General features: G+C 33.6%; 3 protein-coding genes and 2 long non-coding RNA genes across 6 annotated transcripts; 3 read left to right on the top strand and 2 right to left on the bottom strand.

The window, feature by feature from the left end:
• Positions 1-509: 509 nt before the first annotated feature.
• LOC140443538 (DALR anticodon-binding domain-containing protein 3) lies at positions 510-25,520 on the bottom strand. 2 transcript variants are annotated; one of them, XM_072534852.1, is made up of 5 exons: positions 24,761-25,520; positions 19,650-19,834; positions 8,854-8,987; positions 4,083-4,250; positions 510-708 (listed from the first exon to the last, which is right to left on the bottom strand). In XM_072534852.1, the coding sequence occupies exons 1-5, from the start codon at positions 25,420-25,422 to the stop codon at positions 589-591; spliced, it is 1,269 nt and encodes a 422-aa protein (XP_072390953.1). In that variant the 5' UTR covers positions 25,423-25,520; the 3' UTR covers positions 510-588. The 2 variants fall into 2 exon arrangements, with proteins under 2 accessions (XP_072390953.1, XP_072390954.1); XM_072534853.1 differs by lacking the exon at positions 4,083-4,250.
• Positions 25,521-25,957: 437 nt separating this feature from the next.
• Positions 25,958-35,508, top strand: LOC140443537 (uncharacterized). The gene is made up of 2 exons (XM_072534850.1): positions 25,958-26,475; positions 31,658-35,508. Exons 1-2 carry the CDS (start codon positions 26,244-26,246, stop codon positions 32,779-32,781), a joined length of 1,356 nt encoding a protein of 451 aa, XP_072390951.1. The 5' UTR covers positions 25,958-26,243; the 3' UTR covers positions 32,782-35,508.
• A 3,547-nt stretch (positions 35,509-39,055) lies between these two features.
• On the top strand, positions 39,056-47,456 carry LOC140442717 (uncharacterized). The gene is made up of 3 exons (XR_011951123.1): positions 39,056-39,844; positions 40,510-40,673; positions 47,228-47,456. It is a non-coding gene; the product is annotated as an uncharacterized lncRNA (long non-coding RNA).
• A 13,208-nt stretch (positions 47,457-60,664) lies between these two features.
• LOC140443536 (dnaJ homolog subfamily C member 25 homolog) lies at positions 60,665-72,533 on the top strand. The gene is made up of 2 exons (XM_072534849.1): positions 60,665-61,155; positions 68,974-72,533. Exons 1-2 carry the CDS (start codon positions 60,818-60,820, stop codon positions 69,638-69,640), a joined length of 1,005 nt encoding a protein of 334 aa, XP_072390950.1. The 5' UTR covers positions 60,665-60,817; the 3' UTR covers positions 69,641-72,533.
• Positions 72,534-115,845: 43,312 nt separating this feature from the next.
• Positions 115,846-117,927, bottom strand: LOC140442716 (uncharacterized). The gene is made up of 3 exons (XR_011951122.1): positions 117,731-117,927; positions 117,384-117,627; positions 115,846-117,324 (listed from the first exon to the last, which is right to left on the bottom strand). It is a non-coding gene; the product is annotated as an uncharacterized lncRNA (long non-coding RNA).
• Positions 117,928-121,896: the final 3,969 nt, after the last annotated feature.

The following is a 121,896-nucleotide window of genomic DNA, read 5'->3' as shown; positions in this document are numbered from 1 at the left end:
TTTACTCTTACTTTTATTCACACTATTTTTTCTGGGGAATTCAATATTGTGTCTTTCAGTATTTGTCATACATTCTCCACATGTTGTCAGACTCTTATTTCTATTTCTTCATTAAATGCTTCAGCATATTTATTGGCTACCATTTAATTTTTCAATCGGTATGATTTTGAATTTTATCGTTTTATACTGTTTTATTATGCCACTTTTATTGTCTTTTATTTTTGATATTTTGATTTCCTCTTTTATTATTGCTACCACCAAACAATGGTCGCTGTTTATTATGAAGTTGCAAAATGATATAAAAGATTCATAACATTAGAAATAGCTTCTTGACTAGTGAACATACAAAACTAATAAGTCTACAGCATCGCGAACTTCATTAAATAAAAAATGGTAACGTAATGGTCCTCCCAAAACCTGCTTCTTGCATTTTCTTAAGCTGTATCCTTTATTAAGATATAGTGCTATTACAATTAACAGCCGATAGTCCAGAAATTAAAATCAATAAAAAATTTTAATAAAATAAATATATTTCATCAAATATAAAACTTAAAAATAAATATCAAATGAACACTGAACCGTTCAGCTTTACATCTCCTTGATAGGTTCGATATTCAATAGATGCAAAGAATTGTGGAAAACACATTGCAGTGCTTTTAATAGATATATCCTTGAATGAATAATAGAAAACATGTGCTCCCTTGGATTCTGAAAACAAAATATTTCAATTAATAAATGCTGTAACAAAAATATACATTAAATCTTTTATTTAAAAAATAGGAGTAAAGTTAGTATCAAATTCAAACGTGGCATAAATATAAAATTCATATTAACAGACAACTATTTTTTAGTTTTTACTAACTTTTTAGTTGTTTCCAGGATCTTTTTTATTATTTAAGCTGATCTTCCATTTAGCAGTGTATGCAATAATTTATTGGCCCTTAAGTAATTTAAATATATTCTAATTAAATATGTTGATACTGTTACTGCTGATCTCGTTAGTCAGTTATTAATTGTCTCCTTTTCTCATTTTCTTTCTTTACACTTCGTATCTTTATGTTCAGTTGTGAACTTGTCTCATATGGCGGCATTTATAACTCGTACTATCTTAATTTATTTGCTGTCTTACTTGTTCATCTATTGTTTCTCAGCTGAAAATTGTTTCTATGACCTGCACTACGATTTTGTTTTATACGTCTATATTTTCCCGAAAGCTGTATCTTACACCAGTCGTACCATACCGCAGTCAATTGGCAATTATTGTACATTATTTCTACGAAGATTGGTCCCTATGATCCATTTCTGACCTAGTTCGAAGTTAGGTAGAACTTTATACTTACTAAAAAGCTACGTGCCTATATTGGTTAACCCTGGATTTGCAAATCCCAGCTTGCGTCAGTGACATCACAGTATTCAAGCGCATCAGCCGAAGTGTGTCTCAGTATTAAATTGGACGTGAAAGAAAAAGAGTGCATTAATATTTATTAAAAAAGCAGTACTCCTCAGAAAATTTCAGAAAAGTTTACAATATGATCATTCTAATGATAGGAACTTTTCGAGTCGGATCGAAGGAACTTTTTGAGTCGGATTATGAATGAAACATGCTTTTCATTTCATGTAGTTCAAAACATCTATAAAAAAAACTAACGGCAATGTGCGTTCTCCGAATGATTTCAGTTTAGTTTGTCAACGGCTTTGGGATACTTTTCGCAAGGATAAGAAGAACTTTATTGATCGGGACGTGACAGTAGATGAAACATGAGTATACCATTATGTATTTCTCCGTATTTTCCTACAACATCGTCATTTTTCTGTGAGTCCCCTTGAACGGTGAAATCACCTGTTTAATATCCTGATGGCCTTTTACCTTATTGAGCTCCAGTGAAAGATAGGAATAGAACCTGGTTCTTAATTTGATGAGTCGTGTCATCATTTGGCGCATATATTACTATTATGATAATCTCATTAACAAGTTACTAGTGATGGTCACGATTTTCTCAGATATGAACCTGTACTCCTTAATGTAATTTTAAAATTTCGTTATAGCAAGAGGGAGACTCCTGCCCTCAAATGTTCATGTTTATCTACCAAAAATGGATATATTTTACTACTTTATATATACTAACTTATATATTTAGTGGTATTGAGGATAACTCCGGACATTTACATAGGACATGCTCTACAGTTTCGTCTTATCGTTCAAACTTCCTGCATATAGGTGTGTCTACTAGCCCCAGTGCGTGGAGGTGTTTGCTTACCAACAACTCTACATTCTTGACCTTATTCCTATCTTCTCACGGTTTGCGTGTGGGCGTGATATTTGACAATTTCCGCGATTGTTGTAGTTGACCAACCAAAAAGATTCCCAGGTCCTACGAGTCTTAGGCCTGCCGCCTTCCTACCTAGTTGGTTAGCAATGCGGTTGCCTTTATTCCTATTGTGTCCTTTAATCTACCTCAGGATAATATTATTGACATCCGAAGCTTTAGTTAGCGACTCGTGACACTTCATTACTAACCATGTAACACGTGGTCTATTCAAGGTTAGTAGCGCCTGTCTGCTATCCATGCAAATTATTATGGTTTTTCCGGATATACCTTTTTGGGTTATCTCTTTTGCGGCTATGGATATACCAATCAGTTCTGTTTGAACTACGCTGGCATTTTTGGCCATACCCCACTTTATTCTTAGGTTCAGTAATCTGGAATAGATCCGCATCCTGAGAAATTCCATTTTAGAGCCATAGGAGTATATGTAATACACATTTGCCACGTTTGACTCCCTATGCTGTCTTGTTTCGATTTGGTAGGGTTTGTCAAAAACAAACTTATAGTCGCAGCCTGCCTATAGCAGGTGTAGCGCATTCAGGTCTCCTGCCAGAAACGAGTTCTCAATTGTCCCATTACTACATCAAGGTTTGCACCCGCCATTGTCACCAGCGCCACCTGTTTGATATATATGTTTAGAGAGGTGATGCCAATGAGCAACTCCGTTGCAACAGTTGGTGTTGTTTTCATGATACCTGATACATTTAGACAAGCCATCCGCTGAATATGGTTTAGTTTGTTGATCGCTGTTGTCTGTAACACTTTTTGTATCCAAACAATAGCTCCGTAAGTTAGCATTGGAGTAATGACACTGCTCATAGGCAAGATATAGCTTTTAGTTCTACCATCTAAGTGGGAGTTCCATGTTAACTTTCTGTCAAGGGTAATACCAAGGTATTTTACCTCTTCAGAAAAGTTTAGACTGTAGTTTAGAATCCTTGGGAGTATTAAGCCCGTGATCACTCTTCTTATGTCTTTTTACCATTTATAGATAGTGTTTCTTGAACCATGTTTCCATCAGTCTGGGAGCAACTTGTAATCTCACATCGTGTGTTCCCAGACTTATCATTTTGCAGGACAGCAATATCGTCTGTATAGGCTAATTTGGAGGACCCGTTGTTGCTTCAGGGTGTCTAGAACTATGTCCCAGAGGAGTGGTGATAGCACCCCTCCCTGTGGAGACCCCTTGTAACCAAATGTAGAATGTAGTTAAAAACATATTCTATTAAATATTCAATATTATATAAGACCTAGTCGGTCCCGAAAATATTCGCAAAAAAGAAAGCATAATTACAATTTTTGTCTATATATTTCTACTGCTTCTTTCGTTAGATATAAAACATTACCAAAATTATCTTCTAGAAAACTTAACAAAAATCTATGCAACGTTGCATTTGGAAATGTGTCATTATTGGATTTTTTTTCTGGTTTCCTTGATATTGTTTTCAGTGACATGCGAATAATTTCTGAACACACTTTGATTCTTTGTTAATTTCAAAATCTATTCTGTAACTATATCTATTCCTCATATCTGTGCAATTTTTATATTCCAGTTTTCTCATATACTGCAATTTCCGAGTTCAATCAATATGAATCATGTTTACAATCAACCAACAATATTTGATAGATAGTGTTCTCATGTGATTTTGGATATAGTCTACTATCTACATATATACATATTTCTAGACGGACTATGGTATGTCATGTTAAACCAATCAAATTTATTAATAGTAACAAAAAACATATTACACTTACTGTCAGTATGCGTACTCTTCTATAATACACACTAAATACAGAGCAAAGATTAGATAGGAACGATATCAAATATTGTGGATTAAATATTCCTTTCTCGATATCTTTAACGCAGCTCTTTATAACCATTGGAAATTGCAAAATGTATACATAAAACAATTCCCACTCTTCCTAAAACAATTAAAATTGTAAAATATATTAAGGAAAAAGATAATAAAAAAAAATTCACGTCCACTATTGTTGGAAAACTCTACTTTAACCTAAATAATCGTTTGATGAAATCGGTTTAGCCCTGCTTTATATATTGGCTCGCTCTCCTCCTTCTCACTCTATCTCAAAATAGTAGTCAAGTGACCAGGGGAAGATGACACGGCCGTCGAGATAGAATAGAAAAGCTGCAGGTAAAGATGGGATATAAAATTGAACAGTTAAAATATTTGGAGCAGCCATGACGGAACAACTAACCGAATATAAAACACAATAAAATACCGGAACAATAGAGAACTAGCGAACTAATTCTGATATTAAAAATATCCAGAAAACTACAGAGAAAGCAACTTGTTTATAAAACATCCTGAACCTTACAACTGAAATTTTGCAAGAACAAGAGGATAAATTTGGCAGGAGAACGACAATATTTTCGTACTGGAAGATCGTGAACATATGCAGTGTTCGTGATAAAGTAAACTACCGAGACATCGTTATAGTAGAATAGATCATCGTTTCTACGTCTGATCGACTTGAAGAAAACGTCCGACTTCTGTAATTATTTATCTTTTGTATAATAAACTTTGATCAAATGAAAGGCAGATATCGAGAACAGTTTATTAATTAAATCTTGCCCAAGTACTTTCGCTTCCTAGAGCATCTTCAGGGGCATTTCGTCAAATTTGGCCTACCCAACAATCTTTGAGAATGTCATAAACATAAAATTGTACATTTATGTTCAGTAAATAGAGAATATCTTCATTGGGAAGTACCCAATGAACAACTACCCTTGGAAGTTGCCAATGGAAATACATCTGTATCGATTTCTGTATTCCCCTTTTGTAAGACTTTTTCGTTCTTTACTTTTCATTGCAAATTTTCATTTGATATGAGAAGTATTCTTGGGATTAAGGAATTGTTTCCAATAATTTTATCATTCTCAAATTTTTTTATCTTACCAGTAATCCTAAAATAATTATCATAATTGTCTAATATTTTTTTTTCTTTGTTCTATTATAATATTTGGCTGGACTTGCAGGCTTTTGTTTGCTGTTGGTTTTACTTGCGTTGTTTTCACTGCATTGCACTGATTTGACTGATCGGTTCTGAATCAATATAAAATGAATGTGATTCTGTGTACGCCGTCAGGTGATATCGAGGTGTACAACTTACGTAGATAGAAAAGAATACACTATTTCTGCAGATCTGTAAATATTACTCAGGGAATGCCTCAATTTCTGACCAATGTGCCAATGACAGTGCATATGTCAATGACGAAGAGACACATCCATTGATCGTGCTCTCCGCAAACTTATGTTCAAAATGAATATAGTACAGTGTAGCGATACAGATTTCTCCAAGCGTACATATTTATATAGAAGAGGGGAAATATTTACATGAGAATGAGTTTTGTTAGCCCCATGGATGAGCTTCATTCTTTACTTTTCATTAAAAATTTTCATTTCACATAAAGTAATTACTAGTTTAATGCGAATAAGCTACAATTCAAGTTTAAAATAAGTTTATTGACATTTCAATTTCCACTTCGGAAATCGTTCTCAAAAAACAAACATTAATATAATAAACACATTTTGTTTTTTTGTGAAAAATTCTAATTTTATTAAAAATTTTATATTGATTCTGGTTACCCATATTAAAAGAGAAAGTTAATAAAAAGAAAATATCGCTATTAGTAAGTCAGTAACACATCGAGGATAATCATTTGTGTTTTTTAAAATAACATACATATAAAATCAGAATTTGGTGTGCTCGCAACACAAGCAAATTCATATCGCCCTATAAGCCTACTCCCAATAGTGTCGAAAGTATTAGAAAGGCAAGTTTTACATAAAATCGAGCAAGTTGTTCCCATAAACGAAATTATACCACAACGCTAATTCGGATTTAGACGTGAACACTAAACCATCCAACAATGCCAGAGAATAGTAAATATAATTAAAACAACTCTCGAAGAGAAAAAGTTTTGCGCTGAAGTGTTCCTCGATATACAACAGGCATTTGATAGAGTATGTCATAAAGGTCTCCTCTACAAACTGAAATTACACCTAACAGATCAATTACACTTTATACTAAAATCGTATCTCACTGACTGTTACTTTTAAGTCAAAATTGAAGACAGCTACTCAAATTATATCATACAATCTGGCGTACCTCAGGGTAGCGTTCTAGGCCCATTTCTGTGTCTAATATTTACAACAGACGTTCTAACCAGCAATAATACCTTCTTAACTACTTTTGCCGATGACACGGGAATCTTAACAGTGGATATATACCCCAATGTAGCATCACAAAAAGTATAAAATCATTTAGACCAATTACAAAACTGGCTTAAGCGATGAAAGATCAATGTTACTGCCAGCAAATCAGTACAAATTGCTTTTACAGCAAGAAAATCTACATGTCCACAAGTTTCTATTAATAATACCTTGATTCACATAAAACCAGTTGTCAAATACTTGGGATAGCATCTGGATAAAAAACTCACATGGAAAAAGGACATTAAAACTAAACGGAAACTAGTTCTTAAACTAAAAAATATGAACTGGCTATTTAACAAAAGGTCTCAGTTATCTCTTAAAAATAAATTTTTTCTGTACAAAGCTATACTCATACCAGTTTGGGCATACGGAATAGAACTATGGGGCTGCAGTAAACCTTCAAATACGAAGATATTTCAAACATTCCAATCCAAAAGACTCTGTATGATAAGAAGCTCCATGGTATTTATTTAACGAAACACTTCAGAATGATCTGGACATCCCACTAATCAAGGACATTATAAAGAATCATTGAATAAAATATAAAAATCGCACCACTGATCACAACAACGAACTGATAGATAATTTATTCACCCAACCACTTGCCGAAAGAAGACTGAAGAGAGTATGGCCAGAAGACCTACCGCAATAATACTTAGAGAACCGTCACTGGACGGTACCTATAACTCACATTAATTTACTAACAGACTATTTACTTATAACTCTGTTAGTAGAGTAGATTGTAAACATGCAATGTAATAAAAAAAAGCTTTGTTTGGTTTGATATTGATTAGCGTTTGGCAGATAACGTTAGGTGAGAACTAATTTCGTCTGTGTTTTTAGATAAACACATAAAATATATCAAAATTTATATCAAACCAACAATTATTTTGGTTTTAATTCGCCCCGTTAAGGATAAAAAAAAGGAAAGTTAGTGTAACCTTCTGGCTAAGGTCTTGTGTTAACGTTTTCAGGTCGCGCAAGCGCCTCTAACATGACTTAACGACTACTTTCGTAACCGGGACCGACTGATTTACGTGCCCTCCGAAGCACAGTGGCAGCTCAGTTAACTTAGAAATTGAAAATTTTGTCAGTGCCGGGATCCGAACCCGGGCCCTCCAGCTTTTTAAGCCAGTACCATAGCCACTGAGCTACGGCTGTCACATCCTGTTAAGGATGAGTGGTGGTGAGTGGTGAGTTGTCTACGAAAAACATCAAAGCTAAAAGAACGCAACAACAGTGTTCAAATTTTCCAACGTGTCAAAAATGTATTCTCTTAGTATGCGATAAGTTGATTATAAAATTATAAAATAAAGGAAAACAGTGAAATATGATGTTTTTTTGATGAAATATGAAACAGATTTTTAAATGTTCTTTTAGCTTTAATGTAGTTCGTAAATAACTCACCACGCGCCGCCATCATCCGTAACAGGGCGAATAGTCTTCGAAACCAAACAAATTTCACGTGAAGTATCTTGACTTACAAGGGAAAAGCAACGTAGAAATCATTTCGCAGGACAAATTTGATATCAGTAGTCAGCTTTTTCCTATCTAGACCTGTTGTTTTAGACCATGAACACATGCATCTGGCCATATGTGCAAACACCTGCAACCATTAATAATATTTTTTTTTCTTATTAATTTTTGCCACGAATGTCGGATTCGTAGAATCTGTTTTTAAACGATGACACACAATCGAAAGAATTTTTTGCCGATACGTAATTATTGCTAAAACATCATTCGATTTTTAAACGCCAAAGACGTTGAGAAGTGACTTATGTTTATCACAAGAAGGAAGAGTTAAAAAGTAGAGAAAACGTGACGCAAGGTTCACTGAAGAAAACTAAGATAAATAGATCAGCTGGAAAGGAGATTGTGTTTTCTTGTGATGCAAAAGGTATTATTTACATTTATTACTTGAAGCAATAACTGAAGTTATTGCTCAGCTATTCAGCTCTATTGGACCGTTTTGATGGCGATTTGTAGAAAAAACACACTGGTTTGTCTCGCAAAAAATTCTTTCTTGTCTTTCAACTACTCAACAACCGGCCAATGCACAGGTGAAATTGCACTAATTATGATACGAATTGATCGGCCACCGTGGTGAGATGAACTCAGTCGTCAGATTTAGCTCCATGTTACTATTTTGAAGAGCTTTAGTAACAATACTTTTACTAAAGCTCCCCGAAAGGAGCTAGATTAATGTCAAAAAAAACCCGCAAATAAAATAATTAAACAAATAATACTTATATTTTCTTAGTTATTAATTTTTACTGAATTCCACTTACTGGTTGATCAATGAGATGAAAATTTACTTCGTCGATATCTGGCAGTCTTGGATATTCTTCTGACATAACTCTTTTTTCAAATTCTTTAAATAAAGCAGATAATCTAGCACAATTGTAAAATATAAACGAAGCACCTAAAACAATAGAAAACAGCATGTCGATCTGTTATTTAAATTCACTCATTACTTAATAAAGTTGGTGTTAAGATCACATTATATGTATCCAGAAGTTTATCTCAACAAAGATTCAAAATCTGATCTATTGCATCTGACCAAACAAAATTATTATAGCAAATATGATCGCCACCATTCGACAATGGAAGACCGTATAAGAAGAAGCATAATCAGAGATAATACACGTCGGTTAGCATTGTCATGTATGTCTCTTCGGATGATTGATCTTACTGCGCGTCGAATGTGTTGGTGCGTTCTGGCGGATAGTGCAGAGTTGGGTTTTAGATGGGAGATAAAAAGTATAAGAGTCCCTCTGTTTATATTCTCCGTGATGCCTACAGATTTCTACGCCTTCACGAATTTTTTTTTATCTTGAGCATATACAGTACATGTTTGATAGTCTTTGATTCGGGCTTCTGTTACACAGATGAAATATACACCACAAGAAGAATATACTATTGATGGCCCAAGATGAAGGTAGTCTGCAAAGACTGGTCCACAGAGTTAACATAACAGCAAAATAATTTAATATGACAATCTCATCTCAGAAAACTAAAACAATGATATTCAGCAAATAACCAGATGTAAAATAGATATTAATGGCATCAGTATTGAACAGACAAAGGATATAAAATGGAATTACATTGTCTAGCCATTGAGACCTGGACAAAGAAGTGAGTGATCAAGTAGAAAAAGCAAATAGACTGGCAGGATGCCTTTATAACACTATATGGCGAAACAGACACATTAACACTGAGATGAAGTCAAGAATTTATAAAGCCAGTGTAAGACCAATAATTACATATGCCTCAGAAACAAGACCCGGCACAGCCACAACACAAAGGCTACTGGAAATGACAGACATAAAAGTACTGAGAAAAATTACAGAAAATACGCTGAGAGATCGAAAAAGACGTGAAGATATTCAAAATAGCAAGAGATAAGTCATCAATCGGCAGAAGAAGTGTCGGACAACCGCGCAAATGATGGAGTAACAACTTTCCATAGAGGTATTAATCCGCCAATGAACAAGCAGAATTGCTTATAAAGAGGAAGGAGAAGAAGAAGAATATATAGAAGGAATTCGATAGTAAAATCAGAGTTTAATTAATTAATTTAGTTAAAATCAGAGTAAACACGCACTCGATTGGTAATCTTTTGAATTAGGGACTTATGGCACCCGTGAACCCGTGCGAGATAAGGGTCTCTTGAAGATGTGAAAGTTGGTCTTTGAGGTTGTCTGGTTTAGAAATAGAAATACCTAGTCCGATGGATGAGAGAGTTAATGGCAGACTTATCTAGCACTGGAGGGTGGAATTGGTTTTCCATATACCTAATAGCGCAATTGACCATTCGGTCCTAGAGTGACCAACTCACAGAGAAAAGAAAAAAAGATCCATTCAAGAGACCCATTCTTTTCTACCTCCACTGTAAATCTTATAACTAGATGTTGTGTATTCAGATGATCGAGAAATGAAGGAAAGACGTTTGACCATGAGACGACACGATTAAAGTGCATCATTGTATCGGTGTTATACTTTCAGTTTAAGGTGATATGATTCCAGAGCTGAGTAATCGGAGGTTTCCATTAACATATGAGCAATATTATCCACTACCAAAAACTTGTCATTGGCAGATGATACCGCAAAACAAAGAGAGAATTTTGGTAAACAGAGAGAAATAAAAATAATATGTGTGTAATTGCAGATAAATTACGACCAGCATAAGCCTTAAATTGGTTTGATCAGTATTTGTGAGTTTTTATGTTGAGGAGTTGATTGTATTGACAATGGAAGGGATACGTTTTCTTTGTGGATTTTGGGAAGCCATACGATTTAAGCATAAGACTTAAATTTGTTTGATAATCATTTTGCGCGTTTTTAGTTATCTTGTTGATAATATTGACGATGGAGTAAGTTTTCAGAAAGGAATCAGAGATTCTTTAAAGCTCCGAATATTTCATGGGAAATATTGAAAACAGATATTTTGCGGTATTTAGATAGTTGGTAATATCAAAACAGATACTAGTTTTTGGGAATTGTTCTAAAATTCGCGGGTAGTAACAGCAAAGTTAAAACTATTAGACAGAACACTATTTTCTGAATATGCTAATTCATGGAAAGATAGATTGATGACTATTAACCATAGAGGAATAAATTGAGTGAACGGAGATTGGATAGAGAAGAAGGAATTGTTCTTTTTTTGTTCCTTATTGAAAAGTAAAGTTTTTTTGTTTTAAATAAGATATATGATTTAAAACTACCGTAATATCAACACAAGAGTATTGTAAAGTTCTAGGTGAAGTTTTGGGATTGAAAATTGAAAGCTTTGAGTCCCAAGCTGTTAATTTCTTGTATGTTTTCTAAAAAATTCTTACTTCAGGACAAATGTTGCATATGCGTTCCAAGCTCAGCTCTCCTAACAAACAAAGAAGGCTAATTACTAAGATCTGCAAAAGTAGCCTGAACGCATGTATGTGCTCCGAAATATATATAAATGTCAACCAACTGATGACACACTTAGATAATTCCTTGTGCCATAATAATTTTATATTACATATATATATATATATATATATATATATATATATATATATATATATATATATATATATATATATATATAAATGATGTTTCTAAGTCCAAGAACGATATTTTTAAAAAGAACTTTATTTACAAGGGACTACTTACTACAGTAAAATGCAAAATAAGAGTGACGCTATACAATGCAAAAGTAAATTTATAAGCTCGGTGACGCCGAGGTGTGGCATGCTGACGCTGTCCTTTTATTATAGTTGAATTAGCAGTTCTGGTTTCTTAACTCCTCCGGGGCTAGATGAGAACTATGGGGTGGCATAGTTCGAAGAAATGGAAAATTATCTGGTACCTTTTTTTCTCGTACTGTGGATTCTTTTGGTGATTCTGGATTTGTCCTTTTTGTGTATATTCGCCAAATGGTGTAGGCAAGGAAAATGATTGCTAAGACATATAAAATTATGGTATAAAAACTGACATGTTGAAAATGAACAGGAACTGTGTCTAGATTGTCTATTTTGTTTTCTTGATCTGCTAAAGCACTTTGCACATTATTTAATTCATCTAATTTTATCGAGTCTATTTTTATTGGTTTAAAGTTTAGATCACTGACCGGCATTTTTAGTAATACTTCTAAATTTGGCAGTTCCATTTTAACAAAATTTGGAGTTTTTAGTTCAAATGTTTTTAAAACGTAATTGTCTATATATATTTCGCACGCACCATTGAGTTCGATTAGGTAACTACCGTTTAATGGAATATTGTCCGAATTCTTATCGCATTTTTGAATACTGATCACTTTGTTTAGCGTTATTACGATCCACTTATTGTTTTCTAGTTTTTGAATTTTTATATTATTAATTTCTGTTGGCACTGATTGACATTGATTTACAAACTTTGAGTACTGTATGAGTTGAACTTCGCAAGGGGCTATTGGTGTTACTTCAATTGACTGGTCATCGTGGCATAAATATTCTTCTTCTACCAATTTTTGACATTGAACGTTGCCAAGTGCATATTGGTATCGATTGGAAAGTAGGAATTTGGATTTTGGAATAATTGTTCTAAAATGAGTTTGGTATCTGGTCGGAAAGGAATAAAGATGATAATAATCATAGTCATTGATCTCAACAATAGGCAATTCGAGTACAAAAATTATTTTATTTGCTTTACTATAACTTTTTATCTTAATTATTTTTTCGAATAACAAAATATTTTGCAAAGATAATTCAAAAGGGAGTTTGTTATTTTTAAGAAGTTTACTAACGTTTAAAATTTCGAGAAATAGTTCATTTGGGTCGGCTATTGAATTATGAAATGTATTTAGTTTTGAAAAGCTGATAGCAACTTCGATTTTTTCTAATAGGTCGTAAATAATTTGGAAACTAGTGTAAAATTGCGATACAAGTCTTCCTAGTGCAAAATAATGAAATGTCTCAACTTTTTCTATCTTTATATCTTTAATTAAGTTTTGAACTTCTGTTATTCGTGAGCTTAAAATTAACTGGTTATGGGCTAAGATTTTGGTATTATTTTCAAAATTCTTTATTGAAGATCTTAATAAGGTGATTTGATTTTTAACTATAGTTTTAATATTATTTTGATTATTTGTTAGAGTTGATATAGCGTCGTCGTAACGTTTTGCATCGTTTGTTGTCCAGAGGATGAACCTGCAACGGGAGGTTTCTTTAGTTCTTTGATATGTATAATTTCTGTCTGGTTAATGTCTTTTTTATATTTAAGTCTTTGTCGTACAAGTTCTACTCGGTTTCTGTCAAGAATTTTAGTTATTTTGTAGGGACCTAAGTATGGTTGATGTTTTTTGTTACGTTTTTGGGTATTAACTTTATAAACTACTTGTCCAATTTTGAATTCTGAATTTGTTTCTCCTTGATCGTTTCTTTTATTAATTACTTTAGTTTTATTTTCTGTTAGAGTTTCATGTACTTTTTGGTAAACGTGTTTTAATTTGTCTTTATGATTATTTATATATTCGGAATAGAAATTTTGAGAAAGAAATAGTTCGTTGGGGTTTCTAGAGTCTGTATGTCCGAAAGTCAATTCAAATGGGGTAAATTTTGTGGAACTATGAATAGAATTATTGTAAGCTATAAGAGCATAGTCCATTAAGTCATCTTCGTTAGGATATGTCTGTTTTAGAATTCTTAAATGTTCGATTAAAGTAGAGTGTATTCGTTCAGCTATTGAATTTGATTCATGGTGGCCAGGAGTAGTAAAATGAACTTTGATTTTGTGTATTGCTAATAAATCTTTTATTACTTCGTTATTAAATTCTCTACCTTTGTCTGCTATTATTAATTGGGGAATGCCGAAAGAAGTGAAGTATTTTATTAAGGATTTCGCAATATGAATCGCGTTTTTACCTGGAATAGAATAAGCTTGGGCAAATTTAGTAAATGCGTCCGACATAGTCAAATATTTGTTACCGTCATATGTAAAAATATCTATATGAACAACTTGAAAAGGTTTGCTGGCGGTTTCCGTAAGCATTAGCGGGACATAGGGGGTGTGTCTACCGTATTTATTTTTCTGGCAAATAGAACATTCGTTAATGTAATTAGTAATAGATGTCTTCATATTTTTCCAATAATAATTTTGACGTAATTTTTCGAAAGTTTCATTAATTCCTCTATGGTTAGTTTTTCCTTCGTGGTAATTTTTTAATAAAATGATTTGTTCTTCTTCGTTTGCTACTGTATTAATTAATCTGGTGCATTTAATTAGTTTCGGACCATTTTCAGAAAAATGTTTTAGGTAATACTTATTAAAATCATTATATAGGTTGTCTTTACTGAAATATAAATAAAATGTATTGTTAAGATCTGTGTATGCCATAAGAAATTCAAAAATATATTTTTCATTATCAGTTTCAGGAATTTTGACTTTAATTATTTTATGGTTTTGATAAGTTTCATGAGTTATATCGGTTTTTGGGTAAACGTTTGGGTACACTAAAATTTGGTGAACTTTGTTATTTATTATTTCGTCTAAAATGGGTATTCCTTGATTTGTTGTTTCATTTGCGGTTGAATGTTGTGTAGATTCATCTGAGGTTTCATCTGGTGTATCTATTTTGTCTGGAGGTATTCTTATATCAGAAATAATGTTAATTTTTCTTGAGTCGTTATTGTTACTTGTTGAAGGTTGTGGATCTAATGGATTCTCTGCAAAATTTTGGAGATATTTTAAAATATCTTCGTCTACGTCTCCAGGATTATTTACTATTGATTCATCTTCTAATGCGTTAATTGTAATGCGAGATAAACAGTCTGCGTTTGTATTGTGTTTTCCTTTTTTATACATAATTTTGTAATCGTATTCTTCTAGTTTTAGACGCCATCGTATTAATTTTGAGTTTGGCTCCTTTAGACTGAAAAGCCAAGATAATGGTTTGTGATCCGTGTAAATATAAAATTTTCTTCCGTAAAGGTATGGTCTAAAATGTTTACAGGCCCATACAATTGCTAGTAGCTCCTTTTCTATAGTTGAATAATTTGTCTCTGATTTATTTAGAGTTCTCGAGGCGTATGCAATGGGTCGATCATTTGGAACATTTCCTTGTGATAATACAGCTCCAATTGCAAAATTGCTAGCATCTGTCGTTAAAATAAATGGTTGGGAAAAATTCGGATATTGTAGAATGGGGTCATTTGTTAAGATTTGTTTACAAGTTTCAAAACAATCAATAAAATCTTTATCATGGTTTACTTTAGAACCTTTTTTCAAACATTTGGTCATCGGTTTAGTAATTTTTGCAAAATCTTTTATAAATCGTCTATAGTAACCTAGTAATCCTAAAAAGCTTTTTATTTCAGTTTGTGTTTTTGGAATGGGAAATCTTTTTATGGCGGAGATTTTATCAGGGTTTGGTTTAACGCCTTGAGGGGTAATTACATGTCCTAAATACATAACTGTTTTTTGGAAAAAATTCTGACTTGTCTAATTGTACTTTTAAGTTACTCTTTCTGAGTCTTTCGAAAACTATTTTTAACTTTTCAAGGTGCTCTTGTAAAGATGTACTATAAATTAAAATATCATCTAAATATACTATACATGTTTCGTCTGTTAATCCTCTTAAAACATTATCAATAAATGTCTGAAAAGTCGAGGGTGCATTTTTCAAACCAAAAGGCATTCTTTTAAATTGAAAGTGACCTTGTGGTGTACTAAAAGCTGTTTTTTCAACATCTTGTGGGTCTACTTCTATTTGGTGGAAGCCACTTGCAAGATCTAGTGTCGAAAAGTAATTTGCTTTCCCTAATTTATCTAAAATTTCTGTTATGTTTGGTAACGGGTATTTATCATCTACGGTTCTCTCGTTTAACTTTCTATAATCTGTTACTAGACGCCATTTTCTTTTTCCTGTAGCATCTTCGTATCTCGTATCCCGTCGTATCTCGTGGTTGAAAAATCTCCGACAATGGTTTGGGATGACCTCAGCGGAGCTGTTTCGCAGAGCAGTCAACAAAACCATGATAGCCTTGATGATCGCCAACATCCGGACCGGATAAGGCACTGAAGAAGAAGAAGTAGCATCTTGTTTTTTCGGGACCAACCAAATGGGACTCGAAAACGGGGAATTGCTATCTTCTATTATACCTTCTGCTAACATCTTATTTATTTGGGATTTAACTTCTTCTCGGTGAACTTCCGGGAAACGATATGATTTTGTATATATTGCAGAATTATCAGTGAGTTTAATTTTATGTTTAATACTATTAGTAAAACTTAAGGGTATTCCTTCGCAATAAAATATGTCTCTATATTGGAAACAAAGCTTTTTTAGTAATTCTCTTTCTTCTTTGTTACAATGATTTATCCTTATATTTTTTAAATTCCTCTTTAACATGTTATCATCATTAATAGACGTTTCTTCATCAGTTTCCATCTTTCTTATAAAATTAATATTTACTATATCTAATGGTTCTATATCAAAGGGTTCAGTAATACTTAACGTTATCTTATATTCACTTATATTCGTAATAGTAGTTATAGCAAAATTATTTTTCACGTTAACTACTGCTTTAGGTATTTCGGTTCCTTTACCGAAATTCTTATATTCTAATATACCTAATCCTACATTTAATTTTACCGGTATTTTGACTATTTGCTTAGTTCTAGGGGGAATTATTATTGTATGATTAAAAGTTGATTTGGGATATAATATATTCTTTTTACTGAGTTCAAAAATTATGGGTATCGTTACATAAGGCGTTTTCATTTGTCGCATGTTGACATTAATTGAAGCTTTTAATTTTTGTAATAAATCTATACCAATTAATCCATCAAAATTTTCGCTAAATTTAAAAACATAAAACTTATTATATTGATTTACTTTAAAAATGTTAAAAGCTGGAATATTAATTATTTCATTGTGCATAGAAATTCCGTGAGCCAGTTGTATATTAAAATTTTCGTAAGAAATAAAATTTTTATAAAATTTATGAGCTAACTGTGGAGATATCAAACTTTTGGAAGACCCTGTATCTAATAAAAATCTGGCATTGAGTTCAGGAATAATAATATGTGGTAAATCTGCTATAGTTGTATTTAAATATATTATGTCGGATTGTAATTTTCTTGGCGCATGCAAAAATTTGTGTTTTCAACAGTTTGAGTGGGATTGTGATATGATCTTTCGTTTGTCTCATTTGGATTGCGATAAGGACTGAATTGAGTTTCATAATTGTTATCGTAAGGCGGTAATGAACTTTGAGTTTCGTGTACGTAATCAGTGGGAATATTATTTTCAAAGGGGTTTTTGAATTGTATTTGATCGTTATTAATTTGTTGATTAAATAATTGGGTGGAGGTAAAATGTGGTCTAGATCTTAAAGAAGTATTTCGTGAATTTGTATCCATCGGTTCTGGCTGGTATTGATTTTGATTTTTGGGTTGATTATTAACATTTCTTTGTTGAAAATTAGGGTTATTAGTATGGAAGTTCCATGGTCGGAAATTAGAATTATTATTGTCGAAATTTCTTGGGTTGAAATTTGAATTATAATTATTGAAATTTCGGAAATGATTTTGGTGTGGTTGAAAAGTATTGTTGGGATAAAAATTATTATTTTGGTATTGCGGTCTGATGGTTTGATATTGGTAAGGTGGAAATCTCATATTAGGGCGATTTTGTTGAAAATTATTTCTAGGAATAAAAGTTCGATTAGGATTACTGTTTCTCGTAGGATTATGTCTCGATGATGGTCTAAAAGAATTTTGTGAGTTTAAATTATTTCCACGTTGTAATGAATATAAAAAATTCTCTTCTTCGATAACGAAGCTCATAGCTTTCTCTAAACTGTCTGGGTTTCTCAATCGTATATTTGTTTGTAACGATAAGGGTAAGCCTCTAATGTAAGTTTTTAAACATAAGTCATCGTAACTATTTATTCTAATTAATTTCTCTTGTGCATTAATATTAAGCGTATTTAATTTTTGTGTTACTAAACTACGTGTTTCTTGACATCGCATGCCAAAATTATAAGGGGTTTCATTTTTGAAAGGCCTCAACGTTATCAGGTCTTGGATAAGGCAATCGAGATCTCTCTGGTCTCCAAAACTAAGATTAAGGGCATCTTTTACGAGTTGCCATGTATTTAATTCTGTCCTAGAACCCCCTAACATTTGAGCTCTTCCATTTAATTTACCTAATATAGCTCGAAGTAAAAATGTGTTTAAGGTGCCGTCTGTTTGGCTAGCAAAATTAGTTATTAAATTGTCACAATTTTCTATAAATATGGTTAAGGTATGTGGATTACCATCATATGCTGGGATAGAATCTAAGTAAAGTTTTAACAATTGGTAGTTTGTTTGAGCCATTTCGTTATTATTATCGCTATTTGGTTCTAAAATTAAATTTAATTCTGCTACAAGGCTACTTAAATCTAATTTACTATCAGTTTCACTCATTAAATATTTATTCTTTTTATTCAGATAATATATCAAATTGTAATAAAATATAAAATATGTTTCAATATAAAACTTTCAACTTCAATATAATAAAATATTTTCAAAAATATGATAATATAATATAGTAATAATAATCTTTCTCTTGTGAAAAATATCTCATAACATAAAATCTTTAAAAATTGTTTACTTTCGTTAGCTCTCTGACTATAAGTATTTTCAAATATGGAAATAATAAAATGGAAAATAAAATGGAAAAAATAGGAAACACTTACATAAAAATGTAGATTTTCAGCATTTCTGCCTATAGGATTCGACGATTTTGTTCTTCTCCCAGGTCTTGTTGAAACTACTGCTTAAATCTGCTGCCTCTAGGGTTCGACGATTTTGTTCTTTCCCCAGGTCTTGGTGATACCTTGTCTAAAGCTGATCTTGGACACTTTCACAAAAGATTCGGTTTTCCGGTAAATCGTTAAACAGAAAAACTACGCGAAACTGTTCGATTTTTGTAACGGTTAGCGACGTAATTCCCGAAAATCTGTACTGACTGCGCCAATGATGTTTCTAAGTCCAAGAACGATATTTTTAAAAAGAACTTTATTTACAAGGGACTACTTACTACAGTAAAATGCAAAATAAGAGTGACGCTATACAATGCAAAAGTAAATTTATAAGCTCGGTGACGCCGAGGTGTGGCATGCTGACGCTGTCCTTTTATTATAGTTGAATTAGCAGTTCTGGTTTCTTAACTTTCATTTCTTAACATTCTTGTGTCAATTGTATATTGCTGACCACCTTTTATATTTTATATTTTTATGTAACTGACTGTTGACTAAGTCCTATATATTCTTAGTACTCCTTTTATGAATTTTTTTGGTTGTATACATATTGGCTTACATATATCATCTATTTCAGCCTTTAGTTTCTTGAGGGCCTAACGATGCTGTACAACAGCGAAACCGGTCGCCCAATCTTTCTTTCAATAAATATCTATTACTTAACATGGATTGTGAGTATAAGACCATAGTCCCTAACATTTATGAATATGTGCTCACACCAGCAAACGTTTCATATTTATTTTAAGCTTTAGTATAATAAAATTTAGACATATTAAACACTACGAGATAAAAGAATTAAGAATTGTTTATTATAAAATTACCTTTATTTGCAGATTGTAAATCATTTGGAGTTATTTTTATAGATTTCTGTGGTTTGTTTGTCAACATTTCTATGGTTACTGAACCTTTTCCAATATTATTAAAATATGTTTCCCATGCTTTATTTGGTTTTATCTGAACACCATATTTGTGTTGGGCCATCATTCTCATATCAGATGCTCTTTTTCTAAAATAAGATTAAAGTATACATGTTTACAAAAAAGTATAAACAAGCCTAAAATAATATTTTAAATAATAATCTAAAAATTGTAAGGTAGGTCACCCAAATAAGGCCACGTTAACATTTGAATTTTTTTTAAAGGTGACAGTTGAAAGAAAATAACAAAATAGCTGTAAATGTCAATTAACTTACTTACAACCTATACTACTTTCGTTTTTACTGATATATTGTAATAAATATTAATTGTTTTTAATTTTACTTTTTTGCAAATTGGCCTTAGGGCCAGGTGTTCCGAATAGGGCCAACAAAAATAAACCATTTTGTGTTCATTTGTGTTAAAAATAATAATTACAACTGACTGCAAATGAAAGTCAAATATAATATACCTATATCAATATATATATATATATATATATATATATATATATATATATATATATATATATATATATATATATATATATATCAACTTAAGCCAAATTTACCATGCACTAATACTACAAAATTGATTCTTCCGTATTCTACTTTTAATTATTGGTTTCTTCTTCAGTTTCTTTTATTATATCATAACCTTTATGTTGGCATCTACAAATTTTTTCCTTTAATCTCACCAGCTGATTGTCAGTTCTGACATTCAAGCTTTCAAATACTTCATTTTGCATGATATGGTCATAACAGTCAAGAACCCTAGCCGTACCATTGTTAATATAACATTTCAAAATTGACAAGTACATTTTTTGATAGATTTTATAATCAATCAATATTGTCAAAAGTTAAATTAAAAAAATTAATACAAAATTACGTATATTGGGAATCTTCCCGCGTTCTGTGTTTCTGTGTTTTTTTTGCTGATGTATTTATTAGATTAATTTTTGATGTTTCTTCACATTAATACTATTTTAACGCTACAGATCTTTTAAAGGTAAGATCATTTACTTAATTGTTTCTCATATTAGATGTATCGCTAATAACACTCTTTTAGATGAACTGATGCTCATTAAACAGTGGGCGAAACGTCTTCATTAAATAGATAAATAGATAAAGTAGCACAACTCTTGTCTTTTTTATCTCCAAATTGACAGAAAACATCCCATTCACTTACGAGTGCACTTTTTTATATTATATTATATTATATATATATATATATATATATATATATATATATATATATATATATATATATATATATATACACTTATACACTCATGGATAAAAATATCGAATATTTTGGAATTTTCCAATTTTTTTTTGTACACTATTATTTCGAAATAATTTTAGATTACTGATAATACTCTTATAGTAGGCTGATGTACTCAACTGGTTTGAAATATTTTGATGTTTATTTTGACGTTTATTCAGTGGTTAGTGTCATTCGTACATTTTATCATAAAAATCCTTCTTCACGTTAAGGAAAAATCATACTAATTCGGTTATTTTTAGTTTAATTTAATAAGTTTAATTAAATATTGTTTTGATTTAACTAAGTTTAAAACAAGTATCCCACCAATTCGGTACTGCGATGAAGTCCAAGTAGCGCATATTGTAATTTTGTACGAGGAAGGATATGTACAAAAAGGTATCGCACGACGTCTCAGCAGAACTGAATCTATAGTTTCAAATACTCTAAAAAGGTACCGCGAAACAGGAAATTTTGTACGAAGGCCTGGTCAAGGACGCCCACGAGTTCACAAACAGTTAGACGAATATCAAAAGAAGCAAACTTAAAGCCCAGACGCCCCACCAAAGTTCCATGTCTTCTCCAAAATCATAAAGCTCGTCGTTTGAAATTTGCAAGAACACATATTTAGTGGAATATCGACAACTGGAAAAACGTTGTTTTCACTGATGAGACCAGAATCCTATTATGGAAGCCAGATGGTCAAAACTACGTCTACAGAAGAGTTGGAGAACGATTCGCCAGCTGCAGTCTCGCCCAGACCATTAGTTTTGGAGTTGATGGCATAATTCTTTGGGAAGGTATTAGTTGGGAGGTACATACCGCACTTGTGGAAGTGATTGGATGGATGACTGGTGATTCTTACGTTTAAAACATCCTGCAAGATGATGTTTTGTTATATGTTGGTTACATTGGATATGAAAGATTCACGTTAATGCACGATAATGCTTGACCACATGCCGCTGCCATTGTGAGTAATTATCTTGGTGAAGTCCAAATTCGAAAATTGGATTGGCCACCGTCTAGCCCGGATTTAAATCCAATAGAGCACATGTGGGATCACCTAAAACGCAGCACACGACAAAGAAATCCCGTTCCAAATACGATAGAGCAGCTTCGGCTTGCTGCACAGGATGAATGAAATGCAATTTTCCAAGGATATGTCCAAAATTTACTTGCAAGCATGCTGAGAAAGATGCAAGCAGTAATAAGAGCTAGAGGGGGAATGCTCGTTACTGATCATGCACTTCTTTTAGTTTAAACCACTTGTTTAAGCAATTTAAATTACCATTTAAGTGTAGAGTAAAATAACCTTATTTGCCTAATATTAAACAATTATTTTTTTCGCAATTTTCTCCGCATAAAAACTTAAAACTGTTCATTAAACATTGTTAAAATAAACTCCAGTTTACAAAAAAACGACTTGATTGACCAGAATTTATTTTGAAAACACAAAAATTTGAAAATTCCAAAATATTCGACATTTTTGTCCATGAGTGTATATATATATATATATATATATATATATATATATATATATATATATATATATATATATATATATATATATATATGCCAAGACATACCAAAAAATAACAAAGACTAATATTAAAATTATTAGATTATTTTTCAATTAAAAAAAAAATCGGTTGCCTGTAAATCGGTTTTACGGGCGAAGATTTTACGTGACAACGTCTTTTTCTCGGTAGAATATTTATTGATATGAATATTATTAAATTGCACAATAGTAACAAGGAATTGAATGAAAATAAGAATTCCACAAATTTTAACTATAGAAATATATTTTGTTTACTAAAACATTGTACATGTAAACTTAAACTTAACTAATTTCTATTTGAGTGATTTTGTTGAGGATAGGACGATGATAGGAGAAATATGAAATGAAAGGAAGTGTTTCTGCTGTAATGTGTAATCCAACGCCAAGAACGCTCGAGAAAGACAGAGACACAAGCACGCACCGATTCAACGCGCCTAATTCCCTAGTGCTGCGCGCGCAGCGGACCGATCATGTTTGAGTGGGAGAGAGACGCAAGGCATTCGCCGGTCCGGCGGGCCTCTCTCTCGTTCGGTGACTCTTCGTAACAGACGTGAGCGGGCGTTACACTTTTTCATGAGTGACTCTGAGCCACAACCTAATTTAAGACGTTGTCACATCAAAAGAGGCTGCAACAACTTTATTACCAGTTTCTGTTGTGTGTGAAATAAGTTTAAACTTATTCTAATAATATTAATAGTATTTTATATATTAAGTATTTTAGAGTGTTGCATAGGCATTAAGAGTATAGTTACCAATGGTAAGACAATTAGCAAATGAAGGTATTCAAACAGATACTAGCTATTCTGTGGTGGCAATGAGTAATTCAGTATGTGCTAATCTTGGGCCTACATTAACCAATAAATATGAACACCTCATCAGTACTGATGTATATAAAATGTTTAGTGAGGTTTGTATTAAAATATTAATTTGAATGTGAAGAAAAGTACTTAGTTAAATTTACAGTTTATATTTTTTGTAACAATACAAATTTGACTGATTAAGGCAACTGTAAGATTTAACTAAAATGTCATGCAATGATTTGCGAAATTCTTAAAATCCTATATGATGTCAAATTTAGAGATGCACTGAAAGAATGGTTGGTTTGAACTATACAAGAATAATATTTAAGTGTTTTATAGCTACACCAAGGTGTGTTTTTACAGACATCCTAAATGTGTATGGATTGAACAAAAAATGGTTTATGAATCCCTTAAGAGACTGGGTTAAAAACATTTGTTTATGATTCTATTTGATACCCATAGGTAAGGAATAACCTTTTATAAGCATCTACATCTACCAAGAAGATCCAGTTGTACCAGGCCTACGTTAGATCGGTGATACTATATGCAGTCCCAGTTTGGAGTTCAATAGCGGAGACCAACTGGAGGAGACTTGAAGCCACAGAGACATCATGCTACCGAATCATAGACGGATCAACATGGGAAGAAAGAATATCCAATGCAACTATCAAAGAAAGGCTCCAGTACACACCACTGAGGGAGGTGGCTGAGAAAAGGACAAGATACTTCTTCCACCAGGCCACAAGAAGACTCTGAAAGACCAGGGACATCCTCGAGAAAAACAGGAACCAGAGGATATACAGAAGCACCCATAAGCTGATCGACCACCTGATCAGGGTCTAGCCGGATGGTTGCCGAAGAACAGCCAACCAGGGAAGTAGGTACGATGCCACAAAAAGTACCTACAGAAGAAGACGCCAGGATGCAACCAGCAGAAGTCCAGGAATCCGAGAGAAAATATGACCAATATCAGGCGGTGCAAGAGCGGGACGTCGTGAAGAAGAAAATGAAATATAAACAATTTGAAATGTAGACTAATAATGGCAATAAACGTTTTTATTTTTTATTTTTATTTATTTATCTACATGGTGTTGATATTCAAATCTCAAGCCATGGCATTTTTATTGTACTGACTTTTTTAATTAGGATAACGACTCTAAAATATAATACACAACACTTTTTAATTTTCACATAATACATCTTGAAAAGTTTAAAATTATTATTTTCTAAAGAAGCTGCAAAACATGTTAAGTTGGCTAATATATTCGATAAAAATTACAAACCATGAATTATATTATCAAACTATTTCAATTAATCATAAAAACACTTTCCATGCACAGATAAAGCTGATATACCTACTTTATCCATCAATAAACTATTTTGAAAGTTATACTTACTCATATAACTCTTTAGCAGTAAGGTTACTCTTTATGCCTCTTTCATTTAAAACTGGGCCACATAAAAGGTTAATGTTTTCATTATCAACTAGGTTAGCAACAAATTGTAAATTATATGTGCTTCTTGGTGATTCTATGGTATTATATTTGATAAAGCTTTCAGCTATTTGTTTTAGAATCATCATTCTTAAAGTAGTCAAATTTACTATGTCCCTATCCTCAATATTTACAGAAACCAGAACATTAAAGTTATTTGACATAATGGGACATGAACCATATTGAGAGTCTTGCATTAAAACGGTTTTTATCACTGATTTATAAAGTACTGGAGTTCTTTTTAAATGTATGTGAGCATCAGCATTTTTAAAAACAATTTTTTTTATTTGAATTGGCCAACTGGAGCTTTCTTGTAACAACTGCTCTATAACAAATTCTCTAGTCGTTTCTGAACTTCCAAATTTAAATATATTCAAAGGTTTAATTGATTCTTCATTATTTACATCAATGAATTGATACCAATTATTAGCATTTGTAGGAAAACTTAAATCACCCAATTCATTCAGTTTTTTTGTATGAGTTCTAATAATATTCTGACTATGTTCATATTGTTGCTTGACTAGAAAATCAAGTAAATTTTGGATAAAATCTGTTAAAACTTTCATATTTAAAGAAAATACAAAATATTTTTATCCTTCCAAACCACAATTCATGTTTCTCAATTTGACCAAAACAAATGGTACATAACCTAGCAATTTCTCACTTCTTCTTCTTTTTGGGCTGTATCATAACAATTTACTCAGTCTACTTGATGGTTAGGTTAGGAGTAGGACTGTAACGGTAAATTTTTTATAATGTATTGTTGTGTTTTCTTTTACTATATTTTTTAGGTTTAGTTTTGATTTCAATTAATGTTTTTGAAGTTTATTTAGGTTTATTTTTTAATAAAAATTGTGTTTTTAAAAATTTTGTATGTATTTTCTGGTAAAAATTATTTACAAATAAATGTACTATCATAAAAAGGCATTTAAATAGACCATTGGCATTAGATTATGTAAAAAAACAACAAATTTGAAATCTTTATGGTATCGTTTTCTACCGTATTTTTCGACCGTAAGTTCGACCTACCGCAAAATGGTTCATGTCACCTGGCAACACTGGACGAACTGCACTGCAATCATCTTCATTCTTTATCTATGATCTATGCAATCATCGACCAAAAAGACTGCTCGTGCTTGATGCTCGATAACTGCAACCTGCAACAATACCAAATGCACTGGCAGATGCACAAGGATGCGAGCCAACAATTAAAGAAAGAAGAAGAAGTAAAAATCCCTCTCTTTACTTGTCTAATAAGAAGAATCCCAACCTAATCAATAAATCAATTTTCAATTATTTTTGTTAAACAAAATACCACAGTTACAGTTTAACCATAAAAGTTTCTTTTTTATTCTATGCTAATACTATATTATTTATATATAAACAAATGGAAGTAAAACAAGAAATTAGTAATGAGACGTGTCAAGCAAAAAAATATAATGCTGTTGATAATGGTTCTTTGGGTATTTGTAAAATTGAAATTAAGGAGGAACAGCTAAAAGAAAGTACACATTCTACATTTGATTACGTTGCCTTAAATAAAGTTTTCATAAAGACTGAAATAGAACAAGAGGAACATAATCTTAATTCATTTAAAGAAAGACAAACAAATCTAAGTGGTAAGTATAAGTAATGAAACCACAAGAGTACTAGTATACCTAGGTATTGGAGTTCTATGAACTCTTGGAATGTTGTACTTTTTTAATATATATTGAAAGCATGTTTTCTTTGCTTTAAAGCAGATTTGATTTCAGTATTCCACCAAGAAAGAGTAGTTTTTGTGATATTTTTGGTTTTTCCTATAGAAGCTCTGGCTGCATCTAAAATTATGTGGTTGAAAGATGATAGTGTTGTTGTTGTAGCTTCTATATTATATGATATAACAAGATTTCGTATACATAAGCTTACTAGGTTTGAGTCTTTTCCCCAATCAGCTGACTTTAATATTTATGTTTCATGTCATTGCACAGGTTTCTTTCTCTTTGTCGTGAGTAATTATTATTGGAAAATTATCACAATAAAACAAATTTGTCTATTTTTATCAGTTTTTGGGGATTCCCATGCAATTTTGTGGCAGTTTGTTTTACTGTAAATTAATTGTGAGGGTGGAATTTGTTTGGTTACATTTTGAAGTTCTAGAAGAGTAGTCTAGTCAGGATGTGGTATATATATGTTGCATATATTGATTGCAAAATTATATAGTGCCGAAACTGCTACTTCTTCCAGATTGTATTAATGGAATTTCTTTGGATTGGATGATTGTGTATACAATAATTCCTACTCCACCACTGGATATATACTGTACTGCTCGGTTTTTTGTATAGGGCATATCATTTTTTAGTTTACTTGATTGTTGGAAAGGTAGTTCAGATAATAAATAAACTAAAAAACAATAAAGCACCAGGAACAGACGGAATTTCAGCAGAATTATTAAAGTATGGAGGATCCAAACTCTGGGAAAGAATCCATTACCTAATAACATTAATATGGACGAAGGAGCAAATGCCAGAGGAATGGACAGTTGGCCTCATACAGCCAGTATATAAAAAAGGAGATAAGAGGGAATGCCAGAATTATAGGCCAATTACATTGCTAAATGTAATATACAAAATTCTTTCTGGTATAATCTACAATAGATTATTAGAATACTCCGAAAATATAATTGGTGATTATCAAAATGGATTCAGACCAAATAGAGCCACTACAGATAACATATTCATACTAAGAACGATACAAGAAAAAGCTTATGAATACGACATAGACCTATATAATATGTATATAGACTTTAAACAAGCTTTTGATAGTGTGAATAGAGACAGAATGCTGGAAGACCTTTGTAATCTAGGTATACCTAAGAAATACATCAGCCTCATAAAAATGACATTGCAGGGTTCAAAAGCCGCAGTCAGAGTAGATGGAGAACTGACTCCCCTATTTAACATCAACATGGGAGTAAGACAGGGAGATGCCCTATCAACCATGCTATTCAACCTAGTTCTTGAGGCAGTCATCAGAAAAACCAATATAACCGGCCATATAAACACCAAATCAGTACAAATTACTGCACACGCAGACGATGTAGCCATCATTAGTAGGAATAAGCCACGACTAATGGAAGTGTTCAAACAAATTGATCCTGAAGCAAGAAAAAGAGGTCTCAAAATAAACGAAGCAAAAACGAAGTATATGACAGTCAAAAGAATAATTGACAATGAAAATAATATCACAATAGACAACTATACTATCGAACGAGTGGATGCCTTTACATATCTCGGCACAGAAATCAATCAGAAGAACTCCGTAAGTAGCGAAATTAATGCACGTATTTCCAGCGGGAATCGTACATACTATGCTAATAAAAGATGGATGACAACGAAATTATTGGACAAAAGAACCAAAATGACTATCTACAGAACACTGATTAGACCCGTAGTAACCTATGGATGTGAAACTTGGGTAATGACGAAAAAAGATGAAGCCCAACTCAGGACATTCGAGAGAAAAATACTGAGGAAAGTATATGGCCCGGTACAAGAGGAAGATGGCACATGGAGAATCAGGAGAAACGACGAGGTTAATGAATTAAATGAAGGTTATGACATTGTAAGATTTGTGAAAAGTCAAAGACTGTCATGGCTGGGACATGTGCAGAGACAAAACGATGCAAAAACAACAAAGAAAATGTTACAATGGAAGCCCATAGGAAGGCGAAAAAAAGGAAGGCCCAGAACGAGATGGTTGGATGACGTGGAAGACAACCTGAAAACAATGAACATAAGACAATGGAGAAGAAGGGCACAAGAGAGATCTGAATGGAAGGACATAGCCAGACAGGCAAAGACCCATCCAGGGTTATGATGCCAAAAGAAGAAGAAGAAGAATGATTGTTGGAAAGATGAGTTTCTTATAGACACAATATTGATGGTTACAGTTCATTGAGTAGCATTTTAATGTTTTCAATGTGGCTATAAAAACCATTCGAGTTCCTTTGAAGAATGAATTGAATTATACTACTGAGATAAATCCTAGTCACTTTCTTCAGTGAGGGAAAATTCATGTTGGATTTAATTTCTTTATAATTCTTGTAAAATTATTTTTCATGTGTTGATCATTTAATTTTGAGTTAACCATTTTTAATAAGGTGTATAAGCTGTCAAAATCTTTTGTATAATTTTTGGCTGTGGCTTCAGGAAGTTTTTATCCCATTGCATAGATAACAAAGTCTCATAATTCAGTGAAATTTACCATATATGAAGGAGATGCTGTGGATTTTAATGTGGCTTTGACATCTAAAGCCTTCTTCTTTTTTTGGTGTGGATTCATTTAGGTTTTTAGTTTCTGAGGTTTCAGGAGAGGTTGAAATTTGCCTTTTTGCGTGATTGGTTGTTTTATTATTATTGCTGTCTGCTGTAGTTGTTTAAGTTATATTGTAAGTGAATCATTTGTCTTTGGGATATCTACAGAAGTAAGGTTGGAACAGTTAATTGCATCATCTAAAATGTTTGTTGCTGAATTATTTTGATTTGAAAAATCGATTTACCAAGAATCTGTATGCCGTAGAAAAAATGTTTTAAATAAAAAATTTAGCTCAGAAAATTTTGAACACAAATGTTTATTAGCACTTTTTGTGTAGAATGAACCATTTTTTCAGAAACAGCTCTTGAAGCGGCCAGCGATTTTGAATGTCAGTAAAGCGCGAGAAATCAATTTTAAGTAAAATTTGTATCAACTTGACTGCAAAAATTCGATTTTTGATCAGAGTATCCTATCGACAAAAATTTAAATGCTTTTTAAAGGTAAAGAGTGCAGCTTTTGTATGAAATTTTTGTATATTGCTGAAAATAAAATGAGTTTCTATAAATCTGATCAATAAATACATATTTGGCATTTTTATCAATTTCATTGAACGGCCATACTGGAATTTCCATTGTTAGAGTCTAGTCTTTAAAACCTACAACATAAAATTTTGATTTTGAATTCTAACAACAAATAGAAGGCATTTGAAATATGCCTAAAAAACGCAGATTTTACTTTTAAAACTTTCACATTACAAATGATCACATGTCACGGGAATGCCTCTACAAAGACGGTTTTGGGTGGAATTTATAGCTGAAGTTGTCTAGTTTCGAAAAACGTACTTGTGTAATGGAAAATAAGCAGTTTTAAATGTTTTAGATCGTTTGTAACGTGAAAGTTTAAATTCGGCGTTTGTTAGGAGTATTTCAAATGCCTCACATTTGTTGCTAAAACTTTAAACCGAAATTTCATGCTATTGGTTTCGAAGATTAGGCTTTAACAAAGCACCCTTATAAAAACTAACTTTACTTTGAAACAAAATACAAACATTGCATACGAAAGCTTCACTCTTTACCTTTAAAACGCATTTTGATTTTTGTACATAGGACCTCTTTGAAAAGGTATTGAATTTTTACAGTCGAGTTGACACATATGGTATTTCAAATTGATTTCGGGCGTGTAACTGACGTTCAATATCTCCGGTCGCTTCAAGCGTTGTTTCTGAAAGAACAGTTCATTCTACACAAAAAATTCTAGTAAACAATTTTGTTCAAAATTATCTCAGCTACAATTTTTGTTTAAAATATTTTTTTCTATGGCATACAGATAAATCTATTGAATAGACGGGTATTCCATCCGTCTATTCAATACATCTTGAATCTCTCTTGTTAATAGGTAGCCATTCTGACTTCTGAGTTGACTTGTTGATCTCTATAACTTCTGCAGTTTATTACATCTGTTACATGCCTTGAATATATTAAGATGTGATCAATCTGACTAGTTGTTCTTTCATCAGGAGAGGTCCCGGTTACCTTGTGTTTGTTTTTGTGTTCAAAATTGGTGCTAGCCACTGTTATATTTAGTGCTGCTGCTAAGTTTATCACTCATAATCCATTATCGCTACTGATGTTGTGTATGCTATGCTTTCCTATCGTGGGTATGAAAACTCGCTCTCGTTCTATTCTTGCATTCATGTCACCTAATACAATCTTAATATCATTTTTGGGATATCTTCTGTAAACTTGCTCTAGGTCTTCGAAGAACTGTTATTTTATTTCCTCTGGTTTGTCATCAGTTGGGGCATGTGCATTGATCAAACTGTAATTAATGAATTTCTCTTTTAAGAGCAAATAGCACATTCTTTGACTGTAGGCTTTAAAGTCAATAATAAGGCCTTTTGTTCTTTGGTTTACAATAAATCCCACTCCATCCATGTGTTGGCTTTCATTGCAACTGTAATATATGGAATGGGTTCTCTTCAAGAGTGCCGGTTCCCGTTCACCGCATTTCCTGCAGTGCTAAAACATCTGCTTTGTATGTGTTCACTATGTCTAGTAAAGAACTGAGTGCTCCAGTTCGGTACAGGGTTCAGGTGTTACATGTTCCTAATCTCAATTCCATTTTTCGTTTGCAGTGTTGTCTTCGTGAGTTCCGTCCAGCTAATAGTTGCTGAGGTTCTGTGATGTACTCACAGTTTATTTTTAGTGATGAAACTTTGTTGTTTGAATACACTATTTTACCTAACAATATTTTGCTTTTCTTGATTATAAACTGATAAAAAGTTAGTTTTTCTAAAAGGTTTGTTATTTTAGTTTAATATTATCCTTGTACTATTATTGTAATTGTATTTCTGCTCGATTGTAAAAAAATGTATCTTCTCTTTTATTCTTTTTGTAGAATTTGAGCTTTCCCATAAAATACTAAATAATATTTAGATTGTGTCAAATTTAGTATATTTCAGCCATATTTTTGGCAAAAAAAAATATATGTTAACTTTAATTTTAGGCTTTCCCCAAGAGGAGAACACATTGGAAAGTATGAAAACAATACCCGTACAGACATGTAATAAAGTCTATACACAACATATAAGTCTACCTGTTGAAGAATATACATTAAAATGTCAAATTTGTGCTAATCAGTTTCCCCATAGAAGCTCATTATATAAACACATGAAAATTCACACTGGAGAAAAACCATACAAGTGTGAAATTTGTTTTAGGCAATTTAGCCAAAAATGTACTTTGAAAAGACATGTGATACAGCACACTGGAGAAACGCCATACAAGTGCGAAATTTGTTTTAAACAGTTTGGACAAACAAGTTCTTTGAAAACACATATGAAAGTGCACACTGGAGAACAACCTTACCAATGTGAAATTTGTTTTAAGTACTTTACTACAGCAAGTAATTTGAAATATCATATCAGAGCACATACTGGCGAAAAACATTACAAGTGTGAAGTTTGTTTTAAACACTTTGGTTTGGCACATCATTTGAGAGAACATATAATAACGCATACTGAAGAAAAACCGTTCAAGTGTGAAACTTGTTTTAAACAGTTTACTGTAGAACGTTATCTGAAACATCATATAAAAACCCACACTGGAGAAAATCTTTACAAGTGTGAAATTTGTGTTAAACAGTTTACTCGTGCATGGGATTTGAAAAGTCATTTAAGAGTGCATACTGGAGAAAAACCATTCATGTGTGAGATTTGTTTTAAGCAGTTCGCAAGAAAAAATACTTTAAAAACACATTTTAGACTGCACACTGGAGAAATGCCTTACATGTGTGAAATTTGTTTTAAGCAGTTCTCTCGACAAAGTAATATGAAACTACATATGAGATTGCATGCTGGAGAAAAACCTTATGAGTGTGAAATTTGTTTTAAACAGTTTACTCGTACACATGATTTGAAAAGCCATTTAAGAGTGCACACTGGAGAAAAACCATTTAAGTGTGAAATTTGTTTTAGGCTGTTTTCTCAGCACAGTACTTTGAAACACCATATCAGATGTCATACTGGAGAAACACCTTACCAGTGTGAAATTTGTTTTAAGCAATTTAAACAAAAGGGGAGTTTAAAAAAACATTCCAGCGTGCACACTGGGAAAAATCTTAAATTGTGAAATTTTTATTACTTCTTTTGAAGCGAAAATTCTATACTGGCGTTGTATTACTTTTCGTATATAGTAAAATTCCGAGGAAACGTCACGAAATAGCGGAAAATAATTTCAAATAAATACAATTATTATTTTTAAACATCTTATTTAGTTTATATAATTATTAAATTTACTATCAAATGATATTTATTTATATTTTATTAATTCAATATTTTGTCTGAATTTGACAGGTCTACAGAAGTAAATAGAGGGTCGGTTCTAGTGTTTTGTTTGCCCTTAAATCTCATACAAGAATATATAAATTTACTGCAAATAAAAAAAATAGTAAAAATGACAAAAAAACAAAATTACACAATAAACAACTGTGTAAAAATTTTACTTATTTAAAAAAATATTACAGTAGTTATTTAGTTCCAAGTGATGCAATATATGGAATAGTATAACAAGCGTATTTGAAAAGTATGTTTTGCTCTTTTTGTTGCATATGTGTGACTTACTAGATTTTTTGAAATTTTATTTGCCAAAAATTCAATAACAGTTTCAATTTTTTTTTTTAGAAAATCACATTAGGGAAATTTTATAATAATCATTAAGTTGGAATAATTGTAGATGCCACGAATCGAAACTACATTTTGCAATAAATAAACTATGATCTTGGTATGTAGAATTTAGTTCAAATGGACAAGTATCCAGATCATAATATATATAAAATTTTGTTTGCTAACAGTAGTCAGTTCCAGATTTGTTTTCGGTTGTTGATTTGAGGTTGAGGATACTTCTTCAAAACCAGATGCAGAAGTCTCCAGACTCAATTGTAATTGGGAATTGTTTTCAGTTAACTGGGTCTCGGTCAATAATTTTTTTGCATTTTTTTACTCTTCTTTTCGTGGCTCTTTTCTTTTATGAGTTTAATACGCTGATAATTTTTTTTGAAGGTATTATAATAGCCCTTTTAGCCTGAAATTATCTTAATATAATATTATGATTTCTTACCAAAAATGTAACTATTCTATATTATTACGTGAATACCTACTTACCGAAATTAATTATTGTAAGTTGAAATAAAAACTAAATATTTTCACAACGAATACATAACAAAACTTTTTGACGTGACAACGTCTTAAATTAGGTTGTGGCTCGGAGTCATTTAAGAAAAAGTGTAACGCCCGCTCACGTCTGTTACAGTGAGTCGCCGAACGAGAGAGAGGCCCGCCGGACCGGCGAATGCCTTGCGTCTCTCTCCCACTCAAACATGATCGGTCCGCTGCGCGCGGCACTAGAGAATTAGGCGCGTTGAATCGCTTAAGTTAAAAATCGTTGAAAGTATCGTCAGCTGTGTCTGTAGTGAAAATGTGGAGTGCTTAGATTCGTCATTTACAACAACTACAACAATAAAGGTAAATAATTGTACACTAATATTTCATTATCGTAAACTATGATTGATTGATTAATTGTTAGATTGACACAAAAGTTGAGAAACTGAGTTTATAGGTTATGTCATACTATTGACAAATGTTGATAGTGTTAAGTAAATTATTAGTTTAAATCACTCTGCAATCAATCGTAATTCAGTCGATTGAGAAGAAACAGCGCGTATTTCTAGTCAAACATTTAAAATAACAAATTATAACTTCTAACCTGTCAAAACAGGGCGACCAAACAAACGAACTAAACCGGCCAATCACCACGCTCGGAGTTAGAATTTAACTGTGTTTAGCAAGAATTTCAAATCCCAATTTTAGTAAATGTTTTAATTTTCAACTTTACCATTTACATTTACAAATATTAATTAATTTCAAATTTATTTAGCAAAAATTTGAACCTTCGATCTGAATAAGTGTTTTGATTTTCAAATTGATTCTTTAAAATTAAAAATATTAAAATATATATAATCAGAAGTGAACGTCACATAACATTATCTGTACTTATTATTATTTAATATGTAGGCAAATACATGTGACCATACTTGGTAGACACAATTGGAAATAGTAATTTTTTATAACTGAAAAAAATAAATATATAAAATACTGGTAGCAAACAATAACTTCAATGATCGATATCTCCGCAACTAATTGATATATCGAAAAAATTTTCAAATAAATTTTGTAGAAAATAATAAGATCAATAATATAATATAAAATAAATCATCCAGGAGCTAGTATGCAAGACATTGGAATGTTACTATGGCAAGGACTCGGTCCGTACGTTCACAACAGCCAGTACGTGCCACCGTTCGTGCAAGTTGATTCTAGTATACCGATTCTTCTGTGTGGTGATTTTAACAAAAACGTAAAGTCAGACAACTCGTTTCTAAATTTCATGAAATGTACGTATAATCTTGATTGCGTATCAAACGTTTCTAAGTCAACTACGTTAAAAGGAACAACCATCGACTTGACTTTCGCAAGACACATTACAGCAGAAACACTTCCTTTCATTTCATATTTCTCCTATCCTCAACAAAATTACTCAAATAGAAATTAGTTAAGTTTAAGTTTACATGTACAATGTTTTAGTAAATAAAATATATTTCTATAGTTAAAATTTGTGCAATTCTTATTTTCATTCAATTCCTTGTTCCTATTGTGCAATTTAATAATATTCATATCAATAAATATTCTACCGAGAAAAAGACGTTGTCACGTAAAATCTTCGCCCGTAAAACCGACTTTACAGGCAACCGATTTTTTCTTATAATTTCACTTCAAGCTCGCACGGCAAGTCTGGTTAATGCAAAGTTTACAGAAAGTTAAAATTATTTAACCATTAAGGCGTACCTATGACATTCGCCAGTCTGGCTCGTGCCAGTATTTATTATCACTTTTTTAATTTTGTTGCTTTAATATTGTTCTGAAGCTATTTTCAAATTCAGACATAATATGTTATACATTTTAAAGTAGACGATATTAAAAATGATATTGCCAATATTACTGAGTTGCGTTCCTGGGACGACTTTATTGTAAGATAGTTCATTCGATTAAATGAAATAAATTTTTACTTGAGAATATCTGCCAGAAAAATTATAATCATAGCATGTGGTTCGTTTTTAAAAAGAGAACTACATGCTATGGTGACAGTAAAATCTCCTGTTATTGATTCCATAGTAAATCATGAGGAAAAACCAGGAAAAAACTTCATAATATTATCCCCACATGGTAAACATTTGGTCTTAAATTTAGTTTATTCTCAATAAACACCAAATTCTGATTTTATATGTACCTATGTTTTTTAAAAATATGAATTATGTATCTTCCGATCGATATGTTGCTGACTTACTAATAGTAGTATTTTCCTTTTGTTAACTTTGTATTTTAATATGGGAAAGTAGATCCTACTGCATTCTGTCGAGGAATTTGCGACACAATTATTGGTCTCATTTAGCGTAATTAGAGTCGCTTCTTTGTTTTTTCTCTTTTTTATATCTGTTTCCTTTAGGACTGTACTTTCCATTGAACCCTATGTTCATTTTCCCATGCGTGTTTACATATTTGAGATCTATCAAATTCTCTATTTTTAAGATAAGATTTATATTCACTTATTATAACATTTAATGGCCTTGATGTTTCACCTAAATAAAACTGATCGCATTCACAAGGTATTTTATAAATACTTACAATTATTTGTTCTTTCTTGTTCATTGTTAGGTTTAGTTTTAAATAAAATAGATCTCAATGTGTTTGTTGTTTTGAATGTTGTTGAAATGTTGAATTTATTTTTGGATGAAGATGAAAGGATCATCTTTTCTGATGATCCTTTTATGGGTGGTATTGTTATTTTCCTCTTATTATTCCTTGTGTATGTTGTAGGATCTCCGTTCTAAGTTGTTCTGTTCTATCGATGCTGTTCGGTCGATTGTTGAAAATTCCTTATTTATAAACGATAAAGGATAACCATTTTTTAATAAAACATGTTAACAAATGTTTCTCCTTTAAGAACGAATTTTCGTTAAAACATGTAATTGTGCCTCTATCATATATAAGGATTTAATTATTCCCATTTTAATATTGATATTGTGATTTGGTTTGTAAGTTATATATCTGTTGGTGTGTGTTTGTTTTCTATACATCTGAGTCTCATATCCAGTATCGTCCTTGTAGATTAAAACGTCCTGGAAAGGTAGTGTGTTATTATATTCCTTTTCAATGGTAGATGTTATTGTCTCTTCTTTATAGTTTATTTCATTCAGAAATGTGTCCAACAACTCTGATCCATGGACAGTGAAACGTCAATAAACTTGTTTTAAACTTTAATTGTGGCTTATTCCCATTAAAATAGTAATTAATTTTGTTGTTATTTGTAATTTATAAATTTGATCTTGTACTTTGTGAATAATCGTCACTTGCGTATACTTTCCATGTCGTGTGAGTGGGCTACTCGTACAATTCTTTCTCACTCGTTGCCACTCGTTGGTTTTCCATCTGTTGTCGGTAAAAATGACCCGAGTCAAAGGGATTATGATTATTCGTACACCTGCGAAGTACGTACTTAATATACTTGCAGAGTTCGCTCAAACGAAATGTATAAATAATTGGCAGTTACTGCGACTACTCATTTAGTTTTCAAAGACCTCAGGAGCGTACAGAAATTTTATTTGTGTGTATGTGTGTGTGTGTGTGTGTGTGTGTGTGTGTGTGTGTGTGTGTGTGTGTGTGTGTGTATGTGTGTGTATGTGTGTGTGTGTGTGTGTGTGTGTGTGTGTGTGTGTGTGTGTGTGTGTGTGTGTTTTTAATTGAAATGAAGTGGACAAATGACGTTGTGTTGCAGTTTCTTGATTTTTATAAAAATGAGCCGGTTATTTGGATGACTAAACATAAAGAACATAAAAATTATAATGCAGTTAATGATGCTAATGGCCACATGGCTCAAAGGTTCTCGTTTGAGATCCTGCGACATATGGGTGGAGCTGTATCTACGAAAAGATTTATATATTTTTTTTTAGTTTCTGTATCTACAATGCTGTTTTAGTTAATTTTAGGTAGGTACTAGTACTTACCTGCTTCGACTTTTATTTAATGATACCATCCACCATCATCTCTTTTTTTAATTTAATTAAATATGCAGAGCTCATCACAACAAAAGCCGCGAAAGCAACAACGAGATTTTCCGAACGACCTCTATCCATATTGATTGTCACACCACTAATTCAGTCACCGATTCAGTTGTCAAGGTTTTTAAGAATACTTGCGTATACTTGCTATGTCTGTTCACGCTCGTGTACTTGTGTGAATTGTACACGTCGTGTGAGCGCCCTGCTTGCTATCGCAATCGTAAAGCTCGTATGATTGCAAAGTAGGCAAATAATTGTGTACTTACCAAGTACACTAGTCGATTGATTCCGCCTTTAAGTAGATTGTTGTGATACATGATACTAATTTGAAATAATCTTTTGACTGTATCACTTTTGTCATATGCCATAAAAATTCTTCTTATCTTTTATCGTCTATTTTGGAACATAGTCCTCCCAACTCCTATCGATCCCTATCCTGAGCAAAATACTTCTAATTTGTTCCGGCTATTTTTTATGTCGTCTGCCCATCTCATATGTGGTCTTGTGGGTCGTTTACCTTTGTAGAAGTCATATTGATATCAACTATTCGCTTTCTTCAAGCCCTGCCTTTGCCTAGGGAGCCTCAATATCCATGTTATCGCTTAGGTTACTCTCCGCTAAATCCTCTTCTGTTCCTCTGTCTATCAATTCACTTCCCTCCTCTTTCGCTTATATATATATATATATATATATATATATATATATATATATATATATATATATATATATATATATATATATATATATATATATATATATATATATATTGTTATGATATGTGAATTCGATGCAAGAAAACTACAAGTTGCTCTTATTTACCGGCTAGCTTTATGAAGATAAAAATAATTTTTTTTTTAAGTTGATTAATTTGTAATATTGTTAAATTTAGAAATGCTTTTAATAAAAATTATTGAACGCCTGAAAATAAAAAAAAATTTTACAAACATTTATTCTACTCACCTTGTATTCTCTAAATCTGTATTTTGAATTTAAAATTTTTCTTACTTATTTGTCTTAGAACATGCAGACTCTTAACTCAAGCGAGTTCTGTGACCTGTACTGCTTGATAAAGCTATATAAAATTATATAAAGCAAAAATCACCACACAAGAAGTTTTATTTTTAATGTACTGTGCAATTATTCACAAGTGATCAATTAAATATTACACAACGATATCTTGTATAATATATATAACAAAATTATTTAAGATTCTTCCAATAAATAAGCCAATACTTAACCGTTTAATACTAATATGAATGGATTTAGATTTATGACGTAATACAATATTGAAGTAAGTATATGAAATTAGTGTTTTGTGAAGTTGCAACAAGAAATACTTGATCTAAGATCTAATACGTGTTTGTTTGTCAAAGTATTTATAACCTCACTTACTATCTTTTTAGAGCGAAAACAAAGGTTTATAATCCTTCAATTTTTTTTAGTTTAACTGTTTTGTTTAATGATTTTAGTAAGCAAAAGAAACGGTGAATTATATTTGGTTAATATTACAAAAGCGATAATAAAATTTTTGTGAACTTGACTTCAAATTATTTTGTTTTTTAACACAAAGATGATTTAGGATGATATAGGCTGTTTAAAAAAAAAAGGTAAGATTATTTCTAAAGAAATTTCAAAACTTGCGTTTAACTTTATTAAAGTTCACTTTCGTCTTTCAGATAATCCCTTCTCTAAAATTTTTATGGAAATCTTCAATAACAAAGATTGCATCTTTCAGTGACGTCTTCTAATGGATTAGGGCCGCAAAACTATCAGAATTATCTCTCCAATGGTTGAGAAATATTTATAAGTACCCAAAATGAATTTTAAATGATCTTCAGTCAAAAATAAACACCAAACGGTCTCTTTATTCAGCGAGAATTCAAATGAGTGGAAAAACTCACCTTTCTGGTAGCTGTGGACCTCTTTATGATGACTGCTAACAATTCCCTTATCGGAAAATATACTGTTAATCTGCAGGCTTTGCTAAAATTTAATCAGAAACGATGGTTTCTTATCGGCAAGGTAATTTGAATATACTTTGTTATAATTCAGGACTTTTTTAAGGTTTTTTAAAATACTTTTGAAAAATTGTGACTGCTGAAAAAAATCAAAAATTTTCTGCCCCTTCGTAACTATTGATTTTCTATCTTTTATTTTTCATTGCTTACCAGATCTCCAAGCATTTTGACAATGTTTTTTAAGATCTGACAGGATTTTTGTATATTTTTGACATTTATGATTAAAATAAAAAATATTTTAAATTTTCATAAATTGTTAAATCTTGAGAACTATATTGACTTTTGAAATGAATTGAAACAAATACTAGAGAATTTAAGCATTCTTTTGACATATAATTTCTACAACAAATGATAATTTAAATATTAAAATTTTTACTAACAAATTTGACATACACCAATTTTAACATGAATTAGTTGCTTTTATTTTGCTTTTATTTAATTTTAAAGCTATCTGAAAGCATTTTTGATATTGAATCACTGAGAATTGTCTTCAGATTACCTGTCCATTAAAGATTATATCATTCTGAACTCTTATTTATGAGATATATCCTATTTCACCTCCTAACACGTTTTATTTTCTGAGCTCTATCCATGTTAACTGTATGTTTACTAACAAATTGAAACTTCTTACTTTGTGAATAAATGACTTAAATATTTTATCTGTTTTAGGACTGTTGAAGATTCTATTGACTTGTATATATTAAAATTTGGATTATAATAAAAATTGTAATTAATTAATAAATACAAATTTATGGTTTTTATTTCCACTCGATCCGAAGTGGTTTGATATTTGCTTTTTGTATCTTTATGTTGTGGCTATATTGGCTTATTCTGTAAGTATCTCTTACATAAATAATATAATATATATATAACGAACAATAACTTAAGTTTAAATCATAATCAATTTCATGATCAACAATTGTTTTTGGTTTAATTTTTTTTTATATATTTTTTTTTAATTGAAAAGTGTTTATCAACCAACTATAACTCAGTGGCTATAATAACTCACGTATTAAAAGAATCTTATTTCTATTATGCTAAATTTGTTTATAATAAACCAACTGGTTTTAATTATAATAATAATAAAATTATTTTGAAAATATTAATTAAATCTGGTGATACAATATAGTCCTTATTGGTTTGTTACATGTCTGTGAATTCTGCTTATTTTTGCTTTTAGTTTCTTTCTTATTGTTGAATCTAGTTTCAACTATTAAATTAACAACAATAATACAATTGTTTGAGTTAAATATATATGTGGTATATTCAATATTGTCATTTTGTTTTATGTTCATACTATTCATAAAAAAAAAACTGTTTAGGAGCTTTAATTTCATAACAATTCTCCAAAAATTAATATTTCATATTTGACAATTTTTTTGGCAAATATCAAATATTCATTTTTCTTTGACTGGTTTTTTTGCAAGTTGTGTGATTGTTTCTCTGAACGTCGACACAAGTGTATGTTTCAGTGATTTTATGAATGTGTGATGGTTAAAAACAATTAAATTTTTGATTCAGTTGCATATATATGGTATACAATTATGCTGCAGATAGTTTGAATGCTCTCTTTGAAAAAAAATAATAATTAGTTTTGTTCTTTTAATTTTGCATGTGTAAGCTTAAGTTGCTTTAGTTTGTTTTATTAATGCATGTTTTATTTTGAATATATAAAAAAAATATAGAGTTTAAGTTTTATTTAAGCCCGTGTGAGCTGCATTTTGTGGTTAGAGTGTAAGCTAGTTTGAATGTGACTTTATTATCATTCGGTTATTTTTAATAAGTTTTCGTTGAGGGTTGAGTTTATATTCTACTTTTGAATCCATTTTATAGTTGTTTTTCTTCCTTGGTTTCTTAGAGTTCTGCCATCTTCGTTTCAAATTTTTCCTCTCCAATCCTTCTTCTGTAATTCCATTCCAAGTTTTATTATTATACTGCATAATTATATCATTATAATCTTTCATAATTCATCATAATTCATATTATATTATATATCATATTCATAATCATAATATCCGCAATAATTCATATTTCATCATTTTTCATAAATAGCAGCATTATTATTATTATTATTCCATCTTCTGTATCCCATTCATGTCCTTTACTTAAAAAAAAATTGTTTCATTTTATAAATATAACTTAAAATTAATAATGTCTTCTTATTTCTTCACTTATTGTTCATATTTGTAAATGTCTTTTATGTTAAAAACTCCTCTAAGATACCCACTCTCAGGATATTTCAATAAATAACTATTTTCTCCATCTTCTGTTTCAACTTCATAAGGTCCCTCCAATGGTGGTAAAAGTTTGTTACAAATGTTATCTCTATAATTGCTTACCCTATGTGCTCTAATTAATACTAGTTCTCCTTTTTGAAATTTTTGGTTTGTTCTCATCTTCCTTTTGTTTTGTCTTTTCAAATATTTCTCTCCATTCTTGATGATTCTTAGTTTTACATCTTGACAAATTTGGTCATATTCAGGTTCTATTTCTATAATCCAAGGTCTTTCTGGTCTTATCCTTTTCATTAGAAATAGTGGTATCTCATTAGTCACAGTGTTTGGTAACTGATTTATGTATTGTTCTATCCTTAATAAATGTTGATCCCATACAGTGTGTTTGTTTTCTATTGATATTCTTAAAAATTTTATCACTTCTTGAATATATCTTTCCGAAGGATTTGATTGAGGATGTCTGATGCTTGTAAAACTTAATTTGGTTCCATTTCTTGTCATAAAATTTTTGAATCGGTCGTTTTGGAAATATGTGGCATTATCCAGTATGCATTGTTTAGGTTTTCCTATTTCTTCAAAATAATTGTTTAAATTATTTATGATAGTGTTGACTTTTGTATTTTTACTGGAATAAAGTTTGATGAATTTTGTAAATAAATCTACGATTACCATGATATGTTTATGTCCATTTCCTTCCGTTTGTATCAAGTCACTCAAAAAATCTATAGCTATTATATCTAAGGGCTCTTGTGCTATTATATTTTTGGGAGTATTCCAATTTGAAAAATTCTTCGATTTTTGTCTTTGACAAGTATGACATTTTCTAGTCAAGTTTTTGATTATGCTTGTATCCTTCTTGGTGATATAGTTTTCTCGAAACATTAACCATATTTTCTTACTACCCGCGTGTCCATTCTTTTCATGTAAATCCTTCAGTATTTCTTCGGCTAAATTTTTGCTGATGTAATATAACTCTTGCTCTCCAATTCTTTTAATGTAAATTTGATCTTTCAGTATACATCTTTCCTTTTCTTTCTGTGTTAAATTTTGCTGATCTTCTCTAATGGCTTGTTTTGAGTACATTCCCTCCTGTTCTTTTAATATATTTAATCCGATTTGAATTTTTCTCTCTTCTCTTGTTCCTTCCTCTTCGTTCCTTGTCAAGGCATCTGCAATGACATTATCTCTTCCTTTTATATGTCTAATTTCGAAGTTATATTCTTGAAGTAGTAAAGTCCCACGATGTATTCTATTATTAAGCAATTTGTTATTCATGATATTTATTAACGATAAATGGTCAGTTTCAATATAAAATTTTGATCCTAATAAATAATACCGAAATTTTGTTACACAAAATAGTATGCTAGCAAATTCCAATTCGGTGACACTATACCTCTTCTCGTAATTTCTGGTTACACGTGACACAAATGAAATAGGAACTTCTTCATTGTCCTGGACTTGTAACAACACTCCTGCAAATTTGTGCATGGAAGCATCTGTCTGTAGAATGAATGGCAAATCGTACCTGGGGTGATAAATTCTTAGATTAGTCCGAAATATGTCCTTTAAATTTTGAAAGGCCTGGTTTTGTTCTTCTTTCCATTTCCATTTTTGATCCTTCTTCAATAGTTGAATTAATGGTAATTCTTTCTCACTCAAGTCTGGAATTAATCGTTTAAAGTAGTTGATTAGGCCTATAAATCCTCGTAAATTTTTCAAATTTTTCGGTGCTGGATAGTTCATTATTTTCTCAATTCTTTCTTCGTCCATAGAAATACCACTTCTGTCTAATTTATATCCTAAATACGTGACCTCTTGTTGATAAAACTGGCATTTGTTTAAGTTAATTTTTAATCCTGCTTCATTCAATGCATTCAACAAAATATTTATGTGTGTTAAATGTTCGTGTGATGTGTGAGAATAAATGAGAATATCGTCAATGTAGTGTATAATAAAGTCTTCGTATTGATCCAAAATTTGATGTAAAGCACGTACAAGAGCTGAACATGCACTTTGCAAACCGTATGGAACTACTTTAAATCTATATATTACCCCATCTATCGAAAAGGCTGTAAAATCCCTACTATCTTTATGCAATGGTATCAACCAAAAGCTATGCTTCAGGTCAATTTTTGTAAAATAATTTGATTTAGTTATTTTTCCAAAGATTGCATCTACACTTTGTGGTGCTTCATATTGTGGTGTTGAATATTTGTTAATGTTCCTGGCATCGAGGCATAATCTTAACTCACCATTGCTCTTCTTCACTACCACTATAGGGTTTATGTACTTTGAATTGCTGTTTTCAATTATTCCGTTTTGTAACATCTTCTCTATCTCCTTTGAAACTTCTTTCCGGTATTTATAAGGAATTGGATATGTCTTCGATTTAAAATTTTCTATTCCTTTTACCTCAATTTTATGCATGTACTTTTCAGCCACTCGGTTTTCGGATTTTATCAAACCATCATATTTTTGCAACAATCTTCCTACATCTTCTTTCCATTCTTCTGCACATACTAAATTTTCTTCCAATTCCATTTTACTTTCTTCTGGTTCATTATTTATAAAATTGTAGTTTGTATGAATTTTAATATTGTTAATTTCCTTTATCTTTAATTCCTCTTGTTTTGATTCCTCGTCTTCTGTATTTCCAAATTTCAGTACTTCTTCTTGAATTTGTAAAGTTTTGTTTACATAATCGATGACCATTCCATTTCTGTCCATTTCGTCTGTCCCAATCAAAATATCATGTCTCATGTTTTCTACTATTATGAATTGCATACTATATTCGGTTGTATCAAATAATACTTTTCCCACTATTCCCTTCTTTGCTTCATATAGTTTTTTGTTGTTTGCACCCACTAGATTAACCTTTGGAATTGAATAACAATATTTTTGAAAATTTAATTCATTAATAACTTTATTGTCAATTAGTGAAACTTCAGAACCCGTGTCTATTAAAATTTTAACTTGTTTTTGAAAGAATTTACCCTGAATTAAAATTAACCCTTGCAAATTTTGATTTTTCTTTTCTTCCCCAAATGTTATGAACTCCCTTGGATGCTCATAGTGACATACGGCCGCATTTAGCAGGTGCTTTATTGAAAATTTGGTGATTGTGAATCTGTTGTGTATTGTGTGTCAAAGGGTTGTGATGGTGATGATGTGTTGAGTGTTTCAATTGGTGACTCTTGTTGACTGACGTCGGTGTATGATTGATGTTGACTTAGAAAATTCACTTGTCTTTTTTGGTTATTTCTATTTATATCTTCTAGACTTCTAGTGTTATGGTTTCGATTGTTTGTGTAGTTTTGATTTGACTGTTGTTGTGAATTGTTTGTCTGATTCTGTTGAATGGCACTGTTTGAAAATGCATGATTCATATTGCCATTGGAGTTAAAGTTTCTGTTGTTATTATTTTAATTATTTCTGTTAAAATTTCCGTTGTTTTGATTATTGTAATTACCGTTTTGATACCGTCCATTATTTCCATAGTTATTGTTGTTAGTTTGATTGTTACGATTATAGTTTTGGCGATTAAAGTTCTGATTATTTTGGTTGCGGTAGTTATTATTATTATTCCTAAAGTTCGAGTTATTATAGTTGTTGTTACCATTATTTTGTCTATAGTTATTGTTAAAATTACGATGATTATTGAAATTATTGCCGTTCTGATTATTGTTTCTGCTGTAGTTATTGCTCCCATTGAAGTTGTTATTATTATTATTATTTGCTTGGTCATTGTTTTGATACATGGGGTTTCGTTGCTCATGCATCATCAAAAATTGGCACAGTTTGTCTATTTCTTTAAAGTTGTATAACATCATGATATCTTCCAATGTCCGATCAAAGTGTTGCACGATACAACCCACAATGTATTCTTCGTTAAAACCACAGTCTAAGTATTGAGCTGTGCTGTAAATTTGCATGGCGTACCGGTGGTATGACATGCTACGATTTGGGTTGTATTTGCCACTTAACAGCTCGTTTTTGATTGAACGCTGTTGTGCTTGACCCCAGAAATATTCACTGAATTTGGTCGCAAAGTCTTCCAGATCCACCAACTCATTTTCTTTGTTCGAAAACCATAGTAACGCCTCATCCGTCATCTGGTTTCTGATGAATTCTTTAAAGTCTTCGAAATTTCTGTAAGATGCATATCTGTGCCTAAGGAATTTCATGAAAGGTACTGGATGCTGCTGTTTTATTCTTCCACTAAAATAGATTTTACAATCTCTTTCGACCGTTTGTACAACCGGCCTTGCATCCAATTCCTTCTGTGTCACTTCTTTAAGAGACTCTTGTACTCTCCCAATTTCTTTCTCCATTATCTCTTTGGTCTTATTCATATTTTCATCTATTTCATCTTCTTTTTTCTTCCACTGTTCATTAATGTCTCGTCGAAATATCTCTTCCTTCTGCTCAATATGATGCTCCAGCTGTACTGCCAACACTCCCATTTGTTCGTCAATATCTTCGAACTTTTTTTGGTTATTTTGTTGTTCTAGCTTCAAATTTTGTTCCATTAATTCAATCTTTTTATTTTGAGTTTCATTATTCTTTTCCAGCTGTGCCGATAACACTTCCATTTGTTCTTTGCACTGCTCTTCCATCTTGGCCATTTCTAGGGTTAACTCTTCTTTTACTTCTTCTATCTTCTTTCCCAACTTATCCTCAACCTGTTGTGCCATCTGTTGTATTTTGTCATCAAAATTTTGTGTTATTTCCCGTTTTATTTCTTTTTTTGTATCTTCAAGTTCTTTTGTCATATGTTGTTTATTTTCTTCTGCTTTCTGGTTTATATTTTGCTCAGTTTTTTTTATTTCCTGTAACAAAATTGCCATCATCTTGTGAAAGTCCAATTCATCCTTCTTTACGGGCTGAGCTTGGTCTCCACTTGCCATTTGCCTTTCCATTTGTGCTTCTTCTGGCTGTCTTTTCTCCTCCATTGTCTCCTGTACTTCTTCAGTCTCTTTAATTTGTTCTTCGGTTCTGTCTGTCACTTCCTGTTCTTCTTCTACGTTCTTATGTGATCTAGTCTTTCTTTTGTCCATGTTTATTTTTATTTAATTTCAATTCACTCAATAAACTTATTATCTACACAAATTATACTCTTAACACCCTGTATATTATGTTATTAAATGTTTAAGGTACACCACTGGTTAATACTTTGTTATAATGCACTACCTGTCACCGTCCAAATACACAGCCACACGTTGGGCTCGCCAAATTGTTATGATATGTGAATTCGATGCAAGAAAACTACAAGTTGCTCTTATTTACCGGCTAGCTTTATGAAGATAAAAATAATTTTTTTTTTAAGTTGATTAATTTGTAATATTGTTAAATTTAGAAATGCTTTTAATAAAAATTATTGAACGCCTGAAAATAAAAAAAAATTTTACAAACATTTATTCTACTCACCTTGTATTCTCTAAATCTGTATTTTGAATTTAAAATTTTTCTTACTTATTTGTCTTAGAACATGCAGACTCTTAACTCAAGCGAGTTCTGTGACCTGTACTGCTTGATAAAGCTATATAAAATTATATAAAGCAAAAATCACCACACAAGAAGTTTTATTTTTAATGTACTGTGCAATTATTCACAAGTGATCAATTAAATATTACACAACGATATCTTGTATAATATATATAACAAAATTATTTAAGATTCTTCCAATAAATAAGCCAATACTTAACCGTTTAATACTAATATGAATGGATTTAGATTTATGACGTAATACAATATTGAAGTAAGTATATGAAATTAGTGTTTTGTGAAGTTGCAACAAGAAATACTTGATCTAAGATCTAATACGTGTTTGTTTGTCAAAGTATTTATAACCTCACTTACTATCTTTTTAGAGCGAAAACAAAGGTTTATAATCCTTCAATTTTTTTTAGTTTAACTGTTTTGTTTAATGATTTTAGTAAGCAAAAGAAACGGTGAATTATATTTGGTTAATATTACAAAAGCGATAATAAAATTTTTGTGAACTTGACTTCAAATTATTTTGTTTTTTAACACAAAGATGATTTAGGATGATATAGGCTGTTTAAAAAAAAAAGGTAAGATTATTTCTAAAGAAATTTCAAAACTTGCGTTTAACTTTATTAAAGTTCACTTTCGTCTTTCAGATAATCCCTTCTCTAAAATTTTTATGGAAATCTTCAATAACAAAGATTGCATCTTTCAGTGACGTCTTCTAATGGATTAGGGCCGCAAAACTATCAGAATTATCTCTCCAATGGTTGAGAAATATTTATAAGTACCCAAAATGAATTTTAAATGATCTTCAGTCAAAAATAAACACCAAACGGTCTCTTTATTCAGCGAGAATTCAAATGAGTGGAAAAACTCACCTTTCTGGTAGCTGTGGACCTCTTTATGATGACTGCTAACAATTCCCTTATCGGAAAATATACTGTTAATCTGCAGGCTTTGCTAAAATTTAATCAGAAACGATGGTTTCTTATCGGCAAGGTAATTTGAATATACTTTGTTATAATTCAGGACTTTTTTAAGGTTTTTTAAAATACTTTTGAAAAATTGTGACTGCTGAAAAAAATCAAAAATTTTCTGCCCCTTCGTAACTATTGATTTTCTATCTTTTATTTTTCATTGCTTACCAGATCTCCAAGCATTTTGACAATGTTTTTTAAGATCTGACAGGATTTTTGTATATTTTTGACATTTATGATTAAAATAAAAAATATTTTAAATTTTCATAAATTGTTAAATCTTGAGAACTATATTGACTTTTGAAATGAATTGAAACAAATACTAGAGAATTTAAGCATTCTTTTGACATATAATTTCTACAACAAATGATAATTTAAATATTAAAATTTTTACTAACAAATTTGACATACACCAATTTTAACATGAATTAGTTGCTTTTATTTTGCTTTTATTTAATTTTAAAGCTATCTGAAAGCATTTTTGATATTGAATCACTGAGAATTGTCTTCAGATTACCTGTCCATTAAAGATTATATCATTCTGAACTCTTATTTATGAGATATATCCTATTTCACCTCCTAACACGTTTTATTTTCTGAGCTCTATCCATGTTAACTGTATGTTTACTAACAAATTGAAACTTCTTACTTTGTGAATAAATGACTTAAATATTTTATCTGTTTTAGGACTGTTGAAGATTCTATTGACTTGTATATATTAAAATTTGGATTATAATAAAAATTGTAATTAATTAATAAATACAAATTTATGGTTTTTATTTCCACTCGATCCGAAGTGGTTTGATATTTGCTTTTTGTATCTTTATGTTGTGGCTATATTGGCTTATTCTGTAAGTATCTCTTACATAAATAATATAATATATATATAACGAACAATAACTTAAGTTTAAATCATAATCAATTTCATGATCAACAATTGTTTTTGGTTTAATTTTTTTTTATATATTTTTTTTTAATTGAAAAGTGTTTATCAACCAACTATAACTCAGTGGCTATAATAACTCACGTATTAAAAGAATCTTATTTCTATTATGCTAAATTTGTTTATAATAAACCAACTGGTTTTAATTATAATAATAATAAAATTATTTTGAAAATATTAATTAAATCTGGTGATACAATATAGTCCTTATTGGTTTGTTACATGTCTGTGAATTCTGCTTATTTTTGCTTTTAGTTTCTTTCTTATTGTTGAATCTAGTTTCAACTATTAAATTAACAACAATAATACAATTGTTTGAGTTAAATATATATGTGGTATATTCAATATTGTCATTTTGTTTTATGTTCATACTATTCATAAAAAAAAACTGTTTAGGAGCTTTAATTTCATAACAATATATATATATATATATATATATATATATATATATATATATATATATATATATATATATATATATATATATATATGTTTGTGCTTTCTGTTAGTTTCCGGTTATCCCGTTGTCCTAGGTGAACGACAAACGCGGCAACGCGAGGCAAATAATGGTTGTATTTGTGTGTGGTATCTCCTGAAACAGTGTTTGCGTCTGAAAATGGTTTTAAGAGATAAGTTATTATATAAGGAGCTTTAATATTGTAATTTGGCAAAAAATATTTTGCTGGTACTTTTATTTTCCACATTCGCTCGCACGACAGAACATGTATCAAATACTCCGGCATCATTATCTTTACCATAGGCACCAATATCAACCATCATAAATTTGTAATTGGCGTCTGTAATGGAAAAAAAAATACTTTGTAATTATAATACATTTTGTTTTTTTTTCGGTTGCTTAATGCGGATATGCTTCCCATCTATGCAACCAATACAGTTTGGAAATTTCCACTTTTGCCAAAAATCATTAGCTATATGCAAAAATTTGTCCTCTCTTGGTACTGACATGTGTTTTTGCACTAAAGTCCTCTATATAGTAACGCAAACTTGTTTTACAATATTGGCTACTGCTGTTTTTGATATTCGAAAACTAAATGCTAGTCTAAATGGCGTACCAGTTAACAAGTACGTAAAAAAATCAGTCTTAGTATTTTTTCTATTATAGCTGCTAATTTTAGGAGAAGAGAAAACCCAATGATTTTTCAGAAGTATTTATGGATCTTGAAAAAGAGAAAATTATGTTGTTAAAGAAGGACATGGACGTTTAGGATGACGATGATCTGAATTGGTTCAAATCTATAAGCGACCATAGACTAATCAGAGCAAAAATTGTTCTAGATCTGAAACTAGAAAGAATAAAATGAGTCACAAAACCAAGAGTAACCGGTTAAATATTAACAATCTAAAAAAAACTCGGATCACTACCAAAGGACAATTGATAAAAGAATACATGACCAAATCGACAGCTCAAAATTAATGGAAATCGTCCTTGATAGTGTCAAAGAAATTGGAGGTCCGCAGAAACAAAATGAACATAGTAAACTGTGATAAAACTAAAATAATGCTAAGACAAAGAAGGGAAATAAAAGTAAGTAGCAACATACAGAGAATACAATACACAGAACTTTGTAAGACAATAAGGAAGAGTATTAAGGAAGACATAAGAAAATACAATGAAAGACTGGTAGAAAATGCAATCGAAAACAAGAAAAACATTAATCATTGGGAAGAAGCAAATCATTGCTCTAACAAACAAAACACCAGAATTACGGATAGAAATGAAATAATACAACTCGTAACTAAATTCTACAGCGAACTATACAAAGCTCCTGACACACTTGAAGAAGTAATCAGTAACCAAGAAGATGTACCAGAAGTCCTTCCGGAAGAAGTAGACAATTGCAAAAATGAAAAGCGGTAAAGCAGCTGGAATAGATGGTATAAAAGTGGAACTGCTTAAATATACTGGCAATAAAACCTGGACAATCTTAGCAGGCATATTAACGAATTGCCGAAGATCGAGATCATACCAGACTACTGGGATACAGCAAACATAATTCTCATTTATAAGAAAGGTAGCAAAGAGGATATAAAAAACTACAGACCTATAAGTCTACTACCAATCGTATACAAGATATTCACAAAGATCATCAGCAACAGATTAACAAACGCATTAGATGCTGCACAGCTGAGATAACAAGCTAGCTTCAGAAGTGGATTCAGTACCATAGATCATATTCATACGCTTCGAGAACTAATGAGTAAAGCTAAAGAATATGAAATACCGCTAGCATTAACCTTCATAGATTTCGAGAAGGCTTTCGATTCTACATATCCCAAGGCAGTAATAGAAGCTTTGACAAACCGTACATAGAATCTTTAGCAAATATAACAGACAAGCAAAAGCTAAGATAAAAATTTATGAAAACACTCTATGAAAATAGACTTTTCACTTTATGAATACATATTCAGCAAAATGAACTGGCAGAACAAAGGAATATTCATTGATGGAGAGTACCTCAGCCATCTAAGATTTGCAGACGACATCGTTCTGATTGCTAATAATCCTGCAGAACTACAAAAACTTATAAGCGACCTAAATGTAGCTAGCAATGAAGTTGGCCTAAAAATAAACTTGAAAAAACAAAAACTACGTACAACGAGCTAGTGGATGTCCAAGATGTAATAATAAACAAAACTGCACTTGAGACAGTAGACGAGTATGTATACCTGGGACAATTAAAACATAAATCTGGCTTCTTACTTCCAGAAATCAACAGAAGAATGAAACTAGCTTGGACATCTTTTGGTAGAAATGCAATTATATTCAAATCGAAGATGCCAATCCACCTGAAGAAAAAAGCATTCGATCAGTGTATACTACCAATCATGACATACGGCTGCAAAACTTGGACACTAAAGAAAGCGATAAATCGAAACTCAAAGGTCAATGGAGCGATGCATGTTAGATGTAACAAAGAGAGATCGAAAAATAATAGAATGGATCAGACAGAAAACCAAGGTTATTGATGTAATCCATAGAATTAAATCTTTAAAATAGCAATGGGCGGGACATTTACCGAGAAGAACTGACAATAGGTCCACTAGAATTACACTGTGGCATCCAAGAGGCGTCAAGAGACCAAGAAGACGTCCAAATTTAAGATGGGACTATGACAAGGAAACAAGCCGGTACAACATGCCACAGAAAAGCGAATTTTAGACAATCGTGGGCAGATATGAAGAATGAATATGTAAGGGAGGCTACACCATAATCGGTAGAATATGCTGAGAACGATGATGATGATGATTTATATATACAGTATACTCCCTCTATAACGAACACGGTTATTACGAGGTTTCGCTTATAACGAGATACATTAGATGTCCCGTGAAATTTCTATTGAACTATAACCGTTTGGTTATAATGAGTGAAAATAAGATCCAAAAACGTGTTTTTTACGTTTTTGGTCGGGTTGTGGCTATAAATAAATACCTTTTCAAACAGCCCCTCAATAAACTTAACTGCAGCCGCAATAAACTTCTTTACAATGAATAAATACAACTGTTTCACATCTTTAGAAAATATGATAGAATGATACTGGACCATTTAAAGCAGTTAAAAATGACAGAGTTCTTAAAATTGCAGAAGCAATAGTTTATGTTATCCTTGAAAATACGCTTTATACATTATGTAGTTGGAAAAAAATATAAGTACAGATTTTTTGTTTTAACGTATATCATTGATAATAAAAGTAAACAACTCTTTTATGTTTTAATATATTTCATTGACAATAAAAGTAAATAACTTTTTTCCAAAAACGCCATTCAAACAATATTTATTAGCATCTTATATTGCTCCAAATGGCTTCACTATAGGAAGTTAATGTTTTAGAAAACTACAGATTCATATGTATGCACAGTATTATTATTGTCTGATATAACGAGATCGGCTTATAACGAGGTAATTAGTCTGTCATTTCAGTTCTCGTTATAGAGGGAGTCTACTGTATATATATATATATATATATATATATATATATATATATATATATATATATATATATATATATATATATATATATATATATATATATTATATATATTATATCCTATTGATAATATGATAAATACAATTGAACTTTACGGCTTTTTCTTTCTTCACGTAATTTGACAGGTGACGTCAAAATAAGGGTATACAAACAAAAGTTCTATGGCCTGTATTTAATTTAATTCAAATGAAGGCGATCTTTATTTTATTAAAGGACAGTAATAAAGGACGCAAAAACTGTGAATGCGTATATGTCAAAATAAGGATGCTTTTATTAAAGGACGACGTAAAATAAGTCTCTAATTACATATTTTTGTTGGATTTTCAAGTCATTTTGGTTATTCTATTACCTTTTTTTGTATTACCCGATTTTTGGGCACTTTAGTAGTTTACGCCAAAGGAAACATTAAAATTCGAGCTTTTCGTTTTGCGTTGCACAAGAGTTTGAAACGAGTATGAAATTTGTTTTAATAAATTTGCTACAGGAAGTAATTTGAAACATATTTTTTTTTATTTATTTATTTATTGCTAATTTACAATCTACTTCAATACAGAAATGAGTAAATATGATGTATGTTCTTGGCTTGTGGCAGGTGTCGTCCATTGACGACTCTCTGGAATTTACCTAGCAGCTAGATCTTCTGGCCAAAGTCTTTTTAGACGTCTGTCAACCAGTGGGGGGTTGAATAATTCGTCTATGAGATGGTTTGGATGGTCTGCGCTGCGATTCATGTATCTTCTGGAGTGGTCGGCAATCACATCATTGATGAAGGGGATGTTGAGGTCTGCATGAAGGGTTTGGTTTGACACATACCATGGGGCTTTAGCTAACGTACGAATAGTTTTTGACTGGAATGTCTGCAGTATTTTGGTGTTGGATGGTTTGCTACAGCCCCACAGCTCAATTCCGTATGTCCACACTGGTTTGAGTATTGTTTTATAGATGGTCAGTTTGTTTTCTAATGAAAGTTGCGATCTTCTGTTGATTAGCCAGCTCATATTTTTAACTTTTAGGTCGAGGTGTCGTCGTTTGGCTGCAATATGTGATTTCCAAGTAAGTTTTTCGTCTAGATGAAGGCCCAGGTACTTTACTTCTGTTTTAATAGGTATAAGTGAATTATTTAGGTGTAGTTGTGGACATCTAATTCTTCGATTTGTGAAATTTACTTGACAAGACTTGTTTGTGTTGACGTTTATTTTCCAGCATTTAAGCCAGTCTTCTAGTTCATTGAGATGATTTTGCAATTTGTTAAATGCTAATATTTCGTTGATGTCTGATGCTAGTATACCAGTGTCATCCGCAAATGTTGCCATTAGTGTATTTTCGCTAATAGGAATATCAGCAGTGAAGATTTGATAAAGGAATGGGCCAAGCACACTGCCTTGAGGTACTCCGGATTTTATTTGGTGGTAGTTGGATAGAGCACCTTCGAATTTAACTTGGAAGTATCTGTCGGACAAGTATGATTTAAGGAGGAGGTAGATTTGGTCAGTTAGCTGAGCTTTTATTTTAAAGAGAAGACCCTCGTGCCACACTCTATCAAATGCTTGCTGTATATCAAGGAATGCTGATAGACAGATTTGTTTCCCTTCTAGGCTCTCTTTTATTTTGTTGACTAATCTATGGCACTGTTGTATGGTTGAGTGATTTGACCGAAAACCAAACTGATGATCTGGGATAAGGTTTTCTATAGGTATTATTGTTTCTATTCTGTTAAGGATTAACCTTTCGAAGACTTTTGATAAAGTCGGAAGGAGACTTATTGGTCTGTACGAACTGGCTTCAGTTAGAGGTTTACCAGGTTTAGGTATCATTATAATTTGTGCATACTTCCATTGCACTGGAAAATAGCAGAGTCTCAGGAGGCTATTAAAAATAATGGTTATTAAGACGACACCTTTTCTTGGGAGTTTTTTTAAGATTTCGCCAGTTATAAAGTCAAATCCTGGAGCTTTATGAGGGTTAAGCAGGTTGATTTCGTTACGGACTTCGTTTGGTGAGAAGTATTTTAGTGGTAATGATAGCTGACAGGGTGCATTAAGGAAGTCTCTAATTTTCCCGTCGTTAATATCGTTGGCCTGTGGGGTGGAGAAGACGGTTGATAGATGTTCTGCAAATCTGTTGGATTTTTCTATATCTGAACGAGCCCAGGTTCCATCATTTTTCCGAATTGGTGATTTCATTACTACCGGCCTTTTGAATTTCTTTGTGGCTTTCCAAAGAGAGTTGTCGTCAAGAGAAAAGTTTGTGACATATCTTTCAAAAGATTCGTTTTTGGCTGTTTGGATAGCGGAATGAAGTCTGTGTGTGAGCCTGTTTAGATTTGTTTTATCTATCGCGTTTCTTGTTCTTTGCCATTTGCGACGGGCTTTTCTTCTTTCTTCTACTAGTGTTCTAGTGTGGAGGGGTATACTATACCTTTCATCAATGGTTTTTTCCTTTTCAGGAGTAGCTTTCCAAGCGGCTTGTTGTATTTGTTCCGTTAGATATTTTACAGCTTCTTCAATATCGTTTTTGTGTTTGAGTCGAATGTCAAGAGATATTTTTTCATTGATTTCTTCTTTGAATTAAACCGAATTCGTGTTACTGGAACATAGCCTTGGTGCAAGAGTTTTCCAAATTATATTGGTACTTAAAGTAATCAGGATGGGACTGTGGTCCGAATGTAGATCAAAACTGGGGGTAATGTCGCTGTGTATTTCAGGTATTCCCTTAGTTATAGCAAAGTCTAGCAGATCAGGAATTTTGTTGTTATCAGTGGGCCAGTATGTGGGGGTACCAGTTGTTAGGTATTTCAGGTTATTATCTTGTATGATGTTTAATAGATTTCTGCCTTTTGGAGATATCAGTCTTGCTCCCCAGGTTGTATGTTTTGCATTCCAGTCCCCTGCCACTAGGAAATGTGAGCCAAGTTGTTCAAAAAACTCTCTGTATTCCTCCAGGTTGATGGTATGGCGTGGTGGGCTGTAGATAGAAGCTATTGTTAATGGGAAGGTGAGCGCTTGTACTTTTATGATAGTACTCTGAATTTTGTTGGTGATATATGGAGCAAGTTCGTAGTGTTTTATAGCTGTACGGATTATTACAACTGAACCAGCGTGGGCTGTTCCATCTGGATGGTTTGCGTAATAGACAGAGTAGTGTGGAATTTTTATAAAAGACCTCTCAGTTGTGTGACTCTCAGATACAAGTAGGATGTCTATTTTGTTACTTTTAGAAATAGTATAATTTCTTGCACATGGTTTGTTAGACCATTTGCGTTCCACTCTGCTATTCTAAGTGAGTTAGCCATTACGACGTTCTATTTATCACTGTTGTAAGCATGCTTAGTATCATGCTGTTTTGGTTTATCAATTGTGCAAACATATTTTTAAATTCGTTGAGGAATTCTGTAAGTTTATTTGAAAGGTCTGAATTATTGTTGTTGTCTTGTGAAGAAGTATTAGTTGCAGCAACTTGAGCATATGTTACATGTGATTGGCGTATGTGGTGAGCATTATTGTTATTATTATTTAGGCTTGCAACTCTAGGTATAGGAATGCTGCTTGTTATATTTTTGTTTTTCGAAATTACTAGGTCTTTATATATAGCACATCCTTTATAGTTTGCTGGATGATTGCCATTACATAAGGCACATGTTGCTGGTGTGTCGCCTGCTTTTTTGCAGGTTTTTGTATCATGTGATCCACCGCATTAAACACAGGCGAATGGCCTCAGGCAGTAACTTTTTGAGTGCCCGTATTTTTGACACCTTGTGCATTGTACTATTGTATTTTTTATTCTAGGTGGTTCTACTGTTATTATGCAGTTTCATAGGACTTGCAGGTTAAATATGTTTTTTTTGTTTTCATTTGGCTCTATATCGACAAAGAATAAGGGCAATGGTTCTTTGGTAACTCTATGTCTAACATTAATTATGTTGCGAACTTTAAAACCCTTATTATTTAATTCATGCGAGATATCTCCTGTGGGTGTTGAATGATGTAATCCTCTTATGACAACTCTATAGGCCCTCTCTTGTTTCGGTTGGTAAGTGTGATGTACAATGTTTTCTTTTCTAAGGTGCTGTATGAGTCTCCTGTAGGTGTCTGAGTTTGAAGGGTTAATTTTTACTGTATTATTTGAAATGGTTTTGGTGTAATAGGTTTCGGCCGCAGTTGCAGTTGAAAGGTTTGCTATCATAGCACTATAGTCAGTAACTCCATAAATATAGATTGGTGGCGGTGAGGGATCTTTTTTGGTTATATTTGTGTTTGGTGTATTTGATAAATTGTCTGTTTGTTCATCTAGATTTTCTTTTGAGAGGGAATCAAATCTGTTTTGTGTTTGGATTTGGTTGGGAATTTCTGAAGTTTTTTGTCTTTTCACCCTTTTTCTCTTATTGCCAACTTCTTGCCAAGGATGTTTATTTTCGTTTTCTGTTTCGTTAAGTTCTACGTCGCTATCGCTATCCGTGTAGTTATTGATGTTTTGTGATGATGAGAGTGAGCATTGAGGGTTTGTGGATACTGTTGTGTATTGGGACTGAATAGGGTTTTGAGTGTTATAAATATTTTGTGCAGTTGATTGACTAGGAAATTGTACTTGGTTTGGTATAGCTATTTGGGTTGGAATAGATATTTGGTTTAGGCATGACATTTGATTTGTTGTCTGGTTAGCAGATGGTGTTTGATTAAAATACAAAAATGGTACTTGCGGTTTTACTGCTGTTTGGTTTGACTGGCTCTGGTTATTTATTGTTGGGACATCCTGTATAGTATTCATTTGTTGATAAATTGGTTGGCCATTATTATCAAATCCTAATAAGTTCCCCGAAGGGAACATATTTCTTTTGGTTGTTTGACTAATCACTTAGTTTTTGTTACTTTTCACTTTAACAATCTTTTGATGCTAATAAGATAATTACTAGTTAATTAGGTAGTTTTACGATAAGGAAGTTCTCTAGCGCTTTGAATGACGGTACGTGTTCACGCTTCGAGAATCAGATTGCTACTCAATTTGAAACATGAAATCGCATACTGGAGAAAAATCTTACAAGTGTGAAATTTGTTTAAAGCAGTTTACCCAGAAAAATTCTTTGGGCATACATGCGACAGTTTACACTGGGGAAAAACCTTAGATTAAAGAAACGGTTTCTTTAATCTAAGGGAAAAACCTTACAAGTGTGAAATTTGTTTTAAGCAATTTAGTGAATCAAGAAGTGTGAAAAAGCATTTGAGGATCCACACTGGAGAAAAACCTTACCCGTGTGAAATTTGTTTAAGGCAGTTTGCTTATAAACAATCTTTGGATATATATACGAAAATTCACACTGGGGAAAATCTTAGTACAAAATTTGTTTTAAACGATATTCTCGGAAAAGTAGTATGCAAAGACATTTCATAGTACACACAGAGAAAAAAACAATGTAAAATTCAGTTCACCGTGTAAAAATCAGTCATTTAAAAAAAATTGTCCACTACGAGAATTAATATTAAAATTAAACTCAACAGTCTTCCGGGTTGAACCGCGTTAATTATCATTGCGCCGAGCTTTCGACATCCTCTTCGATGTCTTCTTCAGGGCTTCCGAGGTTTCAATCTCCCTAGCCCCCAGATACGAGTACACTACAGAGCCGCCAATTCCATCAAAATAGGTAAATCTCCTGGACCGGACCGTGTGCCACCAGAGGCGATAAAAATACTAGTAAATGGATGCCCAGAAGCTACTAGAAGAGCACTCAATGAGCTGCTAACAAGACAATAATTTCCAGACCAGCTAAAACTATATGTTTATTAGACTGTCTGGGAAAACTATACAAAAATATTGTCAAAAATCGCCTAGAAGATGAATTAAGTGAAACAGAGACTATCTCCAACAGATAATACGGATTTAGAAAATCTAAATCAGCCATAGACGCGGTAAAAAGTTTAACTGATACTGTAAAAAATACAAAGAAAAGATCGGCCATACTGGTTATGTTTGATGTGAAGAATGCATTCAACTCTGCCAACTGGGCACATATAACAAAACTGGAATCAGCACGAGTGTCAGGCTATCTCATCAATAATATTAAAAGTTATCTTACTAATAGATACGTTACAGTTAAGTTAATTCGTTTATTGAAACTATTCTCAAGAAATTAAAGCTAAATGCTACAAAAATCTTAAATTGGTTGCCTAAATTAGCCTAACTTCTTTATAAAATATAATATATTTTTATACCTATATGTATAATAGAAACTTACTTTATACATGCGATAAATTTCTAAGCGAATTTGATTTTTGACGCTACCATTTAAGTCAGTCGTTAATTTCCTTTTGTGACTTTTCTTATTTAAAGTGAGGATTGTATTTAGGCCCAACTTTATATTTACGCACACTTTTTTCTGAGACTTTCAGACATTTGGATGGTAACTGAAATGTTTTTGTTATTAAGAACATTTGTAACATTTACATAATTCGATAAATACATTTTAATGATCAACTTACCTCAACAGGGTTTTCATTCGGCAAATAATTTAAAAAAAATGGTAAGCATTTTGAATAAACCTTTGTGCAGTTTCATTACTTTGTAATTTAATAGCATCCTTACTCATCTAAAAATATTAACTTTTAAAGAACATTTTATCATAGTTATTAAAGAAAATCTTACCAACGCATTAGCTGATGGAACAAATGGAAAACTTTGAATATCCATAATAATAAAATTCAAAATAGAACTAACTAATTAACTAAATATAACTAACAAAAAAATTAAACGAAATAATAAAACTATATTAAATAAAATAAACAACGCGAATAATGCAAATATTTACTACAATATGTTAAATTGTAACAAATTATATTTTAAATATACAGGGAAAATTTTATGGGTTTAGTATACACTTCCACTATTTAGAATAATTCTTCTTTTTTCGAAGGAAGAAGTCTCCAATAGTAGTATATTTGAACTATTAATACTGAGAAGTGGGGATTGTTGTATTGTAGGTTTCCGACCACAGAATACTAATCACACTTGTGATTAGTATTCTGTGTTTCCGACTATGAATCTGTCAAAATAATATGCCCGAGCTAAGCGAATGGACCTTGAATTATTGATTGTTTTGTTGGTTTAAAGCTTTTATAACATAGTTCAAAAGAGAAACAGAAGAAGATTTTGGTAGGTTACGTTGTTATATGAAATGTCAAAATATCCTGTTCTGCGCTGACAGGCCAGGCCAGCTGTGCGATTTGTACAATATAGTACCTATTAATAATAAGCACAGCATGTTAGTCTAGTTCAATAATTTGAAAGTGAGTGTTGATTCCTGCTTTAATTTTTGAGATATAATATAGATATACAATGCTACAGTATTTGATAGCTGTAACATCCATTCTGTTCATATTATCTGTTTCGGCTAGTGGTCAACTTTTAGAAGGAATATATTGTGGAAAAGAAAACTGTTATGATGTGTTGGAAGTTACAAGGGAGACAACCAAAAATGAAATATCTAGAAGTTATCGAAAACTGGCCAGACAGTATCACCCTGATCTGCACAGAACACCAGAAGCTAAGGAAAAAGCCGAGGAACGATTTAAAATAATTGCAAATGCATATGAAATTCTTAAAGATGAGGAAGCTAGATCAGATTATGATTATATGTTGGATAATCCAGATGAGTACTACGCTCATTATTATAGGTAATTTTTCAGTTTTTATTAATTTACTATTTTACAGCTGCTTCTTTTTCATTTACCTTGTCTTCATTAACATTCTTTAACTCATTTTGGATCTTATATTACTGAATTTTCCTGAATTAATCATTAAAGAATGTTGGTGCATAGTGACAAGTTGTATTCCATGAGATCTTGAATAATAGAAGTGTCTCTCTAAAGAGAAAAATTATTGAAATTCTAATGGAAATATAAAAAACTTTTTAATATGTATTGTCAGGGTAGGATGAGTATATTAAAATCAATAAAAGAAGGTCTCCTGCAATAATCCTTACTTCCTGTCTTTGTAGTCCAAACACAGGCATGGAATGATCTGGGTGTCCCTAGACCAACAGTCTAACTGAGTGAAAAAGTCCATAGTAGTCAGTACATAGAGTCTCCCAGTTTACAATTTTTATTGAATTCTTAAGGATGTTGGTTGCAGTGTTTCTATCATGTTGGATTTTTTAAAGAAAAATTTATGTTTTCAGTTTTTTGTTCATTCCCATTTAATTTGATTGGAACTAACAATTGCTCTGTTAACAACATATTCCTACCTATATAAGTAGGGACTAAGTTTATTGGCTTTAATTAAATACAACACTCATTTTCATCTGCAAATATCACTGTTCTGCATTCAGGTAGTGTGTTATTTTTAAGAAGTATTTATATCAAGTAAAGTACATTTGGGAGGCATAAGAAGCCATAATTTGCACTTCTCATAACACTCTAGAGCATGTGACATCTATTGTCTGTTTTTACAAAAATCAGAATCTTCATTCACTAAAAAGTTGAATACTTGAAAGCTATGAATGTAGACACATAAAGAAGCACACTTCAACATCATTTTTTGGTATATGCTGTGGGAATATTTTACTTTTTTTCCTCTGTTCCTGCAATGCCAAGAAGCTCTCATGTGATCCCCCTTAACCACTACACCTTTACTGGTCCACAAACTACTACTGCTTCTGAAATATGAAAAAGTGACGCTGGGAATGCTAAACCTTAAATTTTTGCATTTTATAAAATTAGAGATCAAATCCTACCCATGCACAGTATTTTTTTGTAGAAAATAAAATATTATTTTAACTTAATAAATAATACTTTTTAATAATTGAATCTTTTTAAAACTATAAACAATATTGTGATTAAAATAAGTGAAATGTGTAGTATAAATTAATATAGTAAAGTTTATGCAGTTGCTATCTACAAAGAGTATTTTGAAATATTTCTGATTATGTCTCCCATTTGAAAGGTGCTTTTATATCTGTCAATATTTGTTTTTGAAAGTGTGGCCTACATAACTTATTGATGAGTGTATCTACTTTTGGTGCCTAATGATATGTGTTTATCATATTGTTACCATATCAAATATATCCCAGTAAGTATATACTAGTACAATATCAATAAGTGTTGCCAAACCCATTGATTCAAAGGCCTTGACAAATAACAAAGTTGTAATCTGTCTACTATAGCTCGTCTACTTAGTTGTTCAAAATCTAATGGAACATTAAGAAAATCATCAAATCAGTTTTTTGAATATTTTGTTACTTCTTTTTAACACTTCAGCACTTTCTAAATATTGTTGAGAGTGAATAGATTAGTCTGTCAACAAGTGCTTATAGTAGTACAATACTTTTCAATCACTTATCACAATCATAGTAGTCTTTTTTAACTAGTTTTTTTTTCTTTGAACTATGCAATATCAGGCTGACTTTAACAGTTGTTTGGCAAAAAGAAAAACTTGAACAACTTGGATTATTTATATTGCTTCTTTGCAGATAATATAGGTGAGAAATATGTCTGTGGTAAAGCATAAGTTCCATAAATCTGTATAAAAGTATTATTAGCACAAATAGTTTAATATATGAAGCTACTGTTAAAGTATCTATTGGTGTAGGAAATAGACTACATACCAATTCTGCTTTTCCATGCAGGTTCAAATCCTCTTCAATTTTGATAATGGATTCATCTGACATAAAACACATCTAAATTACTTATATGTAATATTTTACTTCCTATATATACCTATATTGGTTGTGCTACTTATTTCAATATATACTTACACTTTTATAAGAGTTAATATTGGCAATCTGTTTATTTTCAACTGTTTTAAACTCAAGTGATAAGAGAAAACTAAAATGATTATTTTCAATAACTAAACAACCAACGATAACTATTTCTTTTATTAGAGCACATTTTATTAACCTTAATATTTTTAAGATATAGTGCTGACATTCCTTCTTCAATATAGACCACTATAGAAGTGGTTTACCACTCTAAAAAGAGCATAAACTGACTAATTTTTTTGCAGTTCTACTGCACCAAACCTTTTTTAATTTTTCAATTTTATGTATTTTTTCAAGTTCAAATGTAGTTTTTTTTTTAATTTTTTCAAGTGAGCTGGAAATTGTTATAAGTTTTTTGTTATAAGCTATTAATAGCTTATAACAAAAAAAAAACAGTTTGCTAAATCGCTTTGAGTGAATTTTTTTAGATGTATCTCATCGAAGTAAATACTTTTCTATCGTGGTCATTTTTCGAAAAATGCTTCCTTTTTCAGTTATTTGTTGAAAAAATGCCTTAATTAACGAATTTTGGGATTTTTTTCGTAAAGAACTACTATAAATGAATAACAATAATTATATAAAAAGCTTTATAATCCTTAAACCCTCAAGTACAAGTAAAAAAATTTTGACAAGGATAAATGGATGTCTATGGCTGTATATATATATATATATATATATATATATATATATATATATATATATATATATATATATATATTATACACTTGAGTGGTGCAAAATAATCGACACAAAATTATTTTGCGAAAGTATGACTCTTGTTTCAATCTAAAAAGTGTAAATATAAAAATATTTAGTGTATAATCGTGAACCTCATTAATAAATTTTAAAAAAGTTTTGTTTTTTGGTGAATCAGATGACGGACCAGATCATTTTTATAAATAAATAATGCAACATGTAGAGAGGGGTTCAGAACTTGACTTATAAAAATCTACATGCACTGACTTAACGCATTCGGTTAACATCGTACGCATCAGTTTCCATAGCAACCCACTACTACATCAGTATTACGCAACTGCATTACAAATGGATACCACATCTGTCAAAGTAGCTGAAGCAGTAGCATTATAGAAGATCTGAGCCACAGGTCCGTAGCAAATCAACTAAATTAAGGAAAATCTGCTGTGCCCCGAGTGTATTGTCGGCACCAAGATACTGGTGATTATGTCCGTTGACAAGGAGAAGGCCGTAAACGAATAACAGAGAGATGATCGATTTCTTGTATCGAAATCTCTAAGAAATCGATATTTGACTGGTGCTAATCTCAAAGTAGAGCTTAAAGAGGTCCGAGGTGTGGTTACCAGCATTTGGACAGTCAGAAGGAGACTGAAAGCAGCCAACCTGACACCAAAAAGGGCAGCTACAGGTCCCAAGCTAACTGCTGCCCAGAAGCAAAGACGATTAGAATTTGCTCGCGAATATCTGGATTGGGACGACTATCAATGAAGTCACATATTATTCTCCGACGGAAGTAGAATCTGCTAAATGGCAACGACAAGAGACATCGAGTCTATAGAAGGCCAGGAGAGCGATTTGCTTAATGTTATATATGAGAAATTGTGCCATATGGAGGCGGTTCTTGTATGTTTTGGGCAGGCATTTCCATGGATGGAAAAAACCGAGTTAGTTTTCGTGCCTGGTGGAGGACGTGGAGGAGGTTTAACGGCGGATCGTTACATCTGAGACATTTTGGAGGAACATGTGGTTCCATACGCGAGATTTATTGGTGATGCCTTTATGATACTGCGCGATAATGCATGATGCTATACCGTATGAGTCACCACCACCTATCTGACTGAGATTGGTATACCTACAATAAATTGGCCTACGTTGAGCTCGGACATAAATCCAATAGAGCATGTTTGGGATGACCTTAAATGAAGGATCCGGGACAGAAATCATGCACCAAGGTGCATAATGGAGTTGAGAGCTGCGCTTAATGCTGAGTAGGAAGCAATGTCTCAAGAATTTATTAGAAAATTCATCGGAGATATGCGAAATTGATTAGAAAGTGTAATTAGGAGTAGGCGTGGTATTATCAAATACTGAAAAATAAAGAAATTCATTTTGTAATTGATGATTTCGCTGTTCATAACATCTTTCTTGCGTTAGTTCCAATGATGAATATTTAGAAAACTTTTTTCGTATTGCGTATTAAGTTCAATAATAAAGTTATTGTTTGCACATTACATCTTTTTATTTTCATACTTCTTATATTGAAATAGAAGGTGTTATCTCAAATATCGCTTTTAAGTCGATTGTTTTGCACTCAAGTGTATATATATATATATATATATATATATATATATATATATATATATGTATATATATATATATATATATATATATATATATATATATATACTTTAAAATATTACGATTTAAGCCAATTTGCTTTAATAAAATTTTAATATCAAGAAAGATACAGGGTGTTAAAGTGGAAATTTTCTTTTTTGCTATAACTTTATGTTTTTGAACATTTATGTATAAAAATTTAAAACTGGGAGTATGAAAAATTATAATTTGATACATACTATGATGTAGCTGATAGAGGGCGCCACATATGCTACATATGTGGCATAAATTTGCTGATACATTATTCTTACAAAAAAAGGTATACCTGCTAATAACTTTAAAACTCGACAGTTTTCGAGATAATCGCATTTTATAAATTAGCTGCATAATAATTCTTCGTTGTGATATTTGTGCGGTAAAGCACTGAATACCTGTGGATAAGCATAATTATTAGTTTATTCTTATAAAAACAACTCATAGATGGTAACGTAACATCACAAAATGTTATGCACAAAAGAAGATTTTTGAAGATTAAAATTTTGCTAAAGAAGAGAAGCGAAGCCTCTTACCAAAGGAGAAAAAGTATTTACTTCGTTGAGATATGTCTAAAAAATTTTACTCGAAGCGAATAGGGAAATTGTTTTTTTCGGTATAAGTTATTTGTTTAATAATTTCCGAACCACTTGGAGAAATTTAAAAAAAAATTAATGTGAACTTGAAAAAATATGTAGAATCGAATAAAAAAGGTTTGGTGCAGTAGAAATCCAAAAAAAGTTAGTCGGTATATTCTGTTTCTAAGCGTCTTTTTAGGGTTAAACCGCTCGCCTAATATACTCATTTTCATCAATCTTCAATTTTAATATTTTTTGACATTTTTCAAATTATTTAAACTAATACTTATATAATCGGTAAAGGTATTAGCAAAAAATATTACATAATTACAGAAAGTGTACCAAACATTTGCAAAAAATAATGCTTTCACTTTGTTTTGCTTCATTTATTCTTTGCAAATATAGCAATTTTATGCTTGAAGAAGCAAATAATTTAGTTTACCAAAATCACAAGAAAGGATATTGTTTAGAATTTCAAATGAAAGGTTACCATTAACCTATGTCAAGTATTATGAAATTCGCTTGTAATTGAATCAAATTGATTCATAATTGGTCAGTTTACTGATCAAATTCGTTAACACTACTTTTTGAAATAGTGCAAAGTTCAAATCTCAAAGCATTTGTTGTCATAGTTTTTTATATTAATAATAAAATTTTTCAATATTCAAAATTAAAAGCAATGTTTGCCATTGTTCACGTAAGAAAATATGCTAACAAGTATGTCTTTAGATAAATATTGATTGTAAAAGCATCAAGTAGTACTAATGATTTAACAGAAACTAAATATGCCAATTACATTTATATTAAAACATAATGCCCTATGGTTTGAAATTACCATGGTTCATTTGTAGTAATGAGTCAGAAACACTTAAATTTCTGATGTATTTCTTATGTCTCCTACACTTACGAATTTCTTGGGAGGCATTATAAATTTGTGTGTTATATCAGCAATGTAAAAAGCTTTTTGGCAATAAATGTATCAACAAATGTTTTGATATTACACAATGTTTTGATTTTTCACAAACGTAGACGTTAAACAATCTTGTGGAATTGTACCAGTCTTGTATATACTGTTAAAGAATCTTGATAATAGTTTTAAATTGTCTTCTTCCAAAAGTTGTATAATTTCACTATGTACGTAGTCAGGTCCAGAGGCTTTTCCGGTTTTCATATTTTTTAAGGCGTATTTTATTTCTGATGTTCAGATGGGCAAGTGGTTATTTTCGATGTTTGTTTGTCTATCAAAATTTATTGTTCTATCATCTGAGAATAGGTTTTGTATGTATGTTCTCCATTCAACGCTTATTTCTTCTATTGTGGTCAGGACTCTATCATCCGTGCTTGTTATTGTGCCACACTGCCTAGCGTTTCTGATCCCACACATTTCTTTAATTTTTGTATGGAGAAGTCTATCATCATGTTTATTCTGTAGGTCTTCTATCTCTTCGCAAGTTTCTACAAGCCACTGTGCCTTTGCTTCCACTATCTTTTTTCTTATTAGTCTTTGTATTTCTTTATATTTATTCCAGTCTTTGTTCTTGTGTTGTCGTCTCACATTCATTATTTCTAATATTTCATTAGTTATCCATGGTTTCTTGCCTCATTGATTCGTGTATTTAAGGTGGTCTTCAGCTTTTAGAAATACAGTCTTAAGTTCTTTTCATATTTGGTTTAAATCGTCGGATTCTTCTGGTACATCATTTTCCTTTTGTCTGTTTTTAAGTTCTCGACATTCGTGGTTAAGTTCTTGTGATATCTTCTGTCTCGTTTCTATATCCTTGAGTAAGCTCATGTCTGATTTCTGTTCTCTCTTCTTTCTTTTTGCTTTTCAACGTGTTTTTGAATTTGGCGACGAGCAAGGTGTGGTCGGAAGGGACATCTGCACCGGGGTAAGTTTTTGCGCTTTGTATGCTATTTCGGTATCTCTGGTTGATCATGATATAATCTATTTGGTTTCTGACGCAATTTTTATCATCGTCTTGTGGCGATTTCCATGTATAAAGTCTGCGCTCAGGTAATTTGAATCATGTATTCATAATAGTAATATTCTGTTCTTGGCAAAATTGAAACAGCCTATCGCCTCTTTCATGAAAATTAAAAATAATAATGTCGTGTGTACTTTTAATATCTTGTATGATTTTGTCCACTACTAAATTAAAAAGTAATGGGCTCAAGCTATCACAATGATTTAGAATTCCCGAGTTGATTTCTACTTCCAATGTTAGTTTATTCTCAACTTTTGTTCTGTGTATTAATGTCTTTAACTATCTTTATCATCCTGTTGGGCTGATTTCTCTCCTTTAGTAATCGTAACACATCATCTTATGTACCACAATCTAATGGTACAGTAATTGGTAGGATCTTTCTTGTTTCTTCTCTCGTGTATTGGTATTGTTATACTCGTCCTCCACGCATTGGGGACACACTGGCTATCTGCTATCTATGGCTTCCTGAAAAAACTTCTCTATGTTCTCAATAACTAAAAATCATATACTGGAAAGATTTATGAGCATAAGCATGTGTTATATTATGATAACGCATGCAAATAAATAAAGACTAATATCATCTATTAAGTTATTTCAAGGAATATCTTATATCCATGTAATATTTTCTTAATATGAGAAGATGAAATAATTAAAATCACACGTTTCAGTTTAGTTTTGGTATATTTTATTGACTGTTGGTCTGCTATATGCAAGACCTTATTTTAAAGAAGAAACTGTATAATAGGTTGAGACTTAAATAAAATAGTATTAAATTATAGGAATAATTTTTGAGTTATGTTAGTAAGTTTCCATTTTCTTTCGTTTCAGATATTATCGAAGAAGAGTGGCTCCAAAAGTAGATGTAAGAATAGTATTAATAGTGACAATTTCCATAATATCAATAATCCAGTATTACAGTGGTTGGCAGAAATATGACCTTGCTATTAAGTATTTTATGACTGTGCCAAAGTATAGAAACAAAGCGCTAGAAATCGCCAAAGAAGACGGGCTTCTACAAAATGATAAAAAGCAGAAGAAAAATAAAAAAGAGTTAAAAGAAGAAACTGAAACCATCATAAAAAAAGTAATAGAAGATAAGATGGATATTAAAGGGGCTTATGCCAAGCCATCTATTACTGATGTGCTCTGGATACAATTAATTATATTTCCGTATACATTAGTAAAATATATTTGTTGGTATGTGTCTTGGTATTGGAGGCACAGTGTGTTGAAGCAACCTTATAGTGAAGAAGAAAAACTGTATATTATTAGAAAATATATGAAAATGAGTGAACATCAGTTTAATAGCCAAGAAGATGAGAAAAAAGAAGATTTCTTAAAACAAGAGTTATGGATTAGGGCCAATTTTGATGAATGGCATAAACAGGAAGAAGAAAATGCTAAGAAACAGTTAGCCGAAAACAATAAATATAAGCAATATAGAAGATATCTTAAGAATCATGGAGTGGGAAGAATGACATTTGACGATTCTTGATCTTTAGTTAATACAGACTCTAACAAATTTTTTTTATTTATTTATATATTTTTATTACAATGTTGCTGTGTTTAACATTTTTTGATATTCCCGAGGTACAAACATGTATATAACATCAGATAGAAATATCTTGATGTACACAATAGGAGTTTAACATTAAATGTTCCTAACTCTACTAAATATATTCCATCAAAAAAATTATAAACCCTTATTACAAATTAAAAATCTAATATACTGCAGCAACATTCAAATTCTTAAAACCACATATTTTCTACTGATAAATGTACTTAAGATAATTTCAGAAAAGAAGCTAATTCCTAAGTTGTAATAAAAAATACAGGTGCTTCGTCAAAAAAAAAAACAATCCATCTAATATTTTTCTTGAACATATTACAATTTTTTCACAAAGTCGCTTATCAGATATGATCTGTTTTATATAGTCAATGACAAATTTATGTGCGCAGTGATCATGAAATTAGAATATTGGCTTCAATTACTGTACAAAAACTGTTATTAATTTAGGTTGAATGTTTGTGCATGAGTTAATGTATTTATGGAATTAGCGGTAACTTAATGGTAATTCTTGTTTAAGTTTACTATAATTTATACTAATTATTTTTCTGTGCAACCAAAAATAGTTCTTGATGCACAAAAATGGTTCTTTTCTTAGTTCAAGCTAGATACGTTAATCTCTGGCACTTGGTCATAAGACCTTTGTACCAAACCCTGTTTTATTTTTAATTTAACTCAAATACGTCCTGCTGCATCAACGAAGGCCAACAGTTTCCTAAGTAGTAGTTTAAAGATCTCTTCTGGTTCAAGCCTCAGTTAACCAGTAAACTCCTGCCTCACTTCACTTAACGCATTGCAATGGCATAGGATGTGTGTGGTAGTCTCATCAAATTTTCCCGCAGTTTTTTTATCACTATTGTTGATTATTTTCCTAGTTTAGATTTGTCCTTGAGTGGCTTTCCATTTCTTTTGATGATTTCTTACCAACCACTTCTGAACCTCGTTTCTTGCAGCATCTGTGATGGTGCCACACAATGGTTCTGGGCCTACAAAGGTTTCTCTCCAGCCTTACTTTGCTAACAACTCTGCTCAGCTCACAACACGGCACCCGCTGTGACCACAGCTGGTGCTGTGATGCAGCTTTCTGTTTTTCGTGCATATGTTCTGGCATGAACGACAGAGGATGCGTTTATTTCTACTGGATTTTCATCATGGAATGATTTTAAAATGCATCAAAATACAAGTTGTCATGAATTTAGGACATAAATTTGAAAGAGTTATAACGTGAATAAGTCCGTAGATCTCCAAATCCAAAATAAAAATTAGGCTGAATTGAAAGCCAGAGAGAATTAACTACAAAAAAATTTAGATTATACGAAGAAACTAATTGATATAATTATAGTTCTAGTAAAAGGTGGAAAACCTCTTCGTGGTTATGATGAAATGAAAAAAAAAAATGATCAAAAAGGATTCTTTCTCGAAATTGTACAACTTCTTAACAAATATGACCTTACATTTAAGGCATACTTGGAATCAGGCCCAAAAAACTGCACTTATCTTAGCAACTACATTCAAAATAATATTTTACATTCTTTGATATTTAAAAGGAACTAAAATTAAACTCTTTCTGTGATGACGAGACTTCTGATGCCACTCACCACTAGCAGATTGCTATTGTTTTTGATATATCCTTAAAGGTAGTACTTTTCTAATTGAAAAGCCAAAGGCATTAATGCTTTTTTGTGTGCCGTGCTTGTTTTCAAGCGTTGGCTATCGTCGTATTAACAAACTGGCGAAATGTTTCTCAGTCGGAAGCTAGATGAAACAATTCCTCGATCGTTAGACCTGTCCATTGCCCAATGTTAAGCAGCCAGGACAGTTGCTTTCGTGCGATCCAGCGTTTTCCTTCGATTTTGCCCTGAATAATCAACCGGATTAAGCGATATTTAGGTCCTCTCATTATATGGCCGAAGTATCAGACCTTTCTTATTTTGATGACGTTGATCAATTCTCGCTCTTTGAGCATGGTCCCTAGCACACGTTCGTTAGATATGTATGCTGTTCACGGGATTCTGAGCATGCTACGGTAACACCACAACTCGAATGCTTCTAATTTATTAAGATTTTTTATTTTTGTTATCCAGGTTTCACATCCATAGAACAAAACCGACTAGACGTAGCACTTCAATACTCTTAGACGTGTGGTCAATGACAGACTTCTACTAAACAATACAAAACGCCAGTAAATAAAGCTTTTTAGTGCAATTTCTATTCTGGTCGAAATTTCCTCGTCATTTTCAACCCTGCAGTCAATCCAACTACCCAGATATGTAAAGTGTTTTTTTTCATACCTATATGAAAATATCATTGTCGGAAATTAAAATAATTTATGATTGATGATTTTCAGCAATTTGAGACCCACGCTAAAAAAAACCTGGCCACGCCTATGAGGATTAGTGCTGGTGCCATCATATCCGAGTTCATCTGAAAGATATATATATGTATATATATATATATATATATATATATATATATATATATATATATATATATATATATATATATATATATATATATATCCATATAAATAGTAATAGTGCAATTTAATAATTAATTTTATTTACTACATACAATCACTACAATGTTTACCTTTTAATAACCTCATAACCTCAATCTTAAATGTCAAATAAGGAAATATAAACTAAAAAATATACTTACGAATTTTTAAAGTTTAAAATAAAGTCACAGCATTCCTTTGATTGGACGCTATCATCACTTTATTAACGTTTACAGCTACTTATTATATTTTCCCGGTAGTCGCTGTACATTCTAAATTAATTTATGGTTGTAGATAAAATACAGTATAATATATAAATACATATGTATTTATTTTATTTCAATAATACTGCTTATTACACTATGTTAAATACCTTTTCTATGTCTACATATACATCGTATCATCATCATATATCAAACAGTTGTTTGTGTTATGCATTGTTATAGGATTGTTCTAATACCGAATATATTAACGTTTTTTACCTGAGACTCGAAATACAAAACCAACCTAAAAACGTAATGTAGTAAGCAACTCACAATACAATCTCTATTCTGTAATTTCCATAAAAATGTTATGCATATTGCTGTGTATAGTATTGCACATTCCTTGGAGACCTATGTGATAGTTCAGATAAGATTCATGTTGAGCAGTGATCAATCAAGTAAGATACGTTTTATGATATAGCCATACTGCCATACCTCTTTTTAAAGAGCAGGTGTATGATTGGAGGGAGATCCATATATATAGTAATCAATTACAGGAGTTTAGTGTGTAGATGTCAGAACCTTGTCGAATCATGATGATTCGTATGTTGTAACGATCGGTCTATTTCAATAACATATCGTATGAATTCTTTCGAGATAAAGAGAGAGAGGCTTTTTTCGATGAGGTCTGTTTTCAATTATGAATCAACTATCAGTCTCACATAAATTCTGCTGAATTCTATTTTGTCAGTCCTCCAAAATTTCCAACGCCATTTAAAAATGCATTTTATTTCCCCAGAAAAATATCTCAAACGTCCATAAGAAAGACTATAAAAAAATTAACACCTGTAGTAACGATTACTGATGATTTCATAGAGTACCAGAAAAGAGCAGAAGCTGAAAAAAGTGAAATGGAAGCAAGGAAAAAACAAAAACTTGAAGAAAAAGAAAAAAAAGCACCCAACATCACAAGAAAAATGCAGAATCTGATGGCAAGGAAACAGAAAAAATTAAAGTTTTAAACAAAAATGTTGGTTCTGGTAGAGAAATAGGTGAAAGAACTAGAAAGCTAAAAGCTAACAATTCTATGGATTTAGAGATAAGAAGTAGCTTACGAGAAGAAATATTTTCCAGGAGTAGTAGAAGAAACAACAGAAGATAAATTCAAAATCAAAGTTATGGAAAAAATAGGATATCATTGGAGATGGCCAGAGACATATTATTTGGTATGATCCAGAGGAAATTGTTTGTTTAATTGCACCGCCTCAGTACATTAATAAAAGGGATCTTTTTTCTGAGATAAATAAATAATTTGTAGGTTTTTCATAGCTCTTATGCAGTAAATGGAAAAAAAGACTGTTGCTAAGCAACTTTTGAAAGTATTTTTTGTTGTTTTTTTAGGTTCAAAATGTATTAAGTATGTACATCTTTTTATTTCATTTAGGTTTTCTGTGCCTCTTCTATATAAAAATTATGTTTTTATGCTTTTGTATTTTTTATACCTACTTTGAAAATATTAAAATAAATGTTTACATTTTTTTATATGCAGACCGGAATTAGATCACCATTAGGCCAGTATTACCACTAATTTTTCAACATAGACCGGAATCATGACCGGAATAGCTTAGTTTTTTGCGAATAAAAGACATTGTTTATTTTTTATTAATTATTTTGATAAAGAAATACTCAAGCTACCAAATATACTTTAAATCCGTTTTCTCTATTATTCCGTTCCCTTGATATTTACGTCTTAAGTCAAATATTCCTTAACTGGTCCGTTATTCTAGGTCTGTTTATTATTGTACCTTCATTTCAATAACTAACTTGTAAAGATTCTACGATTGCACAAGTTAAAATGTGTTCCTACTATTCATACAGAAATATGAGAAAGTATAGTTTTTCTTTAAATATAAACAATACAATGTAGAATAATTCGTCCCTAAATTAATTCTGACATTTGGTTAATGTCTTTTGAGAAAGCGTACTTATTGATGCTTTTTATTATTTATTGTTTAATTGTAATTAAAAATTTGTTGCCGTGTAAAATACATGAATTCGTAAATCGAGTAATCTAGATTAAAACATTTAATTAAATATTGAGTAGAAAACGACATATTAATATATACTAGGGGATTTTGAAATACTAGTCACATTGTTGACAGTGGAATGTATTCAAATCTTATTGTTATCAAATATTTCCAAAGATTTTATCATATCGAATTGTAGTAGTCTCGAGTGTTTGATTTTGTATCTACGAAAGTGTATTAAGTTAATGATTTTCGACGCAATCAAATTGAAATTTAATTTTAGAATATCAATAATAAAAATCTAGTAGTCTAAGATCCCACTTTAGGATGACTACGTTCATAACGTAGTTAATCAAACTCACATTTTTGCATACATTAAAAATTAGGAGAATATATTCATAATAGGTTGGCAGTCAAAAAGCGGCAGCAGATAGGGTTGCCAGCTGTTAAAATTAATAAGATTTAATTTGATGTAAAAAACATATACGTCATAAGCAGAGTATTTTATGTAAAAAATAAACGAACGATATATAATTTTTGTTCAAAAATTAATTATTTGAATTAAAAATATTTGCAGTCACTTTTTGACTGGCAACCTATTATAAATGTATTCTCCTAATTTTAAATGTATGTATAGTTCATTCACAATTATTAGAACTGACTTATGCAGAAAGTCCATAAAGAGATTTGCTTCTTCAGGTAAATAGTAAAAAGGGCCGGCTTAACGAATTTTATATTTTATTTGGCATTTACATTACATATTTAATTTAAATAAATATCTAGATAATTAAGGGAAAAATACATAAACTGATAACTTATTCAATATACAAAATCAACAAATGCAAAAGTATTTTTTTATTTACTTTTTACTTTAAATGTATTATTTAATTATTAGAAGGCCATGAATCTAAACTTGGACATAATTTTTAATACCTACAAACATTTTAAAATAACATTTTCTTGTATATCTAAATTTAAAATCACTTCAGTATTAATTAATAATTATGATTTTCCCTATCTACCACTTAATATTTTATAAGATTATTGATTAATAATTTTATGTGATGCACAACCTTTAGTGAAGAATAATTTTTTTTTCGTGAAATTATTAATAAAGAAATTTATCATGTTTTGCCAACTTTTTCAGACATGAAACGGAAAAGTTAAACATAACATGTCAACATGAATAAATATGAACCTTTTAAAACGAGTAAATCGGTACTCACCTGAAGGACCGCAAACGTTCGGATACAATTAGCGTCCCTTTGTAAAGACAATGACGTCGACTTTACTAAAGTAACATGACATTTACTTAACACAGAGACTACACATTACTCCCCTGAGTTAGTGATAAGTTATAGTCTAAAAAAATCATTATGAAATTGACTGGCCAGTTGGTTGTGAAAACCAGTGCCAATAAAACACAAAACACACACACACACACACACACACACACACACACACACACACAAAACGAGTATAAATATTACATCACATAGATATTATGTTAAATCTGTGTCACTATCACTGCCGTCTTTTAAATTGATGATAATATTTTGTATATTATATGTAGGAAAATATGAATTCTCAGCTTTCATAACATATGAGACTGCATTTTTCCAACTATTCGCATCAATTTTGAGTACTTCCTTTTCAATTAAATGCAGGACAGATGCATTTAAATGTGGCGAAGTATTATTTCTTCGAACTCTTGACTTAAGTTGATGCCACATATGTTCGATTGGGTTAAATACACAGTAATATGGTGGAAGTCTTAAAATCGTATGACCCATGTTTTCGGCATAATTATCACAAAGGTATTCTTTTGAACTTTTTAAAATGTCCAATAAATCCTTCTTAGTATTATCTATGTGAAAATAAATATCTTTGTCATACAAGTAATTCTGTATTGTTATTTTCGTATCGCTTGAACTGGGAATTTTATTTAATTGCCTGCTATGATATGTTGCATTGTTCATAACTACAACACATTAGGGGGTATGTTGGGTATTAACTTATTTTTGAACCAGTCTTCAAATATATCTGAAGTTGTGTTGTCATGGTAATCGAGACATGAATCACTGATGTTTTTAGCTGATAGAGATAAGGCATTTGGAACCCATCCATCGACTGATCCAGCATGGAATATTGTTATTCTTTTTCCTCTATTAGAAGGCGCTTTTGTTGAACAAGATTGACTATTATCTACCCAACCTTTAGATGGCGTATCGTGTGTATCAAACCACGTTTCATCTAAATAAATAATAGGTCGATTCTCTCGACGACACTGTTTAATTTTGTTTAAATATTCCATTCGCCATATCCGTAAACGATTGGATTCCATAAGTACCTGTCTTTTATCTACTTTTTTGTATTTAAACCCTATACGTTGCAAACACTTCCAAACAGTTGTTCTACCGCACTTAATTTCAGTGTTGTCGACGTGAAGCCTGTCAACTAATATATCTAGTGTGGGTACAATTTGTTCTTCATACAAGTCATACACTTTGCGACGAATAAGATCTTCATCTGCACGATCGAGCTTCCGAGAAATACTGTTATCCCGTCATATTAATCTTGGTATAATAGGATTAGTTACAATTTTTCTGACTGGATAATGGTTTTTTAGTCAAAGTTGCCGTTTCATGTAAGGCTTCGTTACTGTCCATATTTTTTTCGACAAGAGTTTGAAAAACATTAGCAATAATTTGTTTTGCATCAGTAGATAAATGTATTCGTTGGCGCTGTTCAGGTTCTAATACTTGAATGAGATCACCTCCTTGTCGATTTGCTTCCGGTTCATTAACTGGCAGAATTGCCCTATTATCCTCTGGACTCCAGGGACGCCACATTGTTTCATACAATAAAGGTAAATTTGACTACGTGTATTCACCGGTAAGTGTACACACTCTAAAAAAATAAACACTTTTATTACAATACTCAACTAATTTTTTGCACAAACTGAACACTCAAACGACTTTACAACCAATTCCGTCGAAGCAGACTTTTAAGTGATAGTTTGTCATCGTACAACTCTCTTCAAATTAAAAAACAATTAACGATAAGTAACAGGTAGAAAGTTATATAAATTCCAAGTAATTTAATTAATAGGTCAATTAAGTTAAACGTTTACTCATTATAACTGTATATACGGGTTTGTCAGTTCTAATGTGTTTGGGATATTACCCGTTTTCCCAAAACTTATTAATTTCCACCACCGGTCCAGTCAATTTAACTAAATTGAGATCTTCATAATTTTGGGCGCTTTTATTTCGTTGAGACTTAAAATAATGATTAATAAAAGAATACAATAATTATGGGAAATTTGTATGTTTATAAAAAGAGTTTTTTGACATTACGCTTGAATGATAATATTTGATCTGATTATATGTACTAACCTACAGTTGACTTGGCTATATGCCGGTCCTGTCAGCTTGGATAGCTGTGATACTTATACAACAAGAGAGTACTTACAAGGGATTATTCAGTTTTACAGATGTTATTAAAATAACTTTTATAATGAGACACTAAATTTCTGGATACAGTATAAAAATGTGAGTGATTAACTACGTTATGAACGTAGTGATCCTGCAGTGAGATCTTGTCCTATAGAAAAGTTTAATTTATCTTAACTGAACGTCAAATAAACATGTCAACCTTATATAATGTTGGGAGTAGAAATGTTTCTTCGATGAGCTGTTAAATGGAGAAGAAGACGAACAAACAATATTGAGAACAAGAAAAAATAATTTAGACCTTAAAGAAAGAGCCCGGTAGCAAATGTGATAAATTCAGAAATGTTGATAGCAGGTGGAGAGCTACTATGAAAGCAAATAACTAAATTAATTGGGTGTATTTGGTAAAAAGAGAAGGTGCAAGTACAGTGCTCTAACGCACCTATTTACTCAATTCATAAAAAGGAGATCTATAGATCTTTGCGAGAACTATAGAGGAATCGCTCTGTCGGACACTCTGCCGGATCATACGCAGGTTCGAATAGATTTATATATTCTTTACACTTTGTTTTAGTGGAAAAATGCTGTAAAATAAAAAAAACGTTAATTTGTCGAATTGAAATACAATAATATTGTTACGTTTTTCTGTGGGTACAGAGATCAAGCGAAGCACAACATTCTTTAACTAAACTTATTTAACTACAAAAACTCAGTTAATTAGAAATATCAAAAATTCCAATTACATTAATAATTATCGCTTACAATTCGCATTGACATCGTTTAAAAATTAATTCGTGTTTTTATAGGTAAGTAATTATAAATATTTTATGAAGAATAAAATGCTTGCAGATTAGACAAATACACTCCGCCAAAAAAGTATCGCATCACCTATGAAACTGAAAATTTTGTATTAAAAATAATTTAAAACATGGATTTTAAAAGAAAAATGCAGAATGTACTAAAAACATAAAACAAAGGTTTTATTTAATTTATTTCATAAATTAGAAGTAAACGCGCAAACAGCATTGAATAAAAAAAATAGAAATCAAAAGTAATGATAATTTAGTAAGACGTATTGCCTCCTCTAGCTCTTATAACATCTAGACAACGTTGTGGCATACTTCCAATTAATCTTCTTAGATAATCTTGATCGATATTATCCCATTCTACGGTTAACAACCGTTGCAGGTCCTGCAAACATGTTCCATTGGATTTAAGTCCGGGTTGTGCGCTGGCCAATTAAAAACGATTCTTGCGACGTGTGGGCGTGCATTGTCATGCATTAAAACAAAGTCATTACTAATAAATGGGGCGTAAGGAACAACATACATCTCTAAAATTTCTCTAATGTACCTATCAGCAGTTAAGGATCCTCCATCTAGCTGTGAAAATTCGGTTTGGCCCCTAAGAGATATTCCACCCCAGAGCATAATAGATCCTCCTCCAAAGTTTGTCGCCGGTCACCTGTCTGGTATTCTTCGATCCGAAGTGTATAAACAAAACCTTGACTCATCCGTAAAGAATATGTCCCCTGTCGTCGATATTCCAGTTTAGGTGTTCTCTTGCAAATGTTAGACGTACTATACGGTGTTCTCTTGTAAGTCTCAGGGCAGTGGCAGCTACTCTTGCCCTAATTCCAGACTGTCTTAAGATGTACCTAACATTTTCTGAAGACACACGTACATTTCGAGTCTCTGCTAAGTCATGTTGAAGTTGACTTGCAGTCACAAGTCTTCGACGCAAAGCCTTGAAGGACTAAAAATCTGTTGTCCACTTACGTAGTTGCTCTTGGCCGACCTGTTACAGCTCGTCTTCCATAAAGACCAGTCTCTCGGTACCTTACTACCACTCGTGATACTGTTGACTGATTTACACCCACTAAATTTGCCACATATCTCTGACTCCTTTCGTCTTCAATGAGGGAAATTATTCTAACCACTTAATCTCTCCTTAAATTTAAATTTATATTGTCAAGACCTTTCATGCTCAATATTTAATACGAAATTTTAAATTAAACGCAAATTTTATACTTTTTACAAAAGTAAAATAAAGACTGATAATATAAAAACCAGACAAAAAGCAATTAACATTATTTTTTCTTAAATAGTAAGCTGTATTTACAAATTTATTTTTAATATATATTCTAGCCTTAATATCCTTAAGGGTCAGAAAGAAATCATTTAAATTAACCAAATGCCGTCAGAAATATTTGTAATTTTTTAAGTGATGCGATACTTTTTTGGCGGAGTATATTTATCAATCAATGCAAGTATTTCTAAATGGAATGTTGCGATAAGAGTGATTTTAATACTCCGATACTAGAAATTTTTTTAAAGTAAAAAACGATATGCCGATAATACTATATATTAATTCTGGCATTATGTAAGGTATATACAGTGTAAAATTTTGTGTTGCAAACTTCAAAATGTCTCCGTTATGTACCATTTAAGAAAAAACCCCAATATTTAAAATTTAGTTTTGCTTTTATTTTGGATAAACACAACTATGATCGTAACCATGAATCCGTAATGACGTCATTTATTTATTTTTTAACTGGAAATTTATATTTTTTCTGTTAAAATTAAATAGGCAACGAAATTATAAGAACAATAGAGCAGTATATATATTACATTACTATTGCTCTAAAGTTAGCAGTTTGACGTTTTTTGACAGCAGAAACACAAATATTGGTTATTTAAATAAAAAAAAAAACATAAAAATGAATCCTGTGGCTAGTAGACTATGTCTAAGGCCATCCATTTTTGTCGACAAAAAAACAAAATTTGTTTAATTTACTAATGTTAGTATTTTGAGAGCGATTTTCGAAGTGGAAATTGAAACGTCAATAAACGTACTTTAACCTTTAATTGTGGCTTATTCCCATCTAAATAGTAAGTAGTAGAAACACGACGAGTCAAAATGTAATGTTAACTAATTAACAGAACAATTTCAAGAACTTTTGTCGGGACTGTGACACAAAATGCTCCTGCTTCGCCATCGTTGCTAAGTGGTAATCTTTCGAAATGTCCAATGTCCAAAATTGGATCAATGTGTAGAGTTAGAAGATCTTGTTTGTTTGCAGGACACAATAACCACAGAGGAAAGGAATGCCAAACGTTAAAACGTTTAAAACAAATAGACAAGGTTAATGCCAGTGAATAATAAAAGTAAAATGTAATATGCATGTCTCGCAAAACAGGAAAACAAAAAAGGTACAGTAGTCGCCAAATATGAAGAACCAAGTGCGCTCATTTATGATACTTCGAGCACACCCACCTAGTATGAAATACGATAGTGAAGAGTGCATAACTTTTGTTTGGAACCAGAGACTTTTATAGACGTAAGTCGGTGTACCTATTCTTAAAAAAAGTAAAAAAAAAATAATTAAATAAACAAATCTTACAAATTTAATTTGATAGGAGCTTTAGTTACTCTACCTGAACGAGTAGCAGTAATTTTTGGAGTAGTAGAAAGTCTGACCTCAGTTTTATCAAAGATGCTTTCAGTATTTTCATTAAAATCATTGAATTCATTCTTATTGAACTAATTTTATAAATCTAATTTATTCTTTATTTATTATAAAATGTTCTAACACTTAGTTTATTAGAGTCTTTATTTAATTTATATATAATCTTACAATAATTTATTTTACACTGACAATATTCTAATTTATATAATTTATTTCCGCGTTACAATTCAAACTCGACTCGATACAATTATTCTTTTCAGACTAACTGTTTTTAATAATAGGTTCTCTATATATATATATATATATATATATATATATATATATATATATATATATATATATATATATATATATATATATATATATATATATATATTTATTTACTGTTATTCTGGAGTTCCCTAGAATTCGGCCGGTGACCCGTGAACGCCATGGAACCCAGACAGGTTTTATCGGAGGAAACCCTACTAAAAAATACTTGTTAGAAAAATATGTTTACGGATTAGGTATGAGTCATATTTATCGTAACATTGCCCTCCTCGTAGAGGATGGTTCCTCCTGGAACCTTGTCGTGACTGGAACTGGAACGGTATGCTGGTATCGGCAACTGGACCCGCTTTTACAACTTCCAGTTGTATAAAAATGACAAGGGACGGTTTTCTCTCCGCACCAGTAACTATGCGGATTGCAACAGACTAACACCTGAACTTCGGTGTCTTTAAAGATCTTCTCCACCATACTTCGGATAATCCTCCAATCTAATTGGCGGCACTCCAACTTTAACATGGCTAACTTTTGCACGTCGGACCCTAGTACGTGCTCTCTCAATTAAAGTAATGCTTCCCATACATCTCGGTAGGTAGGTTGGTCACGAGCAGTCTCTTTTGTTAGGTAGGAAAGGTAACGTGATGCATCTTGGAGTTTCAAGGCTTTCCCGGAGCTGGCACTTGGCATTGAAGTTCTGCAACTCGATCTAACTTCCTTCGAAAGACGGATGCCAACCATGGTGCGTCTTTGATACTGGTCGAGATGGTAAGAGCCAGTGAATAGTCATCGGGAAGCGCGAGTAGATCTTGCTTTTCGTCAGTGATAACACCATGTCTTGCTTAACCGGTACCTCCATAGGCCCCCAAACGTGAGATCAGACACATCTTGGACTTGGTTTACTTCCACTTCTTCATCTACATCGTGGTCACCTTCGAAAGATGGCAGCCGGTTATGGTGTACTATCATCGGCTTTCCCCTCAGAATCTTGCTTATTCGGTAGATGACATCGTTGATCTTCTCCATAATGAGGTATGGACCTTCCCAAAACTGCTACAACTTGGGAGAACAACCTTTTCGCTTCTTGGGATTATAGAGCCAGACTTTGTCGTTCTTCTTAAAGCACCCCTTTTCGGCCTGCGTATCGTACCATTTCTTCATTTGGTCGCTAGCGATCTGAAAATGGGATCGGACCAACTCGTGTACATCGTCCATTCTTCTTCGTAATTCGATCACATAATCTTCACCTGCTATATCTTCTCCAGGTCGACACCCAAACTCTAGATCACAAGGTAGTCGCATTTCGCGTCCGAATAGGACTCTGGCTGGTGTCTGACCTGTTGATTCGTTAACAGTAGTTCTGTAGGCCATTGTGAAGAACGGAGGATATTGGTCCCAGTCTCGCTGATGATTGGACACCATCTTTGTCAAATACTTGCGAACTGACCTATTCATCCGTTCTACCATATCATCCGATTGCGGATGATATGCTGTAGTTTTTGTTTTCTTCACGCCTAGTCTATCACATATTCTTTGGAATAGATCGCTTTCGAAGTTCCTTCCTTGACCACTATGGATCTCCAAAAGCACTCCAAATCGGCTGATATATTCTATGATCAACTTATCTGCAATGGTGGCGGCTTTCTGGTCTGGAAGTGCGTAAATCTCGACCCACTTAGTAAAGTACTCCATTACTACCAACATGTACTTGCCTCCACTTTCACTTTCTGGAAATGGCTTAGCAATGTCCAAAGCTATTCTTTCAAATGGGCTTCCAACATTATATTGTCTCATAGGAGCTCTTCTTTTTCGTCGGCGAGGCCCGTTACTCGTAGCACAAATAGTACATTTATTACACCAGTCCTTTACGTCGCCGGAACTGTTCATCCAATAAAACCGTTTCTGAATTCGCTGAAGGATTTTCTTTACACCGAAATGCCCTCCTGATGGACTGTCGCGTAACTGACGAAGTACTTCGGCTATTCTGCTCTTTGGGATCACCAACTGTCTTCTCTTTTCTGAACCGTCATCATTTTCCAGTACTCGTTTGAGCAAGCTATCTTCCATGATAAATAAGTCTCTGCTGGGCATGGCCGTCTGGAAAGAGAATCAACGTTTCTGTGGCTAACTCTGTGGCAATCTTGAAATCGTATTCTTGGAGTTGTTCGATCCATCTGGCTATCTGACCCTCTGGATTCTTAAACTGCATTAACCACTTAAGAGCGGCATGGTCGGTTCGGATTAAAAACTTCTTTCCATAGAGGTATTGATAGAAGTGCTCTACTGATTTCACTACTGCTAGAAGTTCTCTTCTCGTGACGCAATAATTCCGCAAAGGCATTTTGACAGTCTGTATCCTAGCGGTAATCTCTTGCTTCCTCTGTAAGTCGCGTTAATGGCTTAGCGATATCTGCAAACTTCTTAATAAACCTTCGGTAGTAAGTACATAGTACATAGAATGTTGAGAATTCCATGGACTGCCAGGGTCACCAATAAGGAAGTGCTGAGAAGGATGGGTCGAGACAAAAAATTGTTGAGAACGATGAAAGTACGCAAGACTGCATACCTTGGACACATACTGAGAAATAATAAATATAGTCTTCTGCAGGTCATCATGCAGGGTAGAGTCGATGGCAAAAAGGGAATAGGTAGAAAGAGGAAGTTATGGCTGCGAAATATTCGAGACTGGACAAATATGACTGTAGACGAATTATTCCACGTTGCAAAAGGCAGAGAAGCTTTCAAAAATGTGGTCGCCAACCTCCGTTAATGGGGACGGCATAGGAAGAAGAAGTAAGTACATAAGTACATAGTCCAAGAAAACTTCCTTAATGGAATCGATTTTTCCCTTATCCACGGCCACTCCTTCTTTACTGACTCTATGACCCAGATAATTGACTTTACCTTGAAATAGCTGGCACTTCTTGGGGTTTAACATCAATTTAGCAGCTTTAAGTCGATTAAAAACGTTTTGTAAATTCTTCAGGTGGTCTTCAAAAGCCTCCCCCAAGACGATCATGTCATCTAGATAAACCAGGCATGTTTCCCAAGATAACCCTCTCAACACATTTTCCATAAGCCTCTCAAATGTCGCAGGAGCATTACAGAGTCCAAGTGGCATAACGTTGAATTGCCGCAATCCAGATCCTGTGGTGAAGGCTGTCTTCTCTTTATCTACTGGGTCCATTTTTACCTGCCAGTATCCAGACTTCAAATCCATAGTAGAAAACAATTTAATTTTAGCCAATGTTTCCAATGTGTCGTCGATCCGAGGCAGAGGATAACTATTCAGCAAACGGTAATCCACATAGAACCTCGTCGTTCCGTCTTTCTTCTTAACCAGGACCACCGGAGAGACCCATGGGCTCGTAGAAGGTTCTGTCACCCCGTATTTCTTTATTTCCTGAACAATCGTTTCATATTCCTCTCTTTTCGCCTGTGGTAATCATCGAGCTGTTTGACGAATTGGCTTAGCATTACCAGTATCAATTTTATGCTTAACAATGGTAGTTCTTCCCGTCTTTACTCCTTTCGGTACGAAAATATCACGATACCGCCGAAGAAATTCCCTTAATTTCCTTTTCTTCCTCTGATTTAGAGACTGTCCACCAACTGCAACCATTTGGTCAAATGTGTCGTTGAAATTATCGGATGTTGTCATCTGGCGGATTATGGATGTCACAGGTACACAAGTTCCTACTTTTGTCTCTTTCTTGATGGTCACTGGGTAGTCATTGGCATTGATAAGGCTCACAGAAATTTTTTTAGCCGAAGTCATCAATTCCTTTACAATTAAGATTTCTCTGCCAACCTCGTCGTCATGGTTCCAAGGCTTCATCATAACAGGTGTCCCTTCGTCCACAATTTCCTGTAACCGAGCTACTATGATCGTTTCACTTCTCGCAGATACGACTGTATCTTCTTTAACGGCTGCTTGCACAGTGTTGTCACCACGTGGTTGAAGAAATACCTCCTCGTTACCAACTTTGATTACCTTATTCTTAAAATCCAGTTGGAATCCATGCATATTCATTACGTCTATTCCTAATATAACATCCTCTTCGATGTCAACAACTATAACAGTATGGACGAACTTTTCTGCTCCAATTCTTAATTGTACCTGGATTTCTCCATGAATGTTGGCATTTTGACCTGTAGCGGTCCGAAGTCGCAACCTCGTTAGTAACAGTTTCTTACGGCTGTTTATAACTGTCGGGCGTATAATGGTTCTGGTCGCTCCGGTATCCACCAACAACGTATGCTTTTTACCATTTATTTCTCCATCTACATATACACTATCTGCACATTTCAAAAAAGCTATTAGTATGAGAGGGTCTTTCGATTAGTTCCGGGTCGAAGCTGCCCCCCTAAGGCCGACCCGTTCTAGTTTTAATTATGGTGAGTTTCTTGATTTTATGGTCTTCGTTTTCTTGTATGTAATACTTTTCATCATATTAACGAGCTGGTCAAGTTTATTTTCATCTCCCTTCTCTTTTACAGTCCTAACTTTACTGTACTCACTAAAGATCTACGTAGCTGACTCGTATTCGAGAGCGGCGGATAAGACATCAACCGGCGTCTTGTGATTAACTAATCGCAGAGTTCTCTGCATTTCATGATCACGAAGACCATCAATAAACGTTTGAACGGCAACTTTTCCGTCATGTCTTCTCGGGAGCTGTTGGATAAGCATATTGTACTAATCTGGCAATATCTACCTAATATTCTTGATGAGCCTGATCTCTCTTTTGTAATCGATTTTTAAGCTGCGACTAATATACATGCTCCAAATGTTCGTGGCTATATTGCATATTTAATGTCTTCTTCAGTTGTTCGAAATGATCCGTCTCCTCTACGGCTATGGCCTGAAGCACATCTAAGGCATCTCCTCAAAGAGTGATAGTCAGGTTTACAGCCTTTTCTTTTTCAGAGCATCCATTCGCTCTTGCAGCTGATTGGAACTGTTTCATGTAGTTGTTCCATGACGATTTTCCGTCGAAAGTTGGAACTTTAACATGAACAGAACCTCCACTTCCTTGAAATTTCGGCTCTGTTTCCAACTTACATTTCGTCCCGTCTTCTTTTGTCTCTAGTGTAATTGGATTGTTTGGTCTCTCTGCTGTCCCTGTTTCCTCCATCTTCCTCTCCATCTCTTTCATCTTTTCTTCTAAGGCCAACTTATCGGCAGCAACTTGGTTTTTTAACGAAGATATTCTATCGTCGAGGGCAGACATCTCAGAAGTGACTAGAGATTTCCAAAGAGATGTTAGTAGAAACTTTGCTTTCCAGAAAAGAAATCTCGTTAGAAAATTGTCTTCTAAAGAAGCGAAGTCGCTGGAAACTTTGTTCTCTAATGATGCGATGTCACCAGAAACTTTCGAAATATCGCCAGAAACTTTGTTCTCTAATGATGCGATGTCACCAGAAACTTTCGAAATCGACGAGATGACAGCAGCATGTTTGTCTTCAAATATATATAGGTTTCCGGGTCCAAACCCTCTTCCTCCAAAGCGTTCTTTAGTCGTTGGACTAAATCAGCTTTTTTGTTGGTAGAAGCTAATTCTCTGTCCTCGAGATGTCTTCTTAAATTCGTAACTGTGAGCTCATAAATCGTAGTCATTTTCACAATTTATTTAAAATATCCCACTTCTAACACCAATGAACTATTTTTATATATCTAATTTATTAACTTTATTTATTATAAAATTTTCTAACACTTAGTTTATTAGAGTCTTTATTTAATTTATATATAATCTTACATACCCTTACGGGTAGTGGATAGACACTTTTGTAAGATCCTGGTGGAAAATAGGTCTACTTCAGGGAAGAGTCCCTGCCCACGTGAGCCATGCTTTGCTCTCAATTCCTTACTGAGAGAAATCATGTCCCATTCCTTTATCCTTCCAAAATCTAGTTTCCTACTTCCTATCCCTCCTTGGTGATGGACAGCAGCGATCATCAGTACCATCAAGGCGTAGAGGAAATGATCCTGGACCGGCTTGAAAGTGGATTACCACTTATTATATCTTCCACAAATTTAAATGGCAGACGAGAAAAACATCTAGACATCTTGGGGATAAGTGAAGTAAGATGGCCTGAACCAGGAGTACTAAAAACAAAACATGGATACATATACTATTCAGGTGGAACCGACTCAGAACATCAATATGGAACTGCTATATTAGTGTCGAACAAAATTGCTCAATCAGTCACATACTTCATCCCTCTAAATGGTAGAGTAGTAATGCTGAAATTACAAAGAAATCACAGAAAACTAAATATTACTCAGGTCTATGCTCCAACAAGTGACAAGTCAGACGAAGAAATCGAAAAATTTTATAACAACATAAATGAAATAATGCGACTGACAAAAAGAGGTGAGATAACGATGATCATGGTTGACTTTAACGCTAAAATTGGTCGTAGTGCTGAAGGAGAGCAACATAGGTCCCACATAGGAGCATACGGTCTAGGTACCAGGTACAATAGAGGATATAGATTTGTACAAATCTGCTTAGAAAACAATCTGTTAATAGCCAATACCTTCTTCAAACAACACCCTAGAAGGCTATACACATGGAAATCACCTACAGACAGAAAAGACAGAATTGTTAGAAATCAAATTGATTTCATTTTGCTCAATAACAGCTTTAAGAAGTACATACAATCTACGAAAACATACCCTGGAGCTGATATACATAGCGACCACAATCCAGTTATAATGTATTTTAGATTAAAAAGATCTCTCAAAGTCAAAAACAAAACAGTGACAAGAAAAATAGACATCTCACAACTGAAAATCCCTGAATAGAAAAAAGAAATAAGTATCAAGCTTGACAAAGAAATAAAAACGATCGAAAACTTGGTACAGACAGATCGAAGTAACATGGATTGCTCTAAAAACAAAAATAACAAAGATACAAGAAGACATCGGGTTCATAAAACACAACAAAAAACAAGAATGGATAACGCAAGAGAACATGGAACTCATGGACCTAAGACGAAATCATAAAACAAGTCCTATAGAATACAAGCGAATCAACAAAATCATTAGAAAAAAGTACAGGGAGGCGAAAGAAAACTGGATGTCAACGAAATGCCTAGAAGTCGAACAACTTCAGGAAAAATACGCCACATTTAATATTCATAAAAAAATGACAGGTAGACACAGAAAGAGACAAGCAACAATATTAAAACATGCTAATAACGAAATAATTATGAGTACAAAAGACAAACTAGAGAGATAGAAAGAATTCAAACAAACTCTTTTTGACGACGATAGACCTTGTTCTCCACCATCTACAGAAAATCGAATAAATGAAAAAGGCCCAGAAATAACCCAAGAAGAAGTGATTCACGCAGTAAAATCTCAGAAAGATGGAAAATCCATCGGTCTAGACAATAGCAATATCGAAATACTAAAACTAATTGCAGATAACGAAAGTAAAAGCCTATACTTAATAACAGCACTATTCAATAAGATATATGACACAGGTAAAATACCAACAGACTGGCTAAAATCAACATTCGTAACATTACCAAAAAAATCGAATTCCTCACAATGCGATGATTATCGAATATTAAGCTTGATGTCTCATATCCTTAAACATTCGTACGAGACGTTGAGTGAGAAGGTCACTGGAAACATACCATCTCCATAGCAACGTCGGCGAGTAGTTTGTCTCAGGAGAAAATAGTTCGTCTCAGGAGAAGCACGTCCGAAAAACCGACGAGGCCTGGTGGTAGTCGTCAAAGTCAAGTAGTACGGGGTTTCAGTAGAATATACTGGCCCCAGAACTTTTTCTTTGCCTGCCAAAACCGCTCCAGGAACAAGTGCAAGTACGACGGGGCTTTTACTTCGTGATAGACGTCCATCGTGGGACCATATAGCAGCGTGGTAAACGCGCGGTGAATATAGCCACTTTCAAATCCTACAGAGTATACGTTAGTGGAGCAAGCCTTTTTCTCGGGGGGTTTTTACCGCCCCCTGGCTCCGTGAGGCTGCGGAGTCCACTAGCGGTCTATACTGTGTACACTCCAGTCCTCTCGAAAATGCCTGGTTCAACCAGGTCTGCCCTTTCTACCTGGTCTGTGACTAGGTCACAAGCCGCGGCACTAGCTGCAAACCCATACGCCTCCTCATTCACGATGAAGAATCGCAACCGTTCAATATCCCTGAGGTATTAAATAATTCTTATAACCCCGACTCCTCCGCAAAAGAACTAATGGATCTCCAACATCAGATATTGACACTCCAAACAAAATTCAATATGAAACGTAATGAGATCGAACGAAACGACCCAAATCATAAAATCCTCTCCGACATCGACGCAGAATTTCCTCCACTACTCTCATCTCACCGTAAACTATCCATCTCAAAACAACCTCTCAATCAATCTCATCCGAAATCAAGGTCCAACTTTCAAAATAGACCCCAAAAAACGACATCCAAACCGCAACCATCAGCATTAAAACTCTCACAACCACAACCGTCCACATCTAAAACACAACCCGCTCCCGTTCAACCGCAATCGTTCTCCAAAGCGACAGACGCCCCCGGATTATCCCGTCCTCGCAAAAATCCTAACATCACCAACGCTATTAACAACCCAAAAACCTTTGAATACCTAGTCAAAGATGTCCCACAAGACCTATCCAACCAAAGAATTTTCTTCAGGATACTTAATTGCATCCCCATGATGTATCAAAAAATTCACTCTTTAAAGGTACTTAGCCATGGTATCGTCCACCTTAAAACTCTACACTCCCTAAATCCTGAGGAAATGCAAAACAAAATCCACAAAGCCACCGGACAAACGCAAATAAAAATCTCTAGTCGAAACCACACTCCTGCTAACCAAGCCCTAAGACCCACTGCTCATCTCTTCCATACAAAATTCATAAAAGTATTGTTACGATAAATATACTGGCCTAACTTTTATGACTAATTATTCTGTTTTATTGTAGAAATTTCGGTGGAAGTCTAGATTCAAATTATGGTGAATTCTCCAACTTGATGTTCTCGACTATTCCAGTATATCAGGATTTCGTATATAAATACAACATTTTTATATGGAGGGACAGTTAATACTCAAGACCCGCGCTCGCGAATTTGTACGTACGGATATATAAATTATTGTCAGATAAGTTAATATAAATAAAGAAATAAATTAAATCCGTAAGTGTTATAAATATTGAACCTTTTAATAAATTCACAACAAATGGTGTCAGAGTGAGATCGAACATAAATTAGACTTATAATAATAATACAAGTGAATATAAAATAAATTGTGAAAATGACGACGATTTATGAGCTGACAGTGACTACTTTAAGAAGACATCTAGAAGACAGAGAATTAGCTTCTACCGGAAAAAAGGCTGAGTTAGTCCAACGACTAAAGAACGCTTTGCTAGAAGAAGGACTAGATCCAGAGACTTATATATTTGAAGACAAACATGATGCTGTCATCTCGTCGATTTCGAAATTAGAGAACAAAGTCTCTGGCGATATTTCGAAAGTTTCCGGCGACATCGCTTCTTTAGAAAGCAAAGTCACTTCTGAGATGTCTGCCCTGGACGATAGAATATCTTCGTTAAAAAACCAAGTTGCTGCCGATATGTTAGCCTTCGAAGAAAAGATTAAAGAGATGGAAAGGAAGATGGAAGAAACAGGGACAGCAGAGAGAGGTAACAATCCGATTACAGTGGAGATAAAAGAAGACGAGACGAAATTTAAGTTGGAGACACGGCCGAAATTTGAAGGAAGTGGAGGTTCTATTCATGTTAAAGTCCCAACTTTCGACGGAAAATCATCATGGAACAACTACATGAAACAGTTCGAATCAGCCGCAAGAGCAAATGGATGGTCTGAAAAAGAAAAGGCTGTAAACCTGACTATCGCTCTTCGAGGAGATGCCTTAGATGTGCTTCAGACCATAGCCGTAGAGGAGACCGATGATTTCGAACAACTGAAGAAGAGGTTAAATATGCGATATGGCCACGAACATTTGGAGCATGTATATCAGTCGCAGCTTAAAAATCGTAGACAGAAGAAAGATGAGGCTCTTCAAGAATATGAGGTAGATATTGCCAGATTAGTACGATATGCTTATCCAACAGCTCCCGAAGACATGATGGAAAAATTGGCCGTTCAAACGTTTATTGATGGTCTTCGTGATCATGAAATGCAGAGAACACTACGATTAGCTCGTCACAAGACGCTGGTTGATGTTTTATCCGCCGCCCTCGAATACGAGTCAGCTACGCAGGCCTCTGGCGGTTACAATAAAGTTAGGACTGTAAAAGAGGAAGGAGATGAAGATAAACTTGACCAGCTCTTTAATTTGATGAAAAGCATGACATGCAAGAAAAAGAAGACCATAAAATCAAGAAACTCACCATCAGGAAAATCAGAACGAGTCAACCTTAGGGGGGCAGCTTCGACCCGGAACTCTTCCAAAGACCCTCTTATACTAATAGCTTCTTTGAAATGTCGTGAAGATAGTGTATATGTAGATGGAGACATAAATGGTAAAAAGCATACGTTGTTGGTGGATACCGGAGCGACCAGAACCATTATACGCCCGACAGTTATAAACAGCCGAAAGAAACTGTTACCAACGAGGTTACGACTTCGGACCGCTACAGGTGAAAATGCCAATATTCATGGAGAAATCCAGGTACAATTGGGAATTGGGGCAGAAAAGTTTGTCCATACTGTTATAGTTGCTGACATCGAAGAGGATGTTATATTAGGAATGGACGTAATGAATATGCATGGATTCCAATTGGATTTTAAGAATAAGGTAATCAAGGTTGGCAACGAGGAGGTATTTCTCCATCCACATAATGACAACACTGTGCAAGCAGCCATTACAGAAGATACAGTCGTGCCTGCGAGAAGCGAAACGATCATAGTAGCGCGACTACAGGGAATTGTAGACGAAGGGAGACCTGTTATGATGGAGCCTTGGAACCACGACGATGAGGTTGGCCGTGGAATCATAATTGGAAAGGAATTGGTGACTTCAGCTAAAGAGATTCCTGTGAGACTTATCAATGTCAACGACTACCCAGTGACCATAAAGAAAGAGACAAAAGTAGGAACTTGTGTACCTGTGACATCCATAATTCGTCAGGCGACAACATCTGATAATTCCAACGACAAATTCGACCAAATGGTTGCAGTTGCAGGACAGTCTCTAAATCAGATGGAGAAAAGGAAATTAAGGGAATTTCTTCGGCAGTATCGTGATATTTTCGTACCGAAAGGAGGAAAGACGGGAAGAACTACCGTTGTTAAGCATAAAATTGATACTGGTAATGCTAAGCCAATTCGTCAAACAGCTCGACGATTACCACAGGCGAAGAGAGAGGAAGCTGAAACGATTGTTCAGGAAATGAAGAAAGACGGGGTGATAGAACCTTCTACGAGCCCATGGGTCTCTCCGGTGGTCCTGGTTAAGAAGAAAGACGGAACGACGAGGTTCTGTGTGGATTACCGTTTGCTGAACAACGTTACCAAGAAAGATAGTTATCCTCTGCCTCGGATCGATGACACATTGGACACATTGGCTGGAAGTAAATTGTTTTCTACTTTAGATTTAAAGTCTGGATACTGGCAGGTAGAAATGGACCCAGTCGATAAAGAAAAGACAGCCTTCACCACAGGATCTGGATTGTGGCAATTCAACGTTATGCCATTTGGACTTTGTAATGCTCCTGCGACATTTGAGAGGCTTATGGAAAATGTGTTGAGAGGGTTATCTTGGAAAACATGCCTGGTTTATTTAGATGACATAATCGTCTTGGGGGAGACATTCGAAGATCATTTGAGGAATTTAGAAAACGTTTTTAATCGACTTAAAGCTGCCCAATTGATGCTAAACCCCAAGAAGTGCCAGCTATTTCAAGGTAAAGTCAATTATCTGGGTCATATAGTCAGTAAAGAAGGAGTGGCCGTGGATAAGGGAAAAATCGATTCCATTAAGGAATGGCCAAAACCAACTGACAAACATCAAGTGAGAAGTTTTCTTGGACTATGTACTTACTACCGGAGGTTTATTAAGAAGTTTGCAGATATCGCTAAGCCATTAACGCGACTTACAGAGGAAGCAAGAGAATACCGCTGGGATATAGACTGCCAAAATGCCTTTGAGACCTTGAAAAAGCATTTAATAACAGCACCAATTTTAGGGTATCCACTGCCAGAAGGAGAGTTCATCTTAGATACAGATGCAAGTAATGTGGGAATTGGAGGAGTGCTGTCTCAGATTCAAGGAGGACAGGAACGAGTCCTCGGATATTTTAGTAAAGTTCTTTCAAAACCTGAGCGGAATTATTGCGTCACGAGAAGAGAACTTCTGGCAGTAGTGAAATCAGTAGAGCACTTCTATCAATACCTCTATGGAAGAAAGTTTCTAATCCGAACCGACCATGCCGCCCTTAAGTGGTTGATGCAGTTTAAGAATCCAGAGGGCCAGATAGCCAGGTGGATCGAACGACTCCAAGAATACGATTTTAAGATTGAGCACCGAGCCGGAGTTAGCCACAGAAACGCTGATTCTCTTTCCAGAAGGCCATGCCCAGCAGAGTGTCCCCACTGCAACAAAACGGAATCCAAGGAAGCAGCAGTGCTAAGAACGACGATTGTCAACGACGACTGGACGCCTACTAAGATAAGGGAAGAACAAGAGAGAGATCCAGTTATACAGAAAATCCGAAAATGGAAAGAGGAAAACCGTCGACCACCTTGGCAGGAAATATCAAACCTATGCTCAGTAGTTAAGACGTATTGGGCCCAGTGGGACTCATTTATCATCGAAGATGGCTTGCTTAAACGAGTCCTGGAAAATGATGACGGTTCAGAGAAGAGAAGACAGTTGGTGATCCCAAAGAGCAGAATAGCCGAAGTACTTCGTCAGTTACACGACAGTCCATCGGGAGGGCATTTTGGTGTAAGGAAAACCCTTCAGCGAATTCGGGAACGGTTTTATTGGATGAACAGTTCCGACGACGTAAAAGACTGGTGTAAGAAATGTACTATTTGTGCTACGAGTAACGGGCCTCACCGGAAAAGGAGAGCTCCTATGAGACAATATAATGTTGGAAGCCCGTTTGAAAGAATAGCTTTGGACATTGCAGGGCCATTTCCAGAAAGTGAAAATGGGGGCAAGTACATGTTGGTAGTAATGGATTACTTCACTAAGTGGGTCGAGATTTACGCACTTCCAGACCAGAAGGCCGCCACCGTTGCAGATAAGTTGATCCAAGAATATATCAGCCGATTTGGAGTGCCTTTGGAGATCCATAGTGATCAAGGCAGGAACTTCGAAAGTGATCTATTCCAAGGAATATGTGATAGACTAGGCATGAAGAAAACAAGAACTACCGCGTATCATCCGCAATCGGATGGTATGGTAGAACGAATGAATAGGACAGTTGGCAAGTATTTGACAAAGATGGTGTCCGATCATCAGCGAGACTGGGACCAATACCTTCCGTTCTTCACAATGGCCTACAGATCTGCTGTTAACGAATCAACAGGCCAGACACCAGCCAAAGTCCTATTCGGACGCGAAATGCGACTACCTTGTGATCTAGAATTTGGGTGTCGACCTGGAGAAGATGTAGCAGGTGAAGATTATGTGATCGAATTACGAAGAAGAATGGACGATGTACATGAGTTGGTCCGTTCCCACCTTCAGATCGCTAGCGACCGAATGAAGAAACGGTACGATACACAAGCCGAAAAGGGTTGCTTTAAGAAGAACGACAAAGTATGGCTGTATAATCCCAAGAAGCGAATAGGTTGTTCTCCCAAACTGCAGCAGTTTTGGGAAGGTCCATACCTCATCATGGAGAAGATCAACGATGTCATCTACCGAATAAGCAAGATTCCGAGGGGAAAGCCGATGATAGTACACCATAACCGGTTGGCATCTTTCGAAGGTGACCACGACGTAGATGAAGAAGTGGAAGTAAACCAAGTCCAAGATGTGTTTGACCTCACGTTTGAGGAATTCATGGGTGCCTATGGAGGTACCGGTAAAGCAAGACATGGTGTTACCACTGAAGAAAAGCAAGATCTACTCGCGCTCCCCGATGACTACTCGCTGGCCCTTACCATCCCGGCCAGTATCAAAGACGCACCAGGGTTGGCATCCGTCTTTCGAAGGAAGTTTGGTCGAGTTGCAGAACTTCAATGCCAGGTGCCAGCTCCCGGTAAAACCTTGAAACTCCAAGATGCATCACGTTACCTTTTCTACCTGGTAACAAAAGACACTGCCCGTGACCAACCTACCTACCGAGATGTATGGGAAGCCTTACTTCAATTGAGAGAGCACGTACTAGAGTCCGACGTGCAAAAGTTAGCCATGCCAAAGTTGGAGTGCCGCCAATTAGATTGGAGGGTTATCCGAAATATGGTGGAGGAGATCTTTAAAGACACCGAAGTCCAGGTGTTAGTCTGTTGCAATCCGCATAGTTACTGGTGCGGAGAGAAAACCGTCCCTTGTCATTTTTATACAACTGGAAGTTGTAAAAGAGGGTCCAGTTGCCGATACCAGCATACAGTTCCGGTTCCAGTCCCGACAAGGTTCCAGGAGGAACCATCTTTTAAGAGGGGGGCAATGTTACGATAAATATACTGGCCTAACTTTTATGACTAATTATTCTGTTTTATTGTAGAAATTTCGGTGGAAGTCTAGATTCAAATTATGGTGAATTCTCCAACTTGATGTTCTCGACTATTCCAGTATATCAGGATTTCGTATATAAATACAACATTTTTATATGGAGGGACAGTTAATACTCAAGACCCGCGCTCGCGAATTTGTACGTACGGATATATAAATTATTGTCAGATAAGTTAATATAAATAAAGAAATAAATTAAATCCGTAAGTGTTATAAATATTGAACCTTTTAATAAATTCACAACAGTATTAACAGCATCTACCGAAAAATACACAAGTCTTGAACTATGGCATTCAAATTGATGGACTTATCCATCACACTGAACTCCCTCATTGAGCAAATCCGATCATCCCAACCCCAAAATATTTTAGCAAATACTGCACAAACGGCAATTTAATCTAAGAATGCACACAGCGTTCATCCATCTGTCCAAACTGTGGGCAAAATCACAAATCCAGCGAATATCCAAACCCCACCTCTCCTAAATGTCCTAACTGTGGTGGTGAACACCCTGCCTATTCCAATCGTTGCCTGAAAAGGCAAGAACAACCACATAACTCGTATCAAACCCAACCCTTATCCATTGAAAGATCGAAAGAAAGACACACTTTGTCGAAATACTCCCACTTTTGCAGGATATACAACAGTCTATAGAAACCGCTATCAGATTTCCCGTGGGAATGGAATCCTCATCAAACACGAATTACCACACTCCCCCTACAAATTTCTACAAAACATCCCTCCACCCAACGTGGACTTTCTGGCGATTGATCTACATCTTCCAAATAACCAAACCCTTATGATAATCTCTTACTACAGGCATCCAGCGAGCCCGCTTTCTCTAGAACTCTTAAAGTATTTCTCTACTCTAAATAAAGCAATTCTTATGGGCGATCTGAACTGTAGACACACACAATTCGGTGATCACTCAAATAATCCTGAAGGCATCATATTAACTGATATACTTCTAGACCTTCCAATCATAAGAATCACAAACATTGACTACACGTTTTTGAACACAAATGGGGCATCTATCGTGGACCACATCATCGTTACAGGTAGCGTGATGCACAGGTTCGATGATCGATGCCACATAGGCGACACAACAACGTCCGACCATCTTCTGATATTAGTTAATTCTAATATCGTGTCACCTCAAACCCCAGCCCCCCCCTAAACAAATAAGAGATTATCGTAGCGCAAACTGGCCAAACACTTCAAAGAATATATCACAAACAACATTCCCGAGTTAGGCGAACTTAATACTAATGAAAGTATTGACCAGAGTGTAATCCAAATTGAAAACCTAATAATCGAGGCAATCAATCACTCAATTCCAATGAAAACCATTCTACCCTCTTCTCCGGCACTACCACAATACATCATTGCCAAAATACACCAAAAAAGACGGCTATTACGTCAATACCAGATCAACAGAGACCCCCTTATCAAAACAGAATATAATCGCATCTCTGCTCGAATTAAGAGGGAAATATCCATCCTACAGTCTAGCCAGTGGGAGGATGCTACCTCGAAATTGGACTACAGGGATGAGGCTAAATTCTGGAACAAATTCCTAACCAAACAAAAACAATCTCAACCCTCTCATCTGTTGATCGACAAACAAATTATTAGTTCCTCTGAACTAAAAGCGGAAGCTTTCAAAAATTCGCTACACGAAAACTTCCAAACCCCGGATAACCCAAACTTTGATCGCTTATTCAAACTCGAAACTGAATTCGCAGTAAGAAATACTCTCATGCATTAAACTCCAAACCACGTCCCAATCATGGACCCTATTACTGACAGAGAAACGGAGAGTTATTGACAAATCGGCAAAAATAATTCTCCTGGACCTGACAATATCAGTAGAAGGTGTCTAAAGCAACTTTCTGAGAGTATAATCCCGCTTCTCACAAAAACTATTAATGCATACCTTAAAAACTGCTATTTTCCTACTCCTTGGAAAATAGGAAACACCATCATGATACCCAAAAAGGGTAAACCCCGTACAAATTTGGAATCATACAGACCTATTTCCTTAATAAATTCACTAGGGAAAGTCCTTGAGCTAATCCTCAAAGAAAGGCTCAGCGACTATCTCGACATACACAATATCATTCCCAAATTTCAGTATGGATTCCAACCAAACAGATCAACCCAAAATGCATTAATAGATTTCTCTACTAAAGTCACTCAAACGGTAAACGGCAACGGTATCGCCATCGCCACTTTTCTCGATGTACAAAAGGCCTTCGATCAAATCTGACATGAAGGACTAATTCGGAGGCTAATTGACACCAGGCTACCAATAAAATTCACAAAAATCATTCATTCCTATCTACCGAACAGAACAATGAGAGTGAGAATAAGCGATCAAGTATCTACCCCATTTATTCCCCGAGCAGGAGTCCCACAAGGCTCAGTGCTAGCACCCCTGTTGTACATCACATACAACAGCTCTATCCCCGTCCAAAATATACCACATACCCAAATGTATCTCTATGCAGATGGCACTGCCCTCCTTACAACAGCGACCAGTTATCATCCTGAGAGAACCTTCAGAAGAGCACGAACTCTTTTAAACGGTGTCGAAGAATGGTGTAATAAGTGGAGAGTCACGCTAAACGCTGCGAAAACACAAACCATTGTGTTTCGCAGCCCATCAGCATCATCCGGATTTATCCGCAATCGTATTGACCAAACGCCCCTGTATTTGATGGGAAAAAGACTCGCTACTAGCCCGACAGCTTCCTACCTAGGTGTTTTATTCACTAAAACACTTAATTGGGAACCTTATCTAAAGGCAACTTTAGATAAGGTCAGGAACCGAGCCTGTCTCCTAGTCCCACTGTCAGGGACGTTTGGAAAAACAAACAACAAAACTCTCACACATACTTACAAAACATTCATTCGACCCGTTATTGAGTATAAGGCTAACTTATACTGCCTTCTGAAAGGTTATCAAAGGGGAAGACTGATCGCTGCGGAGCGCAGAATTCTGCGTAGAACATGCAGAAAACGCTGGTACTACCCCTCACGTGAAATCCATCAAACGGCAAACACCACCCCGATTATCGAGAGAATCAAAACTCTCAACAGGAACTTTACCCTCAAAACCATCAACGGCCCCCCGTCTATAACCCAAAATACTTTAAAAAGTTCCTGCTCTTTCCGTGGTCACGTATCCTCCCGGAAGACCAAAAACAAACATCCCCATATACCGTCCATTCTAATGCAGGCTTGCATTGACGAACTTCCGAAAGAATATTGTTACGATAAATAATGACGTGTCATATGACTCAAAACTGTAAACATGTTTATTACTAATATGCTTATTCATTCGAGTATTTTTTACTTTAATAAATTTGTAAGTGTTATAAATAGAACCTTTAATAAATAAATGAAAACAATAAATTAGAAGACTTATAATAACATAACAAGATGCTGACATTCTTTAGGCAACTCCACTTGCCTATCATACCTAACCTCGCCTAATCCTATTCCCTACCCCGGACAGGGGGAGATTGGTTTTTTGCGGTTTCCCAATCTCATTACTCAACGATACCTGTCCGTCCCTGAGAAAATAGCCGCAACTATTTTCTCACCTGAATCGACAATTGCTGGAACCGTCTATCGAACTCCGACGAGGCCTGGCCGTAAGCGGGAACAACCGACAACAAAATTTTAGTGCAATACACTAGTTCTGGAGTCGGTTGCAACCACATAAACGGCTGCAGGAACAATAGTTACTAGAGAACACGTTTTTAGATGCTGTCAAGTCAGACTCGCACACTATACACTAAACACAATTCACACAACACTCACACACAATTCCAACAGTGAAAGGGTTCCTCTTTCTGCTACCGAAACATCCTCATCACCGGGACCCTCGACCGCATGCAGCCTCCGTTACTTTACACGGAGTCTGTGGGCGGCCGGGGAAAATCTAAGTGATTAGACGGATTCCGTCACATCGAAACGGTAGCGTCCGTCACTGTTGGACTTACACATACACATTCACACTGAGCAAAATGCGGCAGGTTGACTCTCGAAAGCCGAGGCGCCTCCACTCACGAGCACGCTCGTTCACAAAATTTCAGTCTAATACACTGGTTTTGGGGCCGAGTTAAGCTCGAGACTGCACAGGACCAATGGTCACTAGAGACCCGGCCCTGTCGCATCTAGCTCTAAAACACACATAATCGACAATCAAACTGGAAAGAACATCAATCCAGTCAATCTTTAACCCCTGGCTCACTGACTCCAACACAACCCCCAGGAGAAGACGAAGACATGCTAACGCACCGGCGGTTTTTCGGGCCTGGTTTTGCTTGTACACCATCACTCACAATTCAACTCCAGCCTGAAGAGGGTCAACCGACCCTAAACGGGTACAAAACATATTCTCATCCTTTTCGTAATAAAAATTACCCTTACCTATCCTATGAGAAGAACATTGATTGATTGACTGATATTCTTAAAACTTTGGTCAGAATTATCCATACACGAATTTACAAGAAGTGTGAGTTTCAGATGAGTGACACTAAATTCGGATTTCGAAACGGATTGGGAACACGAGAGGCTCTTTTTGCTTTAAATGTGTTAACGCAACGACGCAGAGACATGAATGTAGATGTATATGCATGTTTTATTGACTATCGAAAAGCATTTGACTGCGTTAACCATCAAAAGATTATCGAAATTCTGAGAACAACTGGAGTTAACGAACAAGACTTGCGAATTATCTCAGAATTATACTGTCACCAAACGGCAACAATTGCAATAAAGCACACAACATCGGAAGATATACAAATCCGACGAGAAGTGAGATAGGTTTGCGTCTTATCAGCGCTATTGTTTAATTTATATTCGGAGTCTATATTCAGAGAAGCATTAGACGAGGTCCAAGGCGGAATTAAGATTAACGAAATCAGCATAGACAACATCAGATATGCTGATGGTACCGTCTTAATAGCAAGCAACGCAGAAGAACTACAAAATATAATAAATGCGGTAGTTCACCACAGCGAAATGTTTGGTTTACATCTAAACGTACGTATATGTGTATGCCAAGGGTCAAATAATAGAACAGGTAAATTCCATAAAATATTTGGGAGCAAATATCAATAGTCAGTGTAATCCAAAAAAAGAAATCCTATCAAGAATCGAACAAGCAAGGAAAGCATTCATGAGCGAAAACATTTCTTACAAGATCAGACCATAGACTGCAGCTTAGAATCCGAATGATCAGATGTTACGTTTTTTCTGTCTTACTGTATAGCTGTGAAAGTTGGACGATGGACTCTGGAATAGAAAAAAGAATAGATTCCTTTGAGATGTATATATACAGACGAATGCTGCGAATTCCATGGGTACAAAGAGTTACTAATGTTGAGGTACTTCGTCGCATGTGTAAACAAAAAAATTACTAAGAATAATCAAAGAGAGGAAAATGCAATACTTGACTCATGTGTTGAGAGGCGAAAAATACGAATTACTTCAAGTTATACTGGAAGAAAAAGTACAGGGCAAAAGATCACTAGGAAGACGCCACAACTCGTGGCTGAAAGACCTGAGGAGAAGTTTCGACTGCTCATCTGCAGAAATCTTTCATGCAGCAGTTTCCAAAACTACAATTACCATTTGGATCGACAACCTTTGAAAGGAGACGGTGCCATGAGAAGAAGATAATCTTGCAATAACGTATTTTACACTGACACTATTCTAATTTATATAGTTTATTTCCGTGTTACAATTCAAACTAGACTCGATACAATTATTCTTTTCAGACTAACTGTTTTCAATAAAAGGTCCTCTATATATATATATATATATATATATATATATATATATATATATATATATATATATATATATTGACTGTTATTCTACAGTTCTCGGTGGTGACTCTTGAACGTTCTCGAATGCCATGGAACCTAGACAAGTTTTATCGGAGGGAGCTCTACTAAAAAGTACTTGTTTGAAAACCATGTTTACGGTTTGGGTATGAGTCATATTTATCGTAATATTATCATTACTAGTAGGACTCTCTACTGCTTCATTTGTTCTTGATACTTCTCTCGACATTACATTATTAGGGTTTACATGTGTCACTGATTCTTGTCCAGAATCATTTACAACTTTTTGAGTAGTGGAAACTATTGGTTTTTGTTCAGTATAGGTATCTTCCTCAAATTTAGATTTACGAATATCACTAGCATGTACAAAACTTATATTTTCCCCTATTTGTACGAAATATGTTGACGCACTTACAACACATACTATTTAACCCCTGTGACCATAACTTGGGTAATTTATTCTTTACATATACAATTTCGTTACTATTATACAGTTTTATACCATTGGACGAACTTGATTCTGCAATACGAGTTTTATTATTAGGTTTAATTAAATCAAATCGCGTTCTAGGCTTAACTTTAAATAAGTTCTCTGATGGACTAATGCCTGTAACCGTTGATGGTGTATTTCTATATGTAAACAAAAAATTTAACAACCGCTTGCAATTATTTGTCTTGTTATTAGAACCCTTCTTCCAAAATTTAATGTTTTATCCAATCCCTTTTTAACCGTTTGCACTGCCCTCTCCGCAATGCCATTACTTTGTGGGTGGTAGCCTTTATTGGTATGATTCCATTGCCTTGACAAAACTGTATAAATTCACTAGAAATAAAGGTGGTCCATTATGTGAAACCAATTCAACCGGTAATCCAAACACAGCAAATACTTCTTTTAATTTAATAATTGTTTCAGAAGCATTTGTACCCCTGTGAATCATTTTAACATCCATTCATTTAGATTTATTGTCTACTACTATTAAAAAAGTGTGATTATACTTATGAAAGAAATCTATACTGACTCTATAAAAATTATTGGGAGCATTTGGCCAAGGCAAAAATTTACTAAAATTAGAAAAGTTTTGTGTTTCTTGACAAATACTGCAAGAACTAATAAAATTTTCAATATCATCTGTTAACTTAGGCCACCAACAGTAAGATTTAACTAGCATTTTTGTTCGTACTACTCCTAAATGCTGTTCATGAAATAGGTATAAGATATTATTACGCAAAGAACTAGGGACCACTACTTTGTTTCATGTTAGTAAGGATAAAGGTTTCAATAAAACATCTGATACCGATTCAGACCACCCAGATAACGTAAAATCTATTACTTTCAATATTAGCAAATCTTTCTTAGTAGCATTCATAATATCTTCAAAATTTAACAGAATACTATTAACCTTAAGTGAAAGAATACAGAGAACTTGAGATTTCTGTTTCTAATGTCATCGGAAGCCTCGATAGACCATCAGCATTTGCAGTCATCTCTCCCTTTTTATACTGTATTTCATAATCATAAGCAGATAGAAAATAGCCCATCGAGTGATTCTAGATGCTGCAGCTACTGGAATACTTTTATTCTTTCCGAAAATAAATTGTAAAGGTTGATGGTTAGTCAACAATACAAACTTTCGACCATATATATATATATATATATATATATATATATATATATATATATATATATATATATATATATATTTATGGAAACGTTTTAAGGTAAATATTATAGCTAAACTCTCCCTTTTCAAATTACGATACCGTTATTCAGCTGTTGATATTGGACTAGATGCAAATATTATAGGTTTTAATTATCATCATCTATTTTGTGGCTCAATACTGCTCCAACTCCATACCCACTAACATCACTAATAACAATTGGAAGGCGAGGGTCATAATGAGTTAATACATCATTTGACATTAGTAACTTTTTACTCTGCTGAAAAGTGTGTTCATCTTCCTCAGTCCATTCAAATTTCGTGTTTGCTTTGCATAGGTCATATATAATGTTTTAAGCTTTGTAGACAACATACTGTTACGTAAAACATTATGAGTCATATTAAAAAGCATGTAAACATCTTGTTTATTCACTTCTGTTTTAGATTTTACGAGAGCCTTCGATTAGCCGGCAGAAATTTACCTGAATGACCTTCCAGAAAAAGGTCGAACCGATGCGGGAAATCCAGTTTGCCTTTACCGTTTCGCCGTCTACTCAAGAATGTTTTGGACTTTTCGAGATAACGGCGATTTATGTATAAAAATAAAACATTTTTATATGGAGGAACAGTTAAGTCTGAGACTCGCGGTCGCGAATTTAATTGTACCGTTCGGATACATAAATTATGTAATTATTAATCAAATAAATTGTTGATATAAATTATCGTGCTTTTCAATAAATTAAAATAAGGACCTTTTGATAAAGACATTATAAATTAAATAGACATAAATAAATATCATTTCAATGGTGTCGGAAGTGAAATAAAAGTAAATTAGACTTATAGTAATCATAACAAGTATTGTTCCGAAGTGAATATAAAATAAATTGTGAAAATGGCTACGATTTATGAGCTGACAGTGACTAATTTAAGAAGACATCTTGAAGACAGAGAATTAGCTTCTACCGGAAAAAAGGCTGAGTTAGTCCAACGACTAAAGAACGCTTTGCTAGAAGAAGGACTAGATCCAGAGACTTATATATTTGAAGATGCTGTACTCTCGTCGATTTCGAAAGTTTCTGGTGACATCGCATCATTAGAGAACAAAGTTTCTAGTGACATCGCATCATTAGAGAACAAAGTTTCTGACGATATTTCGAAAGTTTCTTCTGATGTAGCCAAAGTTTCTGGTGACATCGCGTCATTAGAAAACAAAGTTTCTAACGAGATTTCGTCCCTGGAAAGCAAAGTTTCTGCTAACATCTCTTCGGAAATCTCTAAAGTCACTTCTGAGATGTCTGCCCTCGACGATAGAATATCTTCGTTAAAAAACCAAGTTGCTGCCGATATGTCGGCCTTCGAAGAAAAGATGAAAGAGATGGAAAAGAAGCTGGAGGAAACAGGGACAGCAGAGAGAGGAAACAATCCAATTACAGCAGAGACAAAAGAAGACGAAACAAAATGTAAGTTGGAGATACGGCCGAAATTTGAAGGAAGTGGAGGTTCTATTCATGTTAAAGTCCCAACTTTCGACGGAAAATCATCATGGAACAACTACATGAAACAGTTTGAATCAGCTGCAAGAGCAAATGGATGGTCTGAAAAAGAAAAGGCTGTAAACCTGACTATCGCTCTTCGAGGAGATGCCTTAGATGTGCTGCAGACCATAGCCGTAGAGGAGACCGATGATTTCGAACAACTCAAGAAGAGGCTAAATATGCGATATGGCCACGAACATTTGGAGCATGTATATCAGTCACAGCTTAAAAATCGTAGACAGAAGAAAGATGAGGCTCTTCAAGAATACGAGGTAGATATTGCCAGATTAGTACGATACGCTTATCCAACAGCTCCCGAAGACATGATGGAAAAATTGGCCGTTCAAACGTTTATTGATGGTCTTCGTGATCATGAAATGCAGAGAACACTGCGATTAGCTCGTCACAAGACGCTGGTTGATGTCTTATCCGCCGCCCTCGAATACGAGTCAGCTACGCAGGCCTCTGGCGGGTACAGTAAAGTTAGGACTGTAAAAGAGGAAGGAGATGAAGATAAACTTGACCAGCTCGTTAATATGATGAAAAGCATGACATATAAGAAAACGAAGACCATCAGATGCTGGAATTGTGGCGATTCAACGTTATGCCATTTGGACTCTGTAATGCTCCAGCGACATTTGAGAGGCTTATGGAAAATGTGTTGAGAGGGTTATCTTGGAAAACATGCCTGGTTTATTTAGATGACATAATCGTCTTGGGAGAGACATTCGAAGAACATTTGAAGAATTTAGAAAACGTTTTTAATCGACTTAAAGCTGCCCAATTGATGCTAAACCCCAAGAAGTGCCAGCTATTTCAGGGTAAAGTCAATTATCTGGGTCATATAGTCAGTAAAGAAGGAGTGGCCGTGGATAAGGGAAAAATCGATTCCATTAAGGAATGGCCAAAACCAACTGACAAACATCAAGTGAGAAGTTTTCTTGGACTATGTACTTACTACCGGAGGTTTATTAAGAAGTTTGCAGATATCGCTAAGCCATTAACGCGACTTACAGAGGAAGCAAGAGAATACCGCTGGGATACAGACTGCCAAAATGCCTTTGAGACCTTAAAAAAACATCTAATAACAGCACCAATTTTAGGGTATCCACTGCCAGAAGGAGAGTTCATCTTAGATACGGATGCAAGTAATGTGGGAATTGGAGGAGTGCTATCTCAGATTCAAGGAGGACAGGAACGAGTCCTCGGATATTTTAGTAAAGTTCTTTCAAAACCTGAGCGGAATTATTGCGTCACGAGAAGAGAACTTCTAGCAGTAGTTAAATCAGTAGAGCACTTCTATCAATACCTCTATGGCAGAAAGTTTCTAATCCGAACCGACCATGCCGCCCTTAAGTGGTTGATGCAGTTTAAGAATCCAGAGGGTCAGATAGCCAGGTGGATCGAACGACTCCAAGAATACGATTTTAAGATTGAGCACCGGGCCGGAGTTAGCCACAGAAACGCTGATTCTCTTTCCAGAAGGCCATGCCCAGCAGAGTGTTCCCACTGCAACAAAACGGAATCCAAGGAAGCAGCAGTGCTAAGAACGACGATTGTCAACGACGACTGGACGCCTACTAAGATCAGGGAAGAACAAGAGAGAGATCCAGTTATACAGAAAATCCGAAAATGGAAAGAGGAAAACCGTCGACCACCTTGGCAGGAAATATCAAACCTATGCTCAGTAGTTAAGACGTATTGGGCCCAGTGGGACTCATTTATCATCGAAGATGGCTTGCTCAAACGAGTCCTGGAAAATGATGACGGTTCAGAGAGGAGAAGACAGTTGGTGATCCCAAAGAGCAGAATAGCCGAAGTACTTCGTCAGTTACACGACAGTCCATCGGGAGGGCATTTTGGTGTAAGGAAAACCCTTCAGCGAATTCGGGAACGGTTTTATTGGATGAACAGTTCCGACGACGTAAAAGACTGGTGTAAGAAATGTACTATTTGTGCTACGAGTAACGGGCCTCACCGAAAAAGGAGAGCTCCTATGAGACAATATAATGTTGGAAGCCCGTTTGAAAGAATAGCTTTGGACATTGCAGGGCCATTTCCAGAAAGTGAAAATGGGGGCAAGTACATGTTGGTAGTAATGGATTACTTCACTAAGTGGGTCGAGATTTACGCACTTCCAGACCAGAAGGCCGCCACCGTTGCAGATAAGTTGATCCAAGAATATATCAGTCGATTTGGAGTGCCTTTGGAGATACATAGTGACCAAGGCAGGAACTTCGAAAGCGATCTATTCCAAGGAATATGTGATAGACTAGGCATGAATAAAACAAGAACTACCGCGTATCATCCGCAATCGGATGGTATGGTAGAACGAATGAATAGGACAGTTGGCAAGTATTTGACAAAGATGGTGTCCGATCATCAGCGAGACTGGGACCAATACCTTCCGTTCTTCACAATGGCCTACAGATCTGCTGTTAACGAATCAACAGGCCAGACACCAGCCAAAGTCCTATTCGGACGCGAAATGCGACTACCTTGTGATCTCGAGTTTGGATGTCGACCTGGAGAAGATGTGGCAGGTGAAGATTATGTGATCGAATTACGAAGAAGAATGGACGATGTACATGAGTTGGTCCGTTCCCACCTTCAGATGGCTAGCGACCGAATGAAGAAACGGTACGATACACAAGCCGAAAAGGGTTGCTTTAAGAAGAACGACAAAGTATGGCTGTATAATCCCAAGAAGCGAAAAGGTTGTTCTCCCAAATTGCAGCAGTTTTGGGAAGGTCCATACGTCATCATGCAGAAGATCAACGATGTCATCTACCGAATAAGCAAGATTCCGAGGGGAAAGCCGATGATAGTACACCATAACCGCTTCAATACCAGGTGCCGGTAAAACCTTGAAATTCCAAGATGTATCACGTTACCTTTTCTACCTGGTAACAAAAGACACTGCCCGTGACCAACCTACCTACCGAGATGTATGGGAAGCCTTACTTCAATTGAGAGAGCACGTACTAGAGTCCGACGTGCAAAAGTTAGTCCAGTTCTAGTCCCGACAAGGTTCCAGGAGGAACCATCTTTTGAGAGGGGGGCAATGTTACGTAAAAAATTATGAGTCATATTAAAAAGCATGTAAACATCTTGTTTATTCACTTCTGTTTTAGATTTTACGAGAGCCTTCGATTAGCTGGCAGAAATTTACCTGAACGACCTTCCAGAAAAAGGTCGAACCGATGCGGGAAATCCAGTTTGCCTTTACCGTTTCGCCGTCTACTCAAGAATGTTTTGGACTTTTCGAGATAACGGCGATTTATGTATAAAAATAAAACATTTTTATATGGAGGAACAGTTAAGTCTGAGACTCGCGGTCGCGAATTTAATTGTACCGTTCGGATACATAAATTATGTAATTATTAATCAAATAAATTGTTGATATAAATTATCGTGCTTTTCAATAAATTAAAATAAGGACCTTTTGATAAAGACATTATAAATTAAATAGACATAAATAAATATCATTTCAATACTAATAAATTTCCCATAGAAATTAAGAACACCTAAATATGATTTTAACTGCGTTACATTTTCTGGCGCTGCAGCATTTTTAATACATACGCCTTTTTCTTCCGTTGGATGTAGACCACCTGCATCTATAGCATGACTCAAAAACTCTAAACTTGATTTATAAAATTTACATTTACTACCGTTTATTTTTATGTTGTATTCCTCTAATTTTTTTAAAACATTAATTAAATTTAAATGACACTCATCTAAAGTTGTACCATGAATTAAAATATCGTCTAAATAACATTTAGTCTTTGGAAGATTGGCCAGCACTGTGTCCATTATGGTTTAGAAAATACCTGGGGCTGAGCTTACGCCATAAGTAACTCTGTTATATCTAAACAACCCCAAGTGGGTGTTAATAGTAAAATAATCTTTGGATTCTTCCCCTATTTCAAGTTGCTGGAATGCTCCTTTTAAGTCTAACACTGTAAAATATTTCTTCTTCTGCTAGTGCCTATCCTCTATAGATGTTGGCTACCACAATGGCCCATCGTATTTTATTAGCAGCTGTTCGAAGTAGGTTTGTGGTGGTCAAACCTGTCCACTGTCTCAAATTCTTAAGCCAGGATATTCGGCGGCGTCCTGGTCCTCTATTTCCTTCTATTTTCCCTTCTAATATCAATAGTAGGATTCTGTATTTATTTTCATTTCTCACTATATGTCCGAAGTATGCTAACTTTCTTTCTTTAATGGATTTCAAGACTTCAGGTTCTTTTTGTAAACGTTGCATTACTGCCGCGTTAGTTATATGATGTATATGTGATATTCTGAGCATTCGACGATAGTACCACATCTCGAAGGACTGCAACCGTCTGCAAGACGCATCAGTGAGTGTCCATACCTCTACTCCATACATAAGAACATCTCGAAGGACTGCAACCGTCTGCAAGACGCATCAGTGAGTGTCCATACCTCTACTCCATACATAAGAACAGAAAACACATAACAATTAAGGATTTTGAGTCGGAGATGTAAGTTCAAGGTTAAATTGCAGAGAACTTTCTTCATCTGTTGGAAGGCATTCCTTGCTTTTTCGATCCTACATTTAATCTCGTATGAGTGATCCCAGCTGTCTGTGATGTTGCATCCTAGGTATGTTATTTTTTCTGTTCTATCCAATACCTCATTGTCTGCTATAAACTTTGCATCTGTATCTTGGTTTTTGCTTATGATCATAATTTTCGTCTTCTTATTATTAAATTCTATTCCATATTTTCTACCGATGTTAACTACTTGATCTATCAGTCTTTGTAATCCTTCAGCACTATCCGCAACAAGGACAGTGTCGTTTACATATCTTAGATTATTTATTACTTCACCGTTAACAATCACGCCATCCGCCGTTTCTTCCAAAGCTTCTCGAAATAGATGTTAAGAGTACGCATTTAACAGCAAAAGCGAGAGTATGCAACCTTGTCGTACTCCTCTTTGTATTGGGACTTCATCGAATAATTGATTGTCTACTCGAATCTTGGCTACTTGTTTCCTTGTTTAAAATATTTACTACCTGCTAAACTAGCATATATATTATTAGGCAAAGGTAATACACAGTGATCTTTATCTATGGCGGTATTTAACATCTTTTTAAAATCAACACAAATTCTAATTTCATTTATATTCCTTTTGGGTACAGTAACTATAGGACTAGCTCACTTACTACTCTTTACCTTTTATAAAATACCCATACTGACCATTCTACCTAACTCTTCCCCTACTTTTGGTTTCAATGCATATGGTATTTCATAAGCTCTGTGCTGAACAACTAACTATATATTGCAACGATTATGGACTAAAAATAAATTTAAAGAAAACCAAGTTCATGGTATTTACAAAAGCACAAAATATCAAAGTTAAGCTAGTACTAGATAATACAGAAATTGAACAAATATCTTCGTATAAATACCTTGGAGCATGGATCACAGAAGATACTGATCAGATAAAAGAAATAAGATGCCGCATTGAAATTGCACGGTCAACTTTTAATAGAATGAGAAAACTTTTTTGTAATCGCGATATCAATATATCGCTCCGAATAAGAATGCTTCGATGTTGTATTTTCTCTATCCTTTTGTATAGGGTTGAAGCTTGGACACTTAAAAAATCCAACATTAAAAACCTAGAAGCATTCGAAATGTGGTGTTATCGATGTATTTATTCTCGAGCAACTAGGAAAACAATGCGAAGTTTTAAATTCGTATAAATATACGTATAGCACTATGCATTTTCTTATATCGTTTCTGATATAACCAAAAAATGGATAGTGACATACCATCGTATAGTTCTTATATCAGAAACATTTTTCAAGAATTTGTGTCCGCTGCAGTTTCTTGTACAAGAAATGCGCCAATTTCTGCGCAAAAACTTAAAACTTCGTTAGACCAAGCAGACATCAGAGAAAAGTGCCCACCAACAATAACCAAGATTAGAACTTCTTCTTCTTCTTCAGCCTTAAGTAATCCAACTTTGGTCATAGGCCTCCCCCAAATCAATCCAGTGTTCTTCTCTTTTGCGCCACTTGCTTCCAGTTGTGTCCTCCGATCTTCTTAATATCATCAGCCCATCTCATTTGTGGTCTTCCTCTGCTTCTCTTTCCTAACCATGGCCTCCACTGTTGTATTTCGTGGTTCCATCTCTTATCCTTCAGTTGGGCATTGTGTCCTGCGAAGCTCCATTTTAATTTGGCAGCACGTTCTCCTGTGTCTTTTACTTTCGTTTTGCTTCTAATCCATTTGTTTGTTTTTTTGTCTATAAGTCTCACCCCGAGCATTGATCTTTCCATGGCTCTTTGTGCTTTTAATATTTTATTCATATTGGACTTGGTGAGTGTCCATGTCTGTGAACCATACGTGAGTATAGGGAGGAAACACTGATCGTAAATTCTGGATTTCAAATACTGTTCTATGTTAGTGATTTTCAAGATCCGACTCAGTTTTCCAAATCCTACCCACGCTAACCTTATTCTTCTGGTAATTTTGGCAGTTTGATTTTATTTGTTAATTTTCATTATCTGTCCCAGGTAGATGTATCCGCTTATTGTTTCTAAATTTATGTCGTTCAATGTTATTTCTGGAATGTTTGGTGTATTTGTAATTATTTTTGTTTTTTCCAAGTTCATCTTAAGACCTACTTTTTCCGAAGCTTGAAATAGTTGCGTCATCATGGTCTGTAGTTCTTCGAAACTTGTAGCGAATATTACAATGTCATCAGGGTATCTTAAATGACTCAGTTTTCTTCCATTAACATTTACTCCCTTATCTGACCAGTTAATGTCTTTGAACACGTCTTCAAGTCCAAGTGTGAATAGCTTTGGTGAGATAACATCTCGCTGACGAACTCCTCTGTTTTGGTATAACCTTGGTTTTCGCATCAATTTGTATTTTCATTGTAGAACAGCAGTAGCCAAATTGAAAAACAATAAATCACAGGTATTGGATCAAATAGCATCGGAACTACTGAAAGTAGGAGGAGATGTATTACTAAAAACAATACATAACCGCTTTAAAAATTTGTGATGAGTTTAAAGATTATTTTGTATATCCAAATAAGAGAGTAGAATTTCAAGAGCATGCCATTCAAACACATAATTTGTAAAAAAAAAAACAAATAAATTATTACAACCAAATTATTTATTATTTCTGTCTTCCATTACAGCCTGTTGAATATCTCCAAAAATTGTACTTTCCAATTTAGTTTTAATATTGGGACATTTTATTTCTTTCATTTTCGAACCACAGTATTTTAAAAAATAGTCAGTAGCATCTGGCTTAGGGTCCTCAGGGACTGCAGTTCTATTTTTATGTGTCAAAATTTCGAAAAAACATGTGCCGAATCACATACAATTTTCGGTAAAAGAACTTGCATGGTGACATACAGAGCACAAATGCACGTGCAAGAAATGATACAAGAAAACATAAATAACTTTCTATATCAGAAACGATATAAGAAATGATACAAGAAAATGCATAGTGTCATACGGCCTTAAGTAATATAATGCAGGGTAAAATCAAAGGCAGAAGAAGCGTTGAAAGACGTAAAATCTCGTGGCTACGCAATCTCCGTGAATAGTTTGGATGCAGTTCAACTGAACTATTCAGGCGCATAACCAACAAAATTATAATTGCCAGAATGATTTCCAATCTCCGATAGGAGCGAAACTTGAAGAAGAAGATATTGGTTTCACACCATCCCTCAACTTTATATGTACTTTAAAATCTCTAATAGAAGACATAGCGTCTTCTCTAAAATTTTGTTTTAACTTGTTTTACTAAAACCTCTATTTTATTGCTATCATTTTTAACTTGATGTTCACTGCTTATTGATTCTTACCTTTCATTATTGATGCCATTTATATTAAAACTTTTTTCCCAATTTGATAAAATAACACATAACCAGTTACGTCCAAGTAGAGGTAAGAATGTAGGATTGCAATTTATAACTACCAAAGGTAAGCAAAATGTCTTATTATTAACCCTAACAATTACCTCAATTTCTTCTACGATTTCTACATTCTGACTAGTAACAACTTTCAACTTATACTTTACAGGATACATTTCTAAAAATGACAACTCTTTTTCACAATCTTTAACATGAATAACACTTTTACATGCTCCAGAATCTACTTCAAAATTTAAAAGTTTACCTTCTATATCTAATGCGAATTTACATGGTTTTTCATGCTCTTGTTTTACATTACCAATAAAACCTAACTCCGAATTTTCCGCACGCTCACTATGATCGTATTGCACTGTGTTCACTGAATTTCTTTTCCTGCAGACTCGACTGGTGTGGCCTCTTTTGTGGCAATTTTAACACTCCCAGTTCTTCGCAGGACAACTTTCTGGGTTATGATTTCTTTTACACCGATAACATGATTTCACTGGCACTTGTTCAGATGACGATTGTTTTGGTAAATTTTTGCTGTTTGTTGCACCCAACTTTGATAACACTGTATCTGACGCCAAAAATCTTGATTGATCTTCTACCGCCGCCATACTTTGGGCTTCTTGAAGAGCTCTTTCGAATGTTAAATTACTTTCAGCCAGTAATTTTCTTTTTATTGTATTTGATTTCAATCCACAAACGAACCTATCTTGTAAGGCTTCATTTAAGAAGTTACCAAATTGACAGTGTTTGGAAAAGTTTTTCAACTTTTGAGCATAATCTCTTAATGGTTGATTTTTCTCCTGTATGCTTAAATAAAAGTTATACCTCTCTGCAACGATTAATTGTTTTGGACTATAGTGCAGAACAAGAACATCTTTCAATTGCTGATATGTTTTCATCCTTTGTAACTCTGGTGCTAACAAATCCTTTAATACCTCATACGCTTCCCCTCCCATGAACATCGAAACTTTTTTAATAACTTCCACCATGTTACACTCAAAAAGCTCTTCCATGCGCTCAATATATCAGGTTATGTCAGAACTTTTAGGGTTAAACTGCTCAATATCACAGTATAGATAACAACCAGTATTCTCACTCTACCGCGGTACCTTTGATCTTTTTAGACAAAATTCGGTGACCTTGACGCCATATTTTCTGGACGAAAACCGAGGACTGGCCCTGCACATATGGACGCGACAGAGCCGACTTTGATTTATTTAACAAAATTGATTTTAATTTCAACCAATTTCAAAACTCTTCTTGCTACTCTTTCATTCTTCGAGAAATTAAAAAAAAACCTAAAATTGTTTCTTTCTCTGCGTTGTATTTATGATTTTGTTTTCTAACGTTTCACAACTATTTGTTACAGAACTGTCTTATACACTATCAAAAAAAAATCAAATGGAGAGTTATGCAACAGTTTTTAATAAATATGCTAGTTTTAAAGCTGTATGGTTATAAAGTAGAATAAAATGCAAAGTTTCATTTCAAAATTCAAATACAGAGTTTGAAATCAGTTTATATATTTTAATTATATGTCACTAAAAACACAAGTGGATGTGAACAAAACTCCTAAATATGTATATTGATTAGTGATTGATCTTACCTGTTCATTGTAATAGACTATTTTGACTTGTTATTTCGATATAAACGATTAAATAATCGTGTTATTGATGTTTCCAAATAATCGTTTTATTATTTTTTTCTTTTAGTTTTATTTTCATATTTTTGAGTATTGAAATTTCTGTTGTTGAATTTTAATAAATAGTACAAACGTATACGGCTAAATAAAGTTGTACAATATTTTTTGAGTATTGAAATTTCTGTTTTGAATTTTAATAAATAGTACAAACGTACAAGGCTGAATAAAGTTGTACAATATTTGAGTGGTCTTTGTTCAAAAGGTGACTAAAATTTATGGTACTAAATCGAAAAACATGTTTTAATAATATTCGGTTGTACAGCTAATATTTCAAAATTCTTTTGAAATAGAATGTCAAGTATACCTCCTTATAAAGTCAACAGAATCAACAGTAGGGATTTTTAGATTATCAAATGTGTCACCGGTTCTATTTTTATATACATTAACATATGAATATACAGTATTATCCGACAAATTAGTTACACTTTTTGAGTAGCTGTCTGGTATATTATTTTTAAATAATATATTAGGGCTGGGTAAACAAAATTTGCTACACAAAACATTTTTGTAAAACTTTTGGCCCCTTGAAGTACATTAAGAGACATCCTGTTTAAACTGATTACTGAATCTTCTACCTCTTGCCTTTTTTCTAGACTGTAAAATTTGAACATTTATGAAATTAGCTAAATTTAACGAAGGACAAAATTTAGATGTAAGTGCCATGTAGTCTTCAATTGTCACATTATCGACACATTTCTTTTCTGTAGAATGTACAGAATGTTTTCTGAATTTTTTATTTAAATAATGGTTTTCCTTCCATAATTTTATAACTGTACTTCATAGCACAATTTTTCTTTGAGTTTTTCTTACAATCCTTCTTGATGTACATTAGATGTCTAACGGAATCGTACAAAGTGCTAAAAGTAGCGTCATCCTGTTAATGTTAAGAATGTATTTGTGGAAATAAAAAATAAATTTTTAAATGAACTTCATTTATTATTACATGTTGCATTAGATATTACATTTATTTATTTATTTAATAATAACAAAGGTGACAGACCCACTGTCAAAATTAGACAAAAATACATTGTAGATAAATACAATTACAGATAAAAATCAAATATACATGTATAAAACAAGTACACATTAAGTTTACAAAGTATCATTTTGTAGTTTAAAATTTCAGAAGTTAAACAAATTATATCTCATGAGCACTGATTTGCATGTATGAGAAGTCAGATCATACCTATATTTGAACCATAATTAGTTCTGCGATGAGATACATGGAAATGTAAATTCTGAAGAAGTGACCGGGAAAGAATATGAAAAGAAATTAGGTAAAGCAATTTAGGAGTATGGACTATTCTCTATGGATAATTAATTGCTTTTGTTCAAATGTGATTTTGAATGATATTTTACATTGTTGTTTACTTGATCTTGATTAATGTCAATATAATTAATTAGAAGTAATACTCTAATACATTTTTATGGAATATGATCAGATATTTTAGTTACATCTCACTAAAAACATAAGATAATGTGAAGAAAACCCCTAAATAGGTATATTAACTATTAATCGATATTATCTGATCACTGTAATAAAAAAAGAGTATTTTGACTTTTTATATTGATATAAACAAGTAAATAATGCTTTATTGATATTTCCAAATAATCAATTTATTATTTTTTCTTTTGGTTATATTTTCATGTTTTTCAGTTTCAAATTTCTCTTCATGAATTTTAATGAATAGTATAAACGTACAAAGCTAAATAAAGTTCTACAATATTTTAGTGGAAATTGTTCACAAGGGTGGCTAAAATTTATGGTACTAAATAGAGAAACATATGTTTTAATAATATTCGGCTGTACAGCTAATATGTCAAAATTCTTGTGAAAGAGACAGTCAAGTATACTAATAAAGTTAACAAAATCACCAGTAGGCATTTTTAGATTACCATATGTCTCACCAGTTCTATTTTCATATCCGTTAAATATGAATATACAATAGTATCTCACAAATTAGTTACACTTTTTCATTAAATATCTACAGAAATATGTTATAAAATTTCAATTTTTCAATTGTCAATATACTTCTTTTCTGTAGACTGTAACTTCTGAATTTTTTTTTTAAATAATGGTTTTCCTTCCTTAATTGTATAACTGTACTTCATAATATATTTTTCAGGGAGTATTTATTGATAATTGTTGTGACACTTGAGTTGAACTTAGTGTTACTGGACGTGTAGTTACATGTTCAGGTTCTCCATGGAATATGTTGTTTTTACCAGGAGTAATAGTAATATCCTGAAGTACAGTTATAGTGGATGGTTTATGTTTAATACTAACATTTTTCTCTATATCCATAGCTGAACTTTTCACTACTTCTAAAAGAAAAAGAGAAAGCTTAGATATGTGTTACATCTTAATTATTTATTTTATTTACCTTCATTAATAGGACATCTTGGAAGACATATGTTTTGGACTACTGCAGAATAAGTATGATCAAAAGTTGATGAGCCCTCCATTAAAGGAAAATTTGTGGGAACTGCTGAAGAATCGATTTTGTCATATCATTCAGAAACATCTTATTGTCGAAATGAGTACCACAAAGACGATGACTTCTATGTAAACGTTCTGCCTTATCCAATTAATCTTCTCGTCCACATGCCATTAACCAAATGTTTGCCCTAAATACAAACATTTTTTAATACACGATGAAAATCCACCGTTAATAAATAATATAACATCTTAGCATCTGTAATACACAATTTTAATCCTAATAACACTCACCTATTAACATCTTTTGGAAACGAAAAAAAGCTAACATTACTTTTTCTAGAATTATTACAACACTTTATAGCTGCACAAGTGTGGCAAGTCTTTTTGTTTTTATTTTTGTACATATCGACGTACTTATACAACGCAATTGCGAAATAAAAAATGTATAAAGATTATTTGTATCTATAAATACACAAAAAGTAAACAAATACAATTTTTTATTTATGACAAATGACAATGACCAATGAGAGCCGTCAAATTTTTCGGAGTCCAGAGAAAATGGCGTCGCTGTCTGCGCGAGTAAAATGCGCGAACTTTCGCGCCAAAGCGGAGTGGGAATACTGGTTGTCTATACTGTGTCAATATTACTAATTAAAACCATAACTTCCACGACTCGTAGATCCGACTATCCTCGTAGCCAAATATGTTATACCTATATTTATAGTAATATAATAAATAAGACTCAACTAACTTATTTATTGACCCCCTCATAATTGACATAACACAGATAACCTAACATAACATAAAACATAGTATGATTACGGAATCGGGGGAGTTCTGTCGCATGTAGATGGAAGTGAAAGGCCTATATGCTATATCTCGAGAGTATTAAACAAAGCAGAGCGAAATTACTCTCAAATTATGAAGGAGGCTCTTGCTGTCTACTGGTCAGTATCTAAATTGTACCAATATTTGGCGGGACGAAATTTTAAGTGATCAAAAACCATTGAAATAGACCTCGCCCGGCGGCGGGTCGAATTCAAAGATGGTCTTTAGTTTTAGCTAGTTTCGAATACAATTTTAGGTATATCAGGGGAGTGGATAATTTAAAAGCAGATGCAGATAACATCTAAGAAAAAATACACGCTGATTTTTTAGAGCCTATTAGAGCAGAAATAATTTTAATTATTGTGGATACATACACTAAACGGCCAGAAGTTTTTGTAATGAACACTCTGGATTTGGAAAATACTATTAGTAAATTTAGGGAATGTTTTTACGTTTTGGAATACCGCGTATAGTAGAAATGGATGATGATGGGACCCAATTTACATCTGAAGACTTTATTGATTTTTTTAATAATAACGGAGTTAAGTTGATATCATTTCCACCCGCTCATCCCTCAATCGACGGGTTTGCGGAAAACTGTGTTAAATCGGTTGAATTAGGATTAAAAAAGCTTTTTTAGATGAAAAAATACAAATGTATAACTTGAAACTTTGATTTAGAGATATTTATTCGATACATGCTACTACTGGTATGTCACCTAGTAGTATGATGGTTAAAACTAAAGTACGTGTACAAAAGAGGTGTACATATGTGAAATTATGAATATAATTTCAGTTAATGAAGACTGTATTACATATGGCTGGTTCAAATAAATTAGGATATGTGGTAAAAGGTTATACAGATTATAGCGAATTAAGTTTATATAAAGTCTTACCAATTCTTCTGCTGCACACACACACACACACACACACACACACACACAAACACACACACACACACACACACACAAACACACACACACACACACACAAACACACACACAAACACAAACACACACACACACACACACACACACACACACACACACACACACACACACACACACACGGTATTGACAGGCTACGGCTACACTTGCGGTTGTTTTTCATACGCGGAATCTGCCCGGGTACCGGTTTCGAACACGTGTTTCGCGGTACTAACACTGAGATCACGATATAGAGCACATTTTGCATCTGTACACGATTTAAATAGTATTTGCGGCATTTTTCGCGTAAATAAAAGCAGGAGAAAGATAATTAGTTAGCCAACAGTAGAGATAACACCCCTGTCACCAAACGACAGTCAATAGGAGAGAGAGAGTTTCCGTTTTCATCGATAGACATGAACAAGCAAAGAGAGTCTTTCTTATTTGCTATCTTACAACTTTCTGTATTTCTAATGGAATGGGGTTAAAACGTGAGTAGGAAGTGTTGAAGGATGAGAAATAATTGTAAAATTGTGGTAGAATGGTAGCTAGTAATACAGCGAAAAAAAGACATGATTTTTCGCATGTGAAAAAATTGAACAGATCGTACACGTTTAGATTTATTGTCACTAAAAGGGGTTTAATCAAAAGAAAAAGCAGAAAATCAAATTCTAAATTATAAAGGAAAAAGATAAGATAGCTTTGTAGAGAAACAAATCAAATATGAAATCGAATCGAATCTACTATCAAATTGAATCGAATATAATCAAAACGATTTCGTTCGATAATCGATTTAATTTGATAATAGATTCGATTCAATATTTGATTTAATTCTATTCGATATTTAATTAGCTTCGATAATCTATTCGGTTCAATTCGATAATTGATTTAATAATCGATTCAATTCGATTTGTCCCGATATTCAATTCGATATATGATTCGATAATCGATTCGATTCTGGATTGGATTCGACAATCGTTTCGATTCAATAATCTATTGTAAAACCTAGAATCGATTATATTTTATTTTATAAAATATATAAAAATAAACTTATTGTAATCTTAAATTGTGGCTTATTCCCATCAAAAATAGTAAATTTTATTTTATTTTATTTTATTAAAAAACACGCACGGCACTGCGTTTACTATTCCTTGTAGTGTGTGGTCGGGCGAAGTGTGTGGTTGCGCGATGTGTCGTTACAGTTTTTAGTGTCGGTTTTATTTTTTTTACCTCTCAGCGCGATCCACCGCTCAGTCCGTAACCCGTGATAAGAAAGCTATGCTTCCAAAAAATTGAAATTCTTTTAACTTATTTAGATACAAAATCACAGTATGGTTACGTACAATTTGTAGACACGACATTTACCATACCAGTCCCTTAATAGTAATAAAACTATTTTGAATGACTAATTCCAGTGATTCATGGTCTGAGTAATTAAGATTACCACACGAATCACTTATCTTTCATGACATGTGTAAAATTTTTACTTAAATTGTATTATCCGATCACATTCATTTCTAACAATCTACTTTGTGTTTTTTTCTCATACGAATGTTTTTTTCTGTTTTCAAAAACATAGGATTAAAATGTTTTATATACCTCAGTCGAAAGCTTTTTAATATACCTACTTCCAAATAAAACAAAAAAAAATTAATTCTTTAAACTTATTTCATTATCATTCTGGCTTTACAACCCTGCGTGGGTCCTAGCCTCCTCAAGAAATTCTCTCCAGTCGTCCCTATCGATCGCCTTTCTCCTCCAAGCACCTATTCCCATGTCTTCATCGATGTTATCAAGGAACCTTGTTCTGGGTCTTCCTCTTCATCTCTGATCAATGGGTCTATCAAGGAGCGTTTTTCTAGTTGGGTCATTTTGTTCTATACGGATTACATGCCCTATCCACCTCAGACCTCCTATCCTAATATGTTTTACGATATCAGGTTCCTGGTATATTCTATAAAGTTCGAAATTATATCGTCTTCCCCACACTAGATTGCCATTCACTGCTCTATAGATTTGCCTTAATATTTTCTTTCGAAGCATCCTAACATGTTTTCATTATTTTTTGTTAGAGTCCAGGTCTCTAAAACATATGTTAGAACTGGGCGTATTATTGTTTTGTAGAGTTTTATTTTTGTATTTCTCGATATAATTGTGGATTTAAGGAGGAGATTGAGTCCAAAATGTCATTTGTTGGTCTCAGGGGTCTTCAGACCCCTCAGTGGTGTCGTTCCCCATAAACTAATTAATTTAGGAGAAATCGGGAATTATTAATAAAACAGGTTTTCAACACATCTCTTTATTAATTAATAAATTAATAAAATAACAAATTAGAATTTAATAATAATTAAAAAATTGAGGTTTTGATAACAGAAAATTAAACATTTATACACAAATTCAAAGAAAGAAAGAAACTTGGCTTAACTTCCATAAAAGATTCTGCTGTTGCTCTCTTCTCAACTCGATCCATAAATTATCTACATCAAAACCATGCCTCTATTTTCTTAAACCAAAAACCACGTGTATTTTCTCAAATCTAAACCAGGTGCATTTTCTCAAATCTAAACTAGGTGCATTTTCTCAAATCTAAACTAGGTGCATTTTCTCAAATCTAAACCAGGTGCATTTTCTCAAATCTAAACCAGGTGGATTTTCTCAAATCTAAACCAGGTGCATTTTCTCAAATCTAAACCAGGTGGCTGGA

The sequence above is a fragment of the Diabrotica undecimpunctata genome, chromosome 6 (genome assembly GCF_040954645.1).
Source record: "Diabrotica undecimpunctata isolate CICGRU chromosome 6, icDiaUnde3, whole genome shotgun sequence".
NCBI classification, from domain to species: Eukaryota; Metazoa; Arthropoda; class Insecta; order Coleoptera; family Chrysomelidae; genus Diabrotica; species Diabrotica undecimpunctata.
The sequence above is the reverse complement of the archived record's forward strand: the minus strand, read 5'-3'. Positions and strand labels throughout refer to the sequence as shown.

Coding starts and splice junctions, on each gene's coding strand:
- LOC140443538 (XM_072534852.1), bottom strand. CDS start 25,422: ATGAAAGTTTTAACAGATTTTATCCAAAATTTACTTGATTTTCTAGTC. Junction 8,988..19,649: donor TTTACAATCTGCAAATAAAG/GTAATTTTATAA, acceptor CTATTGTTTTAG/GTGCTTCGTTTATATTTTAC. Junction 4,251..8,853: donor TTCATCTCATTGATCAACCA/GTAAGTGGAATT, acceptor TAATTGTTTTAG/GAAGAGTGGGAATTGTTTTA.
- LOC140443537 (XM_072534850.1), top strand. CDS start 26,244: ATGGAAGTAAAACAAGAAATTAGTAATGAGACGTGTCAAGCAAAAAAA. Junction 26,476..31,657: donor AAGACAAACAAATCTAAGTG/GTAAGTATAAGT, acceptor CTTTAATTTTAG/GCTTTCCCCAAGAGGAGAAC.
- LOC140443536 (XM_072534849.1), top strand. CDS start 60,818: ATGCTACAGTATTTGATAGCTGTAACATCCATTCTGTTCATATTATCT. Junction 61,156..68,973: donor TACTACGCTCATTATTATAG/GTAATTTTTCAG, acceptor CTTTCGTTTCAG/ATATTATCGAAGAAGAGTGG.